The 144,179-nt window shown below is 40.7% G+C and overlaps 2 protein-coding genes across 2 annotated transcripts in view; one reads left to right on the forward strand and one right to left on the reverse strand.

Annotated features, from left to right (window-relative positions):
* VCAN (versican) overlaps positions 1 to 1,448 on the forward strand; it is a 98,779-nt gene extending 97,331 nt beyond the window's left edge. Inside the window, exon 14 of the mRNA XM_042823087.1 lies at positions 1 to 1,448. This exon is cut by the window's left edge and continues 1,134 nt beyond it. The gene's annotated coding sequence lies outside the window, so the exon portion shown is untranslated.
* Positions 1,449 to 38,484: 37,036 nt separating this feature from the next.
* HAPLN1 (hyaluronan and proteoglycan link protein 1) lies at positions 38,485 to 102,768 on the reverse strand. Its single transcript, XM_042822973.1, has 5 exons — positions 102,700 to 102,768; positions 71,339 to 71,464; positions 54,861 to 55,235; positions 46,103 to 46,405; positions 38,485 to 39,629 (listed from the first exon to the last, which is right to left on the reverse strand). The coding sequence occupies exons 2-5, from the start codon at positions 71,442 to 71,444 to the stop codon at positions 39,340 to 39,342; spliced, it is 1,074 nt and encodes a 357-aa protein (XP_042678907.1). The 5' UTR covers positions 71,445 to 71,464; positions 102,700 to 102,768; the 3' UTR covers positions 38,485 to 39,339.
* Positions 102,769 to 144,179: the final 41,411 nt, after the last annotated feature.

The following is a 144,179-nucleotide window of genomic DNA, read 5'->3' on the forward strand; positions in this document are numbered from 1 at the left end:
TGTTTGTGTATGAATGCTGCAGCTGTGAAGCGTACATAAATAAATGAAGTAAGCCATACTGATTTAATTTATTGGATGTTATTTTACCCATGCAAAGAAGATTAAAAGAGCTCTCCAGAGCAGTATTAGCCCCTGAGCTCCACTTTTGGAACCAACTTATGCTATTTCCCTAGAGAACAAAAATTCCTGCTAAACAGGCTCATTTGTTTGTGGTTAGATGGGTGAGATCTGTGCGACTTGCAGAAGAATCAGGATCTTGGCTTTCTAGACAAAAGTGTGTGCACAAAGAAATTATAGGTTGTAGTTGGTGCAGTGTGTGCGTAGGAGTTTTCTGTTAATTTCTTACCTTGGTCAGTGTGATAACTGGCCTGGATGTGTACAGTAAGTGTAGAAGGTAATGTTTGAAAGGACCTCTCCACATAAAGGACTGTGATTATTTCTGAGAAGTTCCCTGCGCAGCTTTGGGCACAGGAAAAAAGGAAAGAAAAAGGGAAAATGAAGAACAGTGAGTTCCCTGGGATACACTTTCTAAAATGTCACTGCAAATACAGAGACAGATGAGAGTTTTATGCCTTTGTGTTACATGTAGAGATGATACGAAAAGTTGAAAGGGAAAGGAAAAGAATTGAAAACACAGCGAGTTTGTCCTAGGCAGAGCTACCCATGAGGCAGCCTTGCCACAGCTTATTGGGAACAGTGGTTACAGTCCCAGACAATATCTCCTAAGAAAATGGCAGTGACTGCTCCATCCTGGGTACCTGGCCTTTGTGCTTCAGCCTGGCAATGCATCGCTGCGATGGCTGGTTCATTCCCCACCCCTGCCCCCAAACAATGCACATAATACTTTTCTCTATTTATATTATCTTGTATAGTGTACAATGTGAATGTCTGGTTTTTTTGTGAATGAAAGTCTAAAATCTTTGTAACTTTTATATCTGCTTCTGTTTCACCAAAGAAACAAGGTTTTGCTATACTGTGACTTGTCTTGTTATTGCATGTCTTCCTGTTTAAATCTATGCAATGTGATTTTTTTCATATGAATACAATTAAATTGTCAGGTACTTCACAGTCATCATGGGCTTGGTCAAATGCCCACTGGAGTCAAAGAGAATCAGCTGGCTGAACTTTAGTAGGTGCTGGATTTTATTTTATACGAGCAATGGTAGGAGATTTGGAGTAACATTTTAAGATATGCAGTTTATGTTCTGAAGTTGATTATTGTTTGTATGAGTCACGGCTCTGCTCATAAGTATACAGTATTCTGCACATCAGTTCCTTGTACCAGAAGCATACAGAACAGAAAATATATTTTAACATTCTGCAAACTTTCTCACCATATGTATAAAAAACCCTGCATAGATTTGTTGTTTTCTTGTCTACTTGTTGGATTTAAACAATGTTGTAAGGCATTCGGATAACATTGTGATTGTAGTTTAAGTAGGTTAGGTGCAGTGATTATATTGATTTTTTTTTCACCTCCTTCTATTACGCATAATAAAGTAGGACTGACAACATTCCTTATTAAAAAAGAAAAAAAAATACAAAAAAATACAAAAAAAATACAAAAAAAAAAAAAAACCAACAAAAAAAAAACTTGTTACCCATGCTTGTTTATTTAGACAGATAATTAAACTGTTTTTTAAGCCTGATCTGAATCCCAGATTGTCCAGTGCTGGAACTCATGTCACAGGGCAGATCTGATGGGACGCTGGGATGTCACTGCAGCAACACTGGTCTCCAGAACATGACAGGGCATTTGAGATGTACAGGAACTGCTGGCAAAGCCAGGGACTTTACATACATTCTTTTTTCAAACGCTCTTCCTTAGCTCTCTTTTCTTGCCTTCCAAGTTTACCAAGGATCCTGTTTAACATTTGTCAGACCACCCTCTGCAGATGAGGTTCTCCTCCTTCAGAGCTTAGCACTTACACAGGATAGGGACAAACCAGGCCCCATATTCTGGTAGAGCATCTCTAAGGGGTATTGCATTAGGCATGTGCTGCCTAGTGGAAAAATTTCTGTATCCCAGCTACACCATAAAGACTGCACGACTTGAATCTAGGTAGAAAAAGACAGCTTTATCTTCTTGCAGGATACTGGCGCCTTTGGGACCTCCTATTGAACTGTCACTGTAAACAGAGACTTATCAGAGGCTGGGGATAGAAGTATAGCACAAGAGAAAATACAAGGACGTACTAGCAAGGTACAAAACGGGCTGGCAAGGGGCTACCAAAGGAAGGGATAGCATGCAAAGAGATCTTTGCAGTGTGGGAGGGTTTTGCCAGGACCATGACTGAACACTGACCTTCCACTGATGCAGGGTCAGTCTGTGGAATGGTTCGGGTCCCTGTCACTGTAAGTGAAAGATCCTCACTGAGCAGATGCAGAAGCCAGCACACACATGCAGACACGTTTCATTGACAAGAGGATGATGGACCTGCCACAGCCAGTGTGATCAGAGCTGTGAGGAGCACTGGCACGGCTGCCTGGCTGGTGGGAGCAAGGCAAGCAGCAGCTTCAGCTACCAACCTAAACGTTATTATGTAACTGCTAGAAACTGGGATCATGATAAAAGTCCTAACAGTGCTTGTGGATATAATTAAATCCTCTGTGAATCTCTGCACGCTGCTGCCTTGGCAACTTGGCATCCAGAAGGGCTGTGTTTATGTCTGCTGGTTGTCCTTGCTACTCGGTGCCCCACAGAGTGGTATCTGCTCGTTGTGTCTCCAAAACACCCCAGGACTGAGCAGGGCTGTGGGGCAGATCCTTGAGCTCCCATGGCATTCACAGAAAGAGGTTTGAGATCCTGGTGGTGTGAACCTGAGCTGAAGTTTTGTTCGGAGAGCAGGGACAGAGGGAGGCCATCTTACCTCGCTGAAAGCCCTGCAGCTTGGCCTTCTGGGTGCCCTGCCACAGCTATCTGGTAGAAAAACACTCCTTCACCAGCAAAAGTTTAAGGCTGCACATACTAAAAATGATGAAATATTTGTGTTTTCAGTGCGGCTGCATTAAAACTCAAAGGGAAGTTTGTCTCTTTTCATTGTATTATTTACCATAAGCCATAACATGCGTAGGCCTGTACAAGCATGCTGTTTTTCCTACAAGCTGTGAAAGGGATAGAGATGCTATTTAAACTGAGCACTGTAGAAAGCTGTGACATGCAAAGAGGCCACATAAGGTCATTAACACGGTGAAGCCAAGAAGTACAGTAATTGTAAGGAAAGAAGAAAAATGCAGCAAAAATGTTTATGATCTGAACATTCATGCAATAGAAATTAAAGGAAATGCAAGATTTTGGAAAGCACAGGTTGAATCAAACTCTGGCTTTCATAGAAAATGCATATTTTTCAAGTGAGGAAGTCATCTGTGCTAAAGGCTAATATAATGTTTAAGTGCAGAAAGAAAAAAAGAGGGACAGGTGTATCAGAAGAATTTTATTGCAAGGATTGGAGTGGATTCACGATGCTACAGAAGTGCCTCCAGATGTCCCTTCTGCCAGTAGCCAGGAGGTCAGTTTGAGCTGGAAGTGGTCTGGAGTCCTACTGTTCAATTGGTCAGAAGATCTGCGGTTTGACAGTCGATTCCTGGCAACTCCAGATGTTCTGTGATTCCATGAGGGGAAGCTACAGGCCAGGCAAACACAGGCTGTGTGGTCCTGCACTAATACAACAGTTTTAACCAACAACTATATGGCTTCTGTCTGTAAGATATAGGAGCTGCTTCATGCAGTGGTGAAAAGTTCTGTGATGGTAGAAGAAAAAAGCAGGAGGAGGTCAGCTCAGGAAAGAGAAAGAGCAGCGTGATTTTCTCTGCTGGTAATAGCAGATGTCCTTCATCTCTTACATTGCAGTGTTCATGGTGTTAATCAAAAATAATTTTCCTACACAGCAGGGAAACAGAAGCTTGGCAGAAACTGCATACAAAATTCTGTAGCAGACCCAGGAAATGAGTTTGTACTTCATAGGGACCCTACTCCTTTGCAGGTTCAAAAAAAAAAAAGGTTTCTAGAAGATGGAAGTTTTCATTTCAGAGGCACAGGTGAGAAGTTCTGCAATGGTAAAACCCTTACTTCAAGGACTAAGAGGTAACCACAGCTGGTGGCTGGGCCACATCTCCCTCATATGCACCCGGGTGTCTCCAATGCATTCTCCAAAGGTGCCAGACTCCCATCCCACACACCTTGCCTGTGACCCTTTGCTCAGGGGAAAACAAAGTAGACTGGGCAGCTCATGCTAGCTTTCTAGTACTGTTGGGGCGGTAGGAGATCCTACACATACCAGTAATTTGTGGTACCTAATCAATCGCATGCCACTGGGCGACAGTCTCTATGTGGGTGGGATCTCCATGTGGTATCTGCAGCGCTTTCTCTGAAGCAAAGGAATTTCTCTTGCCACTCTGTGGTTGCTGACAGAGAGCAATGCTCTAAGGAAAAAGGCATGACTGGAAAAAGTTACTATTTCATTCCTACTCCCCCGTGTCCTTTCCGCACCAGCAGCCTGGCTCTCTCCCCAGGGGCATGCTCGCCAGACTGCCATTTCCAAAGGCAGGTTAAAATGGACCAAAGTCTTATGGAAATTATATTGTCACAAAAAGAAATCAGAGGAAAAATGCAGGAAAAATGTTTGGATGAAAAGAACATAGTCATTGCTTTGAAAATGGTAAGTCAATCCATATTAAATTTGTGTTAGGAAAGAATTTGATTTTAAATTAAAAAATTTACACCAGCTGGACAGTTGTATTCTGTGACTGTACATCAGTATAATAGCTAGTTATAGTATAAGATACATGCTACTGTAGTTTTCAGTAAGTAGGATTAAATGAATGTTTTCTTGATCAGTAGCAGAATTTTTATTTGCGCTTTGTTACTAGAATTTTTTAAAGTTCCTAAAATCTTTCAGGACTTTTCTTAGTACAGACTTTCCACATGGTGTTTGTGCAAGCGGGCTACACATTCAGTGACTTTCTAGTCCTGGAAAATGGTTAGGAACACCTATTTATACTACTAAACCCAAATATTTGAGTTTAAAATGACAAACAGTGGAAATACAAAAAAGGTCTTTTTGGAACACCTCAAGTGATACTAACATACTGATTAAGTGAAATGACTTCTGAAGCGAATAGCTTAGGATATCCACCGTCTCCTACAGTTGTTCCCAGAGATGAATGTGAAAGATAACAGGAAAATACAGTGTTTTGGTTTTTTTTCTGCAAAAGTAACAGGTCTGCTATGAGAGGAAGAGAGAATGCAGGGTATCTAGGACTGGTGTCATAGGCATATTCAAGTCAGTGTATTTTGAACCAGTGCAAAACAGTGTTGAATTTGTAGATAAGGATAATGTGCATGGTGCAACAAATCTTCAGGCTGCTAGGATGGCTGCAGTTCATTTCTGTGGGAGTGCATTTACATTTGTGTTAAATCACTGGCTTTCCAAACGAGGATGCAGTTCAAAATCATCCCTTCACGCAACATAATCTGCTGCCATGATCCATGCGTGTTTGGAGTAGCTAGCTGTCCCTGAAGACACTTCTCCTGCAGGCCATCCCCACCATTGCTAAGCTCCACTTCACTTCTTTGGGGTTTGCAGGCCTTGCCCTTCCTCTGCACCCTTCTGCAGCTGCATCTCAGTATTTCACACATTTACTCAACTACCTGTGTGTTCTTGTGCAATCCGAGTGCAAGAGATTGCACGTGGAGGTAGGGCTATAAATATCAAATCATGAGCAGGGCACTGTAGCACTTGTTCTCAGCTATCTAAACCCCACACACAGTATGAGATCGGAGAAAATGTAAAAGCACAGGGACATGTTGAAGGACTAATGCAAAGCCATGGGTAGAAGTTTCTGTGCTAGCCAGGCGGAAGAGGAGTACTTTGCCAGTAATTTCTTGTATCTGTTTTTGCATTGGTGTACTCATTGGAAATGTGGGCCAGAGTGTGTATGAGTAAGATGGGATTTGACTGTACAGCTGGAGGGAGAATGGGTCTTCTCAAATGAAGGGCTTTTACTCACTTTGAGGCCACCAGGTAGTCACACAGTCATATCTGTTGCCAAAAATGCCATCCAGGATTCTTCACCTGCGGGCAGAGTGCAGTTGTCCCTGATGCGTGCCCTCAGCAAGGGCTCATACAAGCTAATACTGTACAACAAAATGAAAAGGCATGGTTCATTTCCTTTAGTTTCATCTTTACAACAGGGAAAGCATCGATTTTTGTACAAACATTGCAAATGCATAGATTACATGTACAGATAAGGAAGAAGAGAAGGAGAAGGAAAGAGCAGGATGTCTTCAAATGCTCCTTCTGACACAGGCCATTCAATGATACTATGAGAACAGAGAAGCAATGGGAAAAATATTGTTCAGATTTGTTCTGGTAGGCATTAGGAAGTCTTGTTCCAAGAGCAGCCTCGCCATGTCCAAGAATGAGATAAGCTTGAAGAAACATTGGAGTACATGGATATTGTTAAAGTTTATTACTTCCTCAGTTTTCCACACATACAGAAATTAAACCCATATATTATGCCACGGGGCCAAGACATTTTCGGATGAAATAACCAACATGATGACAACAGCAGGAGACAAGGAAAATCTTTTTTTACAGAGACTGTGTCTCCCTGCTTTGCACCCTTCCTGCAGCAGGCATATAGCTGCCTGATTCCTCAGAGATACATAGTCAAGGAGTTAGAGCTGGAGGCATTTTGTTTGCTTTCCTGTGTTATTTACTTAAAAGAAAAATGACATAGGTAGAGTCCCCAAATGAAGGCATATATGTCCTAAACTCATAAACCTACAACATACATTGTTTTTGGTCAATGGCAAAACTAATACTGCTCTTAATCTATTCAAAGTGTAGCTTTGGGTAGCTACAAAGTCAGTGTTGTATCACCCACAGGCTTATATAGTCTGTGCCTACATGGAACAAAGTCAAAAAGGAAAATGGGATAGCATAAAAAAAATGAGTGTACTAATTGCAGATCATATATTTGAAGTATGTACATATGCCAGTAAGATGTGTTTTACAGCATCGTGGTGCTACATGGGCATGCCTTCTCTCCAAGGATCATAATGAAATACATAAGCATGGAAAGCTTGATCTTAGAATATTCTAGCACTTCCTCACACTTACTCTTCCGTACATCTGGGCTGTGCAAACAAATTTTCAGCACTAAAAGTTTTGGTACACCCAGGATCTGGGGCTTTGCTCCAGTATGTTTTTTAATGCAGTAAATATCTTATTACACAATACAGCCAACGTCATGCTTCAAGGCCATGTTTACTGATACGAAGCCAAAGACAACTAAATAAATAAATGTCCAAATGTTCATGCCTTTATTCACTGTGTGTTCAGGACCAAGTTCAAAACGGCCAGGTTAAAGCGGGCAGATGTCAAATGCTACCTCCTGTAACCTCAAGCATCCAGATAGAAAAAGTATAATGGAGAAACACTGTGGAAGTGCAACTTCACTACTTAATGCTTGTGTTTTTTGTAGGAGCTATAAGTGTACCCCTGAAAGCTGAAGCGGAAGTTGAGCCAAGCTGGATGCTAGCTCACAGATGTTACAGAAGGATGTAACATTTGCTATTGCTGCTGATAAAAGCCTTTCTTCCCAGCGGAAGGTCACCTATTAATATCATCCATCAGGCTGAACAATAGGAACATGCGTCTTTGTACATTCCCACCAATGGATCTGTTGAGCCTTTTAGAGTTACCTAACATGCATGTACTCAGCTTTCATTTGAACCACAAGCTGTTTCAATTTAGCACTTTTCTATTTTATGTCTGTCTCTTTTCTCCTATTTTAGAGCAAATGTTGAAAATATTTCCAGTGTTTCTCCACTTATCAGTACAAAGCCATAGGTAAGACAGTTTTTTATTCTCTTTCTTTAAACTTAATATGTTTAGCAAAGCAGAATCTTGCCAATGCCAAACACTCAAAAAGCCTTTAGACAAGAAAGCTGATTTCTAACTCCGAAATGATATTGATTCTTTTTTTAGTTTTTTATTGCACAATATTAGCTGAACGTCTTTGCTTTGCTTCTGAATAAAAGCTGAATTCTTGTACGATTGGAGACTTCAACAAAAAATCTCAATAGTGATGATACAAATGTTGAATTCCCCGTGAGGGAAGCAAACAAACACAAAAGAAGAGTTTCTTAGGTTACATACATGCAACAACACATTCAAAATCTCCATCTGAGCCACAAAGACCTACACAGATGAGTGCTGTGTACATTTTATTGACAGTGTAATGGAGAACCATCAGGGGACGTTCCACTGCCTGATGATTTATTTTTCTCTGTGGCCACAGTCAAAGTATAGAAACTGAAAGGAAAACCATTACTTTTCCCAACTGCCTCAGTCTTTATGTTAGGGGCAAATACCATTCATAAAAGCAGAAAACACTAGTGGTAGTGTAGAATTGTGTGTTTTCAGTGAAAATGCTTCTATTTTCCCCCTCACTGATGTGCTGAGTGCTTCAAGAGAAATCTAGTGTTGGTCATCACTTTAGGATGCATTTTCAGATATTACTTTGTAATAAAAATGCATAATGCACATCTCTACTCAGTGCTGAGACTAAGCTGGACAAACAGCAGGAAATGTCATGTCATAATGAAGTTCACAGCTAACAGCCTGTCCCTGTGAAATGACGAGCTTGAATCATCTGCCTAGTTTGCTTTGCCTCCTGCATGTTCTACCTAAGTACGACTAGGTGAATTTTAGGACCATTTGGTAAAACCTCAGTATGTGGTAGAGCACACATAAGTCCTCTGAGAGGGATTGGTGGGGACACTGAGCACTGTTTGCCCATGACAATTCTGAGAGTTGCACCTGTGATCGTGTTACGCTTGCTGGAGAATGTTTTGCTGGAGGTAGGCTGGCTGATTGGCCATGACAAATTATTCCTTTAAACACATGAATGTACATTCATAGAGAAACCTAGGAGGAATTTTTATTGCTCTTTGGATAAATTGGCTGCATTGAGATTGTGATTTATTCTTGTATGCTAGTTTGACTTATTTTGCAGTTCAAGAAACAATAAAGCTAAAGTGCTTTGAAATGCTTGTGGCAAGCTTCTGCTCAAAGCCACCTGGTGTGGGTGAGATATACATCTTTTATTTGAGAACATGAGTGATAGCCTCTGTAATATAATGTATCTTTCCCTTGAATGGGGTTAGAGTCCACCAATTTAGTACTTATTATTTTAACTTTTTTAATTATACATCAATAACAAGGATGAATTCCAACAGTTTAATTTACTTTCCTTGTTGCCCTATATCAGTACCTCACTTCCACAGAATGCCACTTTGTTTCCAGCTGCTTTGGCAAACAAGAACCACAGAACATTTGTCTGACAGCTGCAGATAAAACAGAAGAGATGGTCAGGAACGATAAATTTTAACACAGTTGTCAATCAATGTGCAGAGACAGAATATAAAAGACTAAATTAAGGAAATCTAAACCGTGCAACCTATTGTAGGAAACCCACTTTAGTAGGTGCTTGGACTAGTTGCTCTCCAACCCCTAAAATTCTGTGATTCTGTAAACTGAGAGGAGCAAATTAACACCACATTTTGCTAAACATACAAACAGCAATGTCTAGGACAGAAGAAAGTGAATGACAGTGATTGAAATTAATGTTGTTCTGTTCTCAGAGTTGTACTTTTCTGAAGTCACTTTCCTGTGAGTATCTTCACGCGATGCATGAATATCCACTTGTTCTTTTCATCAGAATTTCTTTTTATGCTGACCAGTGATCAGATGAGCAGACATTACTCATGTCAGATGCAAAGTGCTGCTGGTAGCATCCTTTTGGTTTCTGGGGAACTGACGTTGACAAGTCATTGTGGCAAACATCCCAGCTTGTAGAGGGCTCAGGAGTGACGGCTATTGCTGACTGGGATGTAATTGTCACCCTTCACCACACGAGGGAGAAGTGCTTGAAACTGTCACCTAGGATTTCCTTTTTTTCCTGCCTTGTTTTCCATAACCACGTTGGACTTAATTGTCCTTGGGTGAAGAGGCATACAGACGTTGGCTCTAAAACTTAGGTCCTTCTACTCTCAACACTCTAAATTTATGGTGATGGAGCATTTTCAGTTAAACTATCAGTGCTTTATATGCCAAGATGTTTTAAACGAGTTTCTTGGACATTTGGTTTTTTGCTACTTCATTGGCAGTTCTATTTTCTGTTAGTAGCTGACTATGGCAAGTGTTATTTTTATTAGCTTCGTGATTAGCTTCTGTCCTTTGCAATATGAGGTGTCTTTCTCACAATCTGATTTGGCTTCTAGCAATGCCAGGTCAAATTACTCTCAGATACCCCATCTGTTGATTTTTTTCTGTTTTGTAAGAAAAGGTGACCTCATATGGCCTATGAATTCACGGTTTCTTCTGGTTTCTTGCAAGGAAAATGTACCATGTTCTTTCTCTAGGAATATTCTGGCATGGAAAAGGCATATCCTTCAGTTTTAAAAAAGACTGTCTTCCACCATCTGTAGTCATGATGCAGTTGTGATACGACAGCTCTTTGAGTGTTGTTGGACTGCAGAATTTAGCTCTGTGGAGGTTCAAGTCCAACCTTTCCAGTTCGACCTAAGTATTGCCTGCATGCAGAGCGGGGAAGGAAAGCACTGTGGTCCCAGAAGCAATTTCTGAGCATTCCTCTTAGAGCAAAGGGTTGAGGGGGGTGCATTTCTTCCCCTTCACTATAAAATAGTCCTTAACAAACCACATCAGTGAATTGATGGATCTGCTTATAACCTTTGCCTTTCATTATATTCTTGCATGATCTCTGCTAAAATAGCAAATTTGATCTTAAGCCAGAAATACAGTTTGAAATAGAAAATATATACTGGGCATCTAAATGTACATTCCTTTTCTTCTTATTAGTCAATCAAGAAGAAAAGCTCTCCTTGCAGATTTTGCTTTTTATTGACAATAAGTGATAGAAGTGGGATACTGAGGATAAGTTTGCCAAAACATGAAGGGAATTTAGGAACAGAAGTACTGTTTGCTTTCTGAAACTTTTTGTTTGTTTGTTTGTTTTTGTTGTTTTTTGTTGTTGTTGGTGGTGGTGGTGCTGCTAATAGATCTTTCAGGAGCATCAGAAAATCTCTATGCTTTATTTACTTTGTTAGTCCAACAACAATGACAGAAATTATAAATGTCAATAACTGTACAGCAGCGACCATTACCTCAATATCCAATTAAGTATCTGAAAAACAACGCTAACATACTTGCAACTTGCATAGGAAAACCAAAACTTACTCAGTGAAGTTTATTTCCTTAGACAGTTTTTGTTTCTGCAATGATTTTTTTTTTGTACTATGGATAGAATGTCTGCATTCACTATTTTTTTTTAACTCTTCAGATGGCGCAAACTTGGTTAATTTACCAGTACTAGTCTTCCTAGAAAGGGGAAAGCAATTTCAGACCTGTTATCAAATAATTGTATCTTAAGGATGCACTTTTTCCCCCTCTCTGGAATGAGTAAGGGGTTGTGGGACACCTTGGATGAGCTCCTTGCTCTTTCCTTGGTGATGTGTGATAGGACTGGGGGGTGATAGTGGTGTGTGAGCAGCAGCAGTGAGAAGAGCATCCTTGCCACCTGTTCTGCCCTTTGTGTGGACACACTGGGGTAAGGGAGTGGATTTCAAGCAGAACAGGCCAAAAGGTTCCCCCTTCCGAGTTAGATGGCAGCGCAGTGCAAAGCCTTTGGTTTTCATAGAATGACTGAGTATTCCAAGTTGAAAGGAATCCACAAAAAATGAGACCAACCCCTGCACCACACAGCCCTACCCAAACCCAAACCCTGCATCTCAGCATGCTGTCCAAATGCTCCTTGAACTCCAGCAGCTCAGAGCCGTGCCCACCGCCCTGTGCATCCCGTTCCACGCCCACCTCCCTCTGGCACAGACCCTTTCCCTGACCCCTAGCTGCCCCTCCTTTCACACAGCTCCATGCCGTTCCCTCGGGCCCTGTCGCTGTCACATAGAGCACAGTTCTGTGTCCTTCTCACTGAGGCACCCAACCCTGCACAGCACAGAGCACAGTTGCACATCCCCTCCCCTCGCCCGATGGCAGCGCTGGTCCGGACGCAACGCAGGCGCGGCTGGCCATTTTGCCTCCCGGACACAGTGCTGGCTCGCATTCATCTTGTCATCAACACGGCATCTCCCAATAAAAGGAAAGCCATCCGTGTGAGCGAGGGCCTGCCGGAGCAGCGGAGCGAGCTGCGGGAGGCAGCGCCTGTCCTTGTCTCAGCCCGACGCTAGGTGTCAGGCGGAGGCGAGGGATCGCTCTGCCGTACTTGGCGTAGAAGCGGGTCGAAACTGCATCTTCAGGCCTTTGGGATTCCTATAAGGATGCAGGTTCTTGCTGCAGTTATGACAGCACGAAACATTTCCATGTATGCCACTCCTGATGCTTCCTTCTTTTTCCTAGCTATGAAGATCAGTATGTGCTTTAGTTGAAGTATGTGCCTGAAATCTCCCCAAATCACAAAGAATTCCGCAAATCACAGAATCACAGATCACAGAATCACAGAATCACCCGGGTTGGAAGGGACCTCAAGGATCATGTAGTTCCAACCCCCCTGCCTAGCAGGGCCACCAAACACACACATTCAGATCAGGTTGCCCAGGACCCCGTCCAACCTGGCCTTGAACACGTCCAAGGACGGGGCATCCACAACCTCCCTGGGCAGCCCGTTCCAGGGCCTAACCACTCTCCTTGTAAAGAACTTCCCCCTAACATCCAACCTAAATCTTCCCTCCTTCAACTTGGATCCATTTCCCCTAGTCCTGCTGTTGTCAGCCCTTCTGAAGAGTTGATTCCCCTCCTGTTTGTAGGCTCCCTTTAGGTACTGATAGGCTGCAATGAGGTCACCCCGCAGCCTTCTCTTCTCCAGGCTGAACAAGCCCAACTCCCTCAGCCTGTCCTCATAGGGGAGGTGCTCCAGCCCCCTGATCATCTTAGTCGCCCTCCTCTGGACCCTTTCCAAAATCTCTATGTCTTTCTTGTACTGAGGGCTCCACACCTGGACCCAGTACTCCAGATGGGGCCTCACAAGAGAAATGCTTTTCACAGAATCATAGAATGGCCTGGGTTGAAAAGGTTTACAGTGATCATTGAGTTTCAACCCCCCCTTGCTGTGTGCAGGGTCGCCAGCTACCAGACCAGGCTGCCCAGAGCCACATCCCTGGCCTTTGTTACTCAGTCTTTTGAGACTCTTCGGAGCATAGAGAGTAAACTACGTGTCTCTCTTTTTTTCTACTAAAAAAATCACTGTTGTCCAGTTGTGTGAGTTGTCCTGAAGTTTGTTTGCAGAATTTGACTGATTTTATCACGAATTGCTTTAAATTATTAATTGGTGCCTGGGACATGAAAATTTTCAATTTCTACATTTTGCTACCCTAATTGTGACAAGAGAAAATTAAACACTGCTTTGATAACTGCCACAGTTTGATAAGTTGTTATTTGAGTTGATAAGTTGTCATTTTGAAAAGGGAATTTAGCTGTGAATTTGATCCAAACAGTTGAGGCACGCTGGTAAAAGGTACTAAGAGTGCAGGGAAAAACATCCCGCAGGGTTTCAACAAATTCTTTCCATCAGCAGGCTTCTAAAGTCTATCAAGTGCCTTCCAAGAATCATTTGAGTTGGAAGGCCATCCTTTAAAGACCATCCATCCCAACTCTCCTGCAATGAACAGGGACATCTACAGCTCAATGAGGTGCTGAGCCCCCTTCGGCCTGGCCTTCCATGTCTCCAGGGATGGGGCATCCGCCACCTCTCTGGGCAAGCTGTCCCTGTGCCTCACCACCTTTACTGTTCAGTCCTAGTTTTCGTCAATATAATGCCTGTGGGCTGTGAAATGTAGGGAACATGTACAGAAAGAATATGATTTTCTGCTATGTGGATTTATAAGCAGAACTGCATGAGGCAGAAGCAGGAAAGTGAACGTGTCTGCACCTGGTGCTGAATGCAGGTTGGGTATTAAATCAGTGAATTTAGTGTGTGCAGACAGCAGTGATCATTGAAGGCTGGGCAAACAGCTACAGGGAGACTCTGAAGAGTTCTGTGTCACTGCAAAGGCATGGCCAACAAGCAGAGCTGGAGGAATATAAAGGAAAAAGCAAATGTTTTATGTAGTCTGCACAATTACCACTGGACTGAATGGAGACTGTGAATTTTCAGAGGTTCAGTATTACCAAGATAAAGTTGCATGCATTTCTGTACGTGAAGTGTTAAGGAGCAGCACATAGCACTGGAACAGGCTGCCCAGGCGGGCCGTGGTTCTCCTTCTCTGGAGATACTCAAAGCCTACCTGGGTGCTTACCTGTGCAGCCCACTACAGGGGGCCTGCTGTGCTGGGGTTCCAACCCCAGTTATGTGGGGTTTGAGTAGCAGATCAGTTTTCATCGAGGTTGGTCTCCTTGACAAGCTGCATTGACTGCATGATGCCAACCATTCCTTCCTGGAAAACTTGTTTCAGCACACCAAAATCTGCACCTGCTCTTTGGACTTTGATGTTACATTCAGCATAGACTCTTGTCCATTAAATTTTAGTAAGGCTTTTTTAAAGTCTCGGAACACTTCCAAACTTCCATCCCAGCTAAACAGTGGTATGAATTCTGAATATTCAAGCAGCTGCCTCAGCCCACAGGATCAGCTAACATCATGTGGTCATAGTTCATGTCATCATAGTTGATGCAGAAAATGTTGAATGGAATACTTAAAATCCTAAATTTTCATGATCTTTTATAGTTAATTATTGCCATGTGTAAATGAAAAAGAACCATTGCTTTTTTAGTAGTCTGGCTTAAATCAAACAGAAATACAGAGCGAAATAACTGAAAACAGAAAGAAAAGTATTCACATCTGTTGAGGAGGAGGTATGGCTTCAAGTTCTGGTTTGATGTAGAAATGAAACAATATCCTAAGTAGGCTGCTCTGAAAGCAATGCCTCCTCTGTATTTCTGTGGAAACAACAACAAATACAAAGAGCACAATAATACCAAAAGTCAGCAAATTTTCATCTGCAAAGCACTATCTTTGAACAAAGTCACCACAATTAATTATGCATTTTTACCACTGATGAACAAGAGCCTGCATGCTGGGCTTGTAACAATCTGCACCAGTAGAGGTGACCCATTGTTGCTGTCTCCACTTCACATTCTATCGTTGATATCCTTAGGATGCTTGCTGGGTACCCAGTTTATTTCTTCTTCACAGGGCATATATTCTTGACAGAGACATCAGTGTTCTTCATACAATATATGCCTTATGTAGAATGGATATTTGTATGAAGAAATTATTTCAAACTGAAGTGTATCCAGAACTGAAAATTGTTATAGTAGAACTAGATGCTCTTTAAAGGTTTCTTTCAACCCAAGCCATTCTATGATTCCCCTGTATTCTTTGTAACTGTAAAGGTCAGATGCAGATTAAGTGGGACAGGGAAGAATATTTGTTCCTACATGAGTAGATCAGAGAGAAGGCAATTTTAAAATGTTTAATATAGGAACACAATTTCAAATACATTTACAATGTCTTAGCAAATGACAAGCAAAAGAACCAAAATATCATTGGACAACCCGGTGAGCCATGCTGCTCGCAGCTGCATTAGAATACTATGTGGCAAAGCATCACAAAGGTTATGCATGAGTTATGATGTTATGTGAAAAAGGCAGACAGAAATGCCTTTTGCCTGAGTGCCCTGAAAGACTGTCTGTCAAGCAATGTTATTAAATAACCTTTTAATCAAATAAATAATTCACGGTTAGTGCATGATGATACTAGTGTCTGGGAATTGGGCACTGCAAGAACGGTAGTAAGGCTATCAGCATGAAATGACAGTGTTAAAACCCAGGATGGATCAATGGAGAAATATTTAAATATGTAGAGATAGATCTCCACTTGATTTATAAATGGGATTAATTTCCATTTTTTAATTTTTTTTTTTTTTTTAATTACAGTCATGACATGTTTCCTGTACAACCTGTGCTCAAAGTCAACATGATCTTGGAGTTCTCTATCTTCCTAGCTGGTGATGACCCTCTGCAGGATTTAGCTCTTACTCCTCACTCAGATATGAGTTTTAGTCATCATCCCAGAAGAGGTAATCCTCAGAATCACCACTGAGTGCCAAGGGCACTCCCTTGGTGGAAGGCTCTTTGTTCATTGTACAAATCTTTCCACCCAAGCCCTTGGCAGTGAAACCTTGGCGAAGTGGCCCTGGGCTTGCATACCAAAGGCAAACACCAACCACCTGGGAACTGTTTTCTGTTGTACTCTCACCAAGAATCTGGTACAGAAAAGAGTACAGCCATGGTGTGATGGACCGCTGCAGAGTTAGGAGAAAAAACAGTCTTTTCATAAGTTGTTGAGAACTGTCTGCGTGTTTATGCTTAATCATTTGCATTCATATGGAATCTTTTGGGTACAGGACTGTAACCTTATCACTCAACAAGTGTGACTCTCAGTGTGAGTAATGGCTTAGTTGTGTTTTGTTTTTCCCATTTTTGTAACTCTAAGGAAACTAAAGACATCTGGTCTCTTTTTTTTCTTCTTCTCCTTTTTTTCCTTCGGATCTACAATTAAAAAACTTTAAGGTTTTCATTGCTTTAGTTAGCTGTCTGTTTACATGAACACAACCCCCCTAGTTAAGCGTGGATGATAGTACAGGAGTTACATACTGGTGAGTGGTAATAAAAAAATTGCCCAATATTAGATGCAAAGTAATTACTTTCTCTTCCCTCTCCTACAGACTTATACTTTATTTTTTGTCTTGATTTTGATTTACTCACAATTTTTTTAAGGTTTGATATACAAAAAGCAAATCTTTACTTCCCTATTCTCTTCATATTTCTTTTTGCACACCCTTTTCCTTGCCCCAATGTCGAGAAAATATTGATGCTTACCTTCATTTCCATTTTTGTTGGCATGGCAGTAGATAGGGCATGTCAGAAACAACCCCTAATTTTACAAAGAGGGCAGTGTTTCATCCAAAGAGTCAGGCAGGCTGCTGGGAGCAAAAATTATCCACAATGGTATCTGCAGTTTCTTCTGTCAGGGATAAAGACCTCAGCAACTTTTGCACCTAGAGTACTGTGTTCAGTTTTGGACCCCTCACTACAAGAGAGACATGGAAGCCCTAGAATGTCTCCAGAGAAGGGCAACGAAACTGGTGAGGGGTCTGGAGCACAAGTCTTAAGGGTAATGGCTGAGGGAGCTGGGATTGTTCAGCCTGGAGAAGAGGAGGCTCAGGGGAGACCTCATTGCACTTTACATACCTGGAGGGAGATTCTGATGAGGAAGGGTTTGAACTCTTCTCCCAGGCAAAAAACAGGAATGAATGAAAGAAAATGGCCACAAGTTGTGCCAGAAAACTTTTTCTCTCAAAAAGTGGTCAGGCACTGGAATGGCCTCCCCAGGAAGGTGGTGGAGATGCTGTCCCTGGCAGTGTTCAAGAGGCGTGTCGATGAGAAGCTACGAGATATGGTTTAGTGCTTGTGGTAGCAATGGTAAGGGGAGGACAGTTGGACTAAATGATCTTGTAGGTTCTTTCCACCCTCGTGATTCTATGATTCTGAGATTCTAACTTTTGTACGACTTCCTATTTTTCCCCACAATTATAATATTTCCAGAATCACTTTGCAAAACAAAACTAGTGTCTGTATATAACTCAAAGTATTTCTGTGAAAGGTCATGGTTCACTTCTTGCAGTTTTGCAACAGTGGAGGTCTCAAGGTCTACTTGAAGACCTGTGCATGCTCTAAACTAGGAGCATTGTATTGCACACATGTGGAGGGGCAGCAGAGCTAAATACGGGTCTCATTATTTCATATTGAAGACAACATATAATGACTACAGCAGTTGCATCATGTTAAACATGCAAGAAGAACATTTAGCAATTGTTTTCCATGTGTATTTTAGGCCAGTTCTCCATTTCTTCCCCTAAGCACCCTTCAAGGTATGTGAAAGTTTTCCAGGCAGGCAGTACAAGGATACTCTTTACAAGCTGGGACAGTCTAATATTGAGTGACACAGGAGAGTGAGACCTTGCCCACCTACAAGACTTTGCTGTTTAGAGCCAGCCTGGAAAGTGAGATCAGAGGCAGATTTACTGAATCACTGTTCTTCCTGGAATACTGGAGGTGCTTTGAGAATCGGCTTTTTGTCATTTTAATTTGGAAAGCAATGAATTTTTGAGCCTACTCTCATATCCACTCGAAACTTGCTGTGTAGCAGAAGATAGTGGGAACCTCTGGTAGCACCAGAGCTAGATGCAAATTTTCTGCAAGAAATACATCTTCAATGCACTGCAATTTAGCTTTCTTTTTACTTTTCATTGCCTAAGTAATTTGAAGGGTTGGAATAGTTTTAATGATCAAGCCTAGTATCTGTAAGTGCCAAATACATCAGTCATCCAGAGACAAAGATTACATTTGCCAGCTAAAATCTGGTCCAGATTGAAATGTGTTTAAACTTTGTTTATTGTGAAAGGTCTGTAACCTAATTTAGTTAGAATTATTATTATTATTTTGTAATTTAATACAAATTCAGTTGCTTTTTCAGTCAGGAAGTTAGTGAGCAAACTTCAGTAGGATTTGACTAGCAAAGTGCACTTACTTTGTATTTATTCAAACCGGGGCATTAAATAAACTGATTGTATTAATTGTTGAATTTGTAAACATAAAAGAAAATCCTACCCATGAGAATTAACAAGTTTCTTATCAGAACGCAGAATGGGGCACCCTCACTGTGCCCTCCTCACGTCCCCAGCCTTCAGGGACCTGGCGTGCCAGGAGCTGTGGGAGGAAGGGTGTTGATCTCAGTGGTGCAGTGCAACTGCGGCTGAAGGGCAAGGGATGAGGGGTTCTTCAAGCCCTGCTTAACAGCAAAGGAAGCACAGCTGGAAATGCACTGGCAGTTCAAAAGAACGAATGAGCAGACCCACTGGTAAACAGTGATCTGTGATATGGGAAGGACTGGGAGAGCAGTAGTAACTGTGTTGTGACTGTTAATGTAACTGTCGTGAAGGAGACCTGAAAGTGCTCAACAAAGTGCAAAACAGCAAGACAGGAATTTAGGTAAGACACTTTCATGGCTTCAGTGACCACAGCTGTGAACTCCAGCTGAGACAAAACGTGCTGATTTCTTGGCAAGAGACAGTAAGCAGCAGGGCCTTCTCTTCAAAAGATGTCTGGCAGTTTATCTTGAGATGTCCAGTCAATCTGGCTAAGTCAACATGTGAGATGAAGGGGTTAGTAATCTCTTTTCCCTCCTCCGTAGACCCAGAGTCCTCTCCTGTCTGATTTATGAGTTCCTGCTGGTTTCCAAATGGCCCCTGATCCTCCCTTGAAACCTGAGACACGCAGGACCCTCCTGAAGTTTCTCCTTCACACTCAAAGGGGGAGAAAAAGTTTCAAGCCTTCTGATGAAAGTTTTGTGCATGTTACTCTTCTATCACTATATATTTTAGACTAGGGATTATTACATATCAGCTATTTCTTCTGGTAGGCATCACTTGGGATAACATTTAGGATAACCTACTGTGTTGCTCTTTACTGAAGCAATTGAGCTTACACTTAACCTACTGTTGGCACTGCAGGGCTCTTGCAGCTGTAGTATCTCTGTGCCCGGTAACAGTTTGGATGATGCAGGGAAAATTATTTCCATTTTACATTGGATGCACAGAGAAGATACAAATACAAATTGTGTAAGACCACACAGGGACACGGTGCTGAATAATGTGCTTAAATCCATCCTGCACAAAAATGAAACATCTTAACCACCTGCATGAACTTCTTTTCTTCACCTTAACAGAGACCTCATTGCAAGAGGGAAGAAGACCTACTGACCGAGCAACAGCCAGTCACAAAAATTCAATATAAAGTGAAGCTTTCCTTGGAAGGCTTCCAGTGAAATTTATTGCTTGACATGTTCCTGACAGGTCTCTCGAGAGTGTTCAAAGCTTGAGAGAAATTGATGGTGTTCAAAAATGTGAAGCAGGAAGTATTAGCTGCGTGTGTTTGCTTTGGGGGGGCCGCCGCCGGGCGGGTGGGGGGTGTTTTTCCTGTTGTTTTTTTTTCTTTTTTTCCCACTGATTCTTATTTTTTCTTTCATTACCTTGGCATTGATTGAAGTATACCTCTGCAGCCTAACATGGAAATCTGTGAATGCTGTAACATGCCAACAATGACATGTTTTACAAGAGGGATGTGGACGCAGTGGCATTAGCAGAGTATATGCTGAGCTTGAGACATCCCTCCACTTCCCTCTGGATTCCCTCTTCTGAGTTCTGAGAGCAGTAGTTCAGGTCTTGGCATGGCAAAGAAAAGACCCTTTCAGTAACAGTTATGCAGTGATGAGAAACTTTGAGAAAAGCTTTCTGAATTCCTTTGTTCTTCTTTTGGGAGAGATGAACTGGATGGCTATGAAAATACCTAGTGTCTCTTGAAACAGTGTCTCCATAAACACTGATGGACTTCGGGAATATGTGGCTTTCAGGAATTGTTTGACCATGTGATATCAAATCTTGAGACTGGTAAGCAAAGCAGCAACATGATATAAGTCACTGACCCAAGAATGATTGTTGACTCCTAAGGAATTGTATTGGGGAACTATGAACCTGTCAGCCTCACCACTGCTCCAGGTTATATCACAGACCGTATCCTTCTAGATGCTATGGAAAGAGAGGGAGGTAATCCCAGACAACCAGCATGGCTTCACCAAGAGCACGTCCTGCCTGATCAACCTAGTGGCCTTCTGTGATTGTGTAAGTGAATAAGTGGACATGGGAAAAGCCACTGATATCATCTATCTGGAATTCAGAATAGCCTTTGACACAGATCCCTATAACATTCTTCTCTTCAAATTGGAAAGGTATGGATTTGATGTGTGGACTATTTGATGGATGAGAAACTGGCTGCAGGATGGTACCCAGAAAGGGCTGGTCAGTGACTCAATGTCCAGATGTAGATCGGTGATGAGTGGTGTCCCTCAGGGTTCAGTGCTGGGGCTGATGCTCTTTAATATCTTCATCAGTGACACTGACGTTGGGATCAAGTGCACCCTCAGCAAGTTTGAGGATAGCACCAAGCTATGTGGTGAGGTTGACACACCAGAGGGATGGGATGCCATCCAGAGAGACCTAGACAGGATTGAGCAGTGGTTTTATGTGAACCATGTGAGGTTCAACAAATCCATGTACAAGGTCTTGCACCTGGATTGTGGCTACCCCCACTATCAGTACAAGCTGGGGGATGAGGACGGTATACAGTCCTGCCAAAAAAAATGTAGGGGTACTGGCAGATGGAAAGCTGGACATGAGCCAGCAATGTGTCCTCACGGCCCAGAAAGCCAATCATATCCTGGGCTGCATTAAAAGAAGTGCAGTCAGCAGATTGAAGGAAGTGATCCTGCCCCTCTGCTCTGTACTGGTGAGACCTCATCTGAAGTACTGCATCCAGATGTGGAGTCCTCAGTACAAGAGAGACATGGACATGTGGGGTGCATCCAGAGGAGGGCCACAAAAATGATCCAAGGGATGGAACACCTTCCCTCTGAGGACAGACTGAGAGCTGGAGCTGTTCAGCCTGGAGAAGACTCTGAGGAGACTTGATAGCAGCCTTTCTATATCTAAAGGCGACTATAAGAAAGAAGGGGACAGACTCTTAGCAGGGTCTGGGGAAATGATTTCAAATTAAAAGGCAGAGATTTACATTGGATGTAAGAGAAGGCTTTTTTACAGTGAAGGAGGTGAGGCTCAGGGACAGGTTGCCCAGAGCAGTGGTGGATGCCCCATCCACGGAGACATTCAAGGCAAGGCTGTATGTGACTCTGAGCACCTGATGGAGCTGAAGGTGTCCCTATTCACTGCAAGGGAATTGGACTAGATGGCCTTTAAAGAATGGCCTTCCAACTCAAATGATTCTATTATTCTGAGAGTCTATGAAACACTTAGTCAAAAAAACCCTAGCTTATTGTCTATCAAGACAAACCTAGAAGATATGGTAGGAACTTGGTAGTTGGTGTTACTTGTCCTCTCTGTTGCACTCATCTGCTGGACGTGTCCATTTTGGTCCTTGTGAGTATGAGAAAATGGGTGAAATATGACACACTGAATTAATTTTGTCTAGAAGAAATATCAACTTCTACTTTGAAAATCCTGAATTGGTTTTATTATTAGTTTTTGAACAAAAGTAATTTGTGTGTGTGTGTGTGTATGTGTGTGTGTGTGGGGGGCCTTTTCAGCAGTGCTGCCAGCACAGCACAGAGCAGTAGTATTCAAAATAGAGGTTCCACTGTTCCCAGGACTGAGGCTGCTGTATCACATAGATTCTTGATGGTGTGTTGATCTAGAGGAGAACAATTATTTCTTTACCTTACCTGCTACTTACAGGCATTTGTTCTGATAGTATGAGTAACAAGTATGTGCTGAGCTTTCACAGGAGAAAGTTTTCTGAATGATTTTTTCTATCTTTGAAAGATACCTGATTTCTGAACATCACTGCATTTTTGGAATTAAGACCTCTGTGGCTCTAACCAAATGATGTAAGGAAATGTTTCACACCTCTATTCCCACCACCACCACCATCACCACCCCCTTTTTTTTTTTTTTTTTTGTTTGTTATCATCAGTCTCTGTGACAACTTGCCGCTGTCCTTTTTCATTAAATGACCTATCAAGCCAAAACATTACTCAGCCAAGTATAGGTGCCAATGAAAATGGAGTCAGTGCACAGTGCAATGAATCATTTGAGGTTCACTTGTGACCTTGGTCTTTAGTGCTTACAGCAGACATAGATGACTGTCCTGTGCAATGACATGTTTTGTTATGGTCTGTGTCAGAACAATGATATTTAAAGGACTAGCACTGTTCTGTATAAGGTAAATCTAAACTAACCCAGGTTTCCATGCTGTTTTCTTAACCCAAGTTTGCTTCTTACACTGAGGAGCCCTTACAAATCTGTATGGGAGATACAGCTAGGTTAGGCTGCAGGAATGTACTGCCTTTGCAGATCTGGGGAACCTGAAAATGAGTGTGTCAGGTACTGGACAAAGAGGTCTTTAGGCAACTGGAGGTGTGGGATCTTGGGATGAGAGGTAAGTGGAAGGAGATACACCTCCAAACTATGGCGGGTAAGGAAAGGCCATCCAAGGCAGAAATCTGGAAGCACTTCTATCCAGTTCCCTGGGAAACAATGTGCATATGGGCAAGAAAATTCTGCTTCGCAGTGTTGAATTTGCCTTTAAGACAAACTGCCAAGAAGATATGATGGCTTGTTTAGCTTAGGTTTTGTAAGTTGTGTTGTTGTTTTGGTCTGGCTTGATTTCTTGTTTTTTACTTACTTTTTCCCACTCTGTGTTTTTTTTTGTTGTTGTTTTTTGTTTGTTTGTTTTGTTTTCGTAGCTTTGGTTTGTTTGTTTTTGTCTCCTGCAGCCTGTCTGGAATTAGTTACAGTTAGCCAGGCAGACTCATGTCAAAAGTGATGCCTGGATCTGGCTGTCCCATACAGTACGATATTGTGCAAGATCTAGGAGTGCGCACAGGGTGGGGAATCCCAAATTCCACCACTCTGGGAGGGCATGGCTCTGCTCACAGCAGTGATGGGATTTGCCTTATTAGCAGAGTGCTCTGTCACAGCTGACAAGCCACGTCTTTCTGTAGGACAAGTTCTGTGAGGTTGTGCTGGGCACAGCTGTGCTGGTTGAGGTATCTTCACAACCATATCCTCAATGTGTAGTAAAATGCTCCTTTGAATATGCCCAGAAAAATATTTGCCTCCGCAGCTGCACCTAGCTGGCTAAAACTGATTAAACCACTCATTTAGGAAAGTGTCCGTAACAAACGGACCCTGCAAGAGTAGCTGCTAGTGTCCATCCGCAGTGCTCACTGTGCTGTGCAACGCACTCTGCTGTCCCTTCCCTTCCTCCCTCTTTTCCTTGGCAGAGAACTAGGAATTGCTCAACCAGCCTGGAGCCTGGAGCACGAGTACTCTCTGGTACACAAGTAAGAATAATTGTCTACAGCCAAGAAAGAAAAAATTGTGCATGCTCTCTGTTCAGTCATTTGAAAATGATGCAAGAAGGACAGTAAACTTGGAAATGCCATCAAACTTGAAGTAAATATACACATTCTAGAAAAAGTCCCCTCTTCTCCCATGAAAAATCCCCTAATGAAGGGGGAACAGGAAGATGAGAAATTTTGAGTTTGATTAGTTCTATTATTCCTGAAAATAGAGATTAGAAAAAAACACAAAAACATATATAAGAATAAACAATCATGTATTTTACTTTTACAATGCTGATGTGAGCCTTCATCTACCTACAAACCTGGTATTGTCTTTCCTTTTCAAGCAGTGCTACCTCAGGTTTCTCTGTACACTGTATTATACATTGCAGGTTAAAAAAACAGTGCAATGAGATACAGATTCCCACATTACCTCCACTAGGTGTGGTAGCATGGGTTCCCAGTGGGTGAATGAGGCCTATGCTTTGTTCACTTTGGTGACAGTAATGAGTCATACTGTCTGCTGGGGTCAGGCTAATTTTCCCTGTACGTACTCTGTCATGGGGGCACTTTTCATCAGGGCCCCTTCTTCTGGCCCAATCCTGACAGCTACTGCTGTGTTTTGCTCCTGGTCCTTGTGGACACCTGCCTGGGTCGAATGGCCCCATTGAAAAGTTGACAGCTGAGAAATGTTACTGTCTGCATGAGCAGCATGAGCTCTGCAGGGCTTTTTTTAGATTCAGCTGGGGCCGTTGCTGTTCTCTTTCGTATAGAACATGGACTCCACAATACCACAAAATGTACTCAGTGACTTTCAATTCTATCCCAGTAACAAGAATGTAGTGCTGATTGTTCAAAAACCTTCTGGTCTTGATTTAAAGGCTAGAAAGTTAACTTACAGTTAAGATTTCCCAAAAAAGACAAAATCTATGAATCACTCTTTATCCAACTAAGACAATAATTCAAGATTTTTTTGACATAGTATTTATTCTTTAACAGAGTAAGGGAAAGAGAACAGACCCTTTTTTTTTTTTTTTAATTTTATTTTTTACATATATATTTTGCCTTGAAACTCTGATTTTGTACTGCCAAGTTTTTATTAGAATTACTTTTTAAAGTAGAAATCTGTCACTAATTCAATATAAAGCTATTGGAACATGAGTTTCAAATATATTCAGAGTGAGGATCTTAAGTACTGACCTAAAGTGATTATGAGCACCTTGTAGTTATGCAAGTTCAAAAATAAATTAAGCCAATAAATAAAGTTTGGGAATTAAATGGCACATCCTGACTCGGTTTTCATTCGGTCTCTTGTTCTTTATGCCCAGTGCATGTCTCTCTCTCTCCCTCTAACTAGATGCACCATGTGGCACAGATCTGGAAGCTCAGACAGATCAGAGCAGCAATTGAGAGACTCAGCTGTCCTTCAGGAAGGTCAGAGCATTAAATCATGGCTCTGTCAAGTGGGCTGTCAGAGTCTGACAGCAAAATGTGTCTCAGCAAATTTACACTTCAGTGACAGATTCCAAACATCAGTAATTCAAAAGTCATCCCATGAAATGTGATCAGGGTAAAAAGGCATATGGCACATGTAGGGCTTCAAAGTGACCAAGTCATTTACATCTGTGGTGTCACCCAGTAGCCCTGATTACTGAGCTTTCCTCCACAAACTTCTCTCCCATAAACAATGGAAGAGCAGAACAATTTCCATCCCGTTCAGGAAGGCGTCAGAATGCCCGGCTCCACAGCGACCTTGCACTGCTTTGAAGGACTGCGGTTATTTGGAGAGATTTGTTGGGACCTGAGTTATTTTCCCAATCACCTGGAAGGGTTAGCAGAGTGAGCCCTAGTTGAAGTGTAAACATGAGGAAGGTAAGAAAAGAGGTGTGTTAGGGATTAATTATGGAGACAGCAATGTCAGGCTTCCCATGTCTTGAGTACAAAGCGTGCTGAGCTGGCCTCACTCCTCCCCTTTGGAAACACGCACACTCAGCTCCACGGCGGAGAAGCCTCAGCCCCATCAACGTGCTCTCCCTCTCCCCACATTTTTGAGAGAAGAGAGAAATGGGCAGTGAGGACTCCCTGCCTTCTATACTGCAATGCAGGACCAGCCTATTCTGTTTGTCTGGTGTGGAAACATCACTGTAGAGGCGTTCTTGTAACTGATTGGGGCAGTGTCTTACTCATGTCTAGGCTTGATTTCCTGAGCAGAAATCGTACTTTTATAGACAACCATACATTTGAACACAAAAAAGAAATTATGGAGATTGGGGGAAAAAAAAAAAAAAATCTCTCCTTTAGATTATTAAAATACACTTTTTTTTTCCAGTTTTTTTTTTTTTTTTAATTTTATTTTGGCAAAGACTGAAGTGGCTGCCAGCCAGCAAAGAACTAAAATACAGTCAAAGACTGTCCTTGTCCACATGTTTGAAATGGACTACCAAAAAATGCATCATTTTTTTCCAACATTTTTGTTGGGTGGAGTGTGGAAGGTGATTCCCCTTTCACACCCTTAGAAAAACATTTATACAGAACAACTTTAGTTTAACCTGAAAGGAAAATTCTGGGAGTGCTTCAGAAAGCCTGTGGTAGGAAATAAAAACTGAGAACAATTTCCATTAAATTGCTGGCTCTGAAGACGACGTCGTGGGCTTGGCATATATCGTGGGTTTAGGGGTGAACAAACGTCCCTACAGAAACCCCCAAAGTTTTAGACTGCATCTTCACAAAGTGTCTCTGTTAATCACCAGCCTCAGGAAAAGGCAAGGAGGAAATGCTTTGCTGCCTTGGGAGGGCACTGTAAATAAGCCTGCTGTCCTTTTCTACCTCCTCACTGAAAAGCAGAAGAATAGTGAAAGGAAGCTGTATCTGAGGAAAAAATGCATAACTTCAGAGGCACAAAGGGAATATATAAAGGACCATACATTTTTTCAGAAATAAAAAGGTCCTTCATCAGAGAAGGAGGGATTTGGATATGCCTGGTTATTTACAGCTGAACCGGCTCAGGCTCTCCTAACCCAGCAAAGGAAAAAAACAAACAGGACTAGATTTGATGCTGTGGTAGCAGTACTGAACTCCATCCTGAATTTATACGTTCCTTTTAATTTTTCCCTTGCTGGGTTATGTTAAGCTTCATTATTAGTAAGTGACCCATCCTCAAGTGCTGCAGTTAGAGCTGAGGCTGGGCAGTGATCCCAGATGACCTCCTTGCCCTGGATTCATCTTCATTTCTCGTTCATGAACATGGATCAGCAACATGGTGCCTGGATGGGATGAGCTTTAGCTTCCTGGCCAGAGGATCAGTGTGATTGTGCAGCCATCTGCTTTACATGATTTTCAGAAAATCATGGAATCAGGTCAGAAGGAACCCTTAAGATCATCAGTTTCAAACAGCACCTGACTCTAAAAGCACACCACTAAATGATGCCCCTTAGTGCCACATCTGTATGTCTCTCAAATACGTGCAGGGTTGGGGACTCCACCTGTCTGGGAAGTCTGCTCCAATGCCACCTTTTCCATGAATAAATTCTTCCTGATACCCAGTCTTAACCCCTCATGGTCCAATTTGAGTTCGCTACTTCGTGTTGATTTCTAGCATTCTTAATTTTCTTAATTTTGCTGGTTTTAAGTAAGTGGGGAAGGTCAGACAATGCCAGTTTCTCTTAAAAATCTCTGCTTGTGCTAATCTATAGGCAAGTACTACTTCACAGATACCTTCCTTACTCTGTTGGAACACTATAGTTTAGCATTTCTTTGTGTAATTAGCTGATAAGCTGCTGTTAGGTTTTTTTTTTGTTTGTTTGTTTGTTTGTTTGCTGTGATCTCAAAAACCACTTAAATGCTTGGATATTCACAATGTTCTCCCAGAAGGAAGCAGTGCCTTTTACTTTATCTGAAAGTTTCTTTCCAATTGCACCACAGCTATCATGAGAAATGAAACAGTGCTCTTCATTTTGGTTCCTAAAAAAAGACAGAAATATGGTATTTCACCAGAAAAGTCTGTCAAACTAAGAACTGCATGAAGGCTGCCCTGCCTGGGGAAAGAATTGGCAGCAGCTGTAAGTCCCTGTTGACCATACAAGGGACTATTTGCTGAGGATGGGATGCAGAGGCGATGGCTGCTACCGCCCTGTGCACACAACAGCTATGTCCAGCCTTAGCAGCAGCATCCTGCAGGTTCATCTGCTGACTTCCTCTTTATGCCTGTGCATCACAGCTGAGATACTTCAGAGTCCTTGTCCTCATGTTACTGAATTGCTGAGCTCTGTTTCTTTGCTCAGTGAGTCAGATCAGCTTCAGAGGCAGAAACAATGAAATATACATATTGCTTTGCATTTTTAATGCTTATAAATAGGCATTTACCAAATGGGCAGGGAGTCTTTAAGCAGCAGAACAAATGTTATAGCTTTATGACTAATTGTTGCAACAAATTCTTACTGTGGAGTTCTGATTAATAAACCATTACTTTCCACTTGGAAAATGTGTGGTATTTATTAATGTGGACTTTTAATCCATACCATGATGGAAATACTTAGCAGTGCTGCTCTACTGCTTGATCTCGGAGTTCTTGTTCGTAAATCTAAGTCACATTTTCTAGTTATACCTTTTAGTTTGGCTAAGTATAATTTGCATGAAGACTTTTATAAAAGTGCTTATGATTTTAAGTATGGATTAGATGGGCTTCTGTTTCAAATCGGGCTGAAATAATTGCCTAATCTGTAATGGAAATAAAGTTTTAAGAACAGTGCAAGAGTAGGTATGGATTATTAAGCAGTTGTGGCATTGTCTTCTTGCTGACGTGTATATTTTGTCTCCAGTTATCATATGCACGCAAATTGTATTTTTGTGGGGTACAAGCCTTGCTGATCTCTTTTGAAATACAGGCTGTAGCAGAGGCATTTATAGTTCCTGTGTGGATGGGAGGCTGAAGTATGTGCAGCTGTACTCGTCAGAATGATGTTGCCCTGGCAGCAGCTGCAAGCAAGGGAAGTCCTGTATACACCTTGTGTGCAGCGAGTGAAGATTCACAAGAACAGGGGTAAGACCATGTCTTTGTATTTTTGGTTTGATTTCTTGCTTTCCTTCAAAATGTTTTCTAGCTGGAATGAATGACAATGTTTTAGACAGTAGCTATTAACAACAGGGCCTTTTCCTCATCCTTCAAACCTAAGTAGCTTTGAAGTGCTGATGCCGTTTGAAAGCAGAACAAGCTACCACCTAATCCGTACTTGCTTTTGACCAACTGACAGGCCATGTCTTGTCCATCACAGCTTCACCGTTACAACACCAAATCCACTTAGAGAATGGTAAGTCTGGGAGTGCAAGCCAAACTTTTGTCCTGTTTGGCCATCTGCCACCCAGAGGGACGTGGGCAACCTAGAGAAACGGGCTGAAAAGAACCTCATGGAGTTCAACAGTAAGAAGTGCTGAGTCCTCTGGGGAAGAAAACCCACAGGCTGAGGTCACCCAGCTGGAGGCAGCTCTGCAGGAAAGGCCTTGAGGTCCTGGTGGGCACAGTAGGTTCAGTATGTGTCAGTAATGCATCCTTGCCATTAAGAAGACTAACAGTGTTCTTGTCTGGATTAGGCAAAGTATCACCAGCAGACCAGGGGAGATGATTCTTCTCCTCCGCTCAGCATTAGCAAGGCCTCACCTGGAGTGCTGGGCTCATTTCTGGCCCCCTGGAGAGTGCAGTGCCCAGTGCAGAGCCACTGAGATGCTGCAGGGCCTAGAACAGCTCTGCTGGGAGGACAAGCTGAGAGAGACAGGACTGCTCAGCCAGAAGAAGAGGCTCAGGGTATCTCATCTGTGTCCATAAATACTTGAAGGGAGCCAGGCTCTGTTCAGCGCTGCCCAATGCCAGGGCCAGAGGTACTGGATGCAAACTGGAGCACAGGAGGCTCCCTCTGACCATCAGGCAGCACTTCTGTGCAGGTGATGGAGAGCTGCCACAGGGTCATAGGGGCTGTGGGATCTCCTCCTTGGAGATTTCCAAAAGTCTCTTGGACATGGTACTGGGCACACTGCTCTGGGTGTATCAGGCACTTCAGGGGGCAGAGTAAATGCCAAGATAGATATTCCTGTGACTTTCCATAGTTAGTTTCTTAGCTGTTAGTTTCTAGCTTAACATTACAAAGGACAAACAAGTCACAGTATATACAATACATGTATATGTATACGCACATATCTACACATAAGAATCATAGAACCATAGAATGGCTTTAGTTGGAAATGACCTCAAGGATCATCATGTTCCAACCCACCTGCCACAGGCAGGGATGCCAAATATGTGTATGTATTAAAGTACTTTAGAAGTGAAGATAGCCAAAATATAGACTAGCACTGTTAATGATATCAATCCTCCATGCTTCTGAAATCACTACTATTATACATCTAACTTGAAATTCTGCTACTCTGTGAGGAATACAAAATTTCCTTTAAAAACCTTGATTGATTTCCGTATATAGTTAATCTTGCACAGCTGATTACTGCATTCCCACTGTAGTTTATACCAACTTGAGAAAAACCTCATGAGGACTATTCTACAGAATGAATATATGGCCAAGTTCATTTCTGTTCTGAATCAGTGAGGAGACTGAGGTGTTGAAAACTGCAGAGGAAAAATTAACATCTATTTAAGTAGTAATAATTACGATTGTCAGTCTTATAGTACATCTGAGAACTGTATTAAAGAACCACAACATGATTATTTTGTAGAGTGCTTCTGTTTTAAGGTGTACATGCATTTTTTTTTTTTTTTTTGACAGAGTAGATCAAGATTTATAGGCTATCTTCAGAAATTCTGAAGTATAGATATGAAAAGGAAATATTAAGTATTGAAGACCATATTTTAAATACTAGAAAGACAGTCTTTCCTGGTGTAATCATTGATGCAGTCATTTTATGGTAATTATCTTTCAGATAATGTGAGAATTGAAAAACTTTCCACAGCTCTGTTTTCTAGCTGAGGCCATTCTTGTGCATTAGGATGTCATTTCTTGGTGTAATAAATGTGAATGCATCACTAAAGAGGGAAGAAGCAGAGAAATGAAATGGTTAAAATGCCCTAACTGCTTGTTTTGAAATATCAGTAACAGAACCATATATCCAAGGAGCCTCCCTAGAGACTCACTGATGCAGTGAAGCTCAGCTTTACTTGATTGCCGTCACAAGCAGCAAAAAGTCTTATTTTACTGGCTCTCCACACAAGCAATACTTGGTGCATGCTAATAATATGTGTTGCATTGATAACAAAGAAAATTATTTTTAGTCTTGTATAACAAATCGATAGATTTTCTGTATCTTTTGGAACTGATTGGGATTTAGCAACTTGATGAAAACAATATGATTGCACTTTAGCACTGGAATACTGTTTGATGTGCCTGAAAGCTACTCTCCAATCTTATTTTTGTAGTCTCATCTTTAAAGGCTGTGCACAACAGCTTAAAAACGCATGTTTAGAAACCACCTAGCTCTGAGAGATTGTCTGGAGCCTGTTCAATTTGAGTACCGGCCTGGGAGAAGTTACATGAAGCAGGATGCATCCTTCATGCCTTTTGTATTCTGAGGCTCATCCTGACACGTCCCTGAGAGAGAGCTTGGAAAAAGGAAAGAGGATTCTAGGGAGGGTCTTGTGATTGCCTCCCCAGAGCCTCTACTGCAGCAGCTAGTTTTACAGTATGATACCTAAGTACCTACCAGTCCTAACCATTCCATCCCTTCTATTGGGGATCCTTCTATCCCTAAAAGACTCAGAGTAGAAGGGAGCATAAAGCATGCATCTACAATTGGACACACAGTTCAAAGACAGCAAGAACTGTAAGGTTTGTTCTTTTTGTGAAGTCGATGAATTATTCATTTGATTGACTATTAATTTCTCTATGCAAAGCACTTGGGGGTTTAAATGTCTACATACATATATAAAATCCTGCATAAGATTCACTGGACATGATGGCAACCCAATGTACTTTCCTATGACATGAAGTAAATCTGTATTACAGGTGCAAGAGTGTTGTATCCAATACTCCTGGTAGCTGCAAATGATCGCTGTTAGGAAATACCACTGAGCTGTTATCCCTGTGGCTACACACTTATCAACAGCACTCCATGTTGTCCATCTGTTCTACGTCTGTATTAGCAAGTAAATCAATACCACAGGAGGGGTTCATCAGATAGGAGTAGTTAGTGCTGGGATTCTTACATCGGTGTGTAGTATTTTTCACTGTGTTAAATTTTAGTCTGAACCAAAAGTGCTTTGCAGTTATGTGGATTGAAGATATCTGAAGGATGGAGAATTGCTTCAGACCTTTATCTACCCCATAGGGCTGGGGGGCACTTGATGTCTACCTCCACTTGAGCTTACAATTTAGTCTCCTCCAAAGATAATCTAATTCATGCCCAACAGGATTTCTCCGTGAAACAAATCAAAGTACAAGAAGTGTAGGTGACCAAAAGATACACTTCGAAATCGAAGAGCTGCCTTCAGTTACTTGTGTTATCTTTTTAATGTACATGCAGCCGTATGTAACTGTGACATCAGCCTCTGTGTAGCGCACTTAAATTGTCATTTAACTGAAGAAAACTAAAGAAAAGTTCGATTCAAAAATTCTGAAGCTTTTAGCTGGCAAATGAGCAGGGTCAAATGAGCATTTCACCTACTATTCATGCAGTAATATAAATACAAAAGTTGACACTGAGCATATGGGGCACCTGGTTTGCAGGTGAATGTCTGTGTCTCTGATGTTCACTGAGAAAACCTTGGTAAAAGGGCACAGAGGAACTTTACACAGGGTTAAGGAAGTTGCTCCTAATCTGCAGAGCAAACTCAGAGCTCCTTCCAGCTGCACTGTTCCTGATTTCACATCTTCCATAGCATCCTGCTGTGTTATCTGGTGGGTCTTCCCACCACGTTTACTTTCATGGGGCAGGTGAAAGATGTCCAGTGGAGATTCAAGGGGCAGAAAGACATGAGATACTGCAGGAACTATGGGAGAGCAGTCCTGCAGGCAGGCCTTCCCCAGAGTAAAGCACTGAAATTATCAGCTATGGTTATTTTTCATACTTCAGTGTCATTATTAAAATATTACTGACGTCCACTGTTCTTGATTGGATTTTCCCCTACTAGATCTTATTCTGTTGCATTTTTTTGTGCCCAGTTTTCTTCCATTTTATTCACTGTCAATGAAAAGAAAAAAAAAATCTCCAAATTAAGAGCACTAACAAGAAAATAAAAACTCAAAAAAGCATCCCTGAGAAGAAAAAGAACAGTCACTTCTGCTTCGTGTGTGGTTACACAGAAAATAAATTAGTCTTATAATAGGATTTAGAAGCTCGCCACGGTAAGAAGCAGCCACAGATTCAAAAGCCACAGCTCTTGAAATGAAGACTTGTTAATTATGCTGTGTTTGAGGTAGAACTTGAAATTGTTGAAATCTGGTGTTTCTCGACATAATCAGATAATTAATTTTCTGCTGTTAAAGAAATCAGAATGAAATTAACTGGGAGGAAAAGGTTATCGTGCTTGCAAATAAGAGTGAATATGAGCATTGGAAGTAATGAGCTGACATGCCTTGCAGTATATCCTTTTAATAAGGAGTAGAAACTGAACCTCTCATTCAGATAGAATCACTGCAAACCCCTTTCTCTCTCTTTTTTTCTTTTTTTTTTTTTTTTCCCAGCCATTAAAAAATATCAAATATATATTAAAAAAATGGTTGGACTGGATGGTTGGACTGAAAAATACGCTAGTGCATAATTCATTAGCTTAGCACCACATCAGGACTGTTGTCATTAGTTAAACAATTGCTTGCTTCTGACACAACACAGAAGAAATAGATGGACTCTGCATGTTAATCTGCAGTGTTTTCACAGTTTGAGACAGACAAAAAAGAGAAAAATATTTCTTTTCTAATGGGAATTTTCCTTCTCCAGTTTGAGGCTTGCTGAAGAAAAAGATGAAATCCTTTCCAAACCCTTGTTCTACTTCAATGTGTGTTGCTTTTCTTTCTTTCCCCCCAACTTTTATTTGTTTACTTTTAAAAAAAATCTTATGTTTAAACTGGTGTCTTAATTTTTGCTGGGCTCAGTGTGAAAAAGGCAAACATACTGTGACAGACAAGGACCCAAAGTATTGTTTTCTGTCTTATTTTCTTTTCCTTAAGTACTGTCCAAGTTATCTCTCTTTTAATGTGCACCTCAATTTTCTTGACATAGGAAGAGAAGTATTTTTTAAAGAATTAATCTTCATCATTTCACCCTTACTTTCTGGAACATAGACTAGTTCACACTGTTCTCTTAAATTTCTTAATTTTATATTTTGAATTGAAGTCTCTTCTCTTTTTACAGGAAAAAAATACCTAGCACTGGAATTTTGCTTCCCTGTGGTGTAGTTGTTCAGCTTCCATAACAAATGTGTAAGATTCAGCATCTTGAATCCTTCAAGAAGAACAATTAGCTGCTGTCCTTAATGAACAGAAAGTTGCTAATGTGCTTTGTGTGTAAATGAGAGAATGGCCAAATAAAATGGCAGCCTCTTACTTCATTTACTATGTCCTAGGGGAAAATCTCTTTCTGTGTTAGCTCCATCAAATGTATGCCAAAGTCCAGCCACTTACAAACATGAAGGCAGTGTCCCTGTTTCAAACAGTGGGATGTCATCCAATGGAAGCTGCTGCTACAAAGCAAATACTAATTACTGAGGGATTGTTTCTACCAAAGGTAGTTTTAATTTTATGCTTAATGCTCCGAAGTCAAAATGTCACCCATTTAAAAATTGTTTTAACTATATTGCTGGAAAATCAAGTAAGTAAATCTCATCATGCATTGATTTTATTACAGATTTCCCTTATCCCCAGTGATCAAATTTTCAGATCAATTGCCTTTGAGGCTCTTGCTCATCCATTTTTAAATATGGATGATAAGCTTTTAAAAGCTTAATGTTCCTCAGCAAGCCACTGCACCATGTGTAACTTTCAGGGTTAAATCTCCAGCACAGATCAATACATGAATGCAGAAACTGTGTGATCACAGAAGCTGAAAATCTGGCCCCATGTTTTGAATAATTATTTGCTTGTCATTACAAATCTTTCTTGTTACACATTATAAAGAGAAATTTTTCTATGTTTTTAGATTGTAAGCCCAGAGGATCAAAGAAAGAGTTTCATAATTTTTCTAAAACATGACATGCTGTTCTGCATCCAATTTCTGGCAGTGCAAATGTGGAGTACTGTGCCAACCAAATTAAAAAGTAAAAATAAAATAATAGAAAGGAAGAAAGAAAGGAAAGCAAGGAAGGAAGGAAGGAAGGAAGGAAGGAAGGAAGGAAGGAAGGAAGGAAGGAAGGAAGGAAGGAAAGAAGGAAGGAAGGAAGGAAGGAAGGAAAAAAAAAAAAGAAAACAACCTTCCTTGAATATACTTTATTTTAGATGATGGGAGAGAACATGAAATAAAAACTGGCACTTGCATTTCTACTTTCAAATTGCTTCAGAGAAGCATGTAACAAAAACTCTGGAATATGGTCCTCTTTATGATCATTGTAAATCATTTTCACAGAGTAATGACTTCTTTTTTCCTTTCCCTACACTGGTAATTGCTTAGTTTACTATGTCAAAGTTTTTTCATGCTTTGATCTTTCCTGTTCCCTTTTGTCTTTTCTAAGAAAGAAGAGCGGCCAGTCAATAAGAAGAAATCGTCATACTGAAAAAAACAACATGATTTAATTGTTGTCATTCATGGGCATTAAAATTCAGATACATTGTGAAATACAAGATAACGACAGAGAACATGAATTGATTCTAGTGATAGAATTTTCTCCCACCAACAGAAAATAGCACAGACTTTTATCCAGTTCTTAAGCTGCTTTTTAAGGTTTTTATCCAAGCACCTAGCTAGCTTATTCAAAAATAAGAAAACATCCTAACATTTGACATTATAAAAGGAAATGGAGTCAGTAGCTGTAAAAATAAATAGAATTCATGTCTTCTTGCCTATCTGTGCCCATATAGCAAGTATTCATACACTTTTAATGGTTTTTAAACCTGCTTACATTAGAGCTAATTATATTTTCCATACAAACATATTTTCATCACACTATCCCTTTAACTTTACCTGTAATAATAATATATATAATGTTGCATATCAATATAGTGATCTAAAACTAGCTTGATCCCAAGTTAGCCTACTGGGCTTTTTGTAATTAACATGACAGATGTAAATTCACGTACTGAGACTCCATTACATTGCATTTGCTTCCTAGCAAGCGGTATCTTCAGTGTGAACTTAAAGCTACAGCTGAGCGATAATTTTGCCGCTTGTGCTCACACCGCAGCCCAGGGCCGCTCCTTCCTTGCCGTGCCATGGCTTCGTCATGCTGCCAGACTGGGAGCAGCAGAACGTCTCCCAGAGCCCGGGGACGCATGGGTGGTGCAGAGCCTGCTCAGCCACCAGCTGGGCTGGGTGATGCACAGAGCGGGGTGACGTACTACGCCCGGGCTGTCACAGCGGCAGCCCCAGGATGCGGAGGCAAAAAGCATAAGCAAGAGCAAGCCTGAGACTGCTGTGATTTAGGACCTGACCAGCCATCCCCAACATGTTGCAAAGTTGATGAAAGGCTCGCTTCGCCTTTCCTGCAGTGCCTTTGGTCTAGCAGTGAGGGCACTTCAGCCAGCCCCACGAGTGGGTTGGATGACTACATTTTTATGCAGGTACATTATAATCCCCAATCCTGCAAAAAAAATGTGTCTGGGTGAAACCCTGTGAAGGGTTTCTCTGGAGAGGTAAAAAACAAAACAAAACAAAATTCCACGAGGGTCTCTTAACTGCTGTGCAGTAGGAACATCTGCAGGCTCCCACCAGCCAAGCAGATCTTTGGATCTGCCCACTTCGCAGCAGCTCTGGTTCTAGCTGAATGAACAACTACTCTGGGACATTCCCCATGGCTTTTCCTATTCCACAGTCTCCCTGTCCAAGCTCCAGAAGAGACTCTGAAATACTGTTGGCCTCTGTTTCCATACTTTTGAAGGTTGGATGGGGGAACAACATGTATTTCTACTGGTCACAGTCCAGTCTTGCACACTCCATTCCTCCTCTTGCACAAGTATTCTTTGTTTCTATTTCCGTTTCTGTTTCTCTTTTCTCCCAAATGTGTGGAAAAGGCTCTGGTGCCCTAAGAAAGTGTGTGAAATGGGCACTGATTTAAAAAATGGCTGATGGGTAAACATTATGTGGGCTTAGGGGCTTGGCTTATAATTACTCTCTATTAAAAAGTAAGTAATAGAGCTCCAAGAGCATCCAGCTTTCAGTTTGAACAAAAAAGGGAAAGGGGTAGTTTGGCACCAACATCTGTTAAATCTGAATGGTATGAGAAAGAAGTCATACTAACAGTGACTTGGAAGGATGGAGAGTTGCTTCTGAGCTTAATGGGAATGAACTCCAGCACAACGTACCACACACCATGGTATCTCTCCACTACAGTCCTATTTATTATTCCTGGTTTGTTCACAGGTTTTTAACATAGGACCACAGCCACTCTGGGAATCAGTTTTACTCATGTCCATGGGAACATATCTACCCTAAGCTCTTCATGAAAGATTACTGGTTGTTGCCTACTTAGATACATCTCTGTTAGATATTGAAACAGTGGGAAGATACAAAACTTTGTGCAATACAAATATTGGTCCTCTGATATCTTCAATGTCAGCAAGCATGGAATAGGAAAAGAGTTCTACATTTTTAAGTGGTAGAACCAACACTGGATAGAGAACATCAAAATGCCTAAAAGATTACTCAAGACCAAGATGTTTTTATGAGTGGCCTCTGTTTTTTGGATATCCAGCTTGAGACACCATTAGTGGAGTAAATTTTCAGAAAGCCTTGAGCACCTGCTTTGTGGAAATCTGGTTGCATTAAGGTATCTGAAGATGAGCACCAAGAATTGCTGCATCCAAAATAAGTTTTCACTGGAAATTCAAGTTCCCTCAAATTGGCATTTAAGGAGGACTTAGTACTTTAGGCAGCGCTGAAAATCCTAGGCACCGTGCACAGTGCAAGTTTATCTCAGACACTGGCAGATATAGGTAAACATCTTCAGCCTAGACCACTACAGATTTAGAGGGAAGTATTTCAGTAATTCAGGGCTAGCAATACTAATTTTTTTTTCATTGATAGTTTAAAAAGCAGATGTATATTTAGATACAGGTGAGATGTAAGGAAATAAAGTACTTTTTCTCTTCTAAACCTTAATAGCTGGTTTCAGATTTTATTTAATAATCTTCTTCTAAGACTTAATCGTTTAATTTTTTTTTCCAATTTTTATTTCTTGTGATGTGTAAATAGCTAAGAAATATTAAATATTATAATATCTTTCATTAAGACAATAACATTTCAAAGGCTAATGTAAATTCAAGCTGCTAAAGTCTATAATTTTTCTGTCCAGCAGTTCATTTACACAACTGCCCTGAGTAGATGCTATATGCGGCTTAGCAAATGGCCCTAAGAGTTTTAAAATAACTCAGTAAAGCTACTCAAAGGTAATGCAATACTTCTCAGGCATCTTTAATTTGAGTTAAGAAGAAAGTAGGGTTTTCTCATAAATTATTAACCCACCTGTTCAGTGATTTATACACATTCAAAACACAATTGGAACAGTCAGAAGTAATTGTGCTTGTAAATATGTATGGGATCACAAGACTCGTTTTCAGAAAGGCGGGGTTTTATGCTGCAAAATAAATCCTATATTTCTGGACTGTTTTAACTGCTTTCATTAAACTGTATATTGTTCCCATGCAAAAACAGTGAAAACAGTCTTTTCTAATCTAGCTTGCTATTGGTTTTGTGTTGCCTTTTTTTTTTTTTTTTTTATTTTTATTTTTTGCAAAACCTCACTGATCCCTATAAACAAAAACATCTTATTTTAAAACTCCAGATACAATCAATTTGCAGTATATCTCAAATGGGTACAAATATGTAAAATTTGTGCTTTTAAAAGCTTCTGCTTTGAGTAGCCTTACATTCCATAATTGTGTCCTAGCAATTGTCAAGCTCTATTGCATGCCCCATTCACGAAACTTATATTCTGTTGGGATGTAGCTTAACGAATTTGGCTCTTACCTAGAGCTTCCATTAAATTATATTAATTTTAAATATCTATGGAATGATACTTTTACAAAAATATTTTAACAAAAACAAATTAATGGGTTGGGTTTATGAAAATGACTCTACAGTAAGAAAGAAAGGTTTATCACAGTTTTGGTAACTTGCACGAGTTCATATCGAAATCTCTCACATGTTCCTAATGAATTTAAAACTGTTGCGCTCTAGGTATTTTCAGTTGTACGCTCTGAAACAGTAGACACCGTACAGCTTGTGTTTTTTATCAGGAAAGCCTACAAAGCGGACTGCAGCCTCGTTGGGGCTGCAGCGTTTTCTGGGTCTGGAGATGGGGTAGCGGACACTGCCGTCTGCCAGCCAGCCGGCGTCGCAGCGGTCATAACCAAGGAGCTTCCAGGCAGCGAATATCTGCCCAACCTTGGCAATCTGAGCACCATCCTTCAGGCAGGCCTGCACGGCTTCGTCATAGGTCAGCTTGGTTGGGTGTATTAGGTAGTAAAAACGACCTGGGGAGAGAAGGAAGGAGAAGAGCATATTATCAAGGGAGGTTTTGAGGAGAAATGAGGATGTTCCGCTGCAGAACTGGACAATTCAACATCTGATCATTTCAGAATGTGCAGCAAATTGTGTGCTGTGCTGTTGAACAGGTTATAATCCCTTGTGCAATAAGTGATAAATAGTGGGAGTGAAAAAAAAAACCAATAAGAAAGTAAAGGTCAGTTTCTACAAAAATACAGCACTGTACTTATTTCTGCTAACAGTACAGCATAGTAACTGCATGGGCATTCAATGCTAACAGACCTGTTGCGATGCATTTCATAGAATCACAGCCCTTACAGCCCAACCAGTTCCAACTCTCTCCCATGGGCAGGGCTGCACCCCACCAAATCAGGTTAGAATAGGGCCCCATCCAACCTGGCCTTGAGAGCCTCCAGGGATGGGGCACCCACAGTTGTCTGAGCAGATGTGCCAGGGCCTCTGAGTAAAGAGTTTCCATCTAACATTCAGCCTTGCTTTCCTCCTCTGTCTGCAAATTTAAAATAGCAGGAAGAACGTAAGGGGGTGTAGCCTGGGGTTCAGAGTGGGCTGTTCTGAGACCAGCATCAGGTTCTATCTTCAATCCAGTAAAATGCCTAAGGAACCCAAGATCTAAGGTAGAGCAGATCTCAAACAGTAGCATCTTGTTGCTAGAGAAGGGAAATTAGTTGAACATCCAAAGCAGTGTAATCCTACAGCATGCTCTCCACATTAGATGAAAACCCTTTGTGAGTTTCCTTCTCAGAAGCATGGCGTTGCAAGACCTGGCCTTTGAAAGTATTTGGGTGGGAGCTGCTGGAGCTAGCACGTGCAGTTCTTCTTTCCAATAAGGCAGTGACCTTGTTTCTGATTAAATATAAGCACAATTTAAAGTTCTTTGATTTTTTTTTTCTTCTTCCATGTAAGAAAGATGAGATATTGCACGGCTTCTCAGAAGCAGAGTTTGAACCCCTGGTAGATCAAAACCATGCCGGCTATAAGTCTTCATTAGCTGTTCCACAAGCATTCACAGCAGTTCTCCAGCTCTGTTTCTCTTTAGGCATCAAAGGGCATATCCGTAACGTACCACAGCACTGAACTGATAGAGCAGCTAAGCAAAACACGCCCACCATAAGGTAATGAAAACACATACCAGCAAGTAGAGCTTGAAAACTCCTCTGTACCAATCCATAAGTAGCAATAACGCTAATATTAATTTCACTTATCAAGATAGTATAACTTTATCACAAGCCTTTCACTCATTAAACTTATTTATCAGATTTCCAAGTAAGTTCAAAACATTTTCAATCTTACTGCATTATGAAAGGGGCAAGCTGTCTGAAAAGAAAAATCTATTTATTCATGTGAGGCAAACTGCTTCTTAATTAAAAATGTACTCCAGCAAAACATCCATTTTCTTCCTCATAAATAACAGCAGTAAAACAGAACAGATTCTGCACAGATTACTTTCTTGGTGAAGGAAAAGCAGCAGGAAGGAGAACGAGTTATGTCTAAATCTCAGCAAAAAGCAGAGAGGCTTTTTGAAGTGAAGCAATGTCAGGTTGGGTGAAACTATAAAGATAATTGAATTAGCTATGTGTGAAGATTTGAAATTTTATACTATGATGGAAATCATTAAAAAAAAAAGACACTTATATTGTGGAGAAGAACCTTTTAAACAATTTCACTGTTGTCAGAGGTAGTATCTACAGTATTTTCACCAGAGTAGAGTGGATAATTGACCCCTTGTAAAATGCATTGATTCCATTGCAGCAAGTTGGCAGCATTTACAGGCTGTTACTGAAGAGAATGTTTATTAAGTGGAACCCTGTTCTTACTAGGCTTTTAAGAGGTTTCCCCAAAGCAAATAGGATTTCAGACTAAGAGAACAGGGATTTGGACTGATAGTATGTAAACTTCACCTAGCTTATTAGTTGCTCTTCAAACCATATGTCAGGGGAATGTAATTTCCTTGGGATTTGCAGTAAGGTCAGGCTTTTGACATATGACATCAATAATAAAAACTCCTACACTCTGCCCTTTCCCTAAATGGGAGAACTTTAACATCAAACCCCACGCGAGTGGAATGTGCACGCAGAATGTCCGATTAAAGGCTGTGAAAATAGACTTGGTGGAGATTTACTGGTTTTCCCCTACCAACAGGCTAGAAGTACTCCTAAAATGCTCATTCTTAGTTCTCATTAATTCACGTGGAAGGAGGGAGAAGCGTTAATCCTCTGTCTGTAATTAATGTGTGTCAGTTAGGTCATTCCTATAGAGAATGAGTGTGCTTGGCTTGACTTTTCACTACAAATCAAGGGGCAGGAGTTTATGCAAACCTAATAGAACCCCACTTGTAACAGCTATTTTAAGGTTTAGCTTGTAATGGAACAGCTTAAAGAGCAAAATTTGAGCACTTGACTTAAATACCCACACCTTGTGACTGCCGGAGTGCGACAGATGCACTGCCAGTGGAGATTTGTTCCAACCTCAGCTCTAAGTTGCGTATTTCAAGGCAAAGTTTTGTATCTAAGCTGGGTGCAAAGGAAGTGGGACATCATCCTTAGTGGTATTGATAGGTGATACCACTCCACCAGATCTATTCTGTGTGAGAGCCAACACAGTGCCTGACAGGGAGGGCTGTAGCCCATGTGCTCAGGGAATTAAGTTGTTTCATCAAGTAGAGAGCACACGTCAGATGGCAATGACAGGCATTCTCAGCATGCAGTACAAGATGCTACTTATCATCAGCTCCACAGACTCAGTACAGTGTATCTCATAGCCACAGTAGCCAGCTGAGTGAGGCTGTTGCTCTTCAAAATGTATAAAAATTAGTGAGAATAGAGACTTTTCATTCCCTCAAAAATAGGATCATGAAATGCATGTTGAAATCAATGTTCAACTCAGGAGCTGTATTTAAACAGCTACATTAAATATTTGGGTATGATTTTTGAAAATCCTCTTCCACTCCCCCCGAGAAGCCATTGGCCAAGAAGGACCCACTTTTCAGAAAGAGCAAATCATTTTTCTTTGGGTAGCTTTATTTTCATTTTTAGAGAAATGGATGCATGTTCAAATATTCTCTTTATCAAATGAACAATCAGTGTGGATTATTTGGAAAAGATCTTCTACTGCTTTAAACGGTGGTGGTCACCTTAACATGTGCATTACTGAAATAAGCAGCTGCACTCACACAATATCCCTAAAATTTACTCTCTGTATTTTTAATTTTGTTAACATAAAATAATTTTATTCAATTTTGCTAGCTGTGATAACAAATAGATTATGCAGTGCAGTTCAGTGTGTAAAGTACTTAACAAAATGCACATTAATGAGCTGGAAGTGTGATACAGGCAGTATTTAGACCTCTTTTTTGTTCAGTTTTAGAATAACCCTCCTGGACACCTTCCTATGCAACTGGAGTCGGACTCAATGTTCTCTTCCAATCCCTACAACTCTGTGATTCTGTGATTTATCTTGCCTAACACTTCTCAGAGTCAGAGTTTTCCATTTATTCATTTATTTATTTATGGAGAGGCTCACTGCCTCCTTCAGAAAGCCCTTGAAATTAGGCAAAGAATAACCCTTCAGCTATATTACTACATGTTCTTTGCCCCATGCCATGTGGGGTCTGTGGGACATGAATTTCTTCTGCAGTGTTTATACGAAAGAGGACTAAGTTACATCTTTCTTGCATAGCCTTGCTGTCTGATTTTTGAGCTCTGAATAGTAAGCATATTGGTGGGATTATGTTAATATTAGTTTTTGTGTACTTTTCTGTAATTCATTGCTATATATTCTTATAAACCAAGAAATTACTTGTACTACTCTTCAAAAAGCATGCATTACCTCTTGGGATTTCTGGCTTTACCTGCACAGCCACAGAAGACAAAAAGTTCCTCTATGAACCAATTGAAGGAAGGAGTTAGATGGGAAGAACAAAATGCTCAAGTAATGCACTTAAAGTACTCCAAGAAAAGACACTGGAGAGGGTAATTTTGTCAAGTAATGAGTACTGTATATTGTATTGTATAAGAACTTTGCTGAAACTACTTTCCTGTACAGTCAAGAGGAATGAGTACATAATTCTTTGATAACAGAATGAAAGTACTTCTTGGTGTTCACCAAAGAGAGGTCCCATAGATCCTGAGTGAAAACACTGAAGCTGGATTGAAACTAACTGCATTAATGATTATGTTTCCATTTTTCAACTTAATATCTAAAAATTAAGGATCTTCATTCTCCAGGTTAAAACTAAGCCTCAACTACTTAACATTGAGCCTTTTTTTTCCATCTCACCTGACATCATGAGGTACTTAGGGATGTTTTTCTCTAGAAAGAACCCAAACTAAACTTCACGCCCCCCGGTTACTCACAGCAGCTCACACAACTGACACTCTTTGAGATGTGCTTTTTTTTCAAGCTAGCATTGCATGCCTCCAATCCTGAGGCTACTGGTGTGTTTCCAGCTCCCTCACACAGTGCTGAAGGCTTCTCTGTTTTAGTGCATCAGGAGATTCCAGCTGTCACTGCCACTACTGGTGTCCTGACTTCATTTTCCTTGGCTGTTCCTGAACTGAGAGAATCAATATTGGGTGTTGCAGAAATAGCTCTTTGCCCAAAGCCACTATCTCTGGCAGTTGCAACCTAGTGGGAAACCAGGTTATTATAAGATTTTTCCTTTTACAGTGAGAACACTAATGACATTGTTAAGTGTACATAAGCTGTCTGAGGTGTTAAGCTGCAAATAAGATGCTGGCATTTGGGGAGCATTTCTGGGATTATTGTGGTGTGCTTGGAATACAAATAGTGGAGAACAGAGAAGGGACACAGGAGAATGTGTCCAGATTTTCTGCTGACGCCTTGAGAGATGTATATGGAGGGGAGCTGAAGGGACCTGGGTAAAATGGTACTCCACTCTTCACATCACAGTGTTGCTGCATGGTTTTCTGTCCCGCATGTCATTTTAGCAGACTCGCCAAGCATGAGATCAATACCAATGCCTTGTCTTTCACTTCTCTGCCATCTCTATACCATATTCTCATCTTGCCTTATTCCTCTTTCTCTTTCTTTCTCTTGCAGTATCAGTGTACAGACAGTATTTGTCAGCATTTCTTTTTTTTTTTTTTCAGCTTTTTTTTTCTTCTTTCCTTGAGAGATACTGTCCAGCTGCTTGTGTAGACAATGGTGGTCCTTAGTGACCAGTGAACTCAAGAGTTTATGCTATCAGCACTTTAAATAGTGCAGCTATCAATTTTAATTTTTCCTTTGTTTATTTTATTCCTCAGTGTTTTTTTTCTCCAGATTTAAATGAGCATATGATGAGCTCGTATAGGATTTTGCCTTGCTTAAATGGAACAAGAGAAAAATGAGCCAGCATTTCATGGAATTATGTAGCATGATAAAATCACACAAACATTTGCTTCTGACTGTGTCCCACCTAATTTTTTATATTATTAGTTTGAGAATTTGTTGGATTTTTTCTTTTTGAGAGGGTGGGACAGGCCTAGCATTAAAGCATATCATCTGAGAACAAGGCTTATGTTTATTTTTATGTATGCTACAGGGCAAAAATGCTTCACTGAGGATAAGCAATCTGAGCATAAACAGAAAGGGCTGTGCTCCTTGGTCTGGTTGGGCTGAATGCCAAACACATGTGAATGCCAAACACAAGTGAACTACCCGTGAGCACGATGCTATGGAGGGCTGTAGGCTCCTTTTGCACTTCTTACTTGCAGTGCTCCTCTCATTCACAGCCATGCTTTGTAAATCCTTTCCAGCCATTAGATTAAACTATAAATGATAGTCTGAGATCAACAGATCAGCTCACTTCGTACCTAAGGTAAAATCTACTAACTGCTGAAATTTTGCAGCCACTGGAATAAGCTTTAGGGCAGACCAAGCTCAGAGTAAGAGGGAATGTCTCAGTTTTGACAGCATGCTAAGATTAGAAATCTGAATTATTTGTTATATAAGCTAGAAAAAACTTTGCTGATAAGGAAATATTTGTCATATTAGACTTGTTGTATGAGCTGGAGCTGCTTGAGGCAACAGCAGAGATGAAGTGACAATCACAATTTTATTTTGGTGACACTGATGTCGTAAAACATCGTAATTATAATTGAAATCAATGGGAAATGTCAACTAAAGAAATTGCTAATTTATTCACCATTTTAACTAACATAAAAATTAAAAAGGCATGTTTAGTGGGGTGAAATTGGAGATATAAGGAAGCGCTACTAACATTAGCTCCAAGTTCTGAAAACAATCTGCATGAACACACGGCACAGCCACCATTACTATGGTTACATGTCTTTTTAAATCCATCAGTAACATTTCCCGAAGCTAACATAAACTTTGGCCAGCCAAGTGCCATCTGCTACCCTCTGGTGACGCTGGCATCTCTTTCTTTTCAAAGCATGAAAAAATCCCTTTGCAAGGTAGAAGCAAACCGGGTTCTTACCATTGAAGTTAGAAGTAAAACAGAAAACATCGTATCGGCTCTTCTCTTTATCCCAGAAGCCATAGTTTCGGACACCAGGCACCGTATTCTTCCCCCCGCAGGGCTCCCTGGGCTTGGTGATGGGGTACTGCACCGAGCCATCGCTGAGCCAGCCAGCATTGCACCAGTCCAGCCCTGACCTCCAGGCCTCATAGAGCTGGTCGAAGGAGGCAATGATGGAGTCCTGATCCAGGCAGGCTTGTTGAGCCTCATGGAAGTTTAGGTTGTAACGACCCAGACGTGGAGAATAGGGGAATACAACACCTGAAATGGCAGAAAGAGGTAAGCTGGGGTGTTACCAACACTAGAAGAGGTTTTGAGTCTCCAATTCTGAAAGAACAGAAGGAGAAGTAGCATTTACAGTTGTCAGAAGGAGACTCTGTGATGTCTTAGAATCATAAAATCACAGAATCATTAAGGTTGGAAAAGACCTCTAAGATCATCTAGGCCAACTGTCTACCTACCAACAACACTGCCCACTAAAACCATGCCCCTAAGTACTACATCTGCCCTTCCCTTAAAATTTCCATGAAATCTTGTGTGGTTTTAGGAAGATGTTTTATAATACACCCCAGCTGCTTCTGGCAGTTTCTCACCACTCAGGAAGGAAAAGCTCCTCACGGAGAGCAACAGGGAACAGGATTTCTTTAGTACCAGACAGATGTCCTCAATGAAAGCTGATGAGCCTTGCCGCTCATCAGTGGTCAGCAGCTGCAGAAAGGTAGGGTGGAGAGACCTTGGAACAGGGAATATCCAAGTGGAGACAGTAAATGGGAAACAACTCCTGAGCTGTTTCAGCAGCAACATTCATAGTCATCACCTTTATTTCACAGGTCTTTCCACTGTACATTTGTTTGTTTCACAAACTCTCACTCTGAACAGGCTGCCTAGAGAGGTTTTGGAGTCTCCTTCTCTGGTGACACTCAAGACCCATCTGGACCCTTTCCTGTGTGACTGGCTACAGAGAGCTTGCTTTAGTAGGGGACTGGACTCGGTGATCTCCAGAGGTCCCTTCCAACCCTTACAAGTCTGAGATTCTGTGAAAAAGATCTGTTGTTAAAAATTGCATTTCAAAACATAGAAGATGTTGAATAAAATGCTGAAGAACCACCTCCTCATGTGGCTCTGATAAAAGACTGTACAAAGAGAGAGACATAAAAGTTTGGATCAGTCCACTGTAACTTTGGCAGGCTTTAGAAACTTAACTCAGACCTAAATTTTATGGTTGGCTTCAGCCCAATCTTCATAATAAGCTGAAATAAAACGGCATCCAAGAAGATCTAGCTCAGAGAGTTTACTATCAAACATCTCTGCAGAACTTGTTGCTGTGGGATGCTGAGAGGCTGAAGACAAGATAGCACATTATGGAATGGGCAAAAAACTTTAAGCCAGTACAGACATCCATCTTTATTTTCTCCCTGCTGATGAATTCTCCCTGTAAGAAATTCCTTGTCTCCAGGGCAATGTACAGAGCATAGGATACTGAAATTGTATTACAGTCATGCAAGACAGCATGCAATGAAGTTATTCTTCTTCTTGAGGAGTCAGTCCACTTTGGTGTCTATTCCACTGGTACCTTAACATTTCCTTTCTTTTCCTCCTCTCCCTCACTCATTTATCATCCAAGTACTGTTATTTTTGTTAAATAAAATCTTTGTTATTACTAAACCTCAGTGACTTGATCCAAGAAAATAAAGCATACAAACGTAAACATAGCAAGGGAATAATAAACAAGATTTTGTTCTCCCTCAGCAATTAACCAGAGATTCTGCTGACCTTCTTCCCTTTTGTAAATTCTTTCTTAAAGGGTTTTTCAGTTATTAGTTGTCCTGAACTATAAGGATGAATGAAATGTAACACATCATGTGCTGCTAGCTATAACTTAACAAACATAAAGCTGTAGCTATTTCATTATTTTCTGGTCTGGAGCACATAAGAAACCGAGGAGCTATACTTAAATTATTTTAAAGACTGAGAAACAATTCAACAGATACCGCTCAAACAGATTTGATCCCTTAAGGTTTCCAAAATCACTTTTTTTAGATCATTAAATAAATATGTTAATTTGTTATCAACGTACTTGAGTTTGAAAGTTTGAGACATAATGTTTTAATAACAAAAATACGCAGAAAATTGTAATATTAGCTTTGAGCTACATTCGGGTAGACTGCATAGAAGCTGATTTCTGTTTGAGTTCATCTGAAGTACACGTCTGCAACTGATTAACACTAATTTCACCCTGCAGATGGGGTGGCTATTGGTGATTTTGTATAGCAAAACTGGATATGTGTTTTGTGTAGCTTTGCGTTATCTTGCATTTTTGCTCGTATTATTCTTTCCCCTTCAGTTTCCTATCAAACATAACACTGAATTCATAGTTAGTCTTACTATTTGCCTTTCTTTTGGTACAAGTTAGCAGTTCTGAACTTCAGTTAGTTGCACAGCATCTTCTTTGGTCTTGGATCTTACAGCCCATCAAAAGATAATCCATCCCATCTGTTCCCGAATGGACAAAAGCTGTCTGGAGGCTTGACTCTGTTCCCAAACTAAAGACTGACTCAAAACTCCTGACTCCAAAGCTGTGTTTTGCCACCAGACAAAACACATATTTCCAAATGTTAACAAAGTGAGTTTAGGAAATGGAGGAAGAGAACACAGGCTCAAATGGCCAGAAATTAATAATGTGGTTTGGTTTTTTTTTTGGTCACATGAAGGCTCCAGAATGTCTTCCACTGGGAAAGAATGGTCTTCCTCTTCCAAAGACTGGCTGTAGCCTTTTATGTCTGAATTTCACTCCAGCTGAGCGTGAACAAAAGTTGTTAATCCCTCCATGTTTTCTGTAGCATGTCTTGCTGGCAGGCTTTACAGCAACAGCACCCATGTGCAATCAGGCGCTCGTAGCAATCTACCAAAAAATCAGACAGAGGATTGATGGGAGCCTTTTTAAAACCCAGAGAATAGCAGTACCCTCTCTCTGTTGCTGGAAGACTGAACTGAAGAGCCTTAGCTTGATCTTGGTGGTCTGGCTCCTTGCCCCAAGGAAGCTGCGGAGACACCAGCGGAGTCTGAGTGAGGAATATTAACCTACAGCATAGACTCCCAAACATGCAGTTCTCTGAAACTGGGCTTGTCCCAGGGAAGGACAACCTGATGCTCAGGAAGAAACTGAGAAACACTGGTTCACTGGAGAGTAAATCTATCAGTAAAAGTCTTGCTGTATGCACCTGCAGCTATGCAGCCATTGTCCTAAAAATAATGGAAACCAGGATTTGTATCAAAACAGAAGATGTGGAAGTATAGCATATAAAAAAGAATCCAAGAAAACGGAGAGTGGGAGACAAGTGAAACTGTCTTGGAAGGCATCATCATAAATGGTTTTTGTGGAACTGTTTTTGAATTCATTTATTTATTTATTTATTTATTTATTTATTTATTTTTGAGAGAGAGAGAGAATTTACATCTGGCTTATGAGAATCAAACGTTCCGCTAATGAAAATAAGTGGAGAATAATCAGAGAAGCAGAGCTCAGTTCTGATCTCTTAAGGATTGGACAAGACATAATGCATGTATGTCCTTACATGCAAGAAATCCCTAATGCTGAATACAAGTACTTTGCAGTTAATTAGTCACTGTGGGTACAGTCACAATCCAAGGAGCTGTAATAGTGATCCAAGACAACAAGATGAGTAAATAAAACCAGAAAGCTCAATTCCTGTAACAATTTAAACTAGCACTGTAAGCAATGAGCAATTTTAAGCGCATTTACAGATAATCTCTGTTAACACATATGGAAAAAAATAGGACTTTTTTAGCCAGAGTAAAGAAATTGGCTTCCTTGAGTTCTAGCCTAGACAGAAAAGCAATTTTTCTTGTAGCCAGTGTAAACACTAGTTAAAGTAGGTTTGCTATATGCTGTACTGCAGGATACAGTTTTACATTGGCAGGTTCATACACTTGAAGGAAAAATTTTCCATGTTGGATTTCTAAGATCCTGTGATTAGTAAGAGGTTAGTCTCTGATTTTCTTTCAGATTCCACCTCCATTTTTCCGCTTATCTGATTACTCAGCACAAGTTGCATGGGTGAGCTTCCAGTTAGCATCTTGCACCTGAATCTGGGGACATCCATCCACAGTGCCCCATAACCAACCTGTCACTGTGACTGCTTGTTTCTAACTGATACAGGCATCCAGACTAGACTTGCCTGGGCCCAAGGGCAGACAATTCCCTTATTCTCCCACAGTTTTTATCGAAATTTGAAGACTTGTTTTTCTCTGTTCTCCTAGGGCTAATCAGTCCCAAGTCTTTTAGCACCTTCCTTTGAAGTCATTGTTTCCAGATAAATTTTTGTTTCTCTATTTTTTACTTTTACTTTACTGTATCCTTGAAATGCCATTTTTCACGACCGCAGTACAAGTCTGTTTGTAAGGAGCTGTTACCCTGACACAGAAGGAATTACATTGGATCAACATGATTTACTCTTGCAAAACTGCTGCTGTCTATTACAAAAAATCTTCTTGTCTTCTAAGTGCTCATAAATAGCATGCCCTATATGATCAGTTTTACAATAGACAGATCAACAAATTGTCATGCAAAGGATATTTTAAATACCTTTCGGTGTATGAGTGTAACAGCAGCATGTAGAAGAAATAGGAAAGATATCATTAAACTAAATCTAATTAGAAAATAAGGCTGGATTAGAAATGATTACTGTGACAATTTGGAAGAACTTATTTATTTGGACCTTTCGGATTTATCTGTTGTGTTTTTAAACTATAAGGTCAGTTTTTGAAAAAGAAACTCGATCTTTTTCTCACTCTATCTTGTAAGCTGATGAACCTCCAAGCAAGGTCACAAAACCTTGTTTTGGGGTTTGTGTGGAGCCATGTAAGGATTGCCTCCAACTGAGAAGCACAGTCTACAGATACTTTCAATAGCTTCATCTAAATTTACATATTTCTGGTTCTGCAGAATGTAGAAAATACTTATTTTACAGATTGCACTGTAAGAATGCCTTTGGCAGCCTAGCATTGTTCTACTTTCTCTGCCACTTGGCCCATGAATCTCACTGCCATGAACAAACAGTGCACATAAACCATGCAGGAGCAGTGTGAGCCACAGGTACTGCTGGAGGCTTCCCCTGCCTGGAAAACCGAAGCAGATAAACCTGGCACAGGGAGACTCACTGCAGTGCATCGTGCTTGTCAGATAGGAAAACAGTAAAGCACAAACATAAAATGTCGTGCAGAAGAGTAAAATGACAACATAAGGAAAATTTAATGTAAGTTGAGAATTCTTTCTTTGCTTGTGATTCAGGCAACTGTACCTATCTACCACAGGGGACCTTTAAAATGTTAAGCTTTTGACTCTTGTGACATCTGTAAAAGAATGTGAAGTTAATAATCCTTATTTTAAATGCAGTATCATGGCATGCTCAGTTCAGTGAGAAAATGGCTTTGGTGACAAGCTCGTTATAAAATATATCTCACACCATCTACAGTTTCTGCCACTTCTTCCAGCCACTGTGCCCAGCCCAACAGTTCCATACTCAGTTTCTGCATTTAAGGATAAATGTGAGATGATAATGATGAGAAGGCTGAACAGTTTTGGAAAGATGGAAAGATGGAAAGAAGAAATGAAAGGAAGAGAGGGAGGAAGGAAGAAAGGAAGTGAGTAGGAAGGGAGGGAGGGAGGAACTGGCACAGTTCTTCACTTTATAGTAGCAATAAGAATATGCAAGAAATGTGTAAGATACTTAACTGAGCCTAATTCTGCCTTCAAAAAAAAAAAAAAAAATAGCCAGTTACTATGCATAGCATATTTAATCACAGTACTAGAAGGCTTTTAAATCTAACAAGAATATAACACTACCACTTTCAGGGAGGATAAAAGGTCCACTGAGGTAGAGGTCAACTATTTTCATATTGATAAATTAATATGATTTTGCTCAGGCAAATCTATGCCATTTGTACAGTGATCTCACACTGAAGTGATCAGTTGGTTTGTACTGCTAGCAGGCATTCCTGGGTATAAATGATTTTGTCTTGCTGCCAGTCAACATCCTTAGGGCCACCATCTCAGGATATCATGCTACTGATGCAAATCCTTCCTACTGTGAGATAAACCTTATTACACGTAGCAGATGCAGAATGCTAGTGTGGAGTAGCATTTTTACTTTTGTCCAGAGAGACTGATTTTTTAAACTCATCCTGATCTGCACTGCACAAATGCATGAAACAGCGATAAAAGTGAGCACTGAATGAAGTGGTCATTCTCATATGGATGAGATGACAGGATGAGTGCAGGGGCATAGAAAGAGATGAATACACTCCATCCACTACTTATGTCTGCGTGTCCACTGTAAACGTAAGTGCACTTTAGTAGTTATGATTGTAGAGCAAATCTTCAGTGAAACTTGGACCCAGAATCACTGAATTTAGTTACCCTAGTTGAAACAAAGTTGTTTTATTCTAAACCAACACACTCAATAGTCTTATCTCACTTCTTGAACGGTTAGCTTTTACCATGGGATTTCACAAATGATTTTCCAACTCCCTGGGAGACTTCACTCTCTAATGTCAGATATGAGCAGCTTGACACCCTTGACTGACAAAGTCATTAAAACAAAACACTGTTCCATATGTTAAAATGCATAAACTTTCCTTTGATCAGAGAATGGAGCAGTCTTGTTAAAGACATACTTAATTCCTCTCCTATCCAATGAATTTCTTTATTTTGAATTCAAAGAAAAGGAAACAGGAAGGAGTGGTGGTGTTGGAGAAGATGGATTGGAGTTGGCATAATTCGAAGGCAGACGCTGCTTAGAGAAACAGCAGCAGGCTGAAGGTGTCTGTAGTAGGTAGAACCTAGATCTTCTGTACAGTAAGCTGGTGCTCTATCACTAACTAGGCAAGGTAGAAAAGAAAGATCTCTTTTCTGCAGTGATATTTAACAGATATGTTTCTCCAGTGCATACTGCTAACTAACTTCTGGGTGTTGTCTTTGGAGCAGCAACATTCAGGAGTGTTGTGCAATGTTCAAGCTCTGTTAAGGAAGTGTAGTTGTCTACCTGAGCAACCTCATATTGCTCGCTATTCCATCTGTGCTTTTAGTCCTCAGTTCTAGGCACTGTCAAAAACTATGTAACTACTGCACATGGTTAACAAAAAACATTTCTCATTGTCTTCTTATTCTAATATCATTTCAATATTGCCTTCCAAATACTAGTCTCTGCACGTGCGCAACGATCTGTACCAAGCTCCAGGCAAAGTTTCTCTCTGTTGCTGCAGCTGTTAGTCATCTGCCCTTTCCCGAACTCTCCTGTCGCAGCTGCAAGTGTTTGTCCTGGGATCTTGTTGCTTCTAAAAGCAGGAAACTAACGAACATTTACTTCAAAGGCACAATGCTAGTGGTACCAGAAGGGTATGTGGTCCAGATAAGCAGCATGATGAAGATTTTATGCTGGCTCTGAACATTTTACACTAGAAATATTGTCTTAACATCATGAAATTCTGGGAAATATCAGTATTTGGGATCCAGTGGTACAGTTACTTATCTGGACAAGCTCTAAGCCTTACAGAGGCATGTATTTAGGACATACGGAGCCTGTCAGAAGAATTTTATCACATGCCATTTTGCAAGATTGTTGAGCAATGCTACATCCCACCTTGCAACCCAGGAACGAACTCCAGGACAGCCTGCAGAATATCATAAGGGGAACTGAGGCATGCAAAGGTCAGACAGGTGCTGCCTGTGTCTGATCTCCATTACGTGGCAAAGTCAACAGCTGCATTTGCAGTTTTATTATGAGGTGACTTTTTCTTTTTTTTTCTTTTCAATTTTTCTTCTTCTTTCCCTTCTTCTCCCCCCACTAACAAGATTATGTGGCTTCTGGAAAGTTCCTCCTGAAACACACTTGCTGGCAGGTATAAATGTAAAGGGGCAGAGAGATATCTTCATGGAACTCTTTTTTTATAGATGAGAATAATAGAGGGCTTTGGGGAAAAGGCCAGATGCTGATTTACATGCATCAAATCTCATAAAATTAATCTAAATTTCATAAAAGATGAATATTTTGTTCTTTTTAAGTCCATTTCAATAATTTTACTAATGCTTTCTACCATACTGTTTACAAAAAATTGCTGAAGGAAATGACTACCAGAGCGTACGAGTAGGAGTTGTCTTGGCAGGCAATATAGAGATTTACTTTATGTAATTATAAGGCTTGAAATAAACAAAGCTATTGTCTCTGTAAAATTACTTGGAGATTTTCCCTGTTTGTAGGAAGATTTTAATCTTCCTGATAATCTAAAACGTCCCAAAGTTCTGCAAAATGGCTTTTAGGAGAATGCTTAATATAATTTTGATTAAGTCTACTGCAAAAACACACAGCAATTTTTGTAAAATGAAGGGACCAAATTAAAAACATATGGAGTCTTTCATACTGTGTTTGGTCATTCTTTTTTGGCTCCCTTTGCAATGGGGCTCACTGGGAGCAGACTATGCCGTGGGCTAGTGTAAGTTATAAAAGTCCTAATGTTCTTCTAATTTATGATAGCTGCTAGAGGCTCTCAGGCCAAGATCCCCAGGGTGCTATGAATCCCACTTCTCAGTTGGCTGCTATCACTGTTATCTCACAGTACCAGCAGTATGAGGAGGAAAACCAGGCATCCCTTAACACTGTGCAAACCTAATGTTAAGTATAATTCAGGTGTTACCTACCTTCCAAATTCAGAGCTACCACTGCTGTGTCATCCTCTAATCCTTCAATCACTTCGCACTTGTATCTCCCATAATCCTCCAGCATTATATTTGTGATTATAAGAGAGGCATCGTTCTCACTGCTTTCCCTCAGAAACACTCTGCCCTGATACTTCCCGTAGCTCTTTCTGTGGTGTCCCATTGCGACAAAGACGTCCACTTCTTTGAGGTAATCTGCGGTGAGTTTGGTCCACTTGACCCGGATTTTGTGGGCTCCTGAGCCAGCCGTTGATGTGTGTTCATGGTAGAATTTACAAGGCAGTGTGACGTTGCCGCCCCTCTGAGAGAAGACCTTAGCTTGTTCTGCTACTACAAGTAGGCGAGGTCCATTTTCTTCTAAAATTCAAGGAGAAAAACAAAAAGGAGAATTAGTCTGCGCTCCACCTTTTACAGAATGGATATGAACAGTGCTTTAACAAACATTACCTATAAGCATGTGGGATCAGTTCCTTGCAACCATTTGTACCTATGCAGCAAGGCATATGAACTAGTTATATACATATATACTGTTGGGTTTGTATGGCTTCTGTAGGAATGCCATCACCTATAAATGGCTCCTTGCAGGCATCCTGTATTTGCTTGTGGGTTGTTCCAGAGCTGTCCCTTCTTCCACAATTCAGTTTTTCAGTGCAGGATGCAGCATGCTAAGACCCTCATGATATAGCATCCAGCAAAGCATTCTCATGGAATTGGAAAACTGTTCTGGTGTCAAACAGCATTTTTTATATTGACCTGAAAACTGCGCACGTAATTCTAAAATGGCCCATTTTCCAGGTGCATTTTATTCTATATTTTGAGTACCTCTTCTGACATACTTCCACAAATGTCAGGATGTACATTTTATCTTCAAATCAGTAAAATCTTTTCCTTTTCTGCCATCTTTCCCAATAATTTCAATCTTATTCCCCACCTCTTTTTCCAATATCCTTCTAATTATCACTATTTCATCTTTTATGTTTTGATCTGACTTCCCACACTGACCCACATCTAGCTGGTAGGCTATCTTACTCGTCACTCTTTTCCCAGATTCCCTGCTCTCTTTTCTCTCTGTAGGTCACTGCTGCTGATGCTACTCTGTGCAGTCCTTATACTTAGGACAGTCATCCAGAACAGGCTCACTTCCAACCATATTTGTTTGGGCCTTCTTTGATAGACTGTGCTGCCTTGGGAAAGCCTTGAAATGCCTAAGTTTGATGATGACAGACTGCTCAACCACCCACGTGCTCAAACATTATTTCCTTCTTTCAGTAACTCTTCTCCTCTGATTAAGCAAGCTCAGTGCTTCTGTAGATATTGCTGTCCTCTATCACCAAAGCCACCAGCTGAAACTGGCAGTGAATCAGTAGTACACACTTGCTGGAAAAGAATTACCAGCCTCACTGCTTGCAGCTGATTACAAAGAAAAATACTGCAATTTGCTGTGTCTCTAAAACAGGTCAGTGAGATAGCGTAGGAGTGGGATTTCCAGCTCTATGGGACAATCACCTTCCTGCTCCTGTTGACAACGCTACTTCTGATACAAGCCAGGATGCCACTGGCCCTCTTGGCCACCTGGACACACTGCTGGTTCATGTTTAGCCAGCTGTCAACTAATACCCCAGATCCTTTCCTACCACAGAACCTTCCAGTCACTCTGCACCAAGCTTGTAGCATTGCATTGGGTTGTTGTGACCAAAGGGCAGGCCCTGGTACTTGCTCTTGTTGAAACTCACACAACTAACCTCAGCCCAGCTATCCAGCTTATTTAGATCTCTCAGTAGGGACTTTCTTTCATCAGGCAGATCAATACTTCATCCCAGCTTGGCATCATCTGCAAATACACTGAGAGTACACTCTGTCCCCTCGTCTGGATCATTAATGAAGATATAAAACAACACTGGTCCCAGTATTGACCTCTAAGAAACACCACTAGACTAGATATGCTCTGTTGAGAGCATCACTATTAGCTGCATGGGACAAACCAGACAGAGTGCCTACAGACAGAGCAAACTTAACTGCTGCCAACTGGGTTAATAAGACAGGAGACCCTCCTGATGAAAACCACTGTTGTAGGGTCTCACACCATTCTATACACATGGCAATCTTGCTGGTGTGAACAGGGCATGGGGTGCTCTGGCAAGCAGAGCAGTGCATCTGAGGAGAGAGGTGACCTTAGGCAGGGCATGACAGGAAGTGTTGCCAGCCCTGTTTTCATAGGAAGAGGAGAAGGAAGGATGGAAATGCAGCCAGAATAGCTCCTCTGTTGCCTTCCCTGTTTCCATTAGGGACAAAGAAGTCCCACATATGTCTGCCTACCTTGGGAGGGGAAATGTTATGTTTTTGGGTGGTTATTGCTGAGAAATCTGAATCAGAGCTCAGCAATGTTGTGACTTTAATACTGAAATAGGCAAGCTAATAAATATTAGCAGAAAGGACAGGATTGGAGGGAGAGTCTCACTCAGGCTGTTAGCGCTCAAGCTTTCTAGCAACAGCTCAGTCATGCCAGCAAGGCTGGAGGATTGCCCAGAGCACTGTCACCTCTGTCAGCATCCCAGCTGACCCATGTCCCTCCTAGCTGCTGCCCATGGCTCTTGGCTCAGCTGGTGCCAGAGTCTAGATGCCAGGAAGTGCTGGGAACAGGAAGGGGAGCACAGCTTCTCTCAGCCTATGTCCTGAGGCACCATAATGCAGTGAGCAGCTATCCGTGATGAGACAGAGACCTGATGCTGGGAGGTGGGTAAGCACTGTGCTCAGCATGTCAGGGATATGTGAGAATCCAGCACACTGCTAGCAAAAAAGCATACGTCTTTTTCCCCAGAACTGCTTTCTTCAGAAGTCCCATCAGAACAATTATGAGCTGCGTGGACAGTTGACTATAAAGCCTATATTATATATATATATATGAATATAAAGACTATAAAGTAAATTGCAGATAACACCTTGTTTAGCAATTGCCTTCATCAGAACAGTGTGGTTCCTTTCTGCAGATAAGACAGACCTTGTGCACAGACACACAAGTGTCTCACGCGGTAGACAAATGGTGAATAACATGCTGCGCAGCTCTTTCTGCTTTGGAGCAGAAATGGCAGCAGCCTGACTGTTGGTTCTGGTCTCAGCTCTGGAATCAGGATGAGAAAAGTTGCTGAGTGGGGTTATTACCTGTCCACATCCCTCATAAAACAGCCAATAGCTTCACTGTCAAAGAACCAGCCACCACTGGAAATTAATTTGTGTTATTTTTCCACGCTGCTTCCTTACTATCAGTTTTGGGTTTTGATTTGCTTGTAAGTAAATATCAGCGAAGACTGTTTAAGAAGGGATCCAGCAAGAAGTCCTCTTGAGGTGTCACCACAAAGAAATAAAGGAATATTACTCTCCCCCATGTTTTGTCACAAGAAGTCTGTTTTATTTTCCACCTCCCCCTCTCCTGTGTTTGACTGCTATGCATTTTGCACTGCTGTTCTCTCTGCTCCCCAGCAAGTTTTCAAACACTAAAAAAAAATTTTAAAAAGTGAGAATGTCAAGTAGATGTTAGGATTAGATTAGAATTTTTCACTCAGAGGGTGGTGAGGTCCTGGCACAGCTGCCAGAGAGCTTTGGGTACTCCATCCCTGGAGCTGTTCGTGGCCAGGCTGGATGGGGCCCTGAGCAGTCTGAGCTGGGGGGGGAAACCTGCCCGTGGCAGGGAGTTGAAACAGAGTCGGATTTAAGGTCCCTTTCCACAAAAGTCATTCTATGATTTTATGAGTCCATAGTTCTGTGATTCTATGACTGCATTTCTTCTTGCTATTGATCTGTATATGCCTTGACTTCAGCGTGGTTCCCATTTCAGTGACACTAAATGGACTTGCTCTCACTGGCTGGCCTATTGGTTTTGTTCCATATTTTATTGCTGGACACATACACAGATGTTTCGTTTTGTTTTGCTTACTTTTGACTGGCTTTTGTGTTCAAGAGTACTAGCAAACCAGGTTTGGAAGAAACACAGCATAGGGTAGGGAGAATGAGTCAGTCTGTGATTCTTGGCAAAGAGCTCTGTCCACTTTATCCATCAGAACTGACCAGAATCTTGTGCTGACCTTGGTACAAAACTTGATTATTACCCTATTTTAATGGAGTAACTGACAGGGAAGCAACAGGGGAAAAAAAAGCCCAAAAACAACACCAAGGATTTTTAGGATGTTTTGTAAGTTCAAAATCATGAATTGCTTAGGTGTTCCACCTTGTTAACAAACCATTAAGTGCAGTATTGATATAAACGCATATGTTCACATGCATTACTCAAAGAACCTTAAGTGTAAAACATTAGAAAGTATTACACGCAGTTTTTTCCACATAATTTGGAAAATAAACAAACAACAACAAGAAAAACAACAAAAAAACAACAGACAAACCCTAAAAATCTCTGTACTTTGACTGCATGACTAAGAAAAGATGTTCTGATTTGGCTCAAGCATCAATTTCATGTTGTTTATATGAAGATAAAGAAAACACAGACATTAAACTCATACGACTCCACCTCTAAATTGTCATGAAAAAAAATACTTCCTATGTGTTATTTTTATGTTTTTAATATACAACTGGTAACAGAAATGCTTGATAAATCTCAATTTAGAAGTTCAGATAAAGCCTTCCAAATAACAACACACCTAAAATAACCACTATGCAAATGGCAGAACAATCTGTCTCTCCTGCATAGACATGACAAGATGAGGCAGTATACCTTTCCACTGATCCCACCCTTTCATGCTGACTAACATGGTGGAGGAAATGTTTCTAAGGGTCTGCATTAATGCTAGCTGAACTAGGAATCCTAACAGTGTGTAAAATAATAAGGGAAATAACAAACTTCATTTTCTACACTACTGCCACCTTTTACCTTAAAATACTTAAAAATTAGTTTTATGTTTGTTTCAGTATAGATAAAGAAATTGAATGAAGATCAGACTGCAGTCAGGCACTGTCTCATGTGGCACACTCCTCCATGAATTTTCTGGTATTAAAATTTCTGCATGACTCTGTGGCTACTGTCCTAATTTTGGGTTAGTTCTACTTTTGGACAAGCAGCTGGGCAAAGGAGCAAATTTTGTCACTAACATACAAGTATTAGTATCACCACCTCTCAGACATGTGTGGGAGGACAGAAGTGGCCCAAAGAAATAGGAACCTTGGAGGCTCTTCAGTTCTCACAGTGAAAGGGCTCCTTAGGCCTTACTGCCATCACAGCAGAGGAGAGCACTGAGATTTACAGGCTGGAAGTGTAACCTTATTTTGAAAAGTGATCCTGAACATGTATTGTTCATGCAACAATCCTCATTAGCCCCAAAAGGAGAAGCAGAAAAGCAGAGAAGAAATCACAGCATTAGCATTATATCAGAAGCTCTTCTGTATACAAAGGAATGTTCATAGGTTGGTGAAGTGGCATGAAGAGTAACAAAAACAATATACCAAACAGAAAAAGAATTGAGTTTCTGAATTACCTTTAAATGTTGTGTCTGTGAAATTACGCTAATATAGCAAGATGAAGGCAAACTGAAGTTTTAAACTGATGTTTTGTGTAAAACTTCCTGCTTCTATAATAGCTTCTCATGACCCAGAAATACTGGTAACTCTGATGTAAGGCCTAGCAAGCAGACCTGAATGCCTTTAATGAAGCCAACATACTGACAGAAGATAAACTTGTTTTTTTGCTGACATTTCTGTTACATGGCGTTGCAATATGATGCTCTATGAAGTGGAAAGTAAATTGTACAGAGGAGGAAGAAGCAGCTCAACTATAAGAAGAGACTGTATGATGGAGCAGGACTAGGGAAGTAATCCTGCCCCTATACTCAGCACTGGTGAGGCCTCACTTTGAGACTGTGTTCAGTTTTGGGCACCTCAGTACAGAAAGCACACTTAGGTGCTGGAGTAGGCCTAAAGTAGGGGAACAAGGCTTGTGAAGGGCTAGAAGAACGGGCCATATGAGGAGAGACTGAACAAACTGTGGCTTTTTAGTGTGGGGGCAGTCTAGAGGCAGTGGGGCGGAGCTCCGGACAGGACCCGAGCGTCTCTCCCTCTGGCCCCGGCTCGGCCATCTCAGTTCGCCGCGGAGAAGAGCAGTGCTCTCGCTCGCAGTGCCGTGGCTTGACTGGCATTTTGACCATTCTCGTCTCTGTCGTTTTGTTTTAGTTAGACTCAGTAAATTACCGTTCCTCCTCAGACCGTTGCCGCTGTGTTTTCTCTTCGCTAAAACTATCGGCCAGCTCTCTGCCCTTCCCCCTCTCCCGGAGCGCACGTGGCCCGGGGCCGGCCGGATCGCGGCAACCCGTTGGTAAGCGGTTTTTTCTCTCTCTTCTTCCCGGGGCCGGTGCCCCCTGTCACGGACTGATATCTGAGGATAACCCCGTGACAAATGCAAAAGCATTTGTCCACACCTATCATTTTCCCCCGGGGTCTTCTTAGGCTGAAATTGAATCTGACTGCTATTATTTTGCCTGTAGCTGAGGATGAAGATTTCCTCTGTGAATTTTTGGGTAACGTACCCAATCCAGGGGCCGTACGCCTTACCTGGTGGTGTCGTTGTGTACCGTGCTGGCTCCGTGCCACAGCTGCCATCACATGAGGACACTGTCATGAAGCAGCATGTTCCTGACTGCAGGCACCCATTGCACGTGGCAAAGAAGGGGCTGCCATGCTTAATGGAATTCAGCGCTACGGAGAATCCTGCCCAGCTAGAAGTGTGTTCGCCCGTGATCAGCAAGTACAGATTGTTGGGTGTCTGAAGTGGAGATACGCAATGGATACATCTTCCAAAAGATGAGCTGAGCATTTGCTCACTCATTATGCAGTCTTGCAGGTCTGGCTGTTTTGGGGTTTTTTTGCACTCTGAGACAATTCAGACAAAAGACGAAGACCAACTTTTGACATGATTTGGTGGTGACAGGACGAGGATGGTTTTAAACTAATTAAAAAAAAATGTAATGGGGATTTAGATTAGATATAAAGAAGAAATTCTTTAGAGAGAGGGCAGTGAAGCCCTGGCATGAGCTGCCCAGTGAAGCTGTGGACATCCCATCCCTGAGGTGCTCAGGGCCAGATTGGATGGGTCCCTGGGCAGCCTGATCTGACAGGCAGCAACTAGCCAGCGTCAGGGGGGAATGGAACTGGGCAGGCCTTAAAGTTCCTTCTAACTCAACTATTCTGTGCTTGTATGACTCTGTTCCATCATAAACAATGATTTAGTGGAGGGTTGTTAGGGTAGTATGGTTAGGTTGTGATTGGACTCAATGATCTTCAAGGTCTTTTCCAACCTGAGCAATTTTACAATTCTGTGATTCTATGATTAAAAGATAATCTAAAGTCTCCTAAATAACAACAAAATTAGTGAGAACTTCAAAGGAAAAAAGAAAAAAAAAGATACAGAAATAACATTATCACTGATAGGGAGCAAAATTCATGAAGATTGGTTGAAGGAATAAAGTCAAAGAAGATGAAGATGAAACTTAGGAATATCTCAGTTAGTGTATGATGTATGATGTCAAATCACTAGTGTATCTACCCTCTTCTTAGGTATGTGGGTGGGACCTCCTGGGAAAGTGTCCTTGAGGTCATATGAACAGAAGGAGCTGGCAGCTCCTTAGGGGCACCCTTCTGAGGGAGCAAGAGCTCTCAATCCCCAGTGGAAGAAATTGAGCAGAAGAGGCAGGTGTCGGGTGTGGCTGAGAAAGGACCTGAAACTGAAACTGAGGAAAAAGGGAAACGTATAGGAAGTGGAAGCAGGGTTGTGTAGCCTGTAGGGAAGAATATAGGGATGTTGAATGCATGTGTAGAAATAAGATTAGGAAAGACAAGGCACAGATAGAGCAGAAATTGGCGAGATATGTGAAAAATAACAAGAAAGGTTTTTTCAGGTACATAAGCAGGAGGAGACAGATCAAAGAGAGTATTCCCCTCAGATAAATGAGGACGGAGAAGTGGCTTCCTCAGGCATTTAAGCTCAGGTACTTAATAAGTGTTTTGAATCAGTCTTCACTGCTGGTCAGGCTACATATCAGCCATGTCCTTGAACCTCTCTCTGACTGTGGGTAAGAAGAGCAGATTCAGTCCCACTGTAACAAGTACGAGACATCCTCATGAAACTGAATGTATATAACTCCCTGGGGTCAGATAATATCCATCCATCTGGGGTTGCCAAGCTGCTCCCCATCAGATCTGAAAACTCGTGACTGTCAGGTGAAGTGCCCGGTGACTGGAAAAAGGGAACCATTGCTCCCATTTTTCAGAAAGGAAGAAAGGATGACCCGGGGAACAGCAGACCGGCAAGCCTCACCTGTGTGCCTGGGAAGATCATGGAGCAGATCCTCCGAGAAGCTATGTTAAGGCTCATATGAGATAAAGAGGTGATCCGAGACAACCAGCATGGCCTCACCAAGGGCAGATCTTGCCTGACCAATCTGGCGGCCTTCTGTGATGGAGTGATGGCATCGGTTGTCGTGGGAAGGGCAACGGATGTCATCTACCTGGACTTCTGCAAAGCCTTTGACATGGCCCCTCACCACATCCTTCTGTCCAAATTGGAGAGGCATGGGTGTGAAGGATGGACAGTTTGGTGGATAAGAATTTGTTGGCTGGTCGCAGCCAAAGGGTTGTGATCAGTGGCTCTGTGTCAGGGTGGCAGGTCACAAGCGGCATCCCTCAGGCGTTGTTGCTTTTCAACGTGTTTATCAGCGACACAGACGATGGCTCTGAGCGCACTCTCAGCACTGATGACAGCAAGCTGAGCGGTGCAGTCTGTACGCTGGAGGAAAGGGAAGCCGTCCAGAGGGACACGGACAGGCTGGAGAAGTGGGCCCACGTGAAAGGTGTTGCACGTGGGTCGGGGCAATCCCAGGTGTTCACAGAGACTGGGCGAAGAACCTCTTGAGAGCAGCCGTGTGGGGAAGGACTTGGGGGTCCTGGTAGACAAGAAGCTGGACACGAGCCAGCAGTGTGCGCTTGTATCCCGGAAGGCCAACTCTATGCTGGGCTGCACTGGAAGAGGGGTGGCCAGCAGGGAGAGGGAGGTAGTTGTCCCCATCTACTCGGCTCTTGTGAGGCCCCATCTGGAGGAGTACTGCTTCCAGGCCTGGGGCCCCCAGCACAAGAAAGACTCTGAGCTCTCAGAGGAGTCCAGAGGAGGGCCACTGAGATGATCAGAGGGCTGCAGCACCTCTCCTATGAAGAAAGGTTCAGGGAACCGGTCTTGTTTAGCTTAGAGAAGAGAAGGCACCGAGGAGACCTCACTGGGGCCTTCCAGTACTTGAAGGGAGCATATAAACAGGAGGGGTAATGGCTATGTACAAGGGTGGATAGTGACAGGACAAGGGGAAATGGCTTTAAACTGAGACAGGGGGAGGTGCAGGTTAGATATTAGGAGGAAGCTTTTCACTCAGGGTGGTGAAGCACTGGAACAGGTTGCCCAAGGAGGCTGTGGGTGCCCCATCCCTGGAGGCATTCAAGGCCGGGGATGTGGCTCTGGGCAGCTTGGTCTGGTGGTTGGTGACCCTGCACACAGCAGGGGGGTTGACAATAGATGATCGCTGTGGTCCTTTTCAATCCGGCCATTCCATGATTCTACGATTCTGGGATTCTCTTGCTTTATCCAGTGATGCTGTAGCTCCATCCCTGTGGGGCTACAGCCATGGGAGAAGCAAGCCATGAAATCCGGCTCGCCACGCCCTGCTTCCCTGCTAAGAACCCTCCCAGTTGTGATGTCAGTGATGTCACAAAGCCTTCGAGGTCACCCAGCCACTGGTGCTGCTGCTGCCACTCAGTTGCTGTGCAGACGCTGGTGCTGCTGGTGGCTTGATTGAGCTCAGGTCAGAGTGACGGCCAGAGAGCAAGTTGAAGGAAGGTGCAATGCTCAGCCCGAGGTTTTCCATACTCCTCGTCTTCTGCTTGCCCTTCCTGTTCTCCGGCAGCCTTGCCCATTCCGGACGCCCTTCCTGGGCCACGGTCATGTGGGATGTGGATCCCCAGGACATGGAGAAGCCGGGCATTGGCAAGGCAAGCTGGAACTACTACCTACCCTACTACTACCGCCTGAACCAGCTTTGCTCTTTCTTTGAGCACCTGGATCCACTGGGATTCGTGGAAGCGCTCTACGAGAAGGGCACAGAGCTGGGCCTTTTCCTCATGGTGATTTACCTGTGGAGAACAGTCAGGAGGGGCCGCAGAGAGGTGAGTCATGGAGATCAGGCAAGCCAGACCGTGCCCGAGTTTCTCAGGAAGAGGCACGGCCCAGATGCAGAGATCTCAGGCCCCCAAGGCCCCTGCCCTTTTCATCACGGCCCCTTCTCTGTCATTTCCAGGAGAAGAGCCAGGAGAAGATACTCTCAGCTGCCCCAGAGACATACTGCCAGAACCGCTCCTGCAAACGCTGCAAGCTGCTCTGCCAACTGAAGGCAAACCCTGCCCTGATGAAGACATACCTGAAACACACCAAACACCGCTACCTGCAGGAGTATCTTCCCAGGAGCCGAGAGACGGCAAAATCCTGAGAAGATGGGGAAGGAAACAGAGACTTTTCTCTGCATACCAGCACGTCCCAAGTAGCTCCAGAGCAGCTGTAAACTGAGGGGGATCCGGCCAAGGCACCAAGACACCTGTGCCATGACTGCGCACAGGGATGGCATGGCTACAGCACGGGAAACGAGCAGGAAGCCATCCCGAACTCCACAAAAAAACAAGGCCGGAAGGAAACAGAATCCAGAAAGCCGGAAAAGACCTACAAGATCATTCAGTTCCACCATCCCACTATCACCAACAGGTCTCATTAAACAATATCCCCCAACACAATATTATGGTGACTGCTCAATATCATTATTTCTAGGATGAATATGTTTGCTTTTATTAGAACAAAAGCGTGCGCTGGCTTTCTCTCGTTCTCTTGCAGCACGAGAGAGGGTGATTCTAAAGTAATGACTTCTTTCCACCTCATTTTCTGGTAAGGAGTTCTTTTCTGAACACCGTTGTGCCTGAAATAGTGAACTGTAGCCCAAAGGAAAGACGTTTTCAGTCGTACTCCAAAATTGTCTGGACTGAACGCATCAAGCATATTTTCAACACAAAGAAAGCTGAACACCAAAGAGTGCCACTGACTGCTGGTAATACCGCCCAGCCCTACTGCCCATGGACACAGCACTGAGGGCAAGCATAGGTCAGCAACATCCCTGTGCTGGCACAGATACTCCTTACTGAGCATTTTGGATCACAGCCTCCTGAGCCCCAGCGGACAGGCAGATCACGGAATCACAGGACGGTTTGGGTTGGAAGGGACCTTCATGACCACCTGGTTCCAACCCTCCTGCTATAGGCAGAGACACCTCCCTCTAGACCAGGTTGCTCAGAGCTCCATCCAGCCTGGCCTAGAACGCCTCCAGAGAAGGGGCATCCACAGCCTCTCTGGGCAACCTGTTCCAGTGTCTCACCACCCCCGTGGCAAAGAATTTCTTATGGAATCATCAGAGATTCCTCAGAGTTGCAAGGGACTTTTAAAGGTCACCTATTCCAAGTCCCCTGCAACAAACAGGGACATGCACAGCATCGTCAGGCTGCCCAGGATCTGATCCAGCCAAGCGCAGGACCTTGCTCATGGTTTTGCTGAACTTCATGAGGTTGGCCTGGACTCATCCCTCGGGCCTGCCCAGTCCCCTCTGGATGGCATCCCTTCCCTCTGGCGTGTCAGCTGCGCCACTCAGCTTGGTGTCGTCTGCAAACTTGCTGAGGGCGTGCTCAATCCCACTGTCCGTGTCGCCTACAAGGATGTTAAAGGGCACCAGACCCAGCAGCGGTCTCTGAGGAACAGCCCTTGTCACCTGTCTCCTCTTGGGCACTGAGCCACTGACCGCTACTCTCTGAGAATGATTTTTGGGATACTTCTTGCATTTGTCTGTGTATTCTAGGCCTAGGAAACAAAGGGAGTTTTTATACTAATTGTTTAACTAGCCAGATATTCTGGCTCCTGATGGAGAATTTCTGTAGCAGTTAGAAGTATTCCGAAATAGCAGCTGGAATAGTATATGGTATCAATTTTTTATTGCCTCTTAAGGATAATGAAAGTGGAGGGGTGTCATTAGTGTACGCTGATCTAAAACATGTTGGGAAAGACTATAAAAGATATTGCAGAGGTGGAAGATGTCTTCTAAACAGGTATGGGTCCGTTTTGGAGTGTGGAGTGACTACACAGCTGGAAGTGGAATGCAACAGAATGTGTTATAGTAAGATATCTTCTGGTTTTATAAGGGTGGCTTTGATGCTCAAAAAGCTGGATGTTGTTAAAAGTACGTGAGTGCACCTGTGTATAATAAGAACATTAAAATGAAAGCTGAATTCAGAAAATATAATGTCTTCAATGGAAAGTGTGGGAAAACTCAGCCTGAAGGATGGGCATTGCTACTAGCAGTTGGTATTACAGATTTGAAGGCAGAGGTATTAGCTAGTCTATCACTATTAGAATGGTGCCAGTTTGCAGATGACAGCAACATAACGTATAAGGAAAGTAATTTAACTGTCGACAAGCTGATTAGTCTGATCTCATCAGTAAATAGAACCCTAGGAAAACTTCTAAAGAGAAACAGTTATTGAAGATTTATGATTAGAGTACATCACCTGGAAGACAGAATAAAATGCAGTGTATATTTACCAGCGGGTGTCAGCATAATTTGGTATCAATTATATAATAAAAATAAACATTTATGGACAGGAAAACAAGATGTACTTATCTCTTGGATTTTATGGAAGCAAGTGATATGGGAAATATGAAAAAAAAAAAAGCAGGATGAAGAACACAAATGTTTACTCTTACTTATGCAGGAATTTAATAGAGGGGAGAATGTCACTGCTTGGGCTGAAGCAGAAATGACAGGCCTATAAAAATATCTGTCAACCCTCTCCTGTACAATTTTTTAGATTCTTTAATATTTGTATTAATTTCATCTCTAGAGTAAAGAGGGCTACTGAATAAGTAACATTTTCAAATAGCATATTTAGCATCACTGAAGGAAGAACAATATGTGGAATATGTGAGGACAGAAAAAAGATGGACAAAGAATGATAGCATTCAATACCAAATGTAAAATCTATATTTTTTTACGGTTTCCATTCACCAGATGAGGTTGTCCTGATCTCCATCCCTCCTGTCTTTGGACACCTCCAGGGATGGAGCTTCTCTGGGCAGCCTGCACCAAGATTCCTCAAAACCTTCAGCATAAAAAATTCCCCTGTCATTTAATCTGATTTTCTCCTCTTTTAGTTTAAAGCCATTCCCACTTGTCCTTTCACCTTCTGCACAAATAAAAAGTCAGTCTCCCTCCTATTTGTAAGCTCCCTTCAAGTACTGGAAGGCCATAGTGGGATCTCACAGAATCACAGAATTGTAGAGGTTGGAAGGGACCTCCAGAGCTCATCGAGTCCAACCCCCTGCCAAAGCAGGTTCCCTACAGCAGGTCGCACAGGTCGGCATCCAGGCAGGTCTTGAACATCTCCAGAGAAGGAGACTCCACCACCTCCCTGGGCAGCCTGTTCCAGTGCTCCGTCACCTCACTGTAAAGAAGTTCTTGTGCACATTGGTGCAGTACTTCCTATGCTGCAGTTTCCGGCCGTTTCCCCTTGTCCTGTCTCCACTCACCACTGAAAAGAGTCCGGCCTCGCCATTCTGCCCCCACACCTTAGATATTTACAGACCTGGATCAGGTCCCCTCTCAGTCTTCTTTTCTCAAGGCTAAATAGACCCAGTTCACTCAGCCTTTCTTTGTATGTAGGAGAGGTCCACCCCTCTGATCATCCTTGTGGCCTCCTGTGGATTCACTTCAGCAGCTCCACATTTTACTTTTGCTGCAGTCAAGACCTGGATGCAGTAGTCCAGACAAGTGCAGAGTAGAGGGGGATAATAACCTCTCTTGCCCGCTGGCCATGCAGTCCAGGAGACAGAATTACTGATACAAACCTTGCACTTGTTAACTGCGATGAAGAAATAAGGAAGAACAACTAAAAAAAAAAATATATCAATGACTACCAATAAACACTATAGCATGGCCAGGAAGAAGTCAGATTTCAGTCAAAGTCTAAAGGATAAAGGATGTTTAGCAAGTAAGTAGAAATAGTACTACTAGCCTAACATCTTATCTGGAATGAAATCCTGGCTGGGCATACTCTCGATGTTTGAATACAGGCAACAAGTATTTAGATGAACAGATAAAATTAGTGGGCAATTGGAGGTTATACACTAGGGAAGGATCTGAAACAGTTTTTTCACTCTGATAGCTGTGAGGAGACACAATAGTATCTCATATTGTCTTAAAGTGAGTATCAAAGACTAAAAATAATTATTTGCAGGCAAAGAACTGTATTGGGAGAAGCATAAGACTATTCAGTGGTTGTAAGCAAGCATGTAGAAATTGGAAGAATGTTTCTCATGACAGAATGGGATCTAAAACTGCCAAGTAATAAGACTTGAAACCTAGCTTGTTTAAAAATAATAGCCAATGGGATGTCATAGGATGTTAAAAAAAAAGATAATAGGAGACGTTTCAGTTCACTGCCTCAAGAGATCCCTTTCTGTTCAGCGTACTTAAGATTACAGAACATTTTTCTGCACCTTTCGTCATTCCAAAGCATTGCAATGCATGCAGTCCAGGAAGAGTTTAGATCAGGATCTCTTGGATTTCACCTACTGAACATTACAGACCTTACTGTAATATCAAATACCCTTTGTTTTGAATGTGCAACATGTGTTCCACAGATTTTCCTGATTAGCAGCTTATTTCCAGGTGTAGATCAGTGTGCGTATTAATGAGCACTGGGCAGTGTGGAGTCTCAAGTCAGATTGTGATTCCACAATACAGAGAGGATTGAAATACAGTTTAGTAGTGAAATATCAAGTTCTGAACAGCTTAATTCCTTTTGGTCTGTGTTTCAGAGCATAAAATCAGCTGATGAGTAGTGCTCATAACAGAGTTTGATTTTAATGTAGCTTTCTTTGAAGGCAAGCACTCTTGAGGCTCAGAAAAGTTGAGCTTTCATGGATAGGGATAATAGCCCATCTTAAATTTTCTGCATCTGTAAACTATTTAATACTTACAGCCTGCATGGTACACACCCTGAAGGACTAGCACTAAGAAACATGTATGACTTGAAAATTGAACTAGAATAAACTGCTGGCTAAGTAAGTTTGAGAGACATAGATTAAGGAAAATTATTTGGTTTAATTATTTCCAACAATTTATTCTTCCAAAAATTTCAGATGAAATTTCCAAAATTTTAGAGATTAAAAATAAAAACGAAACAAAACCTGCATTCTACATGGAAAGACAAACAGCATATTTATCAGACATAGGTGGCAAATTTGAAGTTTACCCTGGGGAACATTCATGATCTCATAGTGGTGATATCTCTTCCTTTTGATATCTCTTCCTTTTGATGTACACATTATTTGACTTTCGTGTTGTGAGCTTCCTTAGGGTAAAAACAGCAATCTTTTATTCTTGATCTGACCTTGACAGCCTGTTTTAATAAGTGCTGAGTGCCTTTGACTTCTGTGACTTTCCAGGGAACTTCTAAACGTTCAGGTTTTCTTAGTATCTGCTCTAACTTGATAATTTATATTTACATAGAAGCTCAAATAAAACCGTCTGCCAGCTGTTGTGAGAAAGGAATCAAATTTGGGGGTGGGGAAGTTGTGCCATGTTTCTTAATTTTGCAGTATTAATTTCACCCTCAGTGAACATACAGATGAAGGCAGGAAAATTCCTGCTAGATCTGCATGTCCCTCCTGCATAAATCTCTGTGCTTTTCTTACACAGGATGGCCTTCAGTGACTGAAGCTGAGACTGAGAAAACAGCTGCATTGTACTGCAGACTCAAATCCTGCTACAGCTATAAGCTGTAGGATTCAAGCACGAACTAAGCAGGATTACACAGAAGGGCACTATATAATACTTGGTGTGAATTAAAGGTATGAAGAAAGACACATTTCTTTCTGGGTAAGCTACTTTTATTTTTCCTGATGTTTAAATTTCCCGGTTATGATCTCAGATGTGCTAAACCTTTTAAAAAAATAAACAGCAAAAATTTTCTATGAAGCATTGTACATGACAGTCTTCTTAAAATCAAGCATATTCCACAGAAATGTAAAGATATTTCAGCCCATTTGCAGGTATTACTTTAGGGTGCATGCTTTGTTTCCTTATCTTAAAGCAGGCTGTTCTTAACTCACTAGTTTTTCCAAGGTTGAGATTAAGTGCTATAAAACAGTGTAACTTACTTTTTTAAAAAAAAAAAACCTTTTCTTACGAGTAATACTAAACCAGAAAATAAAGGGTCTGGTCTGGTTAAAACAGTAGCAATATTTTAAAAACATGCAGCAAAATAAAAATAAAAGATCACTAAGCATATCATTCTGTCTCCCCAAGGCACAGGTATTTTCTAATGTATTTCCTTACCTTGGATGTGAATAATCCTCTCATGCTCTAGGCTTGAGTTGTCAGGATGAGGTTCTGCCCAGCAGACAGAAATCAGCACCAGAAAGAGTAGACTTGTCATCTTCATAGTCACAAGTATCTTGTTCACTGTATGGGCATCACATAACAGAAAGACTCGTCAATTTTTTGAGCCCTTTATGGAATTGCTCTGCACAACTTGTTACAGCAATGGTCTTTAAAGGGATCTGGAACATATTTTGCCCACTGAGATGAGGGTGTGACAGTAGGAAGAAATTCTTTAGGCATGAAGGTTGGACCTTGTTATCGTGGACTTCCATTAATTGAAACTTGCAATAGAAAAAGCTATGCAAAAATGCAGCATGAAAGAATAAAAGCATTTACACACAGCCATAATACAAATTCCTTGCAAGACCCTATGTAAGCTACAGCAGTGTTTCAAAAAACATCCTAGTGCACTTTTGCATTTCCAGACCCACTCCAGATCTGGTCAACAAATACAGTAAAAACAACTAGAGCCGTCATTAAGTCTGTATTTGTGGTATTATGCAAGCTGCTGGTGAAAGGTTTTTAAGGCAAAAAACATCTCCTTGTTGGTTCTGGCATTTCAGACAAGGCTGCAAGTTAACTTAGCAGAAAGGGTGGCAAGTTTGCTTAAGCCAAGCAATAAAAATGGCAGATTATTTCTGCAGCTGATTAGAAAGGTCTATTTTATTCTGAATCCACTTACCACGTTAAGAGATGACTAAAAACACAACAAAACCATGCACAAAGTAGGTTACAGTTGTATATGCTACCACTGCAGCTGCCCTGATTGATTTTTCATTCATTTCTACCTAGAATGCTGACGCACTAACTCAGTGTGCCAGGTAGGGTCTCTGCAGTCAGCAGAGCTGAGCGCTGCAGGGAAATTCTCTGCCAGGCTCTGAGTAGTAATTAGGCAAATGAAGACCTGAAATAGAAAAGGAGGCATAAAATACTAGAAGTTTTATATAGAGGGCTCAGGCTTATCTGTGTTTTATACCTATAATTTTAATTACCCTGTTTCTTGAAATAAAAGATAGTTATTTCCCAACTTCACTTTTCAAGACTAGGATTTTTTTTTCAGTCTTCAACTAGGGACAGCATTATTCATAGGCTTTCTGTCTAGTGCAGGAAGAAGTGTAATCTTTTTTTCCTGTGTCTTTCTCAGAGCTAGAAACACATCAGAGCTGCAGGGTGCTCTTGGTCAGAACCTGGGTCACTAGCTGAGCTTTCCAAGCAGCCCCTGTCTCTAAGCAGACTCAGGCACCTATATACCTCAAATCTAGATATCAGAACTATCAACAAAAATACAGAAATGCTATTGCCTTCTTTCATAGCAGCACATGCATGTTACTTGCCTGCCCTTCCATTCCTCCAAGCGAGTTCAGGTGAGAGCTCAAAACCTGTTCAGCATCCCTCACTGCAGACTGCCCAAAGGTAGGACAAGTGACAGCTGCATGCTGCTTTCCAGGTGGTCCACGCTCTGTGACTCCACGCTCTGTGGCCACTCCCTCTTTCCTGGAAAGCCTGGCAGCCTGATGACCTCCATTTCGGAGAGCAAGGGCAGATGTGGCTCCCCCTAGAGCACATCAGCCTGAGCCTGAGAAGACTAGGGGGGTCACATGCGGAAAGTGGAGTGAAAATGCACTGTTCTTTCCTTATTCCCAGAAATAAATATCCGAGGCATATTTACTCTGAGAGGGAAAAATGCTGCCTGTCTGGAGTATTTTTATCTACTTATTTTTGGCTGCTAGCAAACAACAGACAATTCTCATTGGTTGAGAGTTTTGTTGATTTAGAAAGTCTGGATAACAATGGGGCTTTGATTTTAAAGATCCCACGCAAAGCCCGTGGGGGTGTACCCACCACAATCTGTGCCTTGGAGATGCAAAAGCTATGAGACTCCTCAGGGGCTCCGCAGACCTGCTCGTGAGTATCTCAACCACTCGTCATTAGAGCTTTGCACAAACCTCCTGACACAAACCTGCTCTTTTCTCTGTCACCGGTGAAACAAAACAGCTGCATTAGCCAGACGACTACGAGCACTACTCCACTGGGAGACAGCATTCCCATCTCCCCCAGTCTGTGCAAGCACAGGGACTAGAGTTCAGTGTTGGAACAAAGAAGCTTTACCTTCTGAGTACACAAGCGGAGCACCCCACACACGGCCTTCCTCCTTTGTCAAGGTCACATTAATGTCATGGAGAAAAATCCTCCCCTTAGCAACTATTTCTGTGGGGCGATGGCCATCAGAAGAAGAGTGTTATGCACTGAGCTGCCATGCACAAAGATGTTTCAGAGATATTTGATTTCCTTCAAATAGAGGCAAACTTTACTCTGTGCTCACCAATTCTGTAACCATGTCATACAAGCAGGATGAAAGGTAAACTGATAATGGATTGATTCATTCTTTATTTTCTTCAATTTATGGATATAGATCATAGAATCATAGAATAGCTTGGTTTACAAAAAACGTTAAAGTTCATCAAGTCCAACCACAACCTAACCATACCACCCTAACTCTAACAACCCTCCACTAAATCATGTCCCTGAGCACCACATCCAAACGGTTTTAAAACACATTCAGGGATGGTGACTCAGCCACCTCCCTCAGGTGCTTAACAACCAGTGCTTAACAACCCTTTCTGTAAGGAAGTTTTTCCTGATATCCAACCTAAACCTCCCCGGCACAAGTTGAGGCCATTTCCCCTCATCCTGCCACCTGTCACCAGTGAGAAGAGACCAGCCTGCTCTCGCTGTAAGCACCTTTCGGCTATTAGAAGAGAGCAATAAGGTCTCCTTTCAGCCTCCTCTTCCCCAGACTACACAGCCCAGTTCCTTCAGTCTCTCCTTGTAGGGCATATTCTGCAGGCCCTTCACAAGCCTTGTTGCCCTTCTTTAGACCTGCTCCAGCCATGGATATGGTGCAAGATCAACTTCTGGTTAGAGGTAGGCACATTTTTTGGAGGGATATACCTAAAATGTTAGTACCTTAGCTATTTGAATAGATAAAAGTTTACAGCGGCTGCGCTTCTGCTTCTCACCAACACTTAAGACAAAAATGGCAACCTGAAGTGTTCACTGAATGTGCAGAAGCACATACAAAGCCAATATGCACACAATTTCTTTGACTTTGGTCAGGCTGATCTGCACTGCTCACATATGTCTCTCTTGAAATGATGGAACAGAGTCATACAAGCACAGAATAGTTGAGTTAGAAGGAACCTTAAGGCCTGCCCAGTTCCATTCCCCCCTGACGCTGGCTAGTTGCTGCCTGTCAGATCAGGCTGCCCAGGGACCCATCCAATCTGGCCCTGAGCACCTCAGGGATGGGATGTCCACAGCTTCACTGGGCAGCTCATGCCAGGGCTTCACTGCCCTCTCTCTAAAGAATTTCTTCTTTATATCTAATCTAAATCCCCATTACATTTTTTTTTAATTAGTTTAAAACCATCCTCGTCCTGTCACCACCAAATCATGTCAAAAGTTGGTCTTCGTCTTTTGTCTGAATTGTCTCAGAGTGCAAAAAAACCCCAAAACAGCCAGACCTGCAAGACTGCATAATGAGTGAGCAAATGCTCAGCTCATCTTTTGGAAGATGTATCCATTGCGTATCTCCACTTCAGACACCCAACAATCTGTACTTGCTGATCACGGGCGAACACACTTCTAGCTGGGCAGGATTCTCCGTAGCGCTGAATTCCATTAAGCATGGCAGCCCCTTCTTTGCCACGTGCAATGGGTGCCTGCAGTCAGGAACATGCTGCTTCATGACAGTGTCCTCATGTGATGGCAGCTGTGGCACGGAGCCAGCACGGTACACAACGACATCACCAGGTAAGGCGTACGGCCCCTGGATTGGGTACGTTACCCAAAAATTCACAGAGGAAATCTTCATCCTCAGCTACAGGCAAAATAATAGCAGTCAGATTCAATTTCAGCCTAAGAAGACCCCGGGGGAAAATGATAGGTGTGGACAAATGCTTTTGCATTTGTCACGGGGTTATCCTCAGATATCAGTCCGTGACAGGGGGCACCGGCCCCGGGAAGAAGAGAGAGAAAAAACCGCTTACCAACGGGTTGCCGCGATCCGGCCGGCCCCGGGCCACGTGCGCTCCGGGAGAGGGGGAAGGGCAGAGAGCTGGCCGATAGTTTTAGCGAAGAGAAAACACAGCGGCAACGGTCTGAGGAGGAACGGTAATTTACTGAGTCTAACTAAAACAAAACGACAGAGACGAGAATGGTCAAAATGCCAGTCAAGCCACGGCACTGCGAGCGAGAGCACTGCTCTTCTCCGCGGCGAACTGAGATGGCCGAGCCGGGGCCAGAGGGAGAGACGCTCGGGTCCTGTCCGGAGCTCCCACCCAGCGCCTCTTCCCGCCAGGTCCTCAGCGGATGCCGCCTTCTCACCTCCCATCAGATACTCAGAGTCCGCAAAAGACAGTAAATGGAACCAGAACATCGTTAACTCCTACTGGTCAACGTGATGTTCTGATGTGGAATGCTGACAACAAAAAATCACAAAACTGCAACAGCATTGAAATTAATGAAATCTTGGCTGGCAGTCAGTGAGTTATCAGTAAAAACTGGTAATGATTAGTCATATTCAAGAAGTTTTCAACGGTTTCAATTACTGCATGTTATAGAATTAGCTGTCTCCCTAAACAGGGATACAAAGAGATTGCAAGTAGTTTATAAGAGAGGATCTGAAGGCTCGGGTAAGTAGTCAGCTTTAAATTTCTCTAAACCTGTTCATTCTTAGACACAATTTAAAACTCTGATATTAACCACCATTTTGTTATACTTAACCATAATTCATCAATCACTGGAAAATTAAAAGCTGATAAAGCACTTATATTTATATTTTAATATAATATTCTGCAAATCAAAAAGATGCCTTCAGAAAGCATCTCACTGAAGAACAGCAACAAATGCAGACTATGTCACGTACCAATTTCATTTTTTAATAAAAAAACTTCTTCCTTCTTTACTACTGCAGCTGCTTTCAAGATAGTTTTCTAACATTGGAGCATCCACTGTGTGAGGCTAAAGGTTCACTTCACTCACTGTGCCACAAGAAGCGTGCTGCAGCAACATGTTCTGCTAGCTGCTCACATATGTAGCTTCACAGTGGAAGGAAGGCTTAGGAGGAGAGGAACTTAACAGGAGTTACCTTGTACAAGGAGGAAATGAGGCAATAGTGCACAAGGACAGACAGAAAACCAAACTCTTGGGGCTGAATAGTGAAAAATGGGCCTTCTTCATTAAAGGCTCTGTCTTTCTATAGATTTTCCTGTATTTAATACAGCAACACCCAGCAAGGAAACGTACATGTAATCAGTGACACCTAAAACAGCTAACAGAATTAGTAAAATCCATTTAAACAATCCAGTGTTGAAATAAATAGGCCCAAATCAGTGGAGTACTCACATCTGTGCACAAACCTACTGCAAAATATAAGCCATAATAGGTCCCTGCTTTGTGGAGATCTGTTCCATCTGGCAGTTGTTGCTAACCACTATAAAAGTACCTTTTAATGAAATAAAATGCATGTATTTTCAGGGAAAGTGTGACAAGCTTCATGAACGGAAAACTTCTTATTTCTAAGAATGATGAAGGATGAAGAGAAATCTAGACATACTCACACACTCTCCTCCATAGCATTTCCTAAAAACAGGAAGATTGGTATCTCAGTGTAGCTGATGAGGTTTAAGACTACTTAAGATGACCAGCTCAAGTATCCTGAAGCTCATGTCTTCCATGCACATATCAACACCTACATTTAGGCAACTGAGTTGAGGCATAAGAATGAGATTCAGTTCCATCCTGTGGACGCATAAATCAGTATGTCTATATATAAAATGTTTACAGTTTAATTAGGAGTCCAAGCAACTATTCTGGTCTGTTTAGGTACAGGTGACACAGTAACAAGATACAGATGCATATTCGTTCAACCTAAGATGCAGCTCTCAGGAATAAGGCGCCCAAAGTGTGGCTCTGTCTCAGAGGCTCCTTACAAGAGAGACAGGAGTCCAATTTCTTTTGCTCTAGACAGCTTCCCACTTGGCACAGTAAAGAACACTTAATATTCAGTACTCATCTCCCTGTTGACTGCACAAGGAGTGTTGGTATTCTGACTCATCCTGGTAGCACTGACATGCTTCTTTTTATATGTCCTAGTACCAGAAGTGGGCATCTAAAGAAGGCAAAGGCAGCATCAGCCTTTCTCTTGAAGTGCACCTAGCTTCTTGTAAGTATTCAAAATCTTCAAAGATCTTCCATTCTAAAAGGCTGCAAAGTACTTGGTCTCTGCTACAGATTTGAGACCTCAACTAGAAAAGTCAAATTAAAATCCACTTCTTGCCCTGATATGGCCCTACTCTATTTTGTCTCAATTCCAGTTTTCATTATTTTACTGACTATAAAGTTTCTCCATGGACAAAAAGCCCCTCAGGCTGATAGAATGAAGACAAGATGGATTCAGTAGACTGCTCTCCAAGTTAAGCTGCTCACACAAATGAAATTTCACCAATGCAATGGCAAAAAGAAGCAACAGTCAATGGCATGAGAACGATAACAACCATACGGTCTATTATCACTACTTAGAGCAAGATTTCCTTGACTTCCTCCCATACTACTTCATTAGTTAAAGCAATCTGGAAATATGTGAAACTGTATAAGTAGGGGCCATCTAAAGTGCCAGACGGTCAATGTCTAGATAACAAGTTGTCATAGTACTATCTTAACCATAGGCAGAGTATTTCAGTGGAAAAAGCAGCATGACCATTCAAAGACGTCTGAAATCCCCTGGAGTCTGTTAATTCCCTGGGAAGAATGCTGATAAATGCTTGCAAGGAGAAAGAGAATATCTTTGCAGTCTTTGAAGTGTCTCTCATGTATTAGAAATGAAATGTGTTCCAGAGACACAGGATAACAATGGTAACGATACTTTGGACATTATTCATAGCATACTCAAGGTCGCGCAGTCTGGCCTAAAGAAGTTAGAAAATTTGGTATTCTAGCCTTGATGCAGGAATGGATAAGGCAAATGCGCCACAACAACAGCTGTCATTTATGGAATTCAGATCATTCACTGTGAGTAGACTTCTTCAGTGTTCTTTACAGTGGAGTATATTAAAATGTCTTGAGTTCAGGATCCTGGATGTTTTCACTTCAAATATGTTTTTTGATAACATAGTGTAACAGTATAGAAAAGGAATGCTGCTTTTTTCTTTGTTAAGTCATCACTTATTTGCAATCTCCACATGACAGTAGTTTTCAAAGAACATATGCAATCTAGCTAAATGCAGCTGGCTCTCCACCTTGATCAATCACAGAATCATAGAATCATTAACGTTGGAAAAGACCTCTAAGATCAGCTGGTCCATCCATCTACCTACCTCCAATATTGTGCATTAAACCACGTGCCTAACTACTACATCTACCCTTTTCTTAAACACTTCCAGGGAGAAGGAGACCACCACTTCCCTGGGCAACCTATTCCAATGCCTCACCACTTTTTCTGAGAAGAAATTCTCCCTAATATCCTGAATATTGTAAACCTGAATTATTCCTGAATAATTTGAACCTACAGAGTCTGTCAGAATATGGGGTTATTTTAATTTTCTGGATACAAAAAGCTAGGTTATTTTTGTTTGTTTTTGTGTGTGTGTGTGTGAACAGGCATTCAAGTAAATGGATGTTGTGGAGTTAAGCTACTTATCATTAGATTAGGACATTTGAACAGGGAGGCTTTGGGACTAGTTCCCACTGGTCATGTGCACGCTATCATACATCACAGCAGCAGTACTAACTGTTGCCTAATCACTAAGATCTGCCAGATGCAGGACTCGGGATAACAAAAAGCACATTACCTAAAGTACTAGGTTAACTTCATTGTTTTCTGTGGTGAATGCTTGCTCATCCATCCTACAACTCATGCCACATTTCCCCTGAGACTGCTCTTGTGCTCTCAGCCTCCTCAAAACTGCTGGTATTTTAAAGCAAACCTAGGAGACTTATTGGAAATTCCCAAGTTTTTTTTAGTCTCCACCAAGTACAGGTGTAAACAACATAGAAAAACTGCTTTTTGATATTAAAAGAAAACAAACTTCAAGCTTCATGTAAGAAATTTCCTTTCTTGCAAATATAGCAAAAAGGAATGAATTTAAGAGAAGCTTAGAAAAAGCACACGGTCATCCTACTCGTAATTCGTGTCTTGGAGACAGAAGCTTCCTGGACTCACTCACACTTCTTTATAAATCACTCAAGATGAATTATCTGATCACACCTTATAATTTAGGATTCAACTTTTTGCTTAGGAAGTATTATGAAAGTTACTGGAATGGTAAAGCTAGGAATCAGACCATGATAATTATAATACCTTGAGATAGGCAGGTAGGTGAGATTCCATCTGTTTTATCTGTGGGATGTACATCTGTATTCTGATTATCCCACAGTTAATTTGATGAAGTTCACATTCTGTTTCCCCAGCTAATCTGACTGTCCCAGCCACATTGAAATTAAAAATATTAGTGGTGCCTTCATATCCTTGAAGAATCCTGCTATATTAGAGAACAGATGCAATGCCAGACTAATGAGCACAGGCCCAGTGCCAGCCTGCTGTATGGAATTACCAGCAGCACACCATTTCTGGCAAGGATCCTGGTGCAAAGCATAAAGTGGCCCCTTCTCCATCTGGCTGTGAGTACTTGGTCCTGTCCCCCCTCTTTCCTGTGGTCCAAAAATCATGCTGTCTGCACTTGGAGTCCTTCAGAATGTCTTTTACAAGCCGTCCACTTTTCTAGAGAAATAGTAAGAGTGATACAGCACACTGCATGCTTTTTTCATTGCTGTTATATGTTGCTTGAAAAAGTATCCACCAAATCACTGCTTCTAAGAAGATGATTTAATTTTACAACAGTACTGTTTCCATCAAACATCTGCTTCTAACTGCAAGGACTCTCATGTTTCCTTTGGATATTCAGTCACAAAGGCATAGAAGTGGGTGCAGCCAGATCAAACACATATGGGGATCAGTTGTAAAAGCACGATTCTTTCAACATTTATTTAATTGAATTAATCAGCAACCAATGGCAAAACATTCTCTCTGCAGAGATCAGTAATTCTATGGAGGATGAAGGTCTAGAGGCTAGGGCAGAAGTTCAAGCTCTGGGGAGCAGGAGTTCATCTTTGCTCCCTCCAGCCCTCTGGAAAGGCACCGAGTGGCATGGAGGTGGTGGGGGAGCTAGCGATCCTTTGCTTCCACTCTGTCACAGCATTCTGCTGCTCAGGGGGCACTGTGGAAGACAGTCTAGTGACATTCAGAGGGACCGTCACACTTCACTGTCATATATATGACACTGTCATATAGTGACATATCTAGAGCAGAAAAGGACTTCTTCATAACCATTTCCAGACACTGTACACTGTCACATTCTTTAACATCAAATGATAGCTTACCACAGTCATATAAACACACAAATGTGCAGATGTCTGTCTATACGAAGCTTCCCGCTGCTTTCTTAAGTATTTTTACATTGCAGGGTCTTAAGAATATTGAGAAATGCTGGAAAAGCTTGAATCAAATATTTAGTTAACTTCCTAATGGTTAAATTCAGTGGAAAACAAGCAATGAACATTTTCAAGCTTGTGGATGTTTGTGGTACAGTATCTAAATAATGGCAACACTTTCAATCCTCACTGCTAACCAGTGTTGCTTCATTATTATATATTATTATTATTATAATATATAAAAAGTGTCTACTTTTTGGGAATATCACAAGTTCACATTATGATCTGAAAGTTGCTCTTTGAGTCAAAAATTGCAGTTACTTTTTAAAAAAAATTACCCTTTGCTATTTTACAGCAGTGACAACAGAGACTTGCACAGACATCTTTTGTCAGTCAGGTGTCAGATGCCAAAAATTAGTGAATATTCAAAGCTCCAGACTGTCTGTCTAACCCTTGCAGATACTGCTGAACAGTGACTGCAAATCTGCACTTCAAACTAAGTAAGCTTATGGCAGCCCTAGAAAAAAATTAGATAAGTTTACTGGAGTGGAAAAAGCGTAATCATTTGATAAATCTAGAAATTCTGCTACAAGCACAACCAGGACTGAAGCTGGTTACATGGGGCATTTCACTTAGTGGCACAAGTGGATGCCCACCAATATAATCCATAAGAGACACTGTTCTAGGTGGTCTTTTCAAGGGCTGTGATTGACACTGTTGGTTTTGGCAATGGAGTGCAGAGTGAGCTGGAGCAAGCACTTTGTATCAACATATCCCTGGCAATTTCCTCCTTAATTCCAAGCCACTGGCAATGCCTTAATACAGGGCACAGTGAGACAAGCGTTTATTGGGGTGAGCAAAGGAAAGGGAAACCTACTTTATGGAGGAGGCTAAAGGAGCTTGTCCTTGTCGGCCTGGCAAAACACAGCTGAGTAAAGATATAATTGCTGCCTATAAATATATCAGGTAAAATGCCAGAGAAGAAAAAGAACATTATTTCAGCTGTAATTTAGGAACAGAATGCGTGGGGCCATAAATAAGTTCAAACTGGAAAATAAATAATTTTATGCTATATAAAATTTTCATGGTCTTCCCAAAGACCTTCCTATCTCAGAGGCAAGGCAAGAAACATGGCTAGCTTTAAGGTGGAATTGCTGTGCTCTGTGAGGACTCTGCTCAGAGTGTCGTGAGGCCCTGGCACAGCTGCCCAGAGAGCTGTGGGTGCCTCATCCCTGGAGATGCTCAGGGCTGGGTTGGATGGGCAGCCTCAGCTGGGTGGGGGCAACCAGCCCATGGTAGGGGGTGGGAACTGAGTAAACTCTAAGGTCCCTTCCAACCCCAGCCATTCTGTGATTCTACGACTCCCTGGGATGAAGAGGAACTCTGACCATAGAGGAATGTGTTATGGTACAGGGTGATCCCTTTATACTTCTAGCCCTAAGTTTTTGCAAAGGCCTCAACTATAGCATGTTAATAATAACTCTGTGACAGACAGAAAAGTGTTTTTTTTTCTGTCTATGGCAGGCCCAAACTCTTCTGACTGCATCATTAAAGACATGATCCACTGTATTCAAGCAGAGCTTCCTAACAGTCCGCACTCAACTATAAGCATGCTCTCAGTGCAAAAGGCCTTTGCCATCATTTTCTTTCTTATGAAAGACTTCTCAAAACAGCTTCTACACATGGCTGGCTTAATGGCCTGACTTTTGCAATGCTCAGTTACATGGAAGGCTTGTCTGTGTCCACTGTGAGGTTTTATGTGTAAAATGTGAAGATGACATTTCTTCTGTTCTGAAGGTGTGAAGGGCAGTGCAGACTTTCCACAATAATTCTTAACAGTGCTTTTGAGATTTTCATTGATGTAAATATAAAGGAAAATAATAGCTCCATTTCCACTCTGGGCCACTCAGAGAATGGCACAGGATATTAAGTTGAGGAAACAAATACAATCAAAACACAGAAGGAAAGAAAAAAAAAAAAAAAAACCCAAACAACCACACAGGAACTCCTGAGCTCCTCCAAACGGTCTCGGTTTAATATTCTGATGAGGAACTAGTTGTAACCATCTCAGTAAATATCAGAAAATGTAAAATACAGATCTCGTTGCTGTGTGACACACAGACAGCAGAGGGGCAGTCCAACAAAGCAGCGTCTGACATGGAAGTGCATATGGAGCAGAGGTGTGTTACTGAATTTCTCCATGCAGAAAAAATGGCGCCCACTGACACTGAACCATGGATGTGAGCACAGTGAGGCTATGGGTGGTGTATTTCAGCAAAGTGACAGTGACAGTGGGTCACCTCTGATGGTGCAGGTTGTTAAGAGCATGGCATGCAGGTTCTTGTTCATTGCTGATGAAAATACACAGCTCATGGTGTGACCATTGAAAAACAGTGTTTCGTATCTGATAATTTGCTCTCACAAGTAGTGTCATTGTGCTCTTTGCTGTATTTTCCAGGGGAAAAAAAATAGGAGGCATTAGTTTCAGAGTGACATAACATAGAATTAACTGGACAATATGCAACCATCTAATGGAATCATAAGGCAGAACATATCCTGGTAGATACAATTCACTTAAGTTGTGCATGCAAAACAGCTTGCAGAGTGTGCAGTTCACATATCTATTACAGGAACAAAGTACATCATATTTTAGTTTCAGATATATTCAGATGAATGAAGATGTGACTGAATAATCTATATCCAGGAAATACCTGCAGCCTGCATTACAAAATTAAGTTGCCACATAAGCACATATTAAGCAAAAGGATGTGTGGAAATCCACATTTAGCACAGACGTGGGTTTAGTTCACACAGAGATACAGAGAATAAAAAGCCTGAGGATGCATTTCATTTCATTGGAGTATAACACAAAACAATCTCAAAAAATCAATGCAGTTTTTAATTGCACTGTCCTGACATCCTGACATGCTGGCTTTTTGGTAAGCTCTTCATGTAAATTAAAGCTGTGCAGATTTCATGGGGAAAAAAAAATAAAATTAAAAAAAAAAACAACACAGATTTTCTTCACAATCTCTGAATTAGGAACTTCTGTTAACAAAGGAAGTGTTTTGATTCGGATTATGTCAGACAAAGCAATACCTCTTCTTAGCCAATAGCAAGAATATCTGCATTACCACTAGGCTGAATGGGGATTTCAAAGATACCAAAGTAGGTTAGTTTAAATAAATGGCAAGCAGATAGAGCTGATATGTTTCGCAAGCACCACTCAATCGAGTTAATTGTAAGAATCAGCATTGCTACAGTCATCTCCATAGTAAAAGCAGGGCTTTCATTTGCCCTGTGATGTCCTCAGCATTATGCAGGCTGTTTGAGCTCCACAGCAGTAAACTCTGGTTCTCAGATCGCATTTGCAGAGGCTCTGAACGCCCTCCAGTCAGCGACATCCAACTCACACCCACACTTCCAAGAGAAGCATCACTTATCGTGGGGGGTTGTCATACCCTGAGGGATGGAAAGAACATTATAGGCTACAGATAGGGATCTCCTAGTAAGATCTCATTCTTGTGCAACCTGAGATGTTGGAAAGGTGAGCCAGAGAAGGAATGCATTACTCCTGCTGTTTTATTTATTTCTTTATTTTAATATCTGTTATTTCCCTAAGTAATTACTGCAGACGATCCTTGGATGCCAGGCAAGATTAACTTTTGCCCTGACATACTATAGCCGTTCTTAAGCAATTTTTCAGTTAAAGCCTCACTGATGTTTTCACACCAGGTATTTGTCCTAGAGAGTACAGTGACAGACTGCTTGTCAAGACAACAGGAAAATTTCCACTGCAAGCTCTATTCATTGCAAACGCGGATGTGAGAACCGTGGCCTACAGTGAAGAACCGAACATCAGGGGAAACAACGCATTCCCAGTTGAAAGGGTTGCCTAAAAAGGACGGCTTTTCCCTTTGGTGTGCTAATGTACTTTGGTGTGCTTTTCCCCTTGGTTGTTGACATTAGCTTCCCTTGCCCCACAGGGAAGAAAAGCAAACAGGAGGATCTACAAAGGACTGCTCTGGAAAGTCAGTGCTCGCCTCTTCTCAGATACTCAGTCTGTACCATGGTATAACTGCAATTTCTCGGTCACATGTGCTACCAGGCCGTTAAACAGCTTTGGTCCCCTTCTATGGCTTCCAAGGGCCTTAACATCCCTTAGGTACTGTGAACTAAAAACTATGAAATAAGCTACAATTCTGGTCTCTTTTTGACCAAGATTTCATCTCAGTGACTTGTACAAATTTTCCTTCAAAAAGCTTCAAAACTGCGGAGCTCACAGGGCATTGGAGCCTGCTCCAGTCACATGCCATTATGCCTGACTTGTGGGGTCAGCTCTGTTTCATTTCTTTCTCAGAGGCCAAATGCAGAGATTCACATCCAGATGTCAGAGCTGACAGTACAAATGCCATTTGTGAGGCTGTTTTGCTAGAGAAGGGTTCTTAAAGAGCCGCATAGCATGGGGTAAAAAAAACCTCAAACACCCAAGCCCATGCCTGTGAAGATCCCCAAACACTGACCCCAGCAGAGCTCCACCTTCCAGCCTGAGGGCTGTGTAGCAAGAATCTGGGAGCCGCACTAACCTCTAATTGCATTTAATCTACTCTAGAAAAGGTTTGCTGATTCAGCTGGACAGGCAGAGCAATGCTCACATGTCGGTCCCAACTAGACGTGCATAGAAGCAAAGAAAAGCCTCCAAACGTGTAATTAATGACAGTTTGGTGACAAAAATACACTGGTACAGAACGCAGAATCTTCTTTCTTTGGTGCAACTGCATCTACAATCTATGCGAGGTGCTCTGAAAGCAAGGCTTCCTATTTTATTTTCTTGGCAGAGGCCAATATAATCGTGTTACAATCTTCATATCAGATGTTGGTCATATGAAATTAGAGACTGAACCTTGTCACAAATATCCTGTTTCATTTTCTTGCCCTGTGACAGATGGCAGCAGAGGGGCAGTCTGAACTACTCCATGCAGAGAAGCTGGCACCCAGTGACATTCACCGATGCTTGCTGAACCAAACTGTGTTATTATGCTCTTTGTTGTGGTTTCAATGGAAATAAATAGAAGGCATTACTTTTGGAGTAAACTGTATATATTATATATGTGTTTATGTGCTTATATGCATTTCTCCATTTACATATATGCATATGCGAATGTGCACATCTATGTGTGCATGTATATATGTGTAGATGAGCATTCAAAATTTGGTCATTAAACATCTTTCATAAAACAAGATACATGTTGGCTGATATGATTGCACAAAAAAAAAAGCTGGTAAATTAGACCAGAAAACCAGGATGTTATACTGTCATCCTCTTTCTGGAGATAATGCATGAGAAAGGAATGAAATTACAAAAAAATCTGCAGGAAAATAAGTTCTGTCTCTTATTTTTACATTTGAAATATCATGGCACATTACCTGCTCTGGAAAAAGAATGACTACTTATGCAGTTATAATGGATCCCAAGGAGAAAGTGGGCTCATACCCAAGTACAGTTAACTTGACGCTTTCTGGGATCAAAAACAGTCAGGATGGATTTGAGCAGGTCCCAGGCTTCTGCTCCCACTCCTCCTCATGCCTGCATAGTGGTTAATTTGATTCTAAAGTGGGTTATTCATATTTGACATCTATTTTAACACTTGCATGGGGACTGCAGAGCCAAAGTGAGAAGAGTTTGTCATTTGAGGGGCTACTGCTAGTATTACAGCAAAGAATACTAAAGAAAATGTCATTGAAACAAGTAGAATATTAAAAAATGTGGTATATCTGGCTGACAGCATAATGACCTTATAAAATCACCATGACTTTTTGGCCAATTTGAGGAATGGTTGCAATTTAAAAAGTACTTCCAGGAGTCTCAAAATGAAATTTTCTGAAAAGCATAAATGTAACAAATGAACTTCTTAATAGTCTAGCCTCACTAGAAATGTTGAAGACAGTAGAACTCTACTTCTAAGAATTCAGATCTCTGCCCTAATTAAATCTGACAAAGAGCGCAAATAAAAAGCCTGCATTTAACAGACAAAATTTTGCACCTCTAACACAACCAGTAGATTGCACTACATGGAACTAATGTCTTTGAATACTGTTGTTTACCATCTGTAATCTTTATGATTGAGGTATAGGCATGAGTCTGTTTTGCATAGAGCATAGAGCAAGGGCTGTTTTCCTTATACTTGCAGACTAAGTTGTGGCATTTAGCTCTAATCTCTGAAGTGCAAAGATGGAACAATTCCTGCCAGGAGATGCCACAGGCACTTTGCTCTCAAGGAGTCACAGCAACTCAGTTGGGCTTCAGGGGAATACTGTTTAAGAAATATGATATTTTCTATTGTGTGGGGAGGAGAGAGCAACTAAAGCAACAACACTTTTTTTTCTTTTTTTTCCCCCCCAGCGCCCTTGTTCTATAACAGCATGTGTGAGGAGCTGGGGAGGTGGAGAGGAATGCTCTATGGCTAAGAATCTGCTTCTAGGTGACCTTTACGTGAGTCAGCCAAGGGAACACATGAACTCTTCCTCAGTTGTAATGCTGCACGTACCAGTGCTATAGAAAGCAAATCATGCTTTGGTCTAGACTTTGGCTGCAGGAAGAACTGCAGGTTCCCATTTCGAACAACTGGGGCAACAGAGAGAGATTACTAAAGTCTAGCGTCTGTATCCACAAATTTCCAGTCAACAAACCATGAGGTGTAAACAGGAGAATGTCTGCAAAAGGCTGCAGCTCCTGGAAGTGAGGTGAGAGTAAAATGGGAAAACAAAGAATTAAAGAAAGAATTGAAAATGTGCTATGTCTGAGCGACATTCCTTACAGCTACTATGTGAGTTTGTGGACGACCTCTATTTCATAACTGCGACATCAAAGGCTGTAGAGCCAGATCATAAAATCATATAATCATCTGAATTGGAAGGGACCTTTAAAGGTCATCCAGTCCAACTCCCCTGCAATGGACAGCTTGATCAGGTTGCTCTGTACTGCAGACTCCATGTCTGGAAGCAGTACTCCAGGTGAGGCCTCACCAGCGCAGACTGGGGGGGGGGCAGAATCACCTCCTTTGACATGCAGACCATGCTTTCTTTTGATGCAGCCCAGGATATGGTTGGCTTTCCAGGCTGTGAGGGCACACTGTCAACTCATGTCCAGTTTGCCATCTGCCAATACCCCGAGGTCCTTTTTGGCAGTGCTCTGCTCCATCCTTTTGTTCCCCAGCTTATACTGGTAATGGGGATTTCTGCAATCCATGTGCAGTACCTCGCATTTGGCTCTGTTGAACCTCATGAGGTTCATCTGGGCTCACTGCTCAGCCTGTCTCTCTGGACCACACAGCTTGGTGTCATCTGCAAACTTGCTGACGATGCACTCAGTCCCACTGTCAGTGTCAGCGATGAAGATGTTGAAGAGTACCTACCAGTCCCTGTACTGACCCCTGAGGGACACAACTCATCACTGTTCTCCATCTGGACATTGAGACACTGACCACCACTCTCTATAATCTCGCAACCAGCTCCTTATCCATTGAAAAGTCTACCCATCAAATCCATATCTTTCCAATTTGTAGAAAAGGATATTATGGGGCCTTGCTGAAGTCCAGCTAGATGACATCAGTGGCTCTTCCTTGTAACTGATATTTATGCCATCATAAAAAGCCACTAAGTTGATCATGTAAGATTTGCCCTTGGTGAAGCCATGCTAGTTATCCCCTATCACCTCCATGTCTTTCATGGGCTTTAGCATAGCTTCCAGAAGGATCTGCTCCATGATATCCCTGGCACAGTGGGGAGGCTGACAGGTCAGTAACTCCCTGGATCATCCTTTCTACTCTTCTCAAAAACGGGTGCACCTGACTTGCAAGGAATTTTCAAGTATAACTGGGAGTGGCAAAGAGACCCACACCAGCCAATTCCATCAGGACACTGGGATACATCTCATCAGGAATTAAGGATGTTCTGATTCCTCAGGCCGTCATGAACCTGATCTTTGCTTACAGTGAGAGGGGAATCCCTCCCCCAGTTCCATCATCTGAACTATCCACTTGAGGGCCATCACTAGTGAAGACTGAGGCAAAAAAGTTACTGAATACCTCAGTCTTCTCCCTGTCTGTTGTTACTGGATGCTATTTAGAGCTGAGAAATTCCCTTCATTTTTACTATAAAAGGACTGGCACACATATTTCATTAAGGATTTAAAACTGGTTATAAGAGAAGAAAAAAAAGTCTCCAACATCAGTCCTTACTGCAAGCACCTCTGTTCAAATGTCTCAAATTAGATTTCGTTAGGAAAAAAAAAAAAGACACTGGCACACTCATAACCTAGCATACTTTCCACTATAAACTCATTCCTAGTGTAAACTCTGAATGTACAAGCTATAAATAGCACCTTGTCTACAACATAGACTTTAATTGTGTGCCCTGAATTCCAAAACAATTTTTAGACTTAAGCTGATTTCTTTCTTCACAATTTTTCATCACTCCTATCCTTTATTTACTATTTTTTTAACTTCTTAACAAATTTTCATTAGTCTTTAAATATTTTCCAAGCAGGAAATAAAAGATGTGTTTGCTGTGAAAGGCCTTGCATTTTCTTCTCACTGTGAAATACGATTTCTTCTTTTACCACAGCATAACCAATGGCAAATCCCAAAAGAAAATCCAGAACTGCAGTCCAGTATCATGAACTCAGTATTCAGCCTCCATGCTCACTTTGAACATTTTTTTCTATTAAGCACCTCCACTTTGTCTGCTGATAGTGATTTTATCTGAAGTACTTTTTTTTAGCTTTCTTCAAAGCCCTTCTTTCTCCCAGTGAAAATCTGCAACCATTTTCCAGTGTGCTTTCATTTGAATATTCGCCTCCAGCATAAGAAATGTTTTTCTTGTGTTTACTTGTTAAGAAAATGGAGGAAAAAATCAAACTACATAGAATAATCTAGAACATTTAGAATTAGATCCTCTGGATGTTCTGAAAGATACAAAAATACTAAATGGGAAAAAAAAAAAAACCACAAACAACAACAAAACAACCTAAAGTAAGCCTTTCTAGCTTGTATCAAGGTATTTCAGATTGCTAGTTTTCAACATTTTGCAGATATAAGGAGAGGACAATAGTATCTGTGTAGGCACATCTTTCACTTTGCTGTCCAACAGAAAAAAGGAAAAGTGATCTGATTTTTCTGAGTTAGTAAGAGAGTAATGGACACTGTCAAAGACAAGTATAGTTTGTTTTTTGCAAGCAAGAGCAATAGTTAAACAACATTGCCTATACTTATCAGTCACTGAAGCTAAGAGTATGAGTTTCACATGTCATTCACATCTTACTGCAGTGATATGGTAGAAACTGAATAAATGTTTTCAGCAGTGCAAGTTAGCTGAGGCAATATCATGGCTAGAAACTATTTTCTATCAAAGCAGACCCTGATGGCATGTTACTTGTAGTCTCAAGGTAACTCTGAGCAGTGCCTCTTAGCAGTACACAAGATGCAGTCATAGCGCAGGTGCTATAAAGGGAGAACGTCACCATCTGTATGTATTGAAGTATTTAGAATTCTCTGCACACTAGAGAAGTAGAGCTAATAAACAGCAGTTTCATTTCCTTTCTTTCAAAACTATCCTCCAGATTATAATCATAGAACGGCTTAGATTGGAAGGGACCTCAAGGATCATCAATCTTTTTAAGCTTTTACTTTAAAAAATACAAAGATCATTTTTAATTTCCTTTCTAGTTTTACCAGATGTCTTAACGCTAGTTGCCATCTCTGTAATACCATGCAGGACACAGTAATGGAAAGCAGTGTGTAAGATCTGAACAGCTGTGAAGAAAACCGACATAATAAGAACCTGAGCTGTGCAGCTCAGCAGTTCCTGCCTGAATCTGCTACATTGTGCATCATATCCACTCACAACGGGGATAGTCCTTAACTTTCCTGAAACCCCAAGGTCACAAATGTCCTTTCCCTGATGCTAAATCCCTCTATATCATATGTTATACAACCTAATTCTCTAAAATTCCTGACATTTTACAGCCCATTAAGTTCTGTGTTTGAAATCACACAATGTCTTGAGTTGGAAGGAACACTGAAGATCATTGAGCTCTAACCCCCTGCCATGAGCACGTTTTGCCACTCACCCAATGAGACAGCGCAGAGTCTCAACCTGGCCTTGAATGCCTCCAGGTATCCACAACCTCTCTGGGCAGCACCTCATCATTTTCTGAGTAAAGAATTTCTTTTTTTTATCTAATCTGAATCTGCTCCCTTTCTGTTTAAAGCCATTACCTTTTTTTCTTATCACTACACTCCCTGACAAGTCCCTTCTCATCTTTCTTGTAGGCACCCTTTACGTACTGGAAGACTTGAATGATGTCTCCCTAGAGCCTTCTTTTCTCCAAGCTAAAAAACTTCAACTCACACCTTCAGCCTTCCTTTTGCAGGAGAGATGCTCTCCAGCACTCTGATAATCTTTGTGGCTTCTTCTGGACCCGTTTTCCTCATCTTTCTTGTTCTGGAGGCCCCAGATGTGATCTGTATCCCAGATGGAGCCTCATGAGGGCAGAGGTGAGAGGGACAATCCACCTCCCCTGCCCGACTGGCCACCCCTCTTTTGATGCAACCCAGGATGCAGCTGGCCTTCTGGGCTGCAAGTACAATTAGTCACTCCTTGAATCTTTAACGTAGAAAAGATCATTCACTCTAATAACTCAGTCCTTCCTTCAGCACTTGAAAGAATAAAACTGTGAGGGCAATAGCAATCTGTCACCTCGCCTAAGGAGCTAAGATTGAGTACAAGACATTGATATGACATATGTTTGTGACCTCAAAATAAATTATTTTACCTGCTTTGAATATTCAATAAGATATATCTAAAAGTATTCCCATTAAGTTTATGAGTTTATAAATTAATCATTTCAGAATGAGTATATTATAAAGGGAGAATGAAGTCAGAAAGTAAAATCCAGTATTATTGGTCTCTGAGTTAAGGAGCCAGAAGACATTATCATACGCAATCTTTATTGTAATTATTTACCATTTTTCAGGCAACTGTATTAACCTTTGGAAAAGTACACAATGGAAAGTTAAACTGGTATTTGCAACGAAGTATGAGCCAGATGTGCCTTACCTTCTTTATATGGAACAATAATCTCATTGCTCAAAGCATTCTGACCTGATTGTAAGTTGCCTTCCACTTTATGAACTCTATTTGTTTCTTTGCAATTTATCCTAGGGTGAATAATGGGGGTTCCCTTGTATTGAAAAAGATGCTAAAATGTTCACATCTAGTGGTATATAATTTTAATTGCTGCATGTATTTTACAAATATAAATTATTCTCTGTACCTATATTCACATTTACATTTCACTTTATATACACGTATATATTTACATCTCCCTACTTTCTTGTAGTCTTCAACATGCAGCCATATCTTCTTTATTTGTAATAGTAGCTATCTGTTGTAGTAGGAAATTGCAACCCTAAACTATATAAATACCAGAACTATTCCAGCTTCCAAAGAAATTGTTGCTTTGAGCTCAGTGAGTAGCTTGTTATTACTCAGTGTTGCAGAAATGCTCATAAACACCTTGGAAACCAGAAGTTTAGCATAAAGACAATTACATGGTATCATGTGAACAGCAGTCCATGACCTACGTGCACTCTCCCTACACCTTCTCTGGTGTTCCTTCATTATAGTCACTCCCAAAGTCATTCGAGGTTGCCAGGATTTGATTGGCTTACAGAAAGACATGCATATATATATATATATCCGTACTTTCTGGGATACTGTTACAAGAAGAAATACATATGGCATAGCATTATGCCTTGCTCAACTGAACTGTCTGTATGGCCACATTTTAGAGGTGACTGTATACTATCAGATGAACTGATTTTGTTACCTACAGGAATTCATACCATCTCTGTGAAAAAGGTAGGCTTTACCAGTGCATTTTTACAGACAGAGATGCACTCTGTGAAGCACTATGAAGCTCCCAGCTTATTCAAGGTCAGAAAGAAAATTAAATGAGATGAAAATATGTATTTCAAGCAGCAGTAAAATTTCTCTACAGTAAAAAGTCTTAACTAGTAAGTAATCTTTTTTTCCTCATTGCACATAATAAATAAGACATAACAACTAATATGTCTTCAGATACCTGAGTCTGAAACTGATGCTGTGTTACATTCCCCCTGCTAGTACATCAACTACAGCTCTCCCTTACACAGCAAGGAGTGAAAATGGCAATAAGCACTCCCTCCAACTCCTCTGTGGGCACTCCATTATGCACTGAGAAATTCTCAGTCTCAGTGGCAGGGAGATATAAATATTAAGATGCCGGTCTTCAGATTTTCAGTCAAGTTACCTGACTTGTAATCACAGTATTATTCCTGCAGCAGAAAAATGACTGTATCAAAAAATATAGCAAGCACAAATTTATCCCAAATAAATGCTTTGTGCATGTGAACTTTTGGCTAGGCTTTGCTCTTATTTCAATACAAAGGAAAAAAAAAAGTCACAATCATAGACAAATCTGCTGGCTTATTATACACTATCCATGCAATACAATACTTGGAATACATTTGAAGTCATTTCAAGATTAAAGATAACACTTCAAAAGACTCTTCTAGCACTGAATCAACCATGAAGTACTCATTGCTTCCTGAGTCAATCTAGAGATGCTGATCAGTTCAGTCTTGGACAATTGCATTAAAGGTCAAAGCAAGAGCAATTAAGGGCTGCACGACAGGAAATAGAAGTGCCAACTGAGAAACATAATGCAAATGAGCTTCACACTTTTTGTATGTTGCCTTTCTTTGCTTTCTTCTTTAGATTCAGCTAAACACAGATTGTTCAACATTTGACAGCAGTAGTTACCATGCACAGTAGGGGAGAACTTCTCCTTACACACCTCTACTCATACTTGAGGTAAAGCAATATTGTACTTTTTTTCCTCTTTCTTTCCCTGTACTTTTGCCCTGCTTCCTCTTTCCTTGAATGACACCTGAAAATGCATCATTCTGTAGCATCTTCTCTTTCTTTATTCTTGTGCTTTTTGTATATCCAAACAGCCAAGAGAGAACTCATAGTTCACTTTTAAGTTAAGTCAATAATTATCAAGTTAAAAATAGCTAAGATTTGTACCATGTGTATAGAAAATACGTAAACAAATGTAAGAGCATAAATCACAGAACCACAGAATAGCTGAGGCCTCTGGAGACTGTCCAGTCCAATCCCCCATTCCAGGATGGAGATATTACAACCTCACCAGACAACTTGGTCCAGTCTTCAGTCACCCTCACAGTTTTTGTTACATTGAATCAGAATTTCTTTGTATTTCAGTATGGATCCATTTCCTCTGAGATGAGAATACCACTTTCAGACTCATTAAGCCTAGTGATATAAAGAATTCTTCGACCAAATTGTGTGGTTAGGGCTCTACTAATTCATTTTGGGAGTCGATATTCAAGCTTTGTATTGCAAACACTGAAGTCAAAGAGGTTTCTCATAGTGTAAATCAAGACTCTTATTTAATACAATGATTTCAAAGCTGATGATGTAATAAAACAAACCTGCAAAATTTTATAGAAATTACCAGAATTTGCTGTTATGCTTTCTAGGACATCTGCCATGTTTAAGCTTCCATGACAGAGAAATATGAACAAAATCCCCCTTGAGGCAAAACCACATACATTTTCTTAGTGCTAAATTGTCCTTACTAAAGTCTGGGAGGAGCTTGTAAGTCTGTAAAGCACCTTCAAGATATCATCTCTTCATAAAACGAATATGAGCATCCTAAAACTATAAGAATAGAGATGCAGCTGTTAACAGAGTTCTATTTGTCCTGATGTTCAAATTTACTGTACATTGAACAATAACTGAATTTGCCAAACTTGAACTATAAAATAGGAAAATTCTTGCTTTTGCTTTTCCTCTGGAGAACAAAGACTATATATTTATAAATTTCTCTGAAGCAGACACAATGGGATTGACTCCACTTCCAAAACAGCCATTGCCACAGGTGGCATTTGTGTGGGCTTTGAAGACAGAAAACCAAAATTTATTGAACTAATTTTATTATCCAATGGCTTTGGGTCATTGGTTTATTCAGTCTTGATACAAGAAATATGCTACATTGTCTGTTTGGTGTCAAAGGAATTCAGAGATGGTGTGCTTCCATACTGGAGATCCTCAGCTCCCTCTCTTCAGATACATTTATTAGGGTGAGTTCTTGTCCTCCTATATGTGGACCCCATCTGTAAGATTTCATTTTACTTTAATGCGATACTCTCTTGGCTGTTGGCATTAATATTAAAAATATATATATAAATGACTATCGTTATCTACAGAAGGAAGGGTGTTTCCTGAGATGACTGTTTTGTACACTGCAAGTCTTAGAAATATAGATCTGCTCAAACTCATACTCAACTGGAAATAAAAAGTCATATTTTCACAATATAATGTCAAGAAAAGACCAGAGTCCAAACAAACAATTGCAGTAATTGAGTAATGGTGCATTTCTCAGATAGAATAATAGAATTTACATCTATCACCAGATGCACCAGAAATTATGTAAGTCACTCTTGCCACATGACTTGAGAGGATCTAAGTCTCCAGTGCCAGAAAAAAATGCTTGTGCATTAACAGTTTTTTCTATGAATGAGGTATCTGATAGGCAACTATTATTTCTTGGTAAGGTTCTATTCAATTCACACTTTTTGCATATTTTGTTCCATACTTCTTGAAATACAGTAAATCTAAAGTTTCTATCAATCTGATATTCAAAGTAAATAAGTGGATTACTGTGATACACAGTAGCGAGAACATCTTTTTTTACTTCACTAGCTGCAGTTTTTCTGTTCTTCATTTCAAGTTGTGTTACCTAAATTATCATTTTGCTTAATTTATTACTTTCTTTGGTTGGTCTATACAGCTCTGAAGATGCAGCAACTGACATTGGGAACAAGCTCAAATGGGACCTTACACTTTATTCAGCCTACCACATTGTGTTCTTCCTGCCTGAGTTCACCACATGGTGTTTATTGAAAAGGAGTTTTTTTTTTTTTTTTTCTTCCCTCCAATGAGGCAAAACCATTCAAAGCATAACTTCCAAAATACAGTAAGCTCTCCAGTTTTATGTTGTCTAACAACTTAAGTGTATTTTCAATTCTGTTATCCAGGTAACTAATGAAAATACCAAAGAGTACCAAAACAGAGTAACCCTGGCAAAATCCTATTGGGTAAGTGCTTCTGTTTTTACAGTGAGCTATCGATTTTCTAACTCGTTTTGAAAACACGCCACACAAGTTTCATCAAGACAGTACCTTCCTGGCTTTATTTATGAAGATGTCACACATCCAACTAACATTCTCCCATCCTACTATGGAATGCCCTATTGGATTTGAAAGATTTTCTTGTTGTCTGTTTTGATTAGAGTGGAATGTACATTAAAACGCAGATGCAGTCAGATACAGAGCTTGCTTTTGAAAAATTAATACTTGCATGCTTGTCTTAGCTGCTCATGAAGTAAAGAGAAAGAAATGCTTGGAAACTAGATGTAACAACCCATTGCCTGAAAGACCAGACAGTGTCATTAAAGAGAACCTTAAGAGGCACATCAACAAATGTTTCGTTACAATTTTGATTTACTTGAGAAATTCTTGATGAAAAATTACATATTTTTTCCTGCTTGATTTCCCAGGATGTATCATTACTTATTTAAATGCACTGTTCCTTTTGCTGCCATACATACATTCAGCTTCTACCTGCTCAGAGCACCCGTGTTGAAAGACTCATAGCCTCTGCAGCATGTAGTGCTTCTGTCTCCTACTATGTGCTCAGTAATGCGACCACATTACCCCAAACCAGCAGTCACACAAACATGCCATGGTAGGCACCATTTACCAAATGAATGACTCTGAATTTTAAGCTTCCTGCCCTGAATAGATTTCAGACAGATTACAATGACTTATCAAATGTTTTATTCAATATTTAAAGCCACTGTAGGCTGTAGTTACATTTATCAATATTAACAGCTGAATTACCATCCTCTTTAGTTACCATTTTACATGGGCAAAATCTGAAAAATATTTGATCAGTATCTTCACTGTGTCCTATCAGTTCTTGACTTGCAAGAGATGAACATTTAGTCTCCAAAAGACATCAGAATAATGTGACATGATACATGTGACCAAACATACCACCACATGCACAGCCAAACACACTGTCACCTCGTGAATATAATTTTTATTTCAGTAGTCATGCACACCACTGAAAATATGCTCAAACAAGAAGGAAATGTTGCAATGAGCTTTCCCCATTTTAGCCAGCATTTTTGTATATACTTAATATTATACATACATAAATATAGCATAATTTTTAAGTACTCAGGCTTGGGTTTTTCATTTGTTTTATAATATGTTTATAGAACATAACAACCAACACATAGACATTTTGGGGTGTTGGCACATATTTATATAAATAATAAAATATTATAATATTTTATTATATTATAATTATATTATATTATATAATTATAATATAATATTATATTATAATATATATATTATTATTATAAAATAATATAAAATATTAGTAAATAGATGAACAGTCATTAAGTTCCTACTGCAAGTTTTGAGAAGATTTTTCTTTTTTATCAATGACAAGTTTTGTCCTACACTGAACTTGTGGTTCTTTGACACAGAGATTTCGCGGGTACAAGCCTTGATTCCTCCACTCCCTGTAAATATGAGCTATTTTTCTTAAAAGGACACTTTACCGACATCAACTAAATATTGAAGTTTATAATAAACACATTTGCAGGCTAGGAGTTTTGTGCACTGCCTTTATTCCCTGAGCCCTATCTGAGTTGCCATTGATTTGTGTGATTTACTGATGTATGTAAAGATTCTTAAATATTGTTTTGCTGGATCAGAATCTAACAGCACAGTGGTATTGTAACCATGCCTTGCATATAAGATCTTCTAAAACAGAAGCACCAAGCACTGATTGCCACTTACTAAAGGAACAATGAATCATCGGTATTGAAATAATTGAGGGTAGTAACCTGTATGGGAAGAACTACAAATGACCAACGACCTGCCATTGTAGGGAAAAAATACTAAAAAAAATAGTAAAAATAAATAAATGGTATTTGCATGAGATGGCAGTTTACTTCACAGCATAATGCACAAACATTTACTGATACAATGCAGATGACATGGCATCCAGACAACATTTGTTTTCTACTGCCTAGATTTCTTCCAAACACATTTATAACCTGTCTCAATTGCCCGTATGTTCTTTGTAAGCTGTATGCATTTGAAGTAATTAGGGAATATTATTAATGGAGAACTGTCTCAAGACAATGGCCTTCTGCTGCTAGACAAATGCCATGATGACATTTTTTGAAGCAGGAGGCATATATCCAGTCACATTCTTCTGGTCTTGTGACTTCATTTCTATAATGCCAGACAATTAATGATGTTTATCCCACCACGGCATCGCATCTGATGTGCCCTGCTCTAGGAAATGTCCTGGGCTATGCGCGACGATGACTCTAGCAGAAAGTGCAGTTCTGGGAGGGATTTCTGCCTTGCAACTCTCTGGATTTGGTTCCCAGTTGCAGCTCCTGTGACTCACAGTACCAAGCCAGGCAGAGTTAAACGAAATGGTAGCTTCCTTATGAAGCATGGCATCAAATCAATCAGGCTATTTGTTGCTGTAGTATTTTACCTTCCAAGGCTTTCATTTGTAGACCGCCTAATTAATGGAAAGGTGGAGCTCCGTTTCGCTTTGGCCATTAACTCATGCATCACACTAGCAATGTCCTATAGCATTATTTTATGTAACTCTTAATAAATGTTTTCAGAGTAGTCAGTGGAGTCTTTATACAGATTACTGCTCTGAGATTTCTTAATGCATCTTTTAAATATTTGTTTTCAGAGCCATTGATCATGTTCAGGATTTCCGCTCTGTTGTACTAATTGAAAAAAAAACAACAACTGAAAAAAAAAAGCATTCTCAAAGCTAAGTAAATGAGAAGGACATGAAAACTGTTTGTTCTGCTAAGTGTGGACTTGCCATTTGATTTATTGTTCAGACAGCGATGAAAATCGGGAAGGAGTGAAGCACAGGGAGCTACATTTTGCCAATTATTTTAATACATCTTTGCCACAGCAGCCATTGTGGCACTTACTTGAGTAATGTAAAATGAGAACAATAGATGTTTCACTTCTTTTAGGTGCCTGGGAGATGACTGTAGCAGGAGCTTTGATGGTGGTGAAATCACATAAGCTGGTCACACAACATAAACAGTTACAAAGTACATCCAGATTGATGTATGCTTGCTTAAAATCTTGTTATTTCACTGGGTCCTTTAGAGTTATGATTATATTATTGACAGCACCTGACAGTAGACAGAATGTCTACTACACAACAAACAGTGCAGTCGACCAAAGGGCAGTTTTCATTTCTCTTTACTATTCCAAGAGTTAAGTGTGTGTGAGGTCCAAAGAAGGTGGAGATAAATGACATGCATAGGAAAAGAAGATGGAGAGGGGTTTTGACCTTTCATTGAGTATCAGAAATAATCTGACATTTGCTTTGTCCATGCCTATCATTGACAACACACTTGAAAACAAAACAAGAGGAAGCTTAACAACAGCACATCCCACATGATAACAGAGTTTTGGAAGGAGTTTTGAAATCCTTACTGCCAAACACAGATTATTCTGCCACAATATTTACAATATTTGTGCAAAAACCTTTTTGCTTCCTCCAATAACAGCTTGGTATGTCAAACTGTTAATTTTCAGATATTTAATACTGAATGATTTAACAACTCTTCATAAACAGATACCAGTGACAAATTACATCAAATAAACCCCAAACTGAATTTTAGCAGATATAACAGGCGGCTAGAAAGAAACTATTGAAAATGTGTTTTTCTTTTTTTTTTCTTTCCTTTAAGTTAGCCGATAGCTTTTCATGGTAAAACTGAATAAAACTAACCACTTAGAATTAAATTGCACTTGGATTAGTTACAGATGTTCAGGATTAAAATACGTATGTATTTGGAAAAACTATTCTCAGTATCCACTAGGTGGCACACAGTGACCGCCTTAAGGTCACCTTATCTCCACAAAACCTCCCATTCATACAGCAGATAAAGAACTGCATTATTAATTTATACCACTGCATCCACTCTACACCTAATATTTGTTTAGCCAGCTGTTTCCTCTAATCCTCCTTAAACGCTATTGATTGAAATCCTGAGTATATTCAGACTTTTTTCCCCAAAGAACATTTTGTAACCTACAAATTACAAGCTACCTTTTCAAGCCCAGTACTGTATCCTACAGTTACTAACAGTGGAGACAGAATGTCTAATACTTCCTCACAAGCAACAGAAGCAGCTTGTAATATGAAAATGATTTTTTTCCCCCCTCAACTGTACTTTTCATTTTTAGGGAGTTTTAAGTAATGAAATACACTGTCAGGTTCACTATGAAATCTAGAAATGCAAAGTATTTTAAATTCCAAGGGTAGTTTAACCACTGCTTCAGTGCAACAGCAAATCAAAAGCTGTTGAAAAAGAAATTATTAATTTCAATACTCACTCTTTAATCCTTGCACAAAAATGGAAAACTTTCAGTACATTTAAGTCTGAGTAATTACAAAGTCACCCTTCCCTTGAAGACCTCAATCACTTTTTAAGCTTGGTCAATATTATTTCCTGTCTTTTACTGAGGGGCTGGGAGGTTAAGTGACTTGATTAACTAAATATTGATACCAGCTCTTTTGGCTTCATACTGTGACCAACAGTGAACAACTATATTTCATTTGCTCACATTTCAGCATAAAATCAGAGACTGACGAGTTCTCAGTGCAGCAGACAATGCTTTTCTTGCTCTTTCACAAATTATAAAAACAAAGGTGCACTGCAGCATGACAGAATCACCACCCTTTTCTGAAGTCTCTCTCCCAGAACCCCAAACCTTTGTACTACCATAATTACTCTTCCTGTTTTTTAGAAGTTGCTAGTTGTTTTAGCCTTACTGACTGAAAATGAGAGGAAACTGAACATTAGGCTCATAAAGAAAGTGTGCTTTACCGTGAATTACACTGGCAGTCATGTCTCTGAATAGGACACTGCTATAGATAACACTTCTTCATAATGACATGGACGTTTTTCTCTTTCTCATTAGAATGTTCTTGAAGGTTATTAGAAAAACTGGCCTTCTGGCACATTTTCAGAGCAGGCCAGAAGTGTCTTGATTATTACCTTCACAGATTTATTATTCAACTCGGAAGATCTGCTCTTTAACAAACAAATTTTTTCTTTTTGCTTTGACTGCTGTGTTTAAAACATCACAAATTAACTTTTTTCTTTCTTTTCCTTTCTGCTTTTATTTCTTCTTTCAAATTTCTCTTTTGTGCTTGTTAGTAACTTTAATACAGGTAAGTATACACAGGTTAGGTTCTCAGCACATTCAGAGCAACTCCACTTAGCTGTCCTCTACAGGAGTTGAAGGTCTGCCACCAAAAGATATGAGAAACCAAGGAAGCATGAGCTGTCTTTGTAGCACAAGGATTTGGCATTCTGTGTGACACTCGTTGGTGCGAGAATGTTAACTACTGGTTGTCTCTGGAGGAGGAACTGGTAATCATTTTCCTGTTTATGGTGCATTTCTCTATATTCTATAAATGCTCAATCTTCAGAAAGCGTTTACTCAGCGGGGGTGTATTGGTTATACAGACTTCTTGCACCTATGCTTTCAGCTGCCATGTTTCTTAACATTTTCCTAAAAAAAACCCAATAGGTCTCTTTCTGTATTTAAACACTAGAATAGTCTTCCTAATCATTAACACAAACTCATCATTGTCAGTAATTCATAGGATTCTCCTGTACACAGCCAATTTTCCAGAGCCTCCAGCAGGAGTTATATCAATTCATGACATCACAAAACATATAGGGAAATATATTCTGATCTGAAAGATCCAAACAGTAATTAAACTTCTTTTCTAATGATAACAACAGATCTCTTTAATTTAAACCTGTAAATGCATTCTATCTAAATGTGCCACACAAGCTGTCATGCTATGAAAAACATTTTGATTGACTCCTTTACAGGTATTTGATCAAGAAGCAAACAAACAGGCAGTGAGAGGATAAAGTTATCATAGTGATTGACCAGCTAACTTGTAGATAGCTACACATTCATAATGTGTAGCTATGTCTCTGCCATCCAATCCATATGAATGAGTCGAGATACAGAAACCTGTGCCAAATGTTGCTCAGGCTTTTCTCTGATAAAAAATAATAATAATCAATAAATAGACAAATACGACTTCAGCATGTAATTTATCACATCTTATCAAAATCTTTCTCCTTCCAAATGGAAAGTCTGCACTTTACACAAATCCACTTCCAGCCATTGAGATTCTTGTTCAGTTCAGCGTCCTCCTGTTCTTGCATTCTAAAAACTTCTAAAAGCATCTAACAGGGAGGAGAAATTCTACAAGAAAGACAAATCTCTGTGAAATGTATAATCCCACAGGAGGAAGCTGTAGAGCAGAAGTATACAACTTTTGTATTTCAGAATCTGCAGTTGCAATATGATCTCTCCTTTGGTAACACAGAGCACTTAAACACACCGAACTTAGTCAGTTTCAATTCGTCTTTCACCCTCTCCCCCCCTTAGCTGCCAAACAAGATTGCTTCAAAGTCCTTTCACTACAGCCCTGCAGCTGATGCTATAGTTGCTTACTGCATCCCCATCTGACTCAAAGCAATAAAGGAGCAAAAACCTTTCCCCAAAGTTTGATTATTTCTTTACCTTGTGTGGAGCTCCCGAGTCAAGATGCTCTCAGAACTCTCCAACAGTTTGAAACAGGACAGCGAAGTGCAGAGGAAGTTTATGGTGCTCACCTTAAGTTGGCGTGTGCGTGTGTGTGCCTATGTCCCGAGTGTCTCTTTGTGGCTCTGGGTGGCAGAGGACCTGATTCAGGGAAAAGAGAGCCACTTTCTCACCGAGAGGAAAAGAAAAGCAACACGTCATAAGTTAAGTACGCCTCCAAGATGTCTTAATTACAGCTCAACGTGCTTTCCATTCAAACCCCAGGAATGAGAGGAAAAAATAAACCCACACACGCGGTCTGTCTCACTCACTCACACACAGAGTGTCCCAGCACGCTGCCCTGTCCTGCTAGGTCCCTGCCCCAGCCTCCTTGTCCCCCAGCTTCTGCCCTCCCAGAGCTGCACCTAAAAAAGCTCTGCATTGCATACCAGATCCAAGCTAAAAAAAAAAAAAAAAAAAGTTTTCCTCATGAAGGGATCATTGAATTTAGGGTGTGGGACACCCTGAGAAACGTGATACTTCTGACCACTTGCCTCTTCTCGCTTGCAACCGCCCCCCTCTTATTTGCCCCCACCCTGCCATTAGCTCCAAGGGTGGGAACGTGGTGGTTTCAGACAGGGGAGAAAGTGATGCATGAAAGGCGGGGGTGTGCAGGGGTAGAAACAGCTGGACCTGACAGGATCCCCTTGTGCTTTTGTTTTACCTCAACTTCCAATTGAGCTATTAATCCAAGAACATTGTCCAGCTTCTCTCATCACACCCCAATTACAGAGTGTGCCTTGCTCACCGAACTAGCACCACACAGCCCTCAATTTCAGCAGCTTCTGTCCCTGAGTATCTCTTAACACCACCTCAAGTTAAACTGGTCCTCCATCACTAAAAACCTACGGATTGGGGTGCATTTCACATCAGGAGACACAGAGCATTCCAAAACATTCAGCTAAAATATAAACAGCATTTGCCTGGAACCCCCTAAATCACATAGCATGCAAAGTGAACACATTAAACTTAGTCTCTTAAAACTACAGACAAAGCTGCTGTAGTTGCTTTGTTGCTAAATGTGATCATAATAATTATAAAAAAGACCAGCCCTGCACCCCCCCCAAAACAAACAAACAAACAAGCAAACAAACAAAAAAACAGTCTTGGTGCCTTGGTGATGTACTAATGTGTGGCAAATTGGGACACAAATAATGTTATCTATATTGAATACAAATGTTGCAGCTTTTTGTTTTGTTTGAAAAAAATACACTTCTTGATGCTTGATCCTCCAACAAGAAGTAAAAAATTTATGTACAATTTCTCAACTTCTAAATTCTGCTAGATTAGAAAACCCAGGTAACCCAGGCAACTTGGTCTTGCAGATTCATTTCATCCCATTCTCCTTCTTTCACAAATGCTAAATGGAAGCATGTAGCTGTGTTACATCCACTGCAAGTCTCTAACATCATTTTTCAGCCCGGACCCTGCTAGGCTTTTATCATTGTGGGTGTCAAACTCTCAGCCTGCACCATCAAAAGAGGCTGCAGCTCATCAATCCTCCCTGATCAGGAAATGCCAGAGCCTGCACATCCTGGTGCAAAAACACTCCTGACGCCGCTGGTTCTACCAGAGTCACCACACAGGGGTCAACCACTGCTGTGTCTAATCAGTGACTTCACAGTGGATCTCATTTAAAAAAAATAACAAAAAAGGAAAAAAAAAAAAAAAAAACAGGAAAAAAAAGGAATTCTGCCTAGATATATGAAGGCAGTTATGCATAGCTATTGGTGAGTCATTTCAGTACTTAAATGGGGCTTACAAATGAGATGGAAGGCAACTGCAGATAGTGTTAGTACAAGGGGGAGTGGCTTTAAACTAAAAGGATGGAGATTTAGATTAGGGGAGATGAGGATGAAATGCTTCGCTCAGAGGGTGGTGAGGCCCTGGCACAGCTGCCGGCAGAGCTGTGGTGCCCCATCCCTGGAGGCACTCAGGGTGGGGCTCTGGGCAGCCCGAGCTGGGGGTGCAACCTGCCCGTGGCAGGGCTTGGAGCTGGCGGGCTTTAAGCTCTCTCCCAACCCCAAGCCATTCTGTGATTCCGTGATAACAGTAACACACGTTCACACGGCAAGGCTAAGAGCTGTCGCGACCGGGCTGCCCCGGAGCCCTTCGCCTCGTGCCGGACAGGAGGCCCTGACGCAGCCGGGCTGGCGGAAAGCACGGCGGAGAGCTCCCTCACACACCGGCCCTGAGGCGGACCCGGGCCGCGCCGCCCGAACAAAGAGACGTTTCTTCGCGGCTGCAGGCGGCCGCACCGCCCCGCTGCTCCCCGCCTCCTGCCAGCGGCCTCCGCCGGGGAGGAAGCGGCCTCATATTTCAATAACAGAGGGGGCTTTGATGGGGCACGGAAAGAAAACACACCCCCGACAACAGGGCGAAGGAGGGAGAGGCAAGGCGAGAGGCGGTGCGGTGCGTAGTCTTCCCTCCCCTTCGCGGAGGGATTCGGGGTTAGCGGCTCGGTAGTTGGGCGGTGTGGAGCCGTCTGGGCTCACTCCGTCCCAGCTTTCCCTGCAGGTGTGGCCCGCTTTCCGTGGTTGGTGGTGGAAGCGCGGAGGTAGTGAGTCGCAGTGCGCATTGCTGAGTTTTACCGCTGTTCCTGCGGATGTGCTCACTTCTAGCCCTTCTCATTTGGTTGTTCGTTGTTGTTTTTTTTCTTCTGCAGTACACAACAACATGAAAGGCCTTTTATTTATTTATTTTTCTCCTTATTTCTCTCCACTTTTTCTTCCTCGTGTTAATAAACAGAATACTTACAAATTTAAAAAGGCCATGCCAGTTGCAGCACTGAAAGGGCTGAAGAAATAAATATGTGGGGAAAGCCACGGCATGTGTTCGTAGTGATGTTTCTTTTCAAATACCAGGGATTTTCAGAGTGATGCTTAGTAAGCTCCAGCTGAAGAGCAGTTCCACACCCAGGTCATCGCTCTATGCATTCATTGCCCTTGGGAAACATAAGTAACTACAGGATTGTGTCTATAATGCTCATGAAGGATGTTACATTTGCTTTCTTCTAAGCATAGTTTAGATTTTTTTCCCCCACTAATATCTGATCATGAAAGCATGCACAGTGAAAGCTATTTACTTTAACCTAGCCCAGATAAGATGAACGGATGTTATGTTTGCCCTTACCTTGGAGCAGTGTAATGACAGGCAACTTCATAGTCCTACTGATTATTTTTCATAGCATCTCAGATCACATCAATAACTTTAAAAAACGTTCAATACCATTGTTCCAAAGATCTTGATATATATATATATATTTTTAAGTATATATGCAAGGGTGGTATTTTTTGCAAAAGCAAATACTCAAATTCACAGGGCTGTTTTAGAAAATAATTTGGAAATCTCACTGTCACTACTTAAAATTGACTATATTCTAAGATCTGAGAAGACGTACACTGAGAGAATAGCATCTGAAACAAAGACCCCCTGATAAAGCAAAAGAATATGTTAGGAAGGGTTTCAGGTTTTTATTTTGGTTTGCCTTGTCAAACAAATTCATCATTTCATAAGCTTCCTCGATTTTGGGCTGAGGAATTCTTGAGTTACCCACTCTCAAGGTATATGAAACTCATACCATCCTGAAGTTAATGTTACACATTTTCAGTCACTGTATTTCATGTGTTCATTTTTGGGGAGCATATATAAAAATTAGACCTCCTCGGTTTTGGGATATAATCTATTTAGAATTTGCCCCCAAAGGATCAGAGATTAGCACCTAGTGCCAGGTGCATATCAGTAATTAATTTCCTTCAAGAAGATTGTTGTCCCACAATAAATGCTTTGTCTCTTCTTCAGCTGTTCATGGTTCTTAGTTCTCTTTTATTTACAGACTTCTTCAAAATTTCTTTGTTATTCTTATTATATATATCTTCCTGGTCAGTAAGGGGTTTGCTAAATGATGCCAGTCCTGAAGGCTCATCAGACACTGCCACTCTCATACTTTCCCTTAGTTCTGTTCACTGCCATTCATTGTTATTTTAGTTTGCAGTCATTCAGTCACCTTCCAGTTCATGTGATAGTGATCTTTCACTAGTCAGTCTTAATAACTGTGAATCATAGTACTGAAGAATAATAAACAGTGAGCTGAAACTCCAGGGCTCTGCCAATGAATGCTATGCAGAAATATTCAGTGGAGTAACCTGACAAGGTTTACGTGATCTTTATGTGCTTAAAAAAAAAAAAAAAAAAAAAAAAAAAAAGCATTCCCTTTACCTTATCTATTGTCCTCAATTTTTACTGAGTTCAACGTTAGCTGTTGCAACTTTTCACTTAACACTGATTATCTTTTGATGATATATTCACATGAAGTGGTATGTTCTTTTAACACAGAAAAAGAGAAAACTGCTAAGAAGTCAACTTGACAGCAGAAATGAAGCACACTTGATCCCACCGTGGAAGAAGACATGAGGTAAAAGCTAATATTACAGTGAAAAATGTAGGTTATGCATTTCTTCTGTTCGGAAAATTCAGCAGGATGGACACGATGACTCACCAGTATGAAGCTGCATAAAGGAAAAAAGCAGAAGAACGGCTCATTTTAAGATAAATCCTACATGTTATCAAAAATTATTATTGAAAAAAGTAATAATTAAAGACAAATACAGACATGGGGAGAAATCAAGCAACATGCATACAAAATTTAAAAATCTAAGCAAAAGCCAGTATAGTAAATCATTAGTTTTCTACACTGTCTGAAATGAAAGGAAATATTTTCATGCCAGCTGAACAGCCTGCTTTCCGTTTGAGATTATTTATAGTTATAGTGTCTTTCTTTTCAAAAATTGTGCTTTTTACAGTATGAGGTTGTTTCCTTCAAAGTAATTGTCGAATTTTAACGAAACTAAGGTTTGAACATTCATAGTTGTTTAACAATTGTAGCTACATAATCTTTTACAATATTCTTATTTCCACTGATTAAGAAATTGAGCACCAAAAGAGGTTCACAAAAAAAACCCAAAAAAAACCAAAAAACCAACCAAACAAAAAACAGATTATATCACTTTCAAAATTAATTTCTCTGGAGATTGAGGCAGAAGCTTCATGAAAGGAATTCGCATGGTCTTCATTTTGCCTGATAATATCAAGAGAGTCATTTTCACATAAGTACACTTTTGACTGAGCACTCATCAGAAAATCTTTACACATTTCCCTCTAGAATATTCATTGATCTTTTCTTCTGATCTGTGTTATCTTTGCCTTGGAATCCAATTGGTCTTGTTACAAATTTGAGCCAGCTCTAGGCCTTTATGAGAAATATTTTAATGTTTATACTGTGTCTCACAAGTAGCTGTGCCTCTTCAGCACACTACAGAAGTTGCATTTGTTTGATCTTCTGTGATCTCCTTTTGTCTTGTTCTTAATTATTTCTGTTTTCCTTGAAGACACTGAAGATGAATTGGTGAGATGGAAATAGACCGTGATCAAGAAGCAAAAAAGGCAGAGAGGAAAGAAGGAACTCGGGGGAAGACCTTATAATATTTGTAAGCAGAACTGAAACCTTTTCTTATCATTAGGCAGCTTAGCAAGTAAAATGCTTTGCAATTGCACCATAGCTCTTGTAGACCTCCAAGTGTTAGTGCATTGCACAAGCCTGAAGGAAACAAATTTCATTTAGATTGAAGAAGAACAATACATAAAATACATCTTGGGAAGTAATAAGAAAAATGTCTGAACAAATCTTAGGACTGCAAATTCAGTAGTAGATAAGAAATTCTTTAAGCCACGAAATTTGATACGAAGTGTTTCAGGTGGCCGTTCAGATTAAAAATCATCAGTTCCTATACATTGCTAGCTTTGATTTTATCACACCCATTTGTTAAATGTAGCACAGACAGATGCTGTTAGTTGTCTCAGCAATAGTCAGTGAAAATCCATGGTGTGTGAAATGTACAAGGATTGCTCTGAAAGTAATGCCTCCTATTTTAGGACGTTGGCACACAACATGAGAGGTTGGTGTTCGTGGTGTGGAAGTAGAGGCTGAACCTTCCTGCTGATATTCCATTCCATTTTGTTACTTTGTGACAGACAGAAACAGAGAGGAAGTGTGACAAAAGTGTATCTGATGTGGAAGTATGAAGCAAAGGTGCGTCATTTAATTTCTCCATGCAGAAAAAAAAACGCACCCATTGGCATTCATTGATGCCTACTGAACATTTATGGAGACAAACCGGTGGCTGTGAGCACTGTGAAATGGTGGGTTCTGTGTTTCAGGAGTGGTCATGACAATGGGGAAGACAAGCTGCATTCCAGACAGCCATGCAGATCAGTATGGATACAGCATGCAGGCTTTTGTTTGTGGCTGGTGAAAATGCATAACTAGGGGGGGTGACTATGTTAAAAATTAGTTTTTTGTAGCTAATAATTTGCTCAATCAAATAATGTTTTGTGCTCTTTACTTCTATTGTAGGTTCCATGGAAATAAATAGGATGCATTACTTTTGGAGCAACCTACATATCATGACAGAAAGATCTCAGATATTCCACCAGAGATACTAGATAACATTTTTTTGATCCATGTGAACCTTGCTCATATAATGAGAGAAGTGATTTTAGGCAATTCTGATATTCTCAAAACTGGAAGAACTGAAAATTAAGGCAGTTTGCACTCAGTGTTGGACTAATGTCAACAAAATGTTGTGTAGCTGAAGCATCATTCCTGTCTGTGCTGCCACTTTCAAACTATTCAGACAGGAAAAAACACTTTTTATTGCTGAGCTGCCAGGCAGTCCAACCCTCTCTAGCAATAGATTTTCTTTTTTGCTTGCTGTTGCATGTCCTCCAAGATCATCAAAGCTGAAGCCATAAGGAAAAGATTTTATCCATGCTGGTGTCTAGTCCTGACTGTGTCAAGATGCTCTATGTAACTAAAGAATAGGATTGTATTGGTGGAACTGCCACTTTGTTTGTTTTGTTCTGACTTGTGTTTTCTGAGGCTTTTAAAAATTTGGGAAATTGTACTTGACCTCAGATAACAGGATGCCTGTGCCTCTGAAAAATTCAGTATGGAAGGTTTCGGATCATGCAGTACATCTGTGAGCCAGCAGCCATAGCCACTTGGCTGTCGAAGAAGCAGCAGATATTGCCAGCTGCATTTGCCTCTAGTCACTGGGGCAGAAGACCAGCTGCAATCCAGAGGCAGAGAGATGAGCTTTCAAGCTGGCTTGCTCACACTCAAAGGCCAGCTGGCCTTGGAGCATGTAGGATTGAAACTGTATCACACAGTTTTGGGTCAGTTTTTATTTGCACATACCACTGCTTGAGTTTGCAGATGCAGTCTGAGGTTTGGATGGGCGAATGTTTTTATCATCCAAAACTGCACAGGCTCAGATGTCAGCATTTACAAGTTATAGCCAGTAACTGACCCAAACAGTCCTTTTTTGAAGAATGTATGTCTCTCTCTTTCTCTTTTTACTGCTTCCATGTTATGTAAGGAGATACTCTGTAACACTTCACACATGCAAAACCCATCCCTTTTACATTTTATTTAAACAAGAGGCATAAATGACATACCACTTACTCTGGGCAATTATTAACACTTACTCAGATCAGCAGTTCCATTGAAGTGAGAATTCTAATGTGAGTGAAGGAGCATATTGTCTAGTCCAAATTATTTTGCTATTTCAGCTGAATATTTCCTGTAGGTAGATGAGGTAATGTGAACTGTAATGCTGTCAGTGTGTGAGTGGTACACCTCTTACATCTCTGAGCAAGGCAGTTCGTTATTTTTGCTTCCCAGGGGTTGTGAATAAAATTAAAACTTCTGTAAGAACAGATTCTCGAAGGTCCAGCGTGACCTCTTTTCTCATTTTGCCCAATAAGACTTTAAATCAAGTGTAGCAGTTTTCAGCTAATATATTTTGTTTGCTGACAATATGACATTGTTGGTGTTTAGGCTTAAATTCATATTCTGCCAGTAGTTTATTTAATAAGGATCCTCTTGATTGTAGCTTTCCTACTCTAGTAAGAGCTGGGATAATGTCCTAATAAACAAAAAGGACTTTGCTATCACTTTCATATATAGACTTTTAATAAAGTCTATGGGGCCGGATGGCGTGCATCCCAGGGTCCTGAAGGAGCTGGCTGAGGTGGTTGCCGAGCCACTCTCCATCATATTTGAGAAGTCGTGGCTGTCAGGTGAGGTCCCGGATGACTGGAGGAAGGGTCACATCACTCCCATATACAAGAAGGGGAGCAGGGAGGACCTGGGGAACTACAGGTCGGTGAGTCTCACCTCCGTGCCTGGGAAGATCATGGAACAGATCCTCCTGGACAGCATGCTCGATCACATAAAGAATGAGCATGTGATCCGAGACAGCCAGCACGGCTTCACCAAAGGAAGGTCATGCCTAACTAATCTTGTGGCCTTCTATGATGGAGTGACGGCATTGGTGGACAAAAGGAAGGCGACCGATGTCATTTAGCTGGACCTGAGCAAGGCCTTTGACATGGTCCCCCACCACATCCTCATCTCCAAATTGGAGGGAAGTGGATTTGATGGGTGGACGACCCGATGGATAAGCAATTGGTTGAAAGGCCGCAGACAGAGGGTGGTGGTCAATGGCTCCATGTCCAGGTGGAGGCCGGTAACAAGTGGTGTCCCCCAAGGGTCTGTCTTGGGACCGGTGCTCTTTAACATCTTTATCAATGACATCGATGAGGGAATTGAGTGCACCCTCAGCAAGTTTGCTGACGACACCAAGCAGAGTGGTGCGGTTGATATGGTGGAAGGAAGGGATGCCATTCAGAGGGACCTCGACAGGCTGGAAAGCTGGGCTCGGGTGAACCTGATGAGGTTCAACACGGCAAAGTGCAAGGTTTTGCATTTGGGCCGGAAGAACCCCAGGCACCCGTACAGGCTGGGAGGAGTGGTCCTTGAGAGCAGCTCGGCAGAGAGGGACCTGGGGGTCCTGATGGACGAGAGACTGAACATGAGCCAGCAGTGCGCTCTGGCAGCTCGAAAGGCAAATGGGATCCTGGGCTCCATCAGGAGAGGGGTGGTCAGCAGGGACAGGGAGGTGATTGTCCCTCTCTACTCGGCTCTTGTGAGGCCCCATCTGGAGTACTGGGTCCAGGTGTGGAGCCCTCAGTACAAGAAAGACATTGAGATTTTGGAAAGGGTCCAGAGGAGGGCGACTAAGATGATCAGGGAGCTGGAGCACCTCCCCTATGAGGACAGGCTGAGGGAGTTGGGCTTGTTCAGCCTGGAGAAGAGAAGGCTGCGGGGTGACCTCATTGCAGCCTATCAATACCTGAAGGGAACCTACACCCAGGAGGGGAGTAAACTCTTCAGAAGGGCTGACAACAGCAGGACTAGGGGAAATGGATCCAAGTTGAAGGAGGGAAGATTTAGGCTGGATGTTAGGGGGAAGTTCTTTACAAGGAGAGTGGTTAGGCCCTGGAACGGGCTGCCCAGGGAGGTTGTGGATGCCCCGTCCTTGGACGTGTTCAAGGCCAGGTTCGACGGGGTCCTGGGCAACCTGATCTGAATGTGTGTGTTTGGTGGCCCTGCTAGGCAGGGGGGTTGGAACTACATGATCCTTGAGGTCCCTTCCAACCCGGGTGATTCTGTGATTCTGTGATTCATATTTCTTTAAGTACTCCTTGTGATATTTCATAGGGCATGTCTCAAGTGAGAGCTTAATATTTAAAAATGCATATTCTATGAGAAACTATTTGAAAGGGTTTACCACTTGTATATTTCAAAAGGCTTTACTTCCAGTTATGGTACTGAAGTCTACTAATGCTTTTATGTCCGCACTGTTGAAGAGTAGTTACTACAAGTAGTTTGATTGATAGTCAGTGAGCTGGTGAAAGAGAAGAAAGTGGCAACCATTTGTTTTTCTGCTTTAAAGAATTGTCTTGGGGCAGGTTGTATAGGCAAGTGTCCTGAGGTAATAGTATAACAATGACTTGTTGAGCTTTTCAGGGACTTCAGAATCTGCTGCCGTGCACAGGAGTCTGTAGAAGTTATTTGTGTACTGCTGGAAAGTTATAGATTACACGATTCACTACAGAGTACTCACTTTATCTTTTGAGTCTATTAAATCATATTCCGCAGGAAGTTTTCTGTCCCTCTCTTTTGCTATAATGGAATATCCCTTTCTGATAGCAGTTTTTTTACTGGTGCAGGTAGCTCACACAGTATTTTTTGAAAGTGTTGGACTTGAAATTTGTTATTTCAGTGTGCGTGTCCAGGTTTCAGCAGACAGTGTGAATAGCACACCAGTATTTTGATTTTTGCTGAGTGATGGGTGCACGCCCAGGCCACTCAATGGGGAAGGTTCACCACCATTATGGCACAGTGGCCAGGGGGCATAGTGGTCAGAGCCAGGATATCTGGTCTGAATTGGGAAGGGGTTATTCCAAACCACATGACATCATGCAGAAGGTCATAAAGCTCCAAGGAGTTGGGTTGGGCCACTGCTGGAGATTGGTTGTATGTTGATTGATGGACAGTGAGATGTGTCTGTAGCTGTGCATCCATCAGTGGACAGTTGTATGGTTAGCTGGGCATTGGTCAATGGGAGGCGAGCGGTTGTGTTGTGGATATACTGTTATTATCACTCTTTTATTTTTTTTACTCATAGTTTTCCTTCCTAGTAAATAGTTTTTGTCTCAACCCACAAGTTCTGTTTTGTTGCCACTTCACCCTAGTCCAAATGAGGGGGGAAGTGAGCTAACAGCTGTGTGGTGCTGAGCTGCCTTTCATGTTAAACCACAATAACATGTATGCCCACACAGATAATCTGAAAATCCTCTCTGAAAGACTTGGTCATTGTGGCTGAACTAACTAGCAAAAAGAGAAAGCTGGATCTACTTGTTCCTTACTTATTTTTCAAGAAATTGCTACAAAAATAAATAAGTAATAAATAAATAAATAAATAAATTCTAACTTACGATATGACAGTAATATTCTAAAGTGGAAGTGATGTTCACTGCAAATATATAAGTGGAAAAGATAAGGCTGCCAAGAACTCACTCATTTTAAATATTTAGAATTGCACATTTGTATATTGGAATGTATTTTCAACTGGATTTTAAATATTGCAAACTGTTATTTTGTCAGTTGTTGAAGTACTTGATATGGAAAATATTCACTGATTATAAAAATATGACAACTTTGATACTTTTTTTTTTTTTTGGAAGGACTGAGAATCTTTGTAATCAGTATAATAAGAAAATGTTGATTTGACTTTTTGTGTGGAAATTCATCTTCTGAACTTAGCTAGAAACAGTCTTGAAGAGACCAAAGATTTTCCATCTTTTCTTTTCAAGTGAGGATGGTTATTTAAGGCAAACTGCTTAAATAGCAGAAAATCTTATTCACCAGAGATGAAATTAATATCACCTGCCTAAATTCCAAATAATAATCTATGAAACCATTCATAAGAGAATGAGAGGCAAATGTTTTTGGAATGATGAAATTTTACAGTTGTTGGCTATGCCATATTACTAAAAATCATGCCTCGCATAGTAACAGTCTTTTAGTTAACCCAGTATTCCCCATATTTTTGCAACAAATGCAAATGAAAATGCAAATATATCCTTAGCAGTATGAGAGCGTATCTGTTTAAAAAGCTCTTTGTAGAAGCTAAAAGAAGGGAAGCAGAGATAGATGCATGAAAAACAGTAAAAGAAAAATGTATGATGAGAGTTTGCTGGTTATTAGACAGGATGAGTACAAAAGAAGTATCTTTTGTAGATGATTTAAATTAAAATAGCAGTTCGGGATATAACTCTGCAAAATTCTAATCATAGGATCCTTACTCTGATCTATAAAGAGGATGAAGGTATTTGAAAAGGGTTTCCTATCTCCAGAGCTATTGCTCTTTTCAAGTTGAACCACTGGCTGTTTACTACAAACATTGGTCAGCTAACTGGTTGGAAATAGCCAGCTAGGATAAGCTATAATAACTGCTTACATTAAAAAAAAATAAAAAATAAAGACAGTCTTATGCTATTTTATGTCAAATAGCACAGTGAATAATCACAGTGAGGTTTTCATGCTTCACAAATATTTTTCACTCCTAAAATACCTAAGAAGTATTTTTTTTTTTTGTTTTTGATTCACTTATAGTTTTCTAAAATATTTGTATACACACATTTGTGTGCATGTCTTTTTTTTAACCCAACACTCTTTATGTCTTCACAACTGAAGAATTCTTTAAACATTCTGTAGTAAGTAAAAAAACTTATTTAGTCCTTTCCTGTGTTGTAAAGCTAATATTTAGATGAATCTAGCATCTTCTTATCCAGTTCTTTGTGCATTATTTTATATTAGGTAATTCCAACAGAGATTAAATAATGTGTTTTTCAGCCCTCTGAACATTTTTGTGAGCACCTTCACAACAGAAGGGCATAACTGAAGTAATTTGCCAATGAAATTATATTTCTTTCCAGTGGTGGAGAAATTTCCTTGTCACTTAAGATGAGGATGAACAAGGAGGGTAACATTACCTAATTTAAAGTTATTTTATGAATGTCATTTAAATTACATTATTTTCTTTGTATAAGCAGAGGAACCATGCAGATTAAAGCTTTCATGCGATCAGAAGCTCAGTTTGAAAGGAGTAGGTTTCTAGATACTGGATTTAGGATTCTTCTAAAGAAAGAATCTTAAGGAAAAGATGGAGGAAGTTGTTCATTAATTTTTATTTCTGAGACTTAGAAAATTATATTGTTTAACAAAAAGCATATTCAGGAGATTCTAGGTAGCAGCTGGATTATTGAAGCTTATAGGCAGATCAGAATCCAAGCAAGGAAAAAAAATGAGTATTTATACACATCTAAAATTTCTGCATTCCCTGCAGATTAAGGTTGGTATTTCTTTATTAAGAAACAGATTTGTACATCTGCAGAGACTTTTTTTCTTTTACGGTGCAATTTATAAACATATAGAATATGCCAGAAAGTATACGTATCTATTCGTAGGCTTGTGCGGATTCAGAGATTCACAGTACAGTAAGAAGTGTGTTTTGCTGGTAGGTGGAAACCTGAGGATACACAACTGGTGATATGCACCCTAAATAGATGTAATGACATGTTATGCAGAGGGAGCCAGAAGTATCTTTCAGGCTACTTAAATTAGGCAACAGAAAGCCAGAATTTGGTATTGGCTTCTGTGAATTTTATTTTAAGTATCTTTACTGTTGATTTGGACTTGCCTTAACCCTAAGAAAAGTATCCTCTATTTATAAATTTCTGTTAGCTTTTAAGATAGTGGAAGAACTGTTCTTGTTATTTTTAAATGTTTGATAAATATTATTAAACCTAAGTTTATAAAATAGTTGCATTCTTGGTGTTATAGGCTTTCAAGACGAAGAGAACAAGTCGTACAGGATAACTAAGATTAGATGGATATTCACCTTTTTAGTGGGATTTATCTTTCTTGACAGTGCATAGGATCATACTGAGAAAACTGTTGACACCAAGAAATTATTTCACCTAACGACTTCAGCAAGAACAAGGCAAACAGTCTGAATTCATTTTCCAACATGTAGCCTTAATAGTTGAATGCAGTTTTAAAAAAAAAATGTGTCCCATCACGTTTACACATTAGTAATAATAAGAAAAAACATACTGTCTCTGCATTTGTGAAAGTAAATTAAAACTATTCTAAACTGTTCTAAAATTATTTGGCCTTGACAACATTTTGAAACAGAAGAGGGTAGATGAGAACAGTTACCTGTTTTAAAAAGAATCAAAGGAGGCCTTGGTGCTGATACGATTTCCGGATAGGAGTGATATTTCCTTAGTTGGTAAATCTTACCTGAAATTTATATTTCTTAGTGAAAATGTAGATTTTATACATTTATATCGTATATACGTATATATCATATGACTTTATGCTTAATTTCTCTATAGCTCTATGTGTCAGACAGTGTGTGGCAGTTTCCCATTGCATTCCTGTTCCATGACCCTTCTGATGATGTTGGAGTTAGTTCTTATGGTGCACTGAGAAAAACTCAAGAGGAAGTGAAGGTCTCATTGAAAGTTGAAAGTCCTTATTTGCAGTGAATAAAATTAAGGGCTGCATTCTTAACTTGTCTGTGCATTTGAAGGTGTAGTCACATGTCACGGAGTTAACTAGATCAATCTATGTCCGTGACAGGGGCGGCAGGCCTCTGCCCTCCCCCGCCACCCCTCGCCCACAAAAAATGGGAAGGAAGGAAGGGAGGAAAAGAGCAGCGGCAACAATCTATGGAGGAAAACTTATTTTACTATAATATTGGAATACAAAATAACACAATATATACAATTTAATTGAAATTGAGATTAATAAATCAGACAAGATGAGAGAGAGAGTTCCCGGGACCGATTCAAACCTGAAAAGCTTGGAACGGCCAGGAAAGCACCTCCAGCACCCACTGCCAGGCAGCAAGAGAGCGCCCCCCCCCACCCGGAAGGGCCAGATCCCGTGACTGCTGTAATGTACAGGGATAGGTAGCTGGGATTGGGGCAGTGACACTTTAATGCCCCGTACACTACATGATGTTTTGATGTGGAATACTGAAATCCAAAAACAAAAAAACAAAAACAAAAACATAGAACCATGACATCACAGAATCACAGAATGGCCAGGGTTGGAAAGGCCCTCAAGGATCATGAATATCCAACCCCCCTGCCACGTGCAGGGCCACCAACCTCCACGTTTAATGCTAAACCAGGCTGCCCAGGGCCCCATCCAACCTGGCCTTGAACACTTCCAAGGATGGGCATCCACAGCCTCCCTGGGCATCCTATTCCAGCCTGTCACGCTGCAGTGCAGTGGAAATGTTCATTGAGCTAGTGCTTTCCATTAGCAACGAGTGAGAGGTCATGATTAGTTGAAGCAGTCACTGTTAATTAGCAAAAAAACTACTTAAGAATTCTGAATTGTGAAGGTAATTATACTTTGAAGGAGCTCTCTGGTTAGATTTTACAGCAGCTGAACTGTCGCATTCTGTGATTGTGTAGGTAGTGAAGCACTGCACATCTGTCAGTAGCATAGGCATACTCTCTGGGTAGACAATGGGAGAATGTAAGGTTAAACCAGTTGAGTATTTTGTTGAAGAAGTGTGTTATACCAGTGACTGAAATGCTCCCATGTCTTGTGAGAGATTCCAAATCATGGTTAAGCTCCTGCTTTGTTTTGAGCAATAATTAGTGTTAGACAGTAACTTTTCCAAGTTCAGGTATTTGTTTAAATTCACTCTGGAGGGCATGCTGAAAAATAATGGTGAGCAACTGGGCACTATTAAATGTCAGAGTGATTTTCTTGGCATTTCTTCTTCTCTGTTTAGTTTCCCTTAAGTTGCTACTCGTCTTCCTGTGTGGACACATATTCACAGTGAATGTTTGTGGAGTCTTACTGCATCACCAGTCTTAATCTCTCCTAGTCACTCTCCCAGATCTTTTTGCTGTCTGATTTCCTTTCAGTGTGATAAGGTCCTTTTTCTGATGCAGTGCTGATGTTTACCAGGAATAAATGAATTTTTTTTTCAGATTGAATATTACTGGAAATACTGAACATAGGCACATCCTCTGCCACTTTGATAACATTTTTTTTCCTAACGGAATAGAAGCACTTTTTGTATACTGCAGTTTAAAAATGATCTCTAACATTTGCATGGCTTTTCACAGGCATTATCAATGACCTTTTCTGCACTTCCTGGAATCCTGCTTTGCAGTTGCTCAGAATGGTTTTAACACTGGGTCCAATTTTTTCTACATGCTTCACCAGCTGATCCTGCAGTTCTCCAGTTGCCACATATGTGCTGTTGATCTACCTCATGTAGATAACATGAGTTTTAAAAAGTGTTCTAGTTGATTGCCTGTGTCAGAAAATAATTTTCTTGATTGTAAATTACAGAGCAGATGTATTAGCAGTTTTTAATTTTCCTAGTAAATCTGAACCAGTTTTGCTACTTTAAATTAGAGTGTAGGTAAGAAAAGTGAGCAGTGAAGAGTTAAATATGACTTCTAAGACGAGTATCTGGGAAAAAAAAAAAAAAAAAAGTTAAGGTGAATGAAGCCATAATTTGTGCCTTTTTTTTTCTAGCTTACAAAAATAATTTATTCAATGCACACACTTCTTGTACAACTAAGAAAAAAAATGTGTATTAAAATCAACAGGTGAAAATACTTCTTTATCTAAGTAGTGCTGGGTTAGAGGAACCACTTAAATGCTGGACTATTATTTCCTGAGGGACATGATCCTTCATTTGTCTAATCAACGTCTACTGGATATTTTGGAGGGAGAGGGAAAAGGAGGGAGAGGAGTCTTCTCAGGTCTCCTATTGAAACTCCACTGCTCTGAATAAATAATTAAGCCTTCACACCTCGCAGTCAAGTGTTCTCACCACAACTGACACAGCCACTTGTCTGTTCTTGCTAACTACTTGAGTATTTTGTGGAAAAAGGAATCATTACACTGACAGAATAATCACAGAACACATTGATAAATCCAGCTAAATCCATCAACACAGCATGCAGCCAGATATGAATCTGTCTCTGTTTTCCAGTCATATTGGTTATAATTGAGAGAAAAAAAACTTGTCTGACTCACCTAGTATTTGGGTGAGTGATCTGAGTGCTAGTGTTCATGTCGGCAGATGTTTAATTATTTACGCAGCATGGAATTGATATGGCAAGGACAGAGTGCCAGTTAGAGTGCAGTGGTTCATCATGTGCAAGATGGGAGGAACCTGAATTTTTTACCTGCAGCCAAGACTAAAGCACCAGGCAAAGAACTGCTGAGTGATGTGGGAGGTGAAAGTTATTTGAAACAGAGCCTTATTTTTTCAGAAGACTGTGCTAGTTCAGCTTTCACTGAGCACTGGTCTCGATCTCCTTCCCTGCTGCACAAGATATGCTAAATCTGTCAGCCAAGAACTGCTTTCCCAGTCCACTGGGTTTTCCTTGTGATACCCATTGCTGCCTGTCTGCCATCCTGTTCTATGAATCCCAAAGTTGTTGGCTTTGCTGCCTTGTAGGAGCTCTTTCATACACTGATTCAAGGCACATGCTCCTGTTCTAACCAAAGCAAATTACAATAATTATGTCTTTTTTTTCTTTTCTTGAAAATGAAAGCACTTTCAGGCACCTGCTATTTTCAAAGAGTTGACTGTGTTTTGTAACTGCATCTTTTTCTCTTTATGAGATGCTGGAACAGCACCAGAGAGGTTGTGGATGCCGTACTTGGAAGTGTTTAAGGCTAAGTTAGGTGGGGCCCTCGGCAATCAGATCTAATGCTTGATCTAACAATTGGTAACTGTGTCTGTAGCAGGAGAGTTGGAACTTGATCCTTGAGATCCCTTCCAATCCAAGTCGTTGTATGATTCTATGAATCTAGAAGAACCTTATATAGCACCATAAAACTCATGCTATGGTTTCCGTTGCTTTTCCTAATAGCTGGGCTTTAACATATTCAAGATTTACATGAAATGGAATACTTTGTTTTTTTTTCTTTCAACATTAAAAAAAACTTAAAAAAAAATTTAGTTAAAAAAAATTTAGTTGCAGAACTGGCAGCAGTTTAAATGGTTCAGTTCTAGTTTATCTCTGTAGATAGGTAAGGAAGTGATGTCAGTCTAGATTGAACAGATCCTGTGGGAGAATGACTAACCTTGAGATACTAAACATCCAAACTGTAAGTCTATGCAATTAGAACAGCAAAGTGAAATCCTGTTGGTCTTGTGAGGCCAAATGGCATATATGAAAATATTAAACACCTGCTGGCAACATGGTACTGAAATATCAGATAATCCTGGTTCTGATCTCAGCTGAATTCCAAAGGCATCACTTCTTGAAGCTCTCTTATCACTGGGAAGAACTATCTGAATTTTTTATATACCTTGATGAGTTATAAATTAGCTGTTATCACTCCAGAGAAAGACCTCTGCCTCACAGGAGAAAGCTCAATAAGAACATCTGCTCCGTATGCCATGGTGGTCAAAGAAACAAAGGAGACAGCAGGTTATATTAGGGAAAATATATAGAAGATACTATTATGGCTGTAGATGCATTGTCTTTATTTCTGTGCATAATGCCTCAGGAATCTTAATGCTTCAAAATTTCTAGTATTTCAGGAAATACAAGCTTGGTATTGATTAACTTTTGTTTGATTTGTTTGAGAGATGGTAGCTACTTTTATTTATAACCTTGTTTTTATTACATAGAAATAGTGCTTAAAGCTTGAGTAGGTATTAACTCTTATAGCACTGTCATAAATAAAAGTGATGTAAAATCTATATATTAAGGTCATCCTGTCTTTACTGAAGATCCAAATACAAAGAAAATTTTTAGGGACATAACAGGAAAGCTTGCATCAACTGGAAAAATGGATTATTGGATGTGCGGTCTCTGTGGCTATAATAATCAACAACAACAACAACAAAAACAAAAAAAACTGTAAGACAGAACAAAGAAGAGAACTCCTTCCTAATCTCTTTGGAGGACTGTGGGATGCTCAGTGAACTGAGAAGATGACAAATGCCAAAATGATATAGGAAGCTCTTTTACGTCTCCTCCCATCATTTTGACCTTCAGAGCTCAGCTGCCATGGTATTGGCAGGCAGCAATAAAGTGGCAGTCAAGGTGGTCGTCCAGGCTTTCATAAGCCTGAAGAATGGCTAAGGACATAACTGCTCCCCATTGTCTGCCTTGGACTAAGTAATTCGTCCCTGGTATCTGGTGCTTTCAGTGCATGGGCATGCAGGAAGCTACATCATTCTAGAAATGGCATCTGCTAGTGAGTCAATCTCCTCTGTCTTCCCTCCCTCCCTCCCTCCCTCTCTCCCTCCCCTATCCCCCTTCTTCCACCTTCCTTCCTTCCTCCCTCCCCATTTCCTTCCTCTCTCCCTTTTTCTCTTATCTTCCTCTTTCATTTTTCTGTCAAGAAAAAAACAAATTTGCACATGAACACATTCATTAATGGAAACATAAACACCCAATATTTGTGTAAAATAAAGATCTTTTCCACTTTCACTTGCTAGTGAAATGTGACCTTGCTTCTAAGGCATCTAATACCAGTGAGATCAGGATGACCTGGTGTTTGACTGTTGACACTGATACACATATGAAAGGAAAGCTATATTTGTGCATAAAAGTCTCCCTCTTATTTCCTGCTAATGCTGTTTAGACTTTCAGGGAATAAAATTATTTTCCTCCTGCTGTTTTTTAGAGTGGTGAATGTCTCAGAAAAAGTAGAAGAGATTCAGCTTAATAACGTTCTTGCCACTAATACAGCCTAGGAATGATGAAAAGTATACTGCTTTTCAGAATATTTATGAGGATTATCCATCCTCAGACATAACAAGGGTTAGCTACAGTGTTTTGGTATATAGTGCATATTTTTTTTCTGTGGTACCCATAACTATTTGTCAGAGTGTTTCTTGGTATTTGTTTAAGTCTGTATGTTCTTGCAAACTGCCTAGTTTACTGGCAAAATACTGGATGTGTACTAAGTGTAGATGTAGTACTAGGTGTGATTCAAACAAAGGCCATTCTGTTGCGCTAGCTTTCTGCATCATGCTTAAATGTATGTTCCTACCCACAGTTCACTCCTTGGAAAACATGGAAAGCTGGATATGGGCCAATAATGTGTCTTTATAGCCCAGAAAGCCAACTGTATTCTGGGCTGCATCAAAAGAAGCATGATCAGCAGGCTGAGGGAGGTGATCCTCCCCCTCTACTCTGTGCTGGCACACCTAACCAGGAGTACTGTATCCAGATGTGAAATCCTCAGTGCAGAAGAGATGTGTCCAGAAGAAGGCCTCAAAAATGCAAGGGATGGAACACCTCCCTTGTGAGGACAGGCTCAGAGATCTGAGCATGTTCAGCCTGGGGAAGAGAGGGCTCTGGGGAGACCCGACAGTGGCCTTTCTATACCAAAAGAGAGACTATATGGAAAGAAGGGGACACACTCTTCAGCAGGATCTGCTGTGTCAGGAGAAGAACAAGTGATTTCAAGCTAAAAGAGAGAAAATTTAGAGTGGATATAAGTAAGAAGTTTTTTTACAATAAGGATGGTGAGATCATGAAACAGTATACCCAAAGAAGTGGTTGATGCCCCATCATCTGCATATAATAGAATCATGAAGGTTGGAAAGACTTCTAAGAACATCCAGTCCTACCATCTACCTTCCACTACTGAAACATTCCCTTAGTACATCTAAACATTTCTTAAACACCTCCAGGCATGGTGACTCAACTACATCCTTGGGCAGCCTGTTCCAGTGCCTGACCACCTTTTCAGAAAATAAGTTTTTCCTGATATCCAACCTGAATCAGATGTCCCTATTCATTGTAGGGGAGTTGGATTAGATTATCTTTAAGGGTCCCTTACAACTCAGTTTCTATCTCACTAGAGATTTTCTAGTATGAGAAGTAGAAACTGCATACCCTTTTAGGATCTGAATATGCTTCAGATGGTTGGAGCTGAACTTGCTTTCTTTGTTGCAAAGGGAAACAAATGCCAGTTATCTAGTACTGAGTTTTGGGAACATTTCAATTTACTCGAATTGCTTTCACTGTGCATATCTCTGCCGGGTGAGAAGGAGTAGAGAAGGCTGCTTTTTTCTGTTTCCTTTAATGTGATGATTATAAGTGGAATCTTCTGACTAATACGCAAATGAAGATCTTTCATGGACTTCATTTCCCAAGTGAAGAAAGATTAGAAGCATGGTGTGCTTTACACTCTGTTGAAGACCTTATAAAACTGTGGCATTGTATCTTCCTAGTGCTCTCAGAATCCAGAGAGATTCTAGTGAAGATAACAAATAAAGACTTGGAGATGAAGGAGACCACTCGATGGATAAGAAATCGGTTAAAAGGCTGCAGACAGTAGGTGGTCATCAATGGCTCTATGTCCAGGTGGAAGTCAGTAACGAGTGGCGTCCCCCAAGGGTCTGTCTTGGGACCAGTTTAACATCTTTATCAATGACACCAATGATGGAATCGAGTGCATCCTCAGCAAGTTTGCTGATGGCACCAAGCAGAGTGGTGCGGTTGACACGGTCGAAGGAAGGGATTCCATTCAGAGGGACCTCAACAGGCTGGAAAGGTGGGCGTGGGTGAACCTGATGAGGTTTAACACAGCAAAGTGCAGAGTTCTGCACTTGGGCTGGAGGAATCCCCGGCATCCATACAGACTGGAAGGAGCGGTCCTTGAGAGCAGCCCTGCACAGAAGGACCTGGGGTCTTGATAGATGAAAAGCTGAACATGAGCCAGCAGTGTGCTCTTGTAGCTTGGAAAGCAAATGGTATCCTGGGCTCCATCAGAAGAGGGGTGGCCAGCAGGGACAGGGAGGTGATTGTCCCCCTCTACTCTGCCCTTGTGAGGCCCCATCTGGAGTACTGGGTCCTGGTCTGGAGCCCCCAGTACAAGAAAGACAGGGAGCTGTTAGAGAGGGTCCAGAGGAGAGCCACAAAGATGATCAGGGGGCTGGAGCACCTCCCCTATGAGGACAGGCTGAGGGAGCTGGGCTTGTTCAGCCTGGAGCAAAGAGGGCTGCGGGGTGACCTCATTGCAGCCTTTCAGTACCTAAAGGGAGCCTGCAAACAGGAGGGGAATCAACTCTTTGAAAGGGTAGATAACTGCAGGACAAAGGGAAATAGGGAAATAGTTTTAGGTTATTTAAGTTTTAACTTAAATAAAATAAAATAGCATTTTATTTTATAGGGAGGGAAATAGGGAGGGGAGATTTAGGTTGGATGTCAGGAGGAAGTTTTTACAGGGAGAGTGGTGAGGTGCTGGAACAGGCTGTCCAGATATGTTGCCGATGCCCACTCCATAGAAGTGATCAAGGCCAGACTGGATGGGGCTCTGGGCAGCCTGGTCTAGTATTAAATGTGGAGGTTGGTGTCCCTGCCTGTGGCAGGGGGGTTGGAGATTCATGATCCTTGAGGGCCTTTCCAACCATGGCCATTCTGTGATTCTGTGAGATCTTACCAATTAACAGAACAAAAATGTTTTCCTGATGTTCCAGAACAACCTAAGAAACTAACTTTAAGTCTTTACATTGAAATAAATTTGAGTTATATGTTTATATATTCTAAATGAACAGGTTTCTGCCCTTAAAAAAATAAAGTATGGGATTAGTATTTATAAAATGATTATTGGATTTTACATGGTAGCTGGTACACCGAAGGCAATCATATAAAAAGTAAGATGCAAGTAATATAATCTAAAGATCAGAAGCTATCTCCGGCAGATAAGATGGTGCTGACATCATGTCAAATGTGGTATCATGGTAACAGCCAGTTGCTACAGATTCAATTACTTTGAATTGGTCATGCCAGGATGACATTGAAAATACTACAAGCCTGTAAGTCTGAGAATACTTAAGAAATTGGAAAACTGGTATTTTAAAAAGTTATTCAGATTGTATAAGTTGAAGTCAGAAAGCTACATATAAGAAGGTTGATTTTCTGCACACACACACACACACAGATTTTTTCTAGAAGAGGGACCCTGTAAATTTGTAAGTTTTAAGTATTTTTTATTACAATGTAATACATTACAAAGTATTACAATGGAAGAAATCTAAAATATGATTTCAAAAGCAATTAATGTACTATTTCAGTGACAAATGAAAGCGTATTTAATAATGGACTCAGTTAAAAAAAGTTATATATGAAATATACCATCTGTCCTAAACTATTATTAGCTAAGAAGACATCATCATAATGTTTTCTCAGTTCACTTGAAAGCTAAAGTTTAGACTGAATTCATAAATTTGAGGAAAAGTTAGAAGTCTCAAATAGTTAATATGCCTGGACTTTTATAAGAGGAAAAAAAAAAAATCAAGAAATTCAAACATCAGTGAATGAATGTTTGTTTTTTTTTTTGAATTAACAAAGCAATGTAATTGATATGATCTCTTCAAAACCAATTGATCTCACTCACTGGAATCTAGTTCCATCAAGATTTAACAGAAAGGCCTAGTGAAAGCTTACAACTCCAGTATGTTAGTGATGCACTTCCAGATGTGCTGCATAACTATGGCTTTAATTTGCGTCAGAACTGACTGATTACTCAGCTTTGTATGCAGCAACCCAGCTGTCACTGTAGAGAAAGATCACTGAAACCTGTGCAGAAATAATCTCAGTTCATTCAGCCAGACTAGATATGAGCTGCTTTGTGAAGTGAGAACTTAATAAAATGATATCAGTGTACCTGAAGCAGTGCTTTTGGTGTATACAGATTCAATGGCTCCTGCCAGGATCTGGCAGATTCACTCCAAAATGAAGCAATCATAGCTCAGCAAGCGTATGACAAGGACAGCAGCTAAGAAATAACTTCCCAGATGTTGTGAAGCAGAGTAAACTGAAGATAAAAACTGTTCAGCATTTCTTCAGGCTTGTATCTGCTTAATTTATTGGTTTTAGTAGGTGTGTTTGTACCATTAAGATATGGCTATGTCTAAAAAAGAGATAAACATGCTTCCATTCCAAAAGCAGCAATATTTCTTAAGAAATATTTTAATAATTATTAATGTTTGCTTCTGAGGAAGTAGTAAACAAGCTGTGTTCCCATTTGTTCAGTAGCTAAGTTACTGATGCTGTGATTAGTATGTTAATTGATTTAGCATGATACTAGGCAGAAGGCTAAATGCTGCCTTTGCCTCAACCATTCCCAGGCAGACCTCTGTGCTTGGAGAAATGGGAAGGACAGAAATAACCAGCAATTGGGTGAGCATGAGGTGAGAGTGATTAGGGTGAACTTGACCCATCGGCCAACAGGTCAAAATAGTCTGCACCTAAGGCTGCTGAGAACTGGCTGATGCCTGCACAAAGTGATGTTCCTGTAACCTCTGGGAGGTCATGGGGATGCAGGGAGGTCCCCAGAGACCAAAGAAAGGGAAATGTTGCACTCATTTTCCAAAAAGACAAAAAGAATGATCTGGAAAACTCCAATGCCAAGCCTGGCATTGGAGCTCATGGAGGAGAAGGTGACTGGAAGTTGTCAGTATGGGATAAATCACACTTGGCCCATTAGATGGCCTTGTGAGAAGAAATGTCTTGTTTGTGGCCTGTAGGAGAGGAATTGTCATGAATCAAGTTTGTAGCAAGGCTCTTGACACCGCTGACACTGTTGCTGTTTTTGCATTCAACATGGCTCTGGTGGTTTGTATGCATAGATAACAAGAAACTGCTTGGATGGTGGGACTTGGAGGGCAGTGGTTGATGCGTTATATTGGCCCAAGTCTGCTAAAGGTGGGGCACTGATGGGATCTGTCTGGGATGGCTGTTTTTTAACATCTTTATCAGTTATCTGGAAGAGGTGACAGAATCCTTGTCCATCAAGTTTTCAGGTGACAGCAAACAATGACATTAAAGCAGAAGCTGAGTCACTAAAACAAAAATCAAGATCACAATTTTTTTCTCCTATTTTTTTTCCTTCTAACTTCTAGTACAGCTGAGGTATTGCATGAACTAAAGTTAAATGTAGCCTTACCTGTGAGTAGAATTTTTAGTTCATTTACAGGTCATCTACCAATAAATGGAGACAGTGATGAAAAAATCCCTAACTTGGATTGTTCTCTTCAGAAACCTTGGGAAGTAAGCTTAAGGTTTATCTCTACTAAGAAATTCTTAATTAAAAAAAATAAATAAATCAAAGCAAGGTTATCTTTTATGACTGAGAATTTCCTCTTTCAGCAAGAGATCAATGCCCCAACATGATGATAAATGTTACTGTGTCACTAGAAGTATCATCTTTTTCTTATCACCTTGCCAATTCCTGGAAGAAGAGATAGAGAGCTTCATTTCATTCTCATGCTGTATTACAGCAATGAATTCTCTGTGTACATTCAACTGCTAGTTTTGCATTTCATCTAGTTGTTGAGCTGCTTGCTTTCTAGCATGAATGTTTTTGAAAGTTCCTTACCACTTTTCATTCAGAGTGTCAAATTTAAGAGGCAGGTGACCTCAGTAGTGAATGGAGTTAAATCCAGCTAGGGACTGGTCACAAATGAGGCTCCCCAGGAGTCAGTATTTGGGCCTATCCTGTTTAATATCCTTATTGATGGTCTGGGTGGGGAGACTGAGTGCTCCCTCAGTAAGTTTGCCATTGACACAAGATTGAGAGGAAGTGTTGATCTGCCTGAAGATAGGAAGGCCCTTCAGACCAACCTAACAGTCTGGATAGCAGGGCTGAGGCCAATGGGATGAAGTTCAACAAAACCAAAAGTGCCTGGTCCTGCACTTTGGTCACAACAACCCCAGGCAATACTGCAGGCTTGGGACAGAGTGGAAGGCTGTGTGGAGGAAATAGATCCGGGGATGTTGGTCTATGCTCAGCCAAACATGAGCCAGCTGTGTGCACAGGTGGCCGAGAAGGCCAGTGGCACTCTGGCTTGTATCAGAAACAGCGCAGGCAGCAAGAGCAAGGAGGTGATGGTCCTCTTGTACTCACCTCTGGTGAGGCCGTATCTTGAGACCTGCCTGTCACTACAAGAAATAGGCTCTTCTTGTGTCCAGAGAAGGGCAACAAAACTGGTGAAGGGATTGAAGCACACGTCTTACAAGGAGAAGCTGAGGGTATTGGCATTGTTTAGTCTGGAGAAGAGATGGCTCAGGAGAGGCTGTATAGCCCTCTACAATTACCTGAAAAGAGGTAGCGGTGAGGTGAGAGGCATTGTTTGCTCCAGTGTAACTAATGATAGGACAAGAGGGAATGGCAGTAGAGGAGGTTCATGTTGGACCACTTCTACAAAAGAGTGGTCAGGTGCTGGAACAGGCTGCCTAGGCAGGTGGTGGAGTCACCATCCCTGGAGGTGATCAAGAACCATGTAGATGAAATACTAAGGAACATGGTTTAGAGCGCAGTATTGGTGGTAGGTGGACGGTTGGACTTCATGATCTTAGAGGTCTTTTCCAACCTTAATGGTTCTGTGATTCTATGAATTTATGATTAAGGATCTCCTTAACTTTACTTACAATAAAGTTTGCCAAGTTCTCCCGGGGAGTATCTTGTGCATTCTTCATCAAGTCTATCACCACTCTGTTTTGATAAATCTGTAAATGAAAATCTATGATCACATCGTTGTAAAATAGGAGTAGATTTCATTCCAGGTGAAACGTTCAAATTTTAATATATCCTAGACATTTAAAGTTTTAATTAATTTGTTAGTTTTTGCAGAATCTCATTACTTTTTTCTCTGTCGTTTACTTTGGAGCAGTAAATTTTGCATAACTGTGTCTCAGTGGGAAATTTGCAGGACTCTGCATTTTTTGTTTTCTACTTTGAAGATGTTTATAGATCTCAGTATATAAGATACCAAAGACAAGCTCAGTCTGTTAGGAAGCCAGTGAAGCTGATTAAAATGCCTGTAGATTGCACAAAGTAGCAGAAATGCAGCAATCTCTTGGATGCCTTAGCACCAAAAAATCTTTTATGGGCTGTTTATCTATCAAACTGAGACCTTCCCAGTAGATCCTCGTTTGGCAAATCATCCAGAACTGGTACCAGCTCTTGAGTGGGAGCACAAATGTCATATTTTATCCTGACCTAAACACCTGCCAGACTTCACTGTTCTGGCCTCTCAGGCAACAACAAATCATGATTCTGCTAGGAGCACAGTGGGATATTTGGACATACTTTTTAAGATGATAAAAATAGTTAATTACTTCACTATATAACAGGGAAGGGTTTTTGTTTTTGTTTTTGTTGTTTGTTTGTTTGTTTTTTAGTTGGCAAATTGCTGGCTCTTCCTTTCTCCTTTGGCTCTTTATTCTGTATTTTAAGCATATTGCTTCCAAAAAAGATACCCTATCAAAAAGTGAGTGAAGCTCTAGATAATCAGAGCACAAAAAGTCCTTGTCTCTAACTATGAAGTTATGATTCATCTGACATAATTGTTTTTAAAAATTTAATTTGACAGTCTTAGTGTTTAACAAGCAAACTAAACAGTACTTTTCAAGACTAGAATACCTTCAGACATCTTAAATTTCAAACGCAGGGAATTCCAGTGTCTACATCTTCAAGAAGGACATGGGATATCCAGTTTAAAGTTCACAATCTGAAATAAACTGGACATCTGAGTCTGAGCAGCACCTCTCCTTCTGTTCAAGAGAAGGCTAATGGGACTGGAGAGGTCTCATTAATGTCTGTAAATACTTGAAGGAAAGTGCAGAGAGAATGAAACCAGCTTTTACCTGGTGCCAGGACCAGAAGCAATGGACATAAGCTGGAACACAAAAGGTTCTTCTTGACCACCAATCAAAACTTCAGTGCTGTGTGGGTGATGAAGCACTGACACAGGTTCCCACAAAGGTTGTGGAGTCTTCTTGGAGATTTCCAAAAGCAGCTTGGACTTAGGCCTGGACACCCTGTTCTTGGTGGTGCTGTTGAAGCTGTGTTTGGAACAAATAGACCCAGAGGTTTTGCCAACCCTAGCCAGTCTGAGATTCTTTGATAGCCATACCACATGATCTGTGGCCACAGGACTGTTCTCTGATAAAGCCACGAAGTCCCATGAGCAAGGCAAGGATATGAGGCATGAGGCTGGGTACCAGCATACCTGCAACACAGCTCCAGCAAAAAGCAAATACAGAGACTGAAGCTGTGACCCTAACTGAGGCATCTCACAAGGCTTTCTTTCATCACAGCTGTTTTCATTGCATTTTGGTTCCAGGTTATGTGGCTGTGCCAGATTGAAGCCACTCTGAACATAAGGAGGTAAGACACTGGATGTGGGGAAAGACATTGCAGTGATGGCTGTTGCACTTATGAGAATGCAAATTCTCAAAAAAAAAAACAACAAACAAACATTAGATATTATTTGGGCAATATGTTATCAGATTCCAGTTAATAATGTGGGCTCTGGGTGTTGTCTGTGTCCTGTAATGTATTATTTGGAGTGGTCTTGACTAAATGCAGAACTAGTTTTCTTGGTACTGTCTAAGTATATATTTTCTTCATGGTTCTGTATCATTTCAACATCTCTGTGTTTGGAGGAGAGAGTTGTTTTGTCAGGCTGCATGCATTGCCAGAAAAAATGATAAGGTTTAAAAAGTGCACTTAAGCAAATGGAATAGAAAAGAATAACCTTTGGCATAAAAAAATATTCCATATCTGAAATCTTATATATAGATTTTCAGACCAGAAATGTTTTAAGAATTAGTTTGTCACAACTGACATTATGTACTATAATACAACTATAGAAATAATCTCTCCACAAATGCAACCTGAGGAAGGTTACTATTGAGGAGCTTAATAAAAAAATTGCCTGTCAGAGGACATATCTCACCTTCAAAGTCTTTATCATTTCTTGCTTGTGCTTTCGGTATGGAACTCTTTAAAAATTATATTAAGATCTTCACTTTTTCAGGTGTATATCCTAGGCAAGTAATACAAATAACCATGCGGAACAGAGTTGTATTTATCAGTAATAGCGTCCAGCCCCTAAATATCATCCTGCTAAGTAGGATTATTCTAGATAGATTTGCAGCCTGATCAGACATGCTAAGGGTGTTTTTCAGGAGAATGGACCCCTTATGTAATGGAGAATGAATATTCAGCTAACTGAAGGAAAAGTAGTATTTTTGTTAATTGTGAGAGGATGAGGGCAGGCATGCAGTGGAGTTGTGCCTATTATCACAGCAACTGGCTCAGACTCATGACAGCATACACAGCACAGAGCAAGTGGCATGGAATCAGCAAGCAGACAAATAATAAAGAGTGGGTGAGTAGGAACACAGCCCAGAATCACAAGAGAGATGATAATAACACATTACAATTGAAGTAAATCAGATATGTGCAGGAGGAACTCAGCTTATTCAAGTGTGAATAGGAAAAAGACCATTTTACTGTGCCACATCTGAGACTGCTGTACAGGCAGCATACGTTTCTTGGGTTGTATAGCATGCTTGTCACTTCCTCAGTGTTTTATGCTCATTGCTGTAGGTGCAGTGATGAGAGATGGCCTATTTACAATGAGCAGACATGATGCAATTATCTTCATTCTGGTGCCATGTAGATAGCTACCCTTCCAGTGGACGTGGGGATCCCTGTACCATCAGTCTATCAATTGGTCAGGTTTCATTCTCTGAGTACTTACAGTCTTGCAGAGGACTAAAATCTCTCGCAGCTGGAGATGTCAGTGTCTGCAAGTGGACATGCAAGAACTGAAAGACAGGGAGATCTTTCTTGTCTTAGCCTGGGCAGAATTATGCCTTCTTCCTTGAAGTGAAAAGAACAGTTTACGTTTCCTCCTGGTAAGGAGAAGTGGTAAAAATTGTCCTGACTCTAGTTGCTTAATTGCCATACAAAGAGTTATCTTGCATGTGATTTTAATAGGCTCATCTTTTCCTCCTGAAAAATTTTATTCTGGAACATTTGATGTCTTCATCAGTTTGTTCACAGTTACTCCACATCTGGTAGCCAAACAGGACAATCAGGCTGTGTGCAGATTGGTAACAATTGAGGTTTCCAGCAGTCTACCCGAGCCAGAACTGCATGTCTGCTCTGTGGCATGGCAGTTTGCAATGAACACAAAACTTCTGGAAATCACCACTGCAGTAACTTCAGTGGACTCACAAAACACGGAGTTTGCTTCACTCTTTTGCAGAGCATTTCTGGGGAGTGCTGTAAGCTGCTTTGTTTGCAGAGTTCTTATCTTCGGAAACTGCACTGTTCACAGACTTTCTGCAGGATGTGGGCAGCGTTGTCCACTAGGGAATTCCATTAATAGCTAAGCTATCTCAGCAGTAATTCAGAGATGCTAGAGGTGATAAAGACCTATTTGTACATTTTGGCTTACCACTTTGTAAAAGCAGGGTTAATCCCTATTGTACAATTCGTTCAGTTTTGTATATCCAGCTCTATTTGTCTCATTATCCCTGGGGTAGTGCCTCACTGTGTGAAGCATTGCACTTCCAGACATTTGGCTAAGATTTTCCTTTCTTAATTTTCATCTCATTACTTTTGTCTGTTCTCCTTAATGCTACCTGAGATATCTTTTTTTTTTTTTTTTTTTTTCTCCTTAGTTTTCATATCCTTCAGCTATTTGTTAATGGCTATCTTGATACCTTTTAAGCATTTCACAGCCAGTCCGTGTTTATTTAGATCTTTTCATCTTTCTTCGTAAGTCAGTGCCTCCAGCCCACTTTAATCATATCAGTGGCTTTTCACTGACCTCTCCACAATTTACAACTCTTCTCAATAATGAGAGTCTCAGGGATAACTGCACATTTCTGTGAACAGCCATACGCTGTAGAGAAATGATTTTACCTGGGATTTCAAGTGTGATGAATATGCAGCTGCAAACTATAGTTTTTACCCTGCAATTTTGCATTGGGAAATCAGTCAAAATTACCTGATTTACTATGACATGCCCACTGTCTTTTTTTCTTTTTTTCTTTTTTTTCTTTTTTTTCTTTTTTTTCTTTTTTTTTTTTTCTTTTCCTGAGATAGTGAATAATGAGTGGGAAAAGGAATGATTTGAAGGAATGTGGAGATCAAGGGCATGTGGAATGCTCATCTGAATGATGTGGATATGCATAGAGGTTTTCTGTATTTTCACTCGAAAGGTCAGAAATACGGGCATGGTTACTATGAGACTCAAAGAATATGCATCGCATAGGAGAGCTGAATAGGCGTAATGACACCATGCCTTGGAGTTCATTGTTTTAAGAAATGTCATCAAAACTGGTGATCTGGATGAAGATCCCTGTTCACGTCACTAGTGATGAAAGAAATCAGTGCCACCTTATTAGCTTCACTCTTCCTTTTTCCCAGCCCCAAGCACTGTTTCAGAAATTACCTAACAAGAAGCTTTCAAAGTGAGTATCAGCAGATTCGGTTTAATGTGACAAAAGAAAGCCAGCAGAGGGTAGCAAAACAGTAAAATGAGAGAGAGTCACGGAAGGTTCATTTTGGGATTGTCTTTATTAAGGGCATAATGAAGAGCATGAACTGAAAGATGTTTTGCTAAATGGAAACGTTTGTTGCAGGTGAGAACATGTTAGTGATGCACAGCTTTTTATTTTGAAAGGCACCAGCACTGGAGGAGGGTGAATGAAGATGTAGCAGAAGTGTCTTGCCACTTAATGAGTATTTTATTCTTACTGTGAGTTCGAAATTTCTAATATTTCTCCCTTTCCTCATAGTGCTTGCTTGTTGTCTAGATTCTTCAAACTTTATGGCAAATTACTCGTATGTAAAACAGGAAAATAACTGACTAAAGCGAAAGTGAGAAAGTGGAGAACAAATCATACTCTGCACATTTCAAGCAGGAGTTTAGGGAAGAAATAGGGTACTCCTTAAAATTCATGTCAAAACCCACATTCATTGCTAACATGGTTTAGCAGCATGACTGTTATTTTTAACAGATTTTTTTCTATAGCTTAGCTACAGCAATGATCACACTGTATAACTTTTCATCAAAGTGCAATTTCTTCTGAATATGAAATTGTTTTGTAAAATGACTCTAAAATGGAGACGTACATTATGGGTGCTTTCATTATGTGATAAATTAAATGCCTCAAAATTATTTTTTCATTAGGCAAGTGATTATTAGTAGCTTATAGAAAATATGTTCATGAATATGTGAACAGGTACAGGTGTTTAACATAATGTTCGTGAGTATTCTTGGTTTGAGTCATTCAGTCACATGGATGAAGTCCATCAGGAAGTCTTAGTGAGCTGTCTGTCTTCAAAGTGAAATGGGGAGTATTCAGTATTTCAGTCAGATCTGCCGAATATTCATCCCATATTTTTCTACATGTTGGCGCATCTTCGAGTGGAAATCGTATGATGACCCAAATGGTAAAAACACAGGTATTAGCCCAGATTTATTCAGTGTTAAAAAGGATATGACTGAAAGGAAAGTGGAGACCGGATGTTTACTAGGTGTGTGTTAGCAACACAGGCTATCCTTTGAGCTAGTTTTTTTCTTGATGTGTAACAACACGGAGCAACTGACTGTGACAAAAAGACCTTTAGAAATGACACTCAAACTTGAATGTTATAAATAGAAATCGTAACTCATGTTTTTTTGGTTCTCACCTCTGTTTAACTAATGATTCACATAAATAATCTGTATTCAGTCTAGTGGCTTTTCTGTGGCTCAGTTTCTAGACTAAAAGAGTATGTTTTTCTATGTTTAAATATATGCATGTTTATCCACAGTGACGTAGCCATGAGTAGAAATCTAATGTGGAAAATACTATCGTAAAACATGAAGTTTTCATTTGAGTAAGTCTGGCTTTTGGAGGAAGTGTTCATTTTGTGTGTGATTCTACTGCAATTAGTGGAGCTTCAGATTATTACTAGGAAATAAATGGATGTCTAATTGCTTCTGCATTCAGAACAGTTACTTCTAATTTAAAATACAGAGCCTAACAATGCCACTTCCATCATTTTGGGAGCCTTTGTTTTTCTATTTTGCATTTTCCCATTCATCATTTTCTTACTAAAGATACAGAAAAAGAGATGGTTTTTTTTGTTTTGTTTTGTTTTGGTTTTTTTTTAATTATGTTTCTTAAAAAAAAAAAAAAAACTAGCCACATCAATGTATATAATAGAATGATGATATTTTCAAACACTTCTAGTTGGGAAAAAAAATTGCTGACTTTAAATCAGTAGAACTTACACAATTAGATCTTCAATTGTGAAAAAGCCTAAGTACCCAGAACTTTGATAGATAAAAAATGAAAGTCTCTTTGCAGAGTCAAGGAGTCAAGGAGTAACCACAAACAATTCAGTAACCTGGGTAGATAATTTAAGATAGATAGTCTCTTTGTTACAACCTTTGATCTTTTCTGATCTTTACCTGTTACTCATAGGATGATATAACCTAACATCGCTTTCAGGCTGTGACCTCTCTTACCAGAGTCTTTAGGCTTCTGAAGTTGTATCATATTATCTAGAGGAAGTCCTTTAAAGGTAGCTGAACTTTATAGACGTCTCAAAGACAATCTTGCATGCTCTTTATTAATGTTTTTAGTAATCCCAATAAATCTGAAAAAGTCTGAAAAATCTTGTGAGGTTTTGATAAAACTTACATTACATAAATACTATTGTATAGATTGTATGTAAATGCAGTTAGGATTAACTTGCATTTAGCAGGTATTTAGAAAAAGATCCTTATATACCTTTGTTTTCCTTTCCCCCTTTTGTCTGGTCCTAAACGAAGTGCCAGTTTTGGTTGTGGGTGCAAAACAGAATACTCTTGGTGGCCACAAAGCCATATTTTTTTCCCCACAAATTGTGAACAGTGTACAAATTTTAGTTAAGTACTGTAGGTGCAGACAAACAAAGCAGCATTCTGGCTTTTTGTTGTCAGTTCATCTCTGCTGTAATTGTGCAGAATTACAACCTGGGACAAGCAAATTTCCTTTCAGAGCCCCACAACAAAACTGTAAGAAGTAAACACAGAATTATTTCAGGCACACTTGTAGTTCAAACACAGACATCCTGCCAAAATCCATGGGATATCTACACAACAAACAATGACAGGAGTAAGGATGCACTTGTTATAGCAGACATAGATCTGGCTGCATATGATTATGAGAACTAATCAAGAAGAATCAATATATACAGTTGTTCCAAGTACAAATCTTATTTTGAAGTCAATAGGGCTTTTCTCTGCAAAAGAAGAACAGGATATGGCCATGAACCTTACAGTCTGTTACCTAAACCAGTTCTGTCATTGTCAGGTACTGAATAGGGCTGCTAAGAAACAAATTTTAGTCTTCTGTCAACCTATTGCTAGGGAACATGTACATCTCCCAGAAAACACCGCTGAACTGACAGAATTACTTTTTGCTCAGATATTAATAAGCTAATGTCATTCTGTGGCATTCTTGAGTATTTGTAGGAACTCTGCAGGAGCCATATGGGCAAATAAAATTCAATCTACTCAGTATAGCAAATGTTCAAGTTAAGGCTCAAATCAAGTCCTTGTTACTCATGCTAAGCAGTAAGCATGTTATTTCCTAGTTCAAAAATATCTCTCAGCATTGACTGCAGCCTTGCTGAAGTTAAAGCCTTTTTACTGATGCTAAAGAAACTATTTAAACCTTTATTTGCTCCACTGCAGTGTTGAAGTATAATGTTTGATGACTCTTAGAGCTTTTCACACACCATCCAATCAAGTTGTACTTTCTTTTTTACAACTCCTTTTCAGCTCACTCTTTCTGGGGATAACTTTGGCAGTCATTAATTTAACCAAGTGTGAATTGTCGCTGTCATAATTTTGTTCTTTCTTCCAAGAAATGACATCTCTGATCATAGTTTAGCTGTTTATTAATCAGAGAAATAACTGTCTTAGCAAAGACAGTTCACAATATAAGAAATGAGTGAAGATGAACAAATATGTGTAATCACTGAATTACTTGTATTAAACCAGTCCCTTCAGCACCATAATTGCAAATAAAGTGTAAAACCCCATATTTATTTGCAGAAAAAGTACAAACCATGTAAATCACACTGCACCAGCACTTTTCAGCTGTCAAGAGCAAATATGAAGGCTTTGAAACTAAGTGTTTGAATTGACTTATCAATAATGATCTTCATGCAGTAATATTATCACAGTTGCCTTGCTGTTGCCCTCCACAGTTGCCCTCCACAGTGGGCATCACTTGCCTGGGGAGCACCAAGGACAGAACAACTCCCATCAGAATACATGAATTATGGGGTGGTGTCAGTTGATTTATCTACTGCTTAAATTCACACTGTTCAGCCCTTGGGGGGGCTGGGAAAAGCAGCCTCATGCAGCTCTGCATGAGTGATGGTGAGGAAGAAGCTCTGGATGCTCTGTGAGGCTCTCTGAGAGGCACTGGGAGAAGAATTATTTCTGCTTCCCTGAAGCTTTTATCCCTATTTTGTTGTCACAGCATAATAAATTTGAACCATACTGTATTGTGTCCAGTTGAGGTTTGGCAACTACTGGTGCCAATACATTTTTGAACTGAGAGAAGACAAAGACAAAGTGCTAAAGGGAATGCTTCTACGACACGTCAGACTGGCAAAGAACAATTACCTGCTGAATTCAAGAGATGTTTAATGTGCTGTTACTAACAGAAGTGCAAATACGTTATGGATTCCTGAGTATACTCCTTCTTCATCCCTCATCTCCTTTGATCATTTTTTCCTGGACATGTGTGCTCACACACACATACTGTTTATAGAGAAAATGTTCAGAAAGTCCAAACAAGAAACTTGAGTCATCCTTCAGTTTGGGCTGAAGTTGAACTTTTTACCTAGTGGTCAAAAAACTGACTGAATATACTGTTCCCTTGTTTTCGCCCATCAGCTTCCACAAAGGGACCATTTTTGTTATACATGTATGAGCACACTGCGGTGGGATTAATCATAAACCTAGGCCTGTGAGTGTCTGTGTGTGTGAATGATGCTTTCTGTGAGTGGAGTTGCAGCTGAGAACAAAGTCAGAACTAAGCCTCAGAAAGCAGCCTCTGTGCTCTCCTTTAAATGCACTAATTCATCTCCAGACGAGAGAGGTGAGAACATACCAAGCAGGTCCCCTGAGGATGAAGTGCAGCTTGTGTCATGACAAACTCACAAGGAAGAAGCTTATATCAGACCTACTGTGCACTCTATTGACAAGTTTGCAAAATTATGACACTTTTCAGACCTTGCCTGCTTTTCATGTTGCTGGAATATTTCATCTTGAAATGTCATGTGGCTGTATGTACTAATGTGTAATTTCACATCAAACAAAGGTATAAAAAGGAAAAGCCCAACATATTCCTGTCCTGTTGCCTGTGTTCATATCTGAGTGTGAACTGACATTTTGAAAGTAAATGTGACAAAAATGCCATGTCTCGACTTCCCAAGTTTCTAGTCTACAGGGAAACTTGAAGCTGGCTGGCCACAGTGTGCTAAAGAGTAAAACTTCCTGTCCTATGATCCGTGACGTGGCAAAGTCCTGCATTCACCTGGTGACCTGCTCAGTCAGTGAGAAAATGAAAAGGCTGCTTGAGGGGACAACATGCTTTATTAGGGGTAAGGTATGGTGCTGTTCTGAAGGAACACGTGGAAAAGAAGAGTTGTGCCCCCAAACCAGGAAATAAATGTGACATCTATCTCATAGACCAAGTGCAACAATACTCATATTTTGTTTCCTGGAAAGAATCAGCAGGCTGCTTGTATGGCCTAATGCCTTCCCCAGACCTTTCTTGCCCTTGGAGGGCCCTGTTTATGGTCTTTTACGTTTTCCCTAGACTCTTCTTGCCCTGTGGGGCCCTGCTCATACTGACAAGAGCAGACTGAAATGTCATCCTTCACCAGTCTTTGCTATTGGAGCTTAGGTGTGCTACCTGTTTGGGGAAGGCCAGTGCAGGGCTACTCTCTCAGGTCACAGGGTAGACTGGAGAGAACATGAGGCAGAAAATAGATGTCATGTAGTTTTTATTTTGCAGGCCAAATCTTGCTTCATATGTTGCACATTTTACTGCTGCCAGCTGTCCTGCTCTACCAGTCCTCCAAAGAATGCAGCCCTCATTACACAGCTGACAAGGAGGAACTGGCATTAATATGGGTGGGTTGCTGATGAAAGGAGCACAAACAGCAGATGCACATGCTCTTCTGCAGTTTCTGTGGGACACAGAGGACAAGACATGGCATCCCCTTGCTCTGGGCAAGCCCTCAGACCCCAGCTTCCCCCAGCTTTACCAACTGTACAGGTACACCTCAGTACAACACTGGATGAAAATTCTCTTTAGAAGTAGGAAAAGTTTCCCTGAAAACAGAGAAGAACTAAAGCAGGTATTTATGACAGTTTCTTTGGCTAGGCCAACTTCAAGCATCATTATAACTGTAGATCATTTCCTAGCACTTCAGGTTTTCATTATGCTTCAGAAAGTAATAAATATGTGATGTTCAGTGAACTTGGTGTCCAGGAGCTTAGTAATACTATTGCAAACATTATGAGTTAATTTGATATTTGATTAGAGCTGATCAGAGTAAATTCATTTAAACTTCATATAGATGTCATATGAATTCCCAAATAATGGTGTGATTTTTCAGTAGTTAATGGACATTTATAATTATGATTGAATGACTGAGTCCTCTGCATCAAGATGAGAATAATGACCTAGAATAATATTCATTCTTGTCTCGTACTTCATCCAAAGGGAAAGGAAAATAACTCAGTAACAATCACATTTCTGGACTAACTTTTTGAGGTTTGGGGTTTTTTTTTGTTTGTTTGCTTTTTAAGGTGAGACCACTTCTTCTTCCCAGTTTGAGCTTTCTATTTTTTGGAAACATGTGCGTGACTTTCATTATCAAAGACTTAGCATGTATGGCTCCTAAACAGTAATGAATTCATTCCAATACTATACTCCAAGGCTCACCAAATCTACTTTAATGTCAGGGGTCTCCTTAAGGAACGTGTAGCAAAACTCAATTAGAGCAGAACACGAGCCTACTTTTAACATGTATTTATTCAGATTATATATGATGAACTGTACTCCTCAGGAACTCTGTGCAGCTACACGTACTTACTGAATGAAATTCTCCCAACACCAAATAAATATATGCTTCAGCCACCATAGTTATAAAAGACCTCTTCATAACAGCCAAAAAAGTTGCACAGCGCCTACTGAGTGCAAGAAAAGCCAGTTCACTCCAGCCTTGCACCTTCTCACTCCATGGAATGAAAAAATAGATGGACTTGGCATTTTACCATGAGTATTAGGATGTTAGAGCTATTTGTCTATAGTAGGAGATAATCCACAGATGCTTTTTATTTATTTTGTATAATCTCTAAAAATCACATAGAGATTAAAATCTACCACCTTAAGACTTACCTGCTGATGGCACACATCCTGAAGCAATGGAGTCATGGAGAAAATTCTAGCTAGTAAGAAGGCAGTTATATCTTGCTCTACCTTTAGAGCCATAGTGTGCAATTTCAAGTCTAAGAAAGGCTGAAAAGGAGTTCAAGATGATGTACAGTTTATCACCTTCCAGTGAAGGTCAGTAATCCTATTTAAGTCTCCAAAACAAGTGTTGGCCTGCAACAGTGTAGGACGCCCCATTTGAGATGCATTTACATCTCCTACAATGACTGATATGGCAGACAGTGTTCCACCTGAGAGCTTACTAATGATTACATTGTGGATTTTTACATCTTCTTTTTGCATCTTCTGTAAAACAGAGAAATATTAGTGTAAAATATTATTGTAAATTTGCAGGTCTGGCTATATCCTGGGACCTTTCCTGCCACATGACTTATAGCAATTAATGAAACAACATTTGGTATTTGTGAATCCAATGTTCTCTGCCAAGCAGGCTGAACTTCTCACTGAATTTCTTACTTGACTTTGGAAAGTCTCTGTGTTGATCTAATTTTGAATTCTAAGTATGTTTTCAAAAGTGCTTTCAGCACAGTCATTATTTAGTGTCAAAACCACCATCATTGTTGAATTTCTGTACAGAGGTACAAAAATGTTTGATCAGATTATTATTTAGTCACTGAAAGAAAGTTATACAGTTTAAGAGGAAGACGGTTTCAAGCTGCTAAATCTACATTTCACTTCCTCTCTCCAGTCAAGTGATGTGTGCCTAATGCCTGCAACACAGTGAGCTTACTAAGATTTTTTTTTGAGATGAGGATAAAAATCCACACTATAATCACATACTCTCTCTAGATGGAAACAAGAGACAAGTTTTGAACAAAAGATCAAATATATGACTATATTATTCCTTTGTAATTAAAATGAATGCAGAGCCAGAGTATGGGCAAAGGCATGTGTACATGCTCCTATGAGAAGAGTATTAAGGCTTCCAGAAGGGCACAGGAAAACACATAGTCCCACAGTACAATTAGAAAACACACTGTAATATTCTCAAGAAAAAGAAGTCCATTGTCAAGGGTTTTGGGTAAAGTCCTTGGTTCTAGAGGAAATAATACTTTGCACATATTTTATAAGTAATGGCTAGTGGAAATTTATTACTCATTTCCTTCTTTCAGTTCACTCCTGAAGGAGACAAAACTTGAAAATCTAACTATTTGGTTCAAAGACGTGCTAGAGAGTGTAGATTTCATTTGTGAGTACAGAGGAGGTACAGCAGTTATTGTAGAGAAAGAAAAGTCATTCCATGCTACAGCATAAAGGTCCTTTAATAATCCTCAGATGGTCAACTAAGTGAAAGTTAATCATTCATAGAAATTCAAGATGTTGTATCATCAAGCCCTCTTGTCTTGGTATGTTATATATGTAACTTAAGCCAAACTCTGACAATAAGGTTCTTAAAAGTTATCTGTTCATGAAATGACAAAAACATTTGGGTCTGGCCCTTGTTTCTAGCAGCCCTCATTCCATGTCCCTTTAGAGCATGTCAGTGTGCTGTCTTTTGGGGCAGTTTTATTCTCCATTTCCCTTAGTACTAGTTTGGGCATTGTTTTTGATTTTGCAGCTGATTGTGGAATATAATTTCTTTTCTGTTTCTCACAGCGATATTGTGTAACTGACAGAGTTATGTCTCTGTCATCTCTGCAGTAAGGTATCTCTGTGTAACAACTCTGTGGATTTTCTTCGTGTTTATGTTATTTTATATGATCTGAACTTTACTTTTCCCCTAAAAATATTCTGGGACATTTAGTTTTCTTAAGCCACTATCCATTTTTACTACTACTGACATTTCATGTAAATTCTCCATTGTTGCCACAGCAAAAAAGCTGTTACCCAGTCTGCGCTTGCAGTCGGCATGATTTCCAGATCAGCTCTCATGCAGTATTCATTCACTTTTTACCTAAAAGCATTGCACAGTTATTAAAAAGGTGACTGTTGAGCATCATAGGGATAATATTAGAGCCTTCTCTAAGAAGCTAGTAGAAGGAAATACCTAAGACAGAAAGCTGGCACAGAATTTGCAGTGCATTTGAGCCAGGACACAGAGCATGTTGTCATTAGTCCTGAGACCCTTCCTATTGCAGGGTGCTTGGAACTAGATGATCTTAAAGGTCCCTTCCAACCCAAACCATTCTATACTTCTTTGATAACTGCATGATGAACATTTCTAGCATCAGGCTGGGGAGTGGACTAGCATTGTGGTTGATATTTCCACAGATTCCCTCCTGCTGGAAATAGCTATATACTTTAATCATGAATAATGATTGTATGTGGTGCTGTGATGATGGAAAGTGGGAAACTTAATTGTAGCTATTTCAACAATAAAATACCAAGCACAAACTGCAGACATGTCTCTTGGAGGTGCTCATCCTTTGAGGTTAATTCCTCCTTGCATATTGCTGACAGTCTTTTGGGTTATAGTAACATCAATGTGTGCAATGATAACAGGTACCAGGGCAGGTCTGGAGGGTCTAGAGGTGTGAAGAAATGTGCCTTTGAATCTTATCCTGGTAGCTTTTGTTATCTCTCCACACTTAGTTTTGCTGTCCCTTCATGCTCAGTTGCCTATGGTCACTGGTGGATTTCCCTTCAAAATATTGCTTTCATAGAAGGCTCAGCTGTAGGAAATGCCACTCTTTGCCTCTGTATTTTCCTAAAATTTTGAGAAAAGCAGGAAAACATTGCAAACAGTACAATAAGGGAAAGCATTATTCGGCTTACCTTTCTGTCTTACAAACTCCACCACCTCACCAACCTCCTGGAGCTGGAGGTGAGCTCCCACAAACTGCTGTAGTGCTCTCCATTCCCAACCCAGCTCTCTCTGCTGCTTCTATGGAAGAGGTTACTGGAGTTGGTGCACTCAGTCTGCATCTGTTTCTCAGCTCTAGAATAAGATTACAAAGGTTTTTATTTCCTCCTAAAAGTTAATCTCCCTCATTTCTTAGGCTTTGTTATGCAGCAGTATAATTGAAACAACATAAACAATTTCTTTCTTATTCCTGATCTTTAATTTCTGCTCTTCTCCAACAACTCATGTAGCCACATGGTGAACTAGACCAGAGAGCTGATCCGTCCTCAAAATTTACTTTGGGATAAGTAATGAAAGGGTTATTTCTCTGATCAGTCAGTTCCCAGACTTTTTCAGTGGTACAAACAGCTGTGTGGGTAAAACAGAAAGGACAGCACAATAGGTGTGGGTGGGTGCAGGAGGAAAGGCTAATGCAGCATTTTGGCCACAGTCCCACTTCAGTTAAAATAGGTTATTTCCTCCTGCCCTCCTGCATGTTGTCTCCCAATTAACTTTTCTACTATATACCTTAATTACTGCATTCCTGACTTCGGGCTGTTTTCCCCTGCAGCTACCTTAAAGTAAGATAGTACAATTTTATAAACAAGTAATTTAATTACTAACTGGATAGCTTGTTATTAGGGTGTGGAAGGTGTAAACCCATGATTTTTCCTTGGAATCCATTCGCATAACCTGCAAACACACAATAATTAGTGGTCTGAGCATGAGGCGAACCTGAGCACTTTGTAAGATTTCGGACCCTCCTGTTACAGACATTCAGCTGGGGACATAGCCCACATGATTAGTAGCATTTAAA

The sequence above is a fragment of the Centrocercus urophasianus genome, unplaced genomic scaffold (genome assembly GCF_019232065.1).
Source record: "Centrocercus urophasianus isolate 14NV4802_14NV808 unplaced genomic scaffold, USGS_Curo_1.0 seq_21, whole genome shotgun sequence".
Classification (NCBI taxonomy): domain Eukaryota; kingdom Metazoa; phylum Chordata; class Aves; order Galliformes; family Phasianidae; genus Centrocercus; species Centrocercus urophasianus.

Excerpts from the sequence above, each read along its gene's own strand:
- HAPLN1 (XM_042822973.1), bottom strand. The coding sequence starts at position 71,444 with ATGAAGATGACAAGTCTACTCTTTCTGGTGCTGATTTCTGTCTGCTGG. Across the intron at positions 46,406-54,860 it reads GGTAGCTCTGAATTTGGAAG|GTGTTGTATTCCCCTATTCT; the intron begins GTAGGTAACACC and ends CTGCCATTTCAG. Across the intron at positions 39,630-46,102 it reads TTTTACTTCTAACTTCAATG|GTCGTTTTTACTACCTAATA; the intron begins GTAAGAACCCGG and ends TTCTCTCCCCAG.